This window comes from Cherax quadricarinatus, chromosome 10, assembly GCF_038502225.1.
Source record: "Cherax quadricarinatus isolate ZL_2023a chromosome 10, ASM3850222v1, whole genome shotgun sequence".
Classification (NCBI taxonomy): Eukaryota; Metazoa; Arthropoda; class Malacostraca; order Decapoda; family Parastacidae; genus Cherax; species Cherax quadricarinatus.
The window spans coordinates 19,270,586-19,414,764 of record NC_091301.1 but is presented as its reverse complement, the minus strand read 5'-3'; the positions used below and the strand labels follow the sequence as shown (position 1 = coordinate 19,414,764).

Below are 144,179 nucleotides of genomic sequence, written 5' to 3'. Positions count from 1 at the left end.
TGCAGCTAAAATTATAATTTGGAACAAGTACAGCACTTAGCTATAATAATAACTTTTATTTCTACAAGTACATATACCAGGTATACAGGCCTAGCTGACATCAGTAACATGGTCCGACTTGGACCATTCGGACTATTTCGTCCAAGTCGGACCGAAACGTCGTCGTAGCCTCCTCTCTTCTATGTGCGGGTTATTTGTGCATCGTTCTAGTCATGGTATTGCCTTTTTTTTTTATTCACCCATTAGTGAAATGGGTACCTGGGTGTTGGTCGACTAGTGAGGGTTGCATCCTGGGACAAAACTGACCTTATTTGCCCAAAATGCTCTTCATAACAAGGGGCTTTCTATATAGTAGTATGTTACTAATGTCAGCTAGGCCTGTATACCTTGTATATGTACTTGTAGAAATAAAAATTATTATAGTTAAGTGCTGTACTTGTTCCAAATTATAATTTTATCTGCACATTTAGTTCTCTCAGGTCTATTCCAACCTGAAACTGTTGCAGATAAGATTTTCTTGTATATGTTTGAAAACAAACAAGAGAAACAAGAAATAACAAAAAAAAGGCACAAAGCCGTGACTGGAACGATATACAAATAAACCATACATAGAAGAGAGGAGCTTACAAAACGTCGTCATAAACTCCTCTCTACTAATGGGTGAACGTTGGACAGCAGGTATCTTAAGGAAACGTATCCTAATGTTTTCCAGCCATACCGGGGATTGACCCCAGACCAGTGTATTAGCCAAGTGTGCTAGTGCAGTTTCTCTGCATTTGCTGCGAGATAATCTGGTGGTATTGAGAGGGGTCCTGGTTCCATCGTTTGTGCTTCTGATGCAATAATTCCTATGATGTATTCCATGGGCCTACCTGTTTTTATTTTTTGCCCCAGGTGTGAGGCAGTGATAGGCAACCCAAACAGTTGAACTGAGAGCTCTAAATTGGTGATCCATGGTAAATTTGTGGCCTAAAAAATTTCTGTACAGTATGCAAATTGTGTGCAGAACAGTCCCTATGTGTGCATTCTGTCATGTCTTTTTTGAACATCAAGGGACCCAACACTGACTCCAGTGGAACACCGCTCGTAACGCTTTTCCACTCTGATTTCTCCCCATTTATGCAAACACACTGCTGCCTATCTGCCAACCATGCCTCTAACCTGGAGTTTACCTGGAGAGAGTTGCGGGGGTCAACGCCCCCGCTGCCCGGTCTGTGACCAGGCCTCCTGGTGGATCAGCCTGATCAACCAGGCTGTTACTACTGGCTGCACGCAATCCAACGTACGAGCCACAGCCCGGCTGGTCAGGTACCGACTTTAGGTGCTTGTCCAGTGCCAGCTTGAAGACTGCTAGGGGTCTATTGGTAATCCCCCTTATGTATGCTGGGAGGCAGTTGAACAGTCTCGGGCCCCTGACACTTATTGTATTGTCTCTTAACGTGCTAGCGACACCCCTGCTTTTTATTGGGGGATGTTGCATCATCTGCCAAGTCTTTTGCTTTCGTTGCGAGTAATTTTCGTGTGCAAGTTCGGTACTAGTCCCTCTAGGATTTTCCAGGTGTATATAATCATGTATCTCTCCCGCCTGCTTTCCAGGGAATACAGGTTCAGGAACTTCAAGTGCTCCCAGTAATTGAGGTGTTTTATCTCCGTTATGCGCACTGTGAAGGTTCTCTACATTTTCTAGGTCAGCAGTTTCACCTGCCTTGAAAGGTGCTGTTATTGTGCAGCAATATTCCAGCCTAGATAGAACAAGCGACCCGAAGAGTGTCATCATGGGCTTGGCATCCCTAGTTTTGAAGGTTCTCATTATCCATCCTGTCATTTTTCTAGCAGCTGCAATTAATATAATGTTATGGTCCTTGAAGGTGAGATCCTCCAACATAATCACTCCCAGGTCTTTGACGTTTGTTTTTCGCTCTGTTTTGTGGCCGGAATTTGTTTTGTACTCTGATGAAGTTTTGATTTCCTCGTGTCTACCATATCGGAGTAATTGAAATTTCTCCTATTCCATGTGCCTTAATTTTCTTCAGTAGTCTCTAATGCTGGACTATCAAAAGCCTTACTGAAGTCCTTATACACAATATATTCATTACCATGATCTACCTGCTTAAATACCTTAGTGAAAAAAGTTAAATTCATAAACCAGGAACGCCATTTTGTAAAACCGTGTTGAGATTCGTTGATCAATTTATACTATTCAAGATGGCTATGAATTGCCTAGGCAATTATTGATTCCATAAATTTTGCCACTGGAGGTTAGGCTTATTGGTCTGTAGCTTGAAGCTAAGGACCTGTCACCAGCTTTGAAAATAGGTGCTGTATTGCATTTGCCATTTTCCACTTATCTGGCACTATGCCAGTTTGTAGTGATATGTTGAAAAGATTAACCAAAGGTTTGCTAAGCTCCTCTTTACATTCCTTTAGACCCTTGTGTACAGTTCATCAAGGCCTGGGGATTTGTTAGGTTTTAATTTATCTATTTGTCCAAGGACCATGTCACTTGTGACCTTAATTGTGCAGTTTATTATTGTTCTGTTCTACATAATTTATAATTTCTGGAATATTGCTAGTATCTTCCTGTGTAAAAACTGTACAAGTCTTAATACTTTCTCTATTTTTCATGAGGATGCAAACAAGATTCCAGAAATCATTATGTTGGCCAGGACAAATAAATTATGCAAGATCAAAGTTTCTAGTGACATGGTTCTTGGCCAAATAGATACAAACCAAACATGTCACATTGTTCTGAGGCAAACTTTCAGGATTTTTAAGGAATGCTAGGAGGGATTTGGCAGACCATTAGCTCATGTCTTCAATAAGTGAGTGCAAGTAGGTATTGTATAAGTGGGAGATAGGTCCTTAGCTTCATCTGTCTACATTGAACTACATCTAGCACTTTTCTACCAATGTCAGCCTCCAATAGGCCAATAAATACAGTGGTACCTTGACTTACGAGTTTAATGCGTTCCATGACCCAGCTCGTAACTCAAGTTTGCTCGTATATCAAATCTATTTTCCTCATTGATATTAATTGAAATGCCATTAATCCATTCCAACCCCCCCAAAAAACCACCCCAATTTTTTTCTAAGGGTTTTTTAAATAAAAATGAATATAAATAAGAAATATTGTATACTACACCCACCACCTTCACTACTACACCCACCACCTTCACTACTACACCCACCACCTTCACTACTACACCCACCACCTTCACTACTACACCCACCACCTTCACTACTACACCCACCACCTTCACTACTACACCCACCACCTTCACTACTACACCCACCACCTTCACTGCTACACCCACCACCTTCACTGCTACACCCACCACCTTCACTGCTACATCCACCACCTTCACTGCTACACCCACCACCTTCACTGCTACACCCACCACCTTCACTGCTACACCCACCACCTTCACTGCTACACCCACCACTATCAGTACTCCATCCACCTTAATTAGTTTTTTGGAAAAAAAAAAATGTTGAAATGGAGGTTCCTCTTCCCTAGATTTATACGAGAATGAAACAAGGGACAAGGTGCCTCACTACAATCGGATTAGTGTGGGAGTATTTTCCTTCCATTTATGTCTTGGAAGAGCATGTGGGATGGGACGAAATACTTGATGTTCCTCTGGGTACAAAGTTGGATTTGATGTCAGATACGCCACCAATTAGTGGTGGCATATCTGAAGGTCGCTCGTAACTCAGATTTTGGCTTGCAACTCAAAGCAAAAAATCAACTAAGCGACTGCTCGTAACTCGGAAAACTCGTAAATTGGGGCACTCGTAAGTCAAGGTACCACTGTACTATTATTTTCTGATTACACTGCCACATTTCAAAAAATGCTCTGACCAGCAGAAGTCTAGAGCAATATGTGAACCTCTTAATTGGAGCAAGGCAGTTTATGAGCCAATATACCGTACTTAATACAGTATCGTGTTTTAATTTGATCTCTTTGCTGATGTGTTGATTTACTGTTTGTTTTGCAGTCCACTCAGAAGAAGAAAACCAGGAAACTTCGTGGACACGTGAGCCATGGTCATGGCCGTGTTGGTAAGTGTAACCTGAGTTAATGAAACATTGTACATTGTCATTGTTAATAAGTAATTGTAATTGTAAATGGCATTATTCTAGCCATTTAAAAGTTTTCATTTGAAATTTTGAAAACCAGTTAGAAAAAGTACGTACAGTAGGGCCCCACTTATACAGAAAGCAGAACGTCATTTGTTTACATTTAAGTCGGATAATAAGTTTACACTAACGCATATTAAGTTAGCAATAGAACAAAGATTGAAAAACAACAAAAAGTAAAATACACACACAGTACACTCATTACTTACCTCAAAATACAATAGATAGAACAAAAGGAGTTCTTGCAAAATAGCTATGAATATAGTCAACTGAAACAATGGAATTGGCCCAAAATAGGGCTCAAAGTGGGTGAAATCGCCGTTGTGTAAATATCGCAGAGACCGCAAACTTTGCGAGAGTGTAATATTGTAAGTTTTCCATCAAATTATGTAATTATGGTTTCATTACCATTGGGAAAAGATTATCATTTCATAAGAAATAATTTTTGTACCTGAAAATTCTTTGACACTGAGAGCAAGTTTGTGATCAGAGGTTTCAACAGTGAAAGGGTTAAAGAACTTCATTGGTTACTTGGGTGGTGGCTGGCGATGTCTGGTACATGACATACAATAGCTCAACTTGTTCCATAACCATGCCAGTCACAGTGAGAAGTAAGCTCTTACATCAAAGATGTTTCTTGTTACACAGAACTGTTGAATTCATCAAATATAGAGGTACTAGGTATTATAGTGGAAAATAAGAATCAGGTAATTATCCTTAATATAAACCACCATCAGCAACAGCCAAGGAATTCATGGATAAGATGAGGAAGATAGGTAGCTGCCTTGAAATTCTTGATCTCCCTCCCTCCCTTTATACCAAATATTATCCTTGGAGATTTCAGTCTAGCAAATATAAAGTGGAAGATGGTTCATCACAGCATTGTACCAGAAATAGTTTCTGAAAGCATGCCAGCTAAATGGGTACATACCAGGGAACTAATGGGGCTTTCAAAAGTTTATTGGATCTTATCCTTATAAATATGGAACTAATCAGTGACAGAAACAATAATGTACTCTGATCACATCATATAAGTACAAACTGGAGAATAAAGATTTTATTTCTTTGTAAAGGTTACAATGTGTAATTACAATTTTGGTCTGCTAAGTACAAAAAAAAAACCACTATCATACTGTAAGGATTTAATGTTAAGAATTAATCTAAGTCTGCCCGAAATGCCTAGCCATGCTAGGTGTCCTAGTGGCCCCCTCTGTAATTAGTATTTTATAACATGTAAACCACACAATACCCAAAACCTGTAAACCCCACATTGTAACCCTTATAGAGAATAAACTTGAATTGAATTGAATTGAATACCAGGGCATTTCGGGCAGTGGTGGGGGAACTCCAGTAATATTATGAGACGGGATCTTCAGTAAATTTAATTTCGATAATCGGAGATTTGCCTGGGGCAAAATTTAGAAAGAACTATCAGACATATCCTAGGAAAGCCATGAGCACCCTAAATCCTCACCAGTGCCTGGAAAAGCTGAACACAAATGTACGAGGTCTGCCATTGTGGAAACATGGTCATCATCAGTTGTAAAGAGTGTAGAACTGTGTAGTATATTCTGAGTGTGGCCTTACCAAGGATATATAAAGTTGAAGAACAATCTGTAGACTCCTGTTATTAATATTTATTTGATAGGAAGCCAAGAATTCTCTAGCTTTATTGTAAACACTTATGCACTGTTGTTTTGGCTTTAGATTGCATCTAACCAGAACTCCTAAATCTTATTTGTATTCAGTGTGATCGAAGTCTACATTTTTCAGATCATAAGTGCCATGGTTATTCTCTTTCCACGTACTGTAAACCTTACATTTGTCTACATTAACACACTCGGTGGCCATTGTGTAGAACTGTCACTGAAGCCAGGGTCCCTTGAGTAGTTATGAGCTCAGCTCAGATAAGCCGTAAGTGATAAAGTTTTACCTAGATGTGGGAGACTGGTCTGTGGTGTGAGTGTACAGTATAAAAAAGTTGCCAAATGCAGTGCATGGAGGGAAAAAAATGATCGTGGGCATAGTTTAAAATTGTGGCATGTTTCTTGGATGGTTTTTATGGTTGGCAGTTTCTTGGTAACATTTGATAAAATGGATAAGGTACTACTGAAATAAAGACTGATTGACTTCAGGATGAAGTAGCTTGCAATTGAGCTCAAAGTAGTGAAAATATTAGATTTTTGCTGGTATTCCTGAGGATGGGTAAGGCCCTGCACCCTGCCCCCAGTCTGTTTTGTGAGTTTTTAACCCTTTACCAGGTTTGATTCAATTATTGGGATGTGGTAAGCCATGACCAGTCATTCCTAGTTATATTTTATTATCTGAGAAATGAGTAAATCTTCTATTATTGTGCAGCTAAGAATTCACAATGGAAGGCAAGTATTATTAATAATGGAGAGGCCTGGGATGTGAGTAATGAACAGAGAAAATGTAATTTTAGTGCCAAGACTGTCTACATTGCTTATTTTAGGTTACTTTTATATTGGTACTTTTTTAATTGTGTAATGGCCAAATTACTGACTTGCACTTTACAGGTTGGTTGAATGGGCAGTTACTTGTGGTCATTTGATAGAATTGAAGGCATACTAAAGAAGTAACTAAAAATTTTGTCAAGTGGAGCAGTGAATTGACTTGGAACAGTACTCAGCGAGTGAAATCACTGATGTGTAAATTGTGCCTAGATGTCTGTGTGTGTAATTCCATGAGTTTTCCATCAAATTTTAGAAGAAAAATCTTTACCAAATCAGAAGAAAATTTCTTTTTAAAGTGGACACAGAATGATTTTGATTGGGGGGGGGGGGGGGTTCTGGACAGTGAAAGGGTTAAATGTGGACACTGAGTTCTTATGAAAATTTAAAGGCTTAAAACAGTGAAGAGGTTATAAATTAACCCTTTCACTCCAGAACCCCAAAATTAATATTATTCAGTGTCCACTTTTTTTTTTTTTTAACCCTTTCAGGGTCGAGAGGCCCTCTCCTAAACTCGTTCTCAGGGTCGAAAATTTTTCGGGGGGAAAAAAATTTTTTTCTTATGAAATGATAAGAGAATCTTTTCCCGATCATATTGACACCAAAAGTATGAAACTTGATGGAAAACTTACAGAATTATGCTCTCACGAAGTTAGCGGTCTCAACGATGTTTACGCTTCGGCGATTTTGCCCACTTTGAGCCCTATTTTCGGCCAATTCCTGTGTACTAGTCAAAATCATATTTATTTCACTAGAACTCCATTTTTTCTATCGAATGAATACAGGAAACCACCCATTTACCAATTTCAACTATCCAGTAAAGTGGTTAGAAATTGGCAATTTTGCCAATTTCACACATTTCAGAAGATGCCAATTTTCAAATAGGGTTCAGAATAAACAAGAAAGACATTCCTGGCACTAAAATAACAAGTTCTCTGTTCGTTAGTCACGTCCCCAGGTCCCTTTTACATTTCTTTTGCTTTCCACTTTGAATTTTTATTCTTGCAAAAAATAGAAGATTTACTGTTATGCAGACTACTGTATCAGTGTAGAAATGGTATAAATAATATCAGTGCACTTGTGAAAGAATATTAGACTCACCAGTTGATGTGTATTGGACGCATGGCATGATTTGTTTACTTTTGAACTTTGTCAAAAATCGAACATTTCTGCTAGTTTGAGCTCAATTTCAAGGTGCTTTTCATTATGAAACCAATCAAAGTCATCTCAGTTTCCGTAATATGTTTTCCATTCTATAAAATAAAACCAGGAAAACTAGAATACAACCATAAATACCACACGAAAATACACTGCAAAGTCGCTGTTTTAAACCAAAAACACAATCGGAGTTTTTTTTTTCTCGTTAATGCACTGTGTGCTGCAGGTTTTTTTTTTCATACCGTGCGCACTGACCACATAGACCCATTCTTTCATGTGTAGGCCTACTAGCTTTCTCTCGCTAGATTTGAAGGCGCTAGAATTTATGCGTACTAGTACAGCACCAACCCTGGCGTGCAAGCCGTACTAGTACGGCACTAACCCTGAAAGGGTTAAGTGTAGATCAATTGCTCCATTTGACCAAATTTAGCCTTCCATTTTATCGAATGAGCACAAGAAACTGCCCATTCAACTATTACAACTGTTCTATAAAGTACACAGAAGTTGGTAATTTGGCCAGTATTACACAATTGAAAAAATACCAATTTAAGAACATTCTCTCGTATCTAGACCAAAATTTACTGCTCACAGTTCATCTTAGTGAGCTGAGCCTATGACATAGAACTGTGAGGGGCTCTGGCTTCAGTTATGTAGTTCTATGTGATTACCACTGAAAGAAGGGTTACATATTTGGTTTGTAGATGGAATGTGTGATCTTTGTTGGGATAACCATGTACTGTACTATTAATGGTGGGTTTAATTTACACTTGATCTGTTTAGGATTGCTCATTTTCTTGTCTCAGCTGAAGATGGTATGATAAATTATGTTACACTTACAGGAAAGCACCGCAAGCATCCTGGTGGTCGTGGTAATGCTGGTGGTCAGCACCATCACAGAATTAACTTTGACAAATACCATCCTGGTTACTTTGGAAAGGTAAAGCTATTAATTTGTTAGAAAGGTGAATTAAACTTTAATAACATATGCCCTAATTTCAGTTAATTTTTTAACCTTTTTTTTTTTAGCAGGGCTGTGGAGTCAACACTTAAAGCCTTAGACTCTGACTCCTTTATTATGGCACCTCCGACTAATTTAATTATGTATTGATTTTATGATTATTATTAACACATTGGCTGTTTCCCACCAAGTTAGGATGGCTCGAAAAAGAAAAACTTTCACCATCATTCACTCCATCACTGTCTTGCCAGAGGTGCGCTTACACTACTGTTATAAAACTGCAACATTAGCACCCCCTCCTTCAGAGAATAAATTATAAATTTACTAATTATATACACCTACCATCCGACTTACGACCTGCTCGACTTACGACCACTCGACTTACGACCGTGTTTTTTTATGCCAAATTTCTGGGAAATAAACAACTATTTGTGTTGTACACAGTGTTTATCCTAAACCTTACAGTATAAAATACAGTACTAACAACATAAAAAGTAAAGTAAAACATGAAATACCAAAATAAAACAATAAAATAGTCATTGCAAAAATGTTTTGTTGATATTCAATAGTAAAGTTCAACTTACGACCATTTAGACATACGACCGGTTTCTCGGAACCGAACTCGGTCATAAGTCGGATGGTAGGTGTATTTGCTATATGGCCTGAAACCGTGCAACCTATTAAAGCTTGGGTCTCAATGCTATAGCTATGCCATTCTGGCTTTAATTTATTTATTAAAGAAATTATAAGCATTCAGTAACCTTATGGTTAAACAAAAGACAAAACTTGAAATATGGAAACAATGAAGTTATATTTTTATAAAACGACTGTCAAGTATAAAGTAATAGGATGTAAAAGAAAAAAGCTGTAATAGAAAATCCGAGTCAGAAACTTCTTTCTCTACCAGTTAAAAAAAAAAAGTCTGGTGTACTTCCTTCGATATTACTAAGAAGAATTCAAAGTTAAAACTTCAAAAAAGTAAAAAACAATTGATCACTTTAAACGACTTACAGTGGAGCCCCGGATTAAGTTGTCATTGGAATAAGTAATATTTTTCATCAAAATATTGGCTCAGTGAACGTCGCTGAACTCTGTACAAGTCATTCGTCCGGGACGTGTCCGCTTGGCCTGAGCGGCCCCGACACTCCATGTACAGCCAGTGTGCCATTGTTTATCAGCTAGTGAAGACGATCCCACCCATTCATACGATACATTTTGTATTCCCTCCTTTTTAGTGCTTGTAACTGCTAAATAAGCCACCATGGGCCTAAAGAAAGCTTCTAGTGCCAGCCAGCCCTTTGGTAAAGGGCTGAGAGAGAGAGAGAGGGGAGAATGTGCCTTTTTCAGTGATTCTGCAGTATGTACGATACTAAAGCAGCAGGAGTTGATAAAGGCTATAGCACCAGGTAGCGATTTGACTGTCGCAGGCCCCTTTCTGAAACTGTCATTCTATGTCGATAAATTTTTGGGTAAAAAAATATTTTTTTTTGTGAATTGATAGAGAATCTTTTCCCGATGGTAATGACACCAAAAGTACGAAATTTGGTCGAAAACTCGTGGAATTACGCTCCGCGACATATACGCATCGGTGATTTCGACGACTTTGAGCCCTATTTTTGGCCAATTCCGTTGTTCCAGTTGACCAAACACATAACTATTTCTTTAGAACTCCATTTTTTCTATCAACTGCGTACAAGAAACCGCCCATTTACCGATTTGAATTACCCAGTAAAGTGGTCAGAAATTGGCAATTTGGTCAATTTCACACAAATTAAAAAAGATGCCAATTTCAAAATAGGGTCCAGAATAAACAATGCAGACATTCTTGGCACTAAAATAACATATCCTCTGTTCATTAGGCACATCTCTAGGCCCCTCTTATAATACTATTGCTTTCTATTTTGATTTTTTATTCATACAAAAAATAAAACATTTACTGTTGTGCAGACTACTGCATTATTGTAAAAATGGTATAAATAATATCAGTGAACTAGTGAAAGAATATTAGACTCCCCAGTTTGACGTGTATTGGACGTGTGGTGTGATTTGCTTACTCTTGAACATTGGTAAAAATCGAACATTTCCACTACTTTGAGCTCAAATTCACGGTCATTTTTATCGTGAAACTAATCAAAATCATCTCTATTTCTGTAATATGTTTTCCTTTTTATCATGGTAGACATGAAAACGAGAATACAACAATAAATACTATACGAAAATACACCTCAAAGTCTGCGTTTTAATCCAAAAAAAACTTTTTTTTTTTTTTTTTTTTTTTTTTCTCATGGACTGCGTGCTGCAGGATTTTTTTATGTGGTGCACACTGACCACACAGACCCATTCTCTCATGTGGGCCTACCAGCTTTCTCCCACTTGATTTGAAGCCTCTAGAATTTACGTGTATAAATACGTCCGAAACAGTGGCGCGTAAGACGTATATATACAACCGAAACAGTCAAAGGGTTAACAGCGTAGCAAGTAAGTTAAGCGATTAATCGATAGAAAAAGGACAGCATGAAACTGACTCCTCCATTGTTGTTGGAGGTATATAGGGCTACTGACTAACACTGCCGCCTCTGCTGCCGCATTCACCACCACTATGGCCCTTATACATCCAACAACAAACAACACACCACCACTCATGACATTCTTAATGCCATATTTTATTCATTCTAGAGTATATATTATGTTTCTATGTTATTAATATTTTTTATTATGTCATTAGATGAATTGTGCTAGATAAATAACCCATTGTAGGTTGGTAGACAGCAACTGCCCAGGGAGGTACTACCGTCCTGCCAAGTGAGTGTAAAACAGAAGCCTGTAATAGTTTTACTCGATGGTAGGATTGCTGGTGTCTTTTTTCTGTCTCGTGAACATGCAAGGTTTCAGGTACGTCTTGCTACTTCTGCTTACACTTAGGTCACACTACACATACATGTACAAGCATATAGTATATACACACCCCTCTGGGTTTTCTTATATTTTCTTACTACTACTTGTTCTTGTTTATTTCCACTTACCTCTTACACTAGAGAGTGTACAGAGATCCTTTACTGCACGTATAAGTTCTGTCAAGCACCTTAACTACTGGGAATGCTTGGAAGCACTTGACTTGTACTCGTTGGAATGCAGGAGGGAGAGAGATATCATAATCTACACTTGGAAAATCCTGGAAGGAATGGTCTCAAATCTGCACACAGAAATCACTCCCTACGAAAGTAAAAGACTGGGGCAGGCGATGCAAAATGCCCCCCAACAAAAAGTAGGGGCGCCATTGGTATACCAAGGGAAAATGCCGTAAGTGTCCGGGGCCCAAGACTGTTCAACAGCCTCCCATCAAGCATTAGGGGAATTGCCAATAAACCCCTGGCTGCCTTCAAGAGAGAGCTGGACAGATACCTAAAGTCAGTGCCGGATTAGCCGGGCTGTGGCTCGTACGTTGGACTGTGTGCATCCAGCAGTAACAGCCTAGTTGATCAGGCCCTGATCCATCGGGAGGCCTGGTCATGGACCGGGCCACGGGGGCGTTGATCCCCGGAATAACCTCCAGGTAACCTCCATGGGGAAGTGGAACAGAATTCTTCCTCCATAAGCCATGTGTGTTGTAAGAGGTGACTAAAATGCCACGAGCAAGGGGCTAGTAACCCCTTCTCCTGTTTATATTACTAAATGTAAGAGGAGAAACTTTCGTTTTTCCTTTTGGGACACCCTGCCTCGGTAGGATACGGCCAATGTGTTGAAAGAAAGAAGAAGAAATAACCCATAGAGCTGATATTAGTGTCACAATGAAGGACTGTCTTGTCCTGTCTCCCAACACAATTCCTAACATATGCCAGAAGCAGACCTCTCTGGAACACTTTTTTGAGTGACAGGGGTCCAGTGACTCAAGCTGGTTCTAGTGGGATTAAAAAACAAAAAAGGGAAGTAACCCAGGATAAGGACTTGGTACCTGAAGTCTTTATGAAAGGGAATTCCCCTTCCAAACAATTGTAAACTATTTCATCCTCTCCTCTCCTCCCATCTTTCATACATCACCATGTCTTCAATAAAGGTAAGTGTGATGTTATTGTTTTATTCTTCATGTATCATTGTTTTCTGTGCAGATAAATGGATATTTCATGTAGAAAACTTTTTTTTTAATACTTTTGGGTGTCTGAAATGGATTAATTGGATTTCCATTATTTCTTATGGGGAAAATTAATTCGGAATAAGTCAGATTTGGGATAAGTCACTCTCTCTGGAACGGATTAATTACGTAATCTGGAGGTCCACTGTAATAAATAACCATTTTAAAAGATATGAACTCAATTAAGTACATAACCTTTTCTTTTCCAGATTGTTTAATTTATATTCTATACAATTTAAATTTATTAGGAGTTAGAGTTGGTACATTTTTACCAACTATGACTCCGACTCCAGTAACCCAGGAATTGCTTCCAACTCAGACTCCATGACTGATGCCACAGCCCTGATTTTTAGTGCCTTGTGAATATAAGATAAACTTTGTATCTAATGTACACTTATTCAAAATGGCTATGTAATGTATAGCTTTGGAAATAAGAAATGTAGGTCTTAAGATAAATTTTATACTGTTTACTGTCTAGGGGTGTGCCAGAAGATTGGCATCGGTGGATATCGGCTTATTTTGGCTTTTGAATAGTAGTATTTTTAATTACTTCTTAATCTACAGGTTGGTATGAGAAGATACCATGACCGTCCCAGTCACAGATGGGCTCCAATCATCAATCTAGACAAGATATGGTCTTTGGTGTCTGAACAAACAAGAATCAATTATGCAAAGGCAAAGGAAAATGATAAAGTGCCAGTAATCAATGTTGTCCGATCAGTAAGTCTCTCCTTGCTTGTAAAGAGGATAATTTTAACCAGATAAATGCCACATACAGTAGTGTCTTAGCTATGTACAGTAAGCTGTAATGATCCAATGAGTTTGGAACTACTTATATTTTACATTAACCAATATTTTTATTTAGGATATTTTTTACCATTTATGTAAACTAGCATAATTTGTATTGCTGAACTTTCCCAAACTCAAAATAATAATAGTTACAAGCTGATAAGAAAAGAAGCATGTTCATAGCCTGCAAGTTCTTAGCCAAACAGGTTGATTACCTGCAATAGGCTGTACAGTAATACTTTTTAAATCAAAGTAATTTCTCTTGAATTTGGACGATGCAATAAATACCCCACTTTTTTCATAACTAAACATGGCACAATCCATCAAATTTGTTTGAGGTAATAAGTTTTTATTTTTTAACATTAAATGTATATGATGGATATGGCACAGAACAAATTCTGGAAATACTAATTAGCAGCCTGGTTTTAGACCAAGATTCCTGGTAGGTGGCTTGATCAGGTGGCACTAGCAGCATACAGTCCATTGTTAATGCATTAGCAGGGTCATGGTCCCCTTTAAGGGGGTCCCCTGTTCTGCAGTTAAGAGACTTAATCTGTGGAATTGCATCTCTTCGTCCCTTCCTTGGATCATGTGTAAAGAACCCCTACCCATCCCTCTCCTTTTGGCCTTGTTAGATTATAAATTCCTTTTGTGAAGTTCAGCTTTTAGATTGTGTGAGAAGGAATCCCTTTTCGTTCTGCTCTGATGTAGTTGCTGATGGTAGTGTTATGGGTGGTTGTCAGTTCTTCCACTGTCTTGTATGTAGATCTAAGTTATTGACACTAGGGCATTATGTAGCTGTACATTTTAAGGTTGGATCCCTGAAGCTGTGAGTTGTAAATTTGGCCTAGACATGAGAGAATGGATGTGTCCACAGTATGAAAAAATTGTTCCCCTCTTAGTGCACGATGGGAAAAGCAAACCTCTTGACTTTTTGGTTTAAAATGATTACTTTAAGGTCTTTGTTTTATTGGCTCTTTCTTGGCATCACATGATAGAATGGAAGCCTACTGAAAGAGATGATTTTGGCTGGTTTCAGGACTTAAAATACAGTACATACCTTGAAATCAGACTTGTAGTGGAAATGTTCAATTTTTGACAATTTTCCTGTGGATGGGCAAGTCCTCCCTATACCCCTCCCTTTCCCAGTCTGTTATACATTTGTACTAGGTCTGGTAAAATTATTGGGCACCATAAACCATGACCAGTCATTCCTATTTTTGTTTTATCCGAGAAATATAAATAATTGATGGTTTGCTGTGAAATTAAAATGGAAGGAAAGTGTAATATAGGAGAGGCTTGAGAACATGATTAGTGAATAACCTGGTGTGGCTGCAGTGTTTATTTTACTTTAAACTGGAAGTTTTTTAACTTTGTGTGAAATTGGCCAAATTTATGACTTGTTTAGTTTATAGGGTAATTCTGATTTCCTTGTGCTCAGTTGATAGAATGGAAAGGCATACTAGCAAAATAGTCAAGAATTTTTGTAAATGCTGCAGCAAGGAGGAGGCTATAGGCAGTGGAGATGTGCATAAGGGCAGTGTGTGGTGTAAATATCATGCAGAGAATTCATAGTGTAGAAATTAGGAGGTGTGGAGTTGCAGTATTACTCAGGGCTGAAGAAGGGTTGTTGGGGTGGTTTGGTCATCTAGAGAGGATGGAGCAAAATACAATGACTTTGAGGGTGTGTGAATCTGTAATGGAGGGGAGGGGAGGGGAGGAGGAATAGAGATTGTCCCTGGAAAGGATGGAGGGAGGGGCTAGTAGAGGTTTTGTATGCAAGGGGCTTGGATGTGCAGCAGACATGTGTTTGGAATGAATGGTTTTTGGGACCTAACAAGCTGTTGGAGTGTGAGCAGAGTAATGTTTTGTGAAGAGATTCAGGGAAATCGGTTAACTGGATTTGAATCCTAGAGGTGGGAAGCACAATTCCTGCACCTTGGAGGGGTTTGGGATATTGGCTGTTTGTGTTGACATCTAAAATGTTGTATCTGAATGCCTCTGCAGACAGTGATTGTGTGAGAATGATGATGGTTTTTTTTTTTTTCTGTCGCCCGGCCACGGTGGGAGATGACTGATGAGTTGATAAAAAAAAGACCATGAAATTGCTACTGCATAAGTGGTGCCCAGACCTCTAACTTTGTGCTTGAGCAATCATGTGAGTTTTTCATCTAATTTCGTATTTTTTATGATGTTGCCTTTAGAAAAAGATTCTCTTATTTTTTAAAAATCATTCACTGTTAGCCCTTTTGATTTCATGGCTTGTGACAGTGAAGGGGATAAGAAACTCAAACCTGGCTCTCATTTTGAGTTTAATTTTAGAAAGAGTCATTCCACATCAGCCTTTCCCTCTTTCATTCATGCCTCTGTTGACTCAATACTTTTGAGGAAACTTAAGGCACACGGAATAAGAGGAGAAATTTTTTCCTGGGTAGAGGCGTGGTTGACAAATAGGCAGCAAAGAGTTTGCATAAATGGGGAGAAATCAGAGTGGGGGCACGTCACGAGTGGTGTTTCACAGGGGTCAGTGTTGGGCCCCTTGTTCACAATTTACATAAAAGATATAGATGAGAGAATAAATAGCGACATAAGCAAATTTGCTGATGTTGCCAAAATAGGCCGTCCAATTCATTCTATTGAGGACATTAGTGCACTCCAGGATGATTTGAGTAGACTGATGCAGTGGTCGGAGACATGGCAGATGTAGTTTAATATAGACAAACGCAAAGTTCAAAATGTTGGACAGGACAATAACTATGCCGCTTATAAACTGAATAGTGTAGATCTTAATACTTCTGATTGCAAAAAGGATTTGGAGTTCTGGTTAGCAGTAATCTGAAACCAAGACAACAGTGCATAAGTGTTTGCAATAAAGCTAACAGAATCCTTGGCTTCATATCAAGAAGTATAAATAATAGAAGTCCTCAGGTTGTTCTTCAACTCTATCTTTGGTTAGGCCTCATTTAGATTATGCTGCACAGTTCTGGTCACCGTATTACAGAATGGATATAAATGCGCTGGAAAACTTACAGAGGAGGATGACAAAGCTCATCCCATGTTTCAGAAATCTTCCCTATGAGGATAGAGTGAGGGCCCTGAATCTGCACTCTCTAGAAAGGAATAGAATTTGGGGGGATATGATTGAGGTGTATAAATGGAAAACAAGAATGAATAAATAAAGGGGATGTAAATAGCATGCTGGAAATATCCAGCCAAGACAGCACTCTCAGCAATGGTTTCAAGATGGAAAAGTTCAGATTCAGGAAGGACATAGGAAAGCACTGGTTTGGTAATAGAGTTGTGGATGAGTAGAACAAACTCCCGAGTACTGTCATAGAAGCTAAGACCTTGTGTTGTTTTAAAAATAGGTTGGATAAATACGAGTGGGCGTGAGTTGGACCTGGCTAGCTTGGGCTACCAGGTCTGGTGCTGTGCTCCTTCCATAAGTGGAAGTGACCTGACTAGGTGGTCATTGTTCTAGGCCAGGGGGTGGCATGGACCTACTTTGCATGGGTCAGTAGGCCTGTTGCAGTGTTCCTTTTTTCTTATGTTCTTAATACATTGAAAATGCCTTTATGGACAAAGATTGGGTTATTGCCATTTTTCCATTATAAAAGTGGTTGGTACTAACTAGCATTTGAACATTGTCCCAGGCTCATTCCTTATGCCTCTGAGGCAGAGTTCCACTTCCTTTCAAAGGTATTTTTATCATACACATTTGACTGTTGATGAATAATTTGTCTTACCCCCAGATTTTGTGCAGCTGAAGGCTTATTGTAAGGTTGTGTCCATAGTGATATCTTATTCCTGATAGCTAATAATGGACTGTTTGTTTGATTGCATGTTGCTAGCACCAACAACCTGAATGATTATACCCTCAGGTATGATTTGTGCAACAGGCATTAGCCCCTTCAGTCAACACACCCTTAGCTGCTTCATGATGATAGTGCGAACGGGCGAACGGAATTAATTTGTCGATGTTCAGTTCTGATTAGCAATATACATTATCTTCTATAGTAATATTGTTGAGAAATTACTGTTATTATTTTTATATTTCAGGGTTACTACAAGGTCTTGGGTAAAGGTACCCTCCCTAAACAGCCAGTTATTGTAAAGGCTAAATTCTTCTCCCGCAAAGCTGAAGAAAAAATAAAAGCTGTTGGTGGTTGCTGCGTGCTAATGGCCTAGGTAAGAGTTTGTTGAATTAAACTACTAGTAATACTGTACCTAACATTAGTCCTTCAGATTTCAAATGATGATATCGTGAACGGGCGGTCGGAATATTTTTGTCGATTTGTTCCAAACTGATTTATGTACTGTATTTACTTTTTTTTTTTTTTTTTTTTTAAACTATTAATTTTATCCTTTAATTTCAGTTAACTTCCAAGAACTTTCTTAGCCAGCTCGTCGAAGACCTCATTCAAAGCAGATTATATAAAACTGGAAGATACTTTTTTTGATAACTTAGCTTGAGAATTAAAGCTATGAAGAATGATTTGTTTGATTTATTACCTTGTCATTAGTTTGAGTCGTGTAACTATAAGACTCCTTAACATTATTTCAGTAATTCTGTACTGCTTTTTCCTTCGATCATAGAATTTTCTTTAAAATTTGGTATTGTTTTCCATGTGTATATTTTATGCAGACTTTCGAGATGTCTATACATACTTGCACTGCAGTTTTACAAACGGCTATTGGGATTAGACAGCTGTGAAACAAAACCTAGTCTCCAAAATATTTCTCCTTCAGGATTTCAGTTCAGCTAAAATGTATGAATGTAGCAATGGTGTGCCCGAAAGCGCTTTTGCCCACTACATCCCTATGCTCATTTTTGTGCATTAGCCGTGTATAGTAATGGTTCTAAATCCCTCGGTAGTATTGTGTATGCAGCTGTTTTTTCCAGAAGTAATTGCAGGATTTACTAGCCTGCCAGTATTTTCAGAGTTAAGTACCATTTTCACCTAACAAGTTGTGACAAACTGTAACCCTCAAGGGAGGTTCCTTGATACTGGTGATCTAACATATTTGACCTGTGGTCCAATTCCTTGAATTGAGCCTGAAATCTCTTCATTCTGCTAGATGGTGTAAGACTCCTATGGGTTTAGTGCTTTATTGGGGCCTTGGTTATCTGGTCAAACCCTAATTTTTAAATGATTGGGTCAGTGGAAGCATGCTAGGCTCATAATCCAGAGGTTTGTGGATTGAAACCACACACTGCTATGGTCCTTAGTCACCCTACCTCATTCTATGTTGGTTCCAACTCCCAAGATGTGTTGCAAGCTATCCAGAATTTTGACTTCATTCCATTGCTCTTTATGCACAACCTTGCTAGCGTCAGCACAGCTAAACTGTATGCAATTCTCGTAGCAATTATCTGTATCGAGTCCAGGCCTACCTCTACATTTGTGGTAGTGACTTATAGTCGCTACCACAAATGTAGAGGTTCTTTGTACATATACAACTATGGTCGTGCTGCATTTCTAGCAAAAACAAAGAAATCGTTTTCTGCTGGGTACCTGGTCATGTTGATGCTCAGGGCAATGAGCAGGCACACTGCTGCACAGTCAGCAGTACGTGACCTTCCAGTTTCATATAGAGGTATTCTATTCTCAGATTATTTTGCTATAATCTCTAGCCACTTTCGCAACCCTTGGTCTAAACTGATTCATAACAAATTACACGAGCCGAGAAAGCCTAGGGAACGAATAGACTTGACAGTTGAAAATAGGAGGGGAGTGTTATTAGATGGAGAGTTAGAGGTATCAGGAAGGTGGAGGAAATATTTTGAGGAACTGTTGAATGTTGATGAAGATAGGGAAGCTGTGATTTTGTGCATTGGGGAAGGAGGCAAAACATCTTGTAGGAGTGAAGAGTTGAGAGTGGTGGGGAGGTGCAAAAGGCAGTGGGTAGAATGAAAGGGAGTGAGGCAGCTGTGACTCGTTGGATAGACAAATTCTAAAAGCAGGTAGGGATATAGTTTTGGTGTGGTTGGTGCTTTTATTTAATAAATGTATGGAAGGTGAAGTACCTAAGGATTGGTAGAAGGCATGCATAGTCCCTTTGTATAAAGGCAAAGGGGACAAAAGAGCACAAAAACTATAGGGAAATAAGGCTGTCGAGTATACCTGGTAAATTGTACAGTAGACTTGTTGAAAGAATTAAGAGTAAATCGGAGTGCAGGATCTCAGATGAACAAGGCCTGAGGAAGGGTAGGCGATGTGTAGACAAAGTGTTTAGAGTAAAATATATAGGTGAACAGTATTTAGATAAGGGTAAAAGTGCTGTATGACCCTGGTGAGTTTAGTGCTTTTCTGATTATAACAAGATAAGGTAAAAGATGTTTATTGAATTTATGGATTTGGAAAAGGTGTATGATAGGGTAGATGAGATGGGGGCAGTGTGGCAGATGTTGGAAATGTCTGGAATAGGAAGTAGGTTACTGAAAGCAGTGAAGAGTTTTTATGAGGATAGTGAGCCTCAGGTTAGAGTATGTAGGAGAGAGAGATGATTTCCCAGTAAAAGTATGCCTTGGATAGGGATGTGTGATGTCACCAGGGTTCAATATATTTACAGACAGGGTTGCAAGAGAAGTGAATGCTCGGGTGTTGGCAAGAGGTGTGGGATTAAAAGATTAAGAATCTAATGCAAAGTGCGACTTGTCCTGTGCTTTAAAAATAGGAATTACATTTAGCCATCTTCTACATATCAGACTACACCTGTTTGAAGAGATAAAAATATTAGTTAATGGTTCACAGAGTTCCATTTTGCATTCCTTAAGAACCCTTTTTTCAAGCTGTATAATCCTTCGGGTTTAGCGCTTCCCCCTTGATTATAATAATAATCAAGGGTTCTTAAGGAATGCAAAATGGAACTTTGAACTATTAACTATTATTTTAATTTATCTCTTCAAACAGGTGTAGTGTCTGATATGTGAAAGATGGCTAATGTAATTCCTATTTTTAAAGCAGGGGACAAGTCATTACCATCAAATTACCGTCCAATAAGCCTGACCTCAATTGTAGGCAAATTACTTGTCAATTATAGCTGACATTATAAAACTGAGTAGCGGCCAGTTGAAGAGGCAGGGCTAGGAGCTGTGACTCGACCCCTACAACCACAATTAGATGAGTACATCTAGGCGAGTAGAGCACCTCTGCTGCCTCATTTAGGACCCATAATTTGATTAATGATACTAGGCATGGATTCACAAAGGGTCGTTCCTGTCTAATTTATTAACCTTCAGTAAAGCTTTTGAGGCTGTTGCTGTATAGCCCTTGTGGCTTAGTGCTTCTTTTTGATTATAATAATAATTTCGAGGCTGTTGATAATGATAAAGAGTTTGATATTTATTTAGATATTAGTAAGGCTTTGGATAGAGTACTGCACCAGATACTGTTAAAGAAAATGGCAGCTCATGGCATCGGGGGAAAAGTCCTGTCATGGATAGAGTCATGGCTCACCAATAGGAAGCAGTGTGTGTGTGCATAAATGGGGTTAAATCAGAGTGGGGATCTGTAACAAGTGGCGTTCCTCAGGGATCAGTCTTGGGGCCCCTTGTTGTTCATAATATAGTATATCAATGACCTTGAGGGAATTACTAGTGATGTGAGCAAATTCGCTGATGACACGAAGATAGGTAAGATAATTGATTCAATGCAGATGTCACGGAACTTTTGGAGGATTTAGACAAACTCAATTCCTGGTCAGAAAAGTGGCAGATACAGCTCAATGTAGATAAGTGCAAGGTTCTGAATCTCAGGAGTGTCCATAACCCTAGCACTTTAAAAGTTAAATAATGTAGACCTTAGCCATACAGATTGCAAAAAGGACTTGGGGGTTATGGTAAGCAGCAATCTTAAACCAAGACAGCAATGCCTAAGTGTATGTAATAAGGCAAACAGACTACTAGGATTTATATCAAGAAGTGCAAGCATCAGAAGTCGAGGTTATACAGGTACCATCCAACTTATGACCAAGCCTGGTTCTGACCAACCGGTCATAAGTCAAAATGGACGTAGGTCGAACCTTACTACTGAATATCAACATCACATTTTTGTAATGATTTTATTTTGTTTTATTTTGGTATTTCATTTTTTACTTTACTTTTTATGCTGTTAGTACTGTATTTTATACTGTAAGGTTTAGGATAAAAACACTGTACAACACAAACAGTTGTTTATTTTCCAGAAATTTGGCATACAAAACATGGTCGTATATCAAGCAGGTTGTAAGTTGGATGGTAGGTGTATTACAGCTTTATACATCGTTAGTAAGGCCTCACCTAGATTACGCAGCTCGGTTCTGGTCTCCATATTACAAAATGGACATAAATTCGTTAGAAAACATTCAGCGTAGAATGACAAAATTAATACATAGCATTAGAAATCTTTTGTATGAAGAAAGACTGAAGACCCTTAAACTACATTCATAAGAACATAAGAATGGAGGAATGCTGCAGAAGGCCTACTGGCCCATACAAGGCAGGTCCTTATCAAAATGACCTCTACCCAAAGCTACCCAAGAATTTACTCCCGTACCCAATGACACAAATCAAACCCAGCCCCTCCCACTCGTATATTTGTCCAATCTCTCTCTGAAGCTGCCCAAAGTCCTAGCCTCAATCACCCTACTGGGAAGACTGTTCCACGCATCCACAACTCTGTTAGAAAACCACTGCTTACCTATGTCCTTTCTAAATTGAAATTTATCCAACTTAAATCCATTATTTCTGGTTCTTACCTGGTTGGACACCCTCAGTACTTTATTAATATCTTGTTTGTTTATGCTCGTCATCCACTTACACACTTCAATGACATCTCCCCCTCATTCTACGTCTCCAGAGAGTGGAGATTTAAGGCTTTAAGTCTCTTCATACAGGAGATTCCTTACACAGTAAATCATTTTAGTCATTCTTCTCTGTGTTTTCCCTAATGAGTCTATATCCATCCTGTAGTAAGGAGACCAAATCTGAGTGGCATAATCTAAATGAGGCCTCACTAGTGATGTATAGAGCTGTAAAATAACTTTTGGACTTCTGCTACTTATACTTCTTGAGATAAATCCAAGTAATCTGTTAGTCTTGTTGTGGACACACAGGCACCGCTGTCTTGGCTTTAGATTTCTGCTTACCATGATTCGCATCTTTTTCACATTCTATATGATTAAGCTCTACTTCATCTAGTTTTTAGCTTCGAGTGTTATTTTCATTACCAAGGACTAGTACCTTACACTTGTCCACATTGAACTTAATCTGCCATTTTTCAGACCAAGATATTAATTTGTCCAAATCCTCCTGGAGTTCATTGCTATCCTCAGAATGAATCATACGGCCTATCTTCGTATCAGCAAATTTGCTCATGTCACTTGTAATCCCTTCATCAAAGTCATTAATGTAAATTATGAACAAGAGAGAGCCTAAAACTGATCCTTGTGGAATGCCACTAGTGACTAATCCCCGTTCAGATTTGACCCCATTAATGGAAACTGCTTTCTATTGGTAAGCCATGCCTCTATCCATGCTAGAACTTTACCTCCTATACCATGAGCTGCCACTTGTGAGGTACTCTATCGAAGGGTTTACTAAAATCCAAATATACAATATCATATTCTTTATCACTGTCAACTGCCTCAGATGTTCTATTAAAGAACATCAGTAAATTTGTTAGTCAGGAATGACCTCATGAACCCATGCTGAGATTCATCAATCAAATTATGCTCTTCAAGGTGACTTCTATGATTCTAATAACTTGCTCACTATAGATGTCAGGCTTAATGGACGGTAATTTGAAGGAACGGACTTATCGCCTGATTTGAATATAGGAACCACATTAGTCATCTTCCACAACTCTGGCACAACACCAGTAAGGATGGACGCATTAAACACACGTTAATGGCTGACTAAGTTCCACCTTGCATTCCTTAAGTACCCTGGAAGACAACTCGTCGGGCCCCGGGGACTTATTTTGCTTCAGTTTGTCTATCTGATAACCATGTCCCTCGTGACAGTAATATTAGTTAATTTGAATTCATCAGGAACTGAATAATTATTAATTTCTGGAATCTCATTTATGTCTCCCTGTGTAAAAACTGACAAAAAATAGTCATTAAATAAGGAACACATTTCCACTTGTACGACGAAGAATGAGGGGAGACGTGATCGAAGTGTACAAGTGGAAAATGGGTATTAACAAAGGGGATATAAATAAGGTCTTGAGGATATCTCTCCAAGAAAGAACCCACAATAATGGATTCAATTAGATAAGTTTAGATTTAGAAAGGATACAGGAAAATACATGTACTGGTTTGGTAATAGGGTAATCGAGTGGTGACCTGTACTTAACTTTGAAGATGTGTCTTGTGTGCTCTCTGTGGACTGAACCAAGATGCCCTCCATCAAGCAACTTTACCAGCAGGTGAAGGAGGAATTGAGGATAGCAAAGATAAGAGATACGGCGATTGACTGAGGAAAACAAGAGGATTCGTAGTAGTCCTGCTGTGAGTCCTCAGGTCAAGAAGGGAACCTGGACAGTGACTGGACAACATGGAATGAAGTTGACGATCAAGAAGACGAATGGAAAGGTAGAAATGATGAAGAAGAAAGAGACTGCTGTGCAAACATCTAATGCATTCTCCGTGTTACCCGACAAATGCAAGTCGATTACTGGGAACATTACAACGAACGACACCAAGGAAGGTAAAAACGTTGTTGTTGGGGATAGCTAGGTTAGGTACATGGATAGGGCCTTCTGCTTGAAGGACAGGAGTAGGAGACAGGGTTTGCTTTCTTGGGATGGAGGATGTTGTTAGCCGGCTTGACAACATCATGAACGGTAATGGGGTCAATCCTGTTATCTGCCTCAGTGCTAGAGGCAATGATGTAGGCAAGCATAGAAGTGAGGATTTAGTTAGAAGGTATAGGACAGCAATAGACATGATTAGGAAGAAGGGGGGGGGCACCCTGTTATATGTGGCATTTTGCCAAGAAGGGGTGTTGGAAATAAATGGTTGTCCAGTGCAATTGGTATTAATTGTTGGCTGGACAAACACTGTAGGATAATGCAGTTCCATTCATTGACAACTGGGACCACTTCTATGACTGAAATGACACATATGCCAGGGATGGGGTTCACTTATCCAGGGCAGGTGTGGGTTTTCTTGCTAGCTCAGTTGAGGCCGTTGTTAGGACTAAACTAGGACTAGTTAGAGGTATGGGTTTAGAAATGGAAAATAAAGAGTGTCGAAACATGGATTTAGGCTTTGAAATTATAAATCTTAATAGTAATGAGGAAGAATAGAAATCAGGAAAGGTAAAAAAAAAAGGAGGGTCCTTAAATATATATTACACAAATAGTCGCAGTGCTAGGAATAAAATGGACGAGTTGAGATTAGTTGCTAGTGCAGGTAACACTGATGTACTATTTGCCTTAACTGAGACACGGTTCAATATGAAAAATCGGGACATGCCTGCTGAATGTCACATACAGAGTTTTAAACTGTTCCAAGTAGACAGAAGTATCGGGAAGGGGGGTGGGGTGGCACTGTATGTCCGAGATCGTTTGAACTGTTGCATAAAAACAGGTATAAAATCTGAAATAACACATACAGAGTCTCTTTGGATAGAATTTTCAGAGTGGCATGAAAAATAGACTTTAGGTGTGATATATAGTCCCCCAAACTTAGATAGGGACCAAGGGAGACTACTATGGGAGGAAATTGTTAAGACCACAAGGCACAATAATGTACTAATTCTAGGGGACTTCAGCTTTACTCAGATTGATTGGAATTTCTTGACTGGGAATTTAGAATCTAACGATTTCTTATTAGTAGTTCAGGATTGTTTTTTGAAGCAGTTTGTGACAGAGCCTACAAGGGGAAATAACCTGCTTGATTTGGTTCTGGCAAACAAGGAAACCCTTGTTAATAATTTAGAAATTACAGAGGAACTCGGCACAAGTGATCATAAATCAATTACCTTTAGCATTGATTGGAAGTATGATAGAAGGGTTAACTCAGTAATGGTCCCAGATTTTCGGTTAGGAGATTACAATGGGCTTAGAGAACAGTTGTCATCTGTGGACTGGGGTAACTAAGAGAGCTATCAATATGGTAGTTTTCTAAACACAATACATGCGGCCCAACGAACATTTATCCCGTATAAAGAAATTAGATCGAATAATTGGATGAATAGTAGGCTCAAATATCTTTTAGGGTGGAAGAAAGGCATTTATAGGTGTATCAAAAGAGGTGAGGGTCTTCTTATGAATCAGTATATTGACATTAAGAGGGACGTTAAAAAGGGGATAAGCTAAATGGGATTATGAAATTAAAGTTGCTAGGGATTCGAAATCTAACCCTAAAAGTTTTTTCCAGGTGTATAGAACAAAAGTTAAGAGATAAGATAGGTCCCCTTAAAAATAACTATGGAGTTCTTACTGACAAAGAGAATGAAATGTGCTCTATTTTTAATAATTATTTTCTCTCGGTTTTTACTCAGGAAGACACTAATAATATCCCAATAAAGTTTTTTAGTGGGCCTGAAGAAGATAAATTATGTAATATCACAGTCACTAACAAAATGGTTAACAAACAAGTAGACCGTTTGAAGCAAAATAAATTGCCTGGTCCTGATGAGCTTTTTCAAGGGTTCTTAAGGAATGCAAAATGGAACTCTGTGAACCTTTAACTAATATTTTTAATTTATCTCTTCAAACGGGTGTAGTGCCTGATATGCGGAAGATGGCTAATGTAATACCTATTTTTAAAGCAGGGGACAAGTTGTTACCGTCAAATTATCACCCAATAAGCCTAACCTCAATTGTAGGCAAAGTACTAGAGTCAGTTATAGCTGATAATATAAGAGGCCATCTCGATAGGCATAATTTGATTAATGATACTCAACATGGATTCACCAGTGGCCGTTCCTGCCTAACTAATTTATTAACCTCCTTCAGCAAAGCTTTTGAGGCCGTTGATCAGGATAAAGAATTCGATATTGTTTATTTAGATTTTAGTAAGGCTTTTGGTAGAGTACCACATCAGAGAGTATTGAAGAAAGTGGCTGTCATGGATCGAGTCATAGCTCACTAACAGGAAGCAGTGTGTGCATAAATGGGGTTAAATCTGAGTGGGAATCTGTAACAAGTGGCATTCCACAGGGCTCAGTTTTAGGCCCATTGTTTATTTTTTTTTTTTTTCAACAAGTCGGGAGATTCTGAAGAGAAGTTGCAGAGATTGGTGGATGAATTTGGTAGGGTGTGCAAAAGAAGAAAATTGAAAGTGAATACAGGAAAGAGTAAGGTTATGAGGATAACAAAAAAATTAGGTGATGAAAGATTGGATATCAGATTGGAGGGAGAGAGTATGGAGGAGGTGAATGTATTCAGATATTTGGGAGTGGACGTGTTAGCGGATGGGTCTATGAAAGATGAGGTGAATCATAGAATTGATGAGGTGAAAAGGGTGAGTGGTGCACTTAGGAGTCTGTGGAGACAAGAACTTTGTCCTTGGAGGCAAAGAGGGGAATGTATGAGAGTATAGTTTTACCAACGCTCTTATATGGGTGTGAAGCATGGGTGATGAATGTTGCAGCGAGGAGAAGGCTGGAGGCAGTGGAGATGTCATGTCTGAGAGCAATGTGTGGTGTGAATATAATGCAGAGAATTCGTAGTTTGGAAGTTAGGAGGAGGTGCGGGATTACCAAAACTGTTGTCCAGAGGGCTGAGGAAGGGTTGTTGAGGTGGTTCGGACATGTGGAGAGAATGGAGCGAAACAGAATAACTTCAAGAGTGTATCAGTCTGTAGTGGAAGGAAGGCGGGGTAGGGGTCAGCCTAGGAAAGGTTGGAGGGAGGGGGTAAAGGATGTTTTGTGTGCAAGGGGCTTGGACTTCCAGCAGGCATGTGTGAGCGTGTTTGATAGGAGTGAATGGAGACAAATGGTTTTTAATACTTGACGTGCTGTTGGAGTGTGAGCAAAGTAACATTTATGAAGGGGTTCAGGGAAACCGGCAGGCCGGACTTGAGTCCTGGAGATGGGAAGTACAGTGTCTGCACTCTGAAGGAGGGGTGTTAATGTTGCAGTTTAAAAACTGTAGTGTAAAGCACCCTTCTGGCAAGACAGTGATGGAGTGAATGATGGTGAAAGTTTTTCTTTTTCGGGCCACCCTGCCTTGGTGGGAATCGGCCAGTGTGATAATAAAAAAATAATAAGTCGGCCGTCTCCCACCGAGGCAGGGTGACCCCAAAAAAAGAAAGAAAATCCCCAAAAAGAAAATACTTTCATCATTATTCAACACTTTCACCACACTCGCACATTATCACTGTTTTTGCAGAGGTGCTCAGAATACAACAGTTTAGAAGCATATACATATAAAGATACACAATATATCCCTCCAAACTGCCAGGGAATTACTAGTGACATAAGCAAATTTGCTGATGACACGAAGATAGGTAGGATAATTGATTCAGACGTTGATGTCTCGGAACTTCAGGAGGATTTAGATAAACTCAATTCGTGGTCAGAAAAGTGGCAGATGCAGTTCAATGTAGATATGTAAAGTTCTAAAGCTCGGAAATGTTCATAACCCTAGCACCTACCAGCTTAATAATGTTGAACTTAGCCGTATAGAATGCAAAAAGGATTTGGGGGTTATGGTAAGCGGCAACCTTAAACCAAGACAGCAGTGCCTAAGCACGCCTAATAAGGCAAATATATTGCTGGGATTTTTATCAAGAAGTGTAAGCAACAGAAGTCCAGCGTTATACTTCAGCTTTATACGTCATTATTAAGGTCGCCTAGATTATGCAGCTTAGTTCCGGTCTCCATTTTATAGAATGGATATAAATTCATTAGAAAATATTCAGCGACGAATGACAAAATTAATTCATTGCATTAGAAATCTTCCGTATGAAGAGAGATTGAAGTCCCTTAAATTGCATTCACTTGTAAGAAGAAGAATGAGGGTAGACATGATCGAAGTGTACAAGTGGAAGACGGGTATTAATAAAGGGGATATTAATAAAGTCTTGAGGATATCTCTCCAAGAGAGAACCCGAAATAATGGATATAGGAAAGTATTGGTTTGGAAATAGGGTAGTTGATGAGTGGAACAGTCTGCCTAGTAGGGTTATTGATGCTAAGACCTTGGGTAGTTTCAAATTTAGGTTGGATAAATACATGAGTGAGAGGGGTTGGATTTGAGTGGGACTTGTACATGAGTTAACCCTTTCAGGGTTGGTGCCATACTAGTAGGGCTTGCATGCCAGGGATGGTGCCGTACTAGTACTTGTATTCTAGCGCCTTCAAATGTAGCAAGAGAAAGCTGGTGGGCCTACATATAAAAGAATGGGTCTATGTTGTTGCGGCTTAGCGCTTCTTTTTGATTATAATAATAATAATGGGTCTATGTGGTCAGTGTGCACAGTACAAAAAAATCCTGCTTCCATTTTCCATGGAAGCAAAGAGGGGAATATATGAGAGTGGAGATATACTAACACTCCTATATGGATGTAGAGCATGGGTGGTGAATGTTGCAACAAGAAGGCTGGAGGCAATGGAGATGTGTCTGAGGGCAATGTATGGTGTGAATATAATACAGAGAATCTGTAGTTTGTAAATTAGGATGTGTGGGGTTACTAAAAGTATTATCCAGAGGTCTGAGGAGGGGTCGTTGAAGTGGTTCAGACATTTAGAGAGGATGAACAAAATAATGATTTGGAGTGTGTATAAATGTAGTGAAAGGAAGGCAGGGTAGGGGTCAGCCTAGGAATCGTTGGAGAGAGGGGGTAAAGGTTTTTATGTGGGAGGGGCATGGACTTCAAGCAAGTGTGTGTGAGCATGTTCGATAGGAGCGAGTACAGAAGAATGGTTTTTATGATTTGACATGCTGTTGGAGTGTGAGCAGGGTAACATGAAGGGATTCGGGGAAACTGGAAGCTGAACTTGAGTCCTGGAGGTGGGAAGTACAGTGCCTGCGCTCTGAAGGAGGAGTGTTGATGTAGTGTAGGTGTGCCTATGGCAAGACAGTGATGGAGTGAATGATGATGTAAATGTTTCTTCTTTTTCAGGTCGCCCTGCATTGGTGGGAAATGGCTGATGTGTTGATAAAAAAAATTCTACAAAAAATGTATTCACTGTAAGCTAAGGACAAAAATATTTTCAGTAATGTGTGTGTACTGTGTATGCATTTCTTAGACCTAGCTCTAATGTATTATAGTGTAAACATGTTATCAGGCTTTTATACGCATTTGAAAGAGAAAAACGGCTGTTGAACATTACGGTGATTTTTTTTTTTGCTTTACAGCAGTAGCCCGGAACCTAACCTGCTGTATAAGCAAGGCCCTCCTGTACTGGGGTATATAGTCCTCTTTAAATATAAACTGTTGTGTTGAATAAAAAGAAGTAAACAGTATCATTGGCACACATTTAACTGTGAATAGGAAAGATACACCATAAGTTATTCTCCACAATTGAAAATTAAAGTTTGGCATTGAATATTCTTTTTGTTTGGAACTTTATTTTCCAAGGAATTTACACAAGTAGAGTATGTATTTTGGAAACATCCTTTTTTTAATGTTCAACATTTTCAAGAATAAACATAGTACATTCAATAATTAGAAATTCAAAATAATTCAAAATTTCTTACTCAGATGAAAAATCTGAACAAGAAAGATTTTTGTAATTGTAAGAAAGAATTTTTTGATCTTAAAACTGCTATTATCTGTGGCAGACCCACCCAAAAAAAATGCTTGAGATGTAGAATTTCTAAAAATTCAAATTATTTCTCTTACCATTTAAATGGTTATATTTTAGTAAAATACAAAAAAAAAAATTGAATAAAACTTATTCATGGTGAGGTAAGGTGGTGGAAAATGACCCCAAGATGGCAACACTATTATTCCAGCAAGCAAGTTTTTATTTTTAGGTATATATATTTAAACATTTGTTGTTTTCAATAAATAAGTACATCTGTATACATTATTATTACAGTGGTAGGTACCTTGACTTACGAGTGCGCCAACAAGTCACGAGCCGTCACTCAGTCAATTTTTTGCTTTGAGTTGTGAGACAAAATCTGAGTTATGAGCAAGTTTCAGATACGCTGCCACTAGTTGGCTCAGCAAACGCCACAATATCCACCTAGCATCCTGGCATTTTGTGCTTTTTGTGCAGTTATTTTACCAAATTTCTTTTTTCTAACCATGGGTCCTAAGAAAGTAAGTGCAAAGGACAGTGCTGAGAAGAGGATGATGTCCATTGAATTAAAGCACGAAATCATAGAAAAACACGAGAAAATCACTTTTATTTCAGTGTTTTCTCTTATAATAAGACCTCAGAAGGGCAAGAATGGGAAAATATGGTCAGAGCAATAATTTTTTTTACCTAGGGAGTGGCTGCCACTAGTCTGGCAGCGAACTACATGGTGCCACCCCCTTGGGCACCAGAGCTGTTTGCGGTGCACTGGACAACCCTACCAGACAGCAAGAGGCATTGCACCCAGGACATTCTGCAACGACTTGCCTTGGCTAGCATTGTGGGTGCGGAAGGCCCAGGGTGTGTGCCATATTACACCGATGGCTCCAGAGACCCAGTGGCAGGCCGCACAGCTGCTGGGATGTTCCACAGCAATCTGACAGCAGGTTGGCGCCTCCCAGACCATTGCACCATCCTCCAGGCCGAACTCTTTGCCATCCAACAAGCTCTGCAGCATGCTCTTGCAGACCATCAGCATCCCCCCATCATTCACGTTGATTCCAAGGCAGCGATCCAAGCACTTATGCACAGAGAGCCAAAGGACAACATACACTTAATCACATCCATCTGGGGTGACATGCAGACTCTCATGGCCCCGGGTCGCAGGGCTACCATCAACTGGATCCCGAGCCATGTGGGTATCCCTGGCAATGATGCTGCAGATGAGGCTGCTAGGACTGCAACCCTTGAGGCACAGCCACGTGCTGCAATCTCCATCAGCCTCAGCCAGATTGCGCTGTGGGCTGCCGGTGCGGCCAGGCGCCCATTCCCTGACCCTGGGGATTCACGGAGCCTCTGTTGGTATGTCAGGGCGACCCACAGGGCGCCCCCTCCAAGTATTCGGACACAGTCCAGAGAACTGAGGGTGCATATCCACCGCCTACCCTTAGGGTATCCCACCACTGCGCGGATTGTTGAACGGGCACGAGAGGAGCTCTGTGCCCATTGTGACCGAATGGTTCCGAAGCCCTTGGTGCACTACCTGTTAGACTGCCCGGCTACGATGCCCCTTCGCCGTAGACACTTCCCAATGACCCCAGTGGGGCAGGCCCGAGAGGATAAGGCAGCACATCTTGTGTACTTAACTGTCAGGGACTTGGAAACCTTACTTCCAGTCATTGCACGTCATCTGCTCCCCCCCCCTAAAGTTGCTGCGAGGGCCTGCTTTGGGCCTCCATTGCACTGCACACCAGCCGCTGTTAGTGCACACTAACGTCTGGTACGTCATCTGGCCATAGAGCTGGTGAGGTACCCCCCCTTCCTGCTGAAGACCTGCCACGCAGGTGCAAGTAAAGATAAACGACACTTCCCTACCCGGGGAGCCAATGCCGGGTCACCAAAATGGAAGAGACCCGGGCCGGGATACCATATCGGCGAATCAAATAGAATAGAATAGAACCAGTCATTCTATCGAATGAGTGGAAGAAACCACCCATTTACCAATTTCAACTATCCAATACAGTGGTCAGAATTTAGCAATTTTGCCAATTTCACACAAATTTCAAAAGATGCCAATTTCTAAATAGGGTCCAGAATAAATGAAGAAAGACATTTCTGGCACTAAAATGACATTTCCTCTGTTCATTAGTCACGTCCCAATGCCCCTCTTACATTCTTTTGCTTTCCACTTTGAATTTTTATTCTCACAAAAAAATAGAAGATTTACTGTTATTCAGACTACTGCATTACCTGGAGTTTACCTGAAGAGAGTTTCGGGGGTCAACGCCCCCGCGGCCCGGTCTGTGACCAGGCCTCCTGGTGGATTAGAGCCTGATCAACCAGGCTGTTGCTGCTGGCTGCACGCAAACCAACGTACGAGCCACAGCCCGGCTGGTCAGGAACCGACTTTAGGTGCTTGTCCAGTGCCAGCTTGAAGACTGCCAGGGGTCTGTTGGTAATCCCCCTTATGTATGCTGGGAGGCAGTTGAACAGTCTCGGGGCCCCTGACACTTATTGTATGGTCTCTTAACGTGCTAGTGACACCCCTGCTTTTCATTGGGGGGATGTTGCATCGTCTGCCAAGTCTTTTGCTTTCGTAGTGAGTGATTTTCGTGTGCAAGTTCGGTACTAGTCCATTAGTGTAAAAAATGGTATAATATAAGCGCACTTGTGAAAGAATATTAGACTCACCAGCTGATGTGTATTGGACGCATGGCATGATTTGTTTACTTTTAAACTTTGGTAAAAATCGAACATTTCTGCTACTTCGAGCTCAATTTCAAGGTACTTTTCATTGTAAAATCAGTCAAAATTATCTCAATTTCTGTAATATGTCCTCCATTCTATAGAATGAGACCAGGAAAACTAGAATACAACAAATACCATACGAAAAAACAGTGCAAAGTCGCTGTTTTAATCCTAAAACACGGTCTAAGTTTTTTTTTTTCATTACGCACTGTGTGCTGCAGGATTTTTTTTTCTACTGCGCACACTGACCACATAAGACCCATTCTTTCATATGTAGGCCTACCAGCTTTCTCTCACTAGATTTGAGGGCGCTAGAATTTAGGCGTACTAGTACGCCAAAAACCCTGGTGTGTAAGCCGTACTAGTACAGCACTAACCCTGAAAGGGTTAACGTACACCAAAATTTAAAGAAATTGGACCATAAATAATGGAGTTCACTTCTCAGCCATTAACCGCCCCTTAGCGGTATATTTTCATATGGTTTTTATGGTTGTATTCTTGTTTTTTTTTTTTTTTTGGTCTCATTTGATAGAATGGAAAATATGTTACAGAAATGGATATGATTTTGATTGCTTTCACAACGAAAAGTACCTTGAAATTAAGCTCAAAGTAGCGGAAATGTTCGATTTTTGCCAATGTTCAAGATTAAACAAATGAGGTCACCTCCAATGTGTGTCCACCTGGCCAGTCTCATATGCAATCACGAATGGGTTGACATTATTTATACAATTATTACAATAATGCAGTAGACTGAAAAACAGTAAATCTTCTAATTTTTGTGTGAATAAAAATTCCAAATGGTAAGCAAGAGTATTATTATATGAATACATACGTACGTACTAATAAATAATAATGATACGTATAATACATAACACTATAATAATAATTATAACGTGTACGTACAAACTACGTATAATAATTTAGTTTGAGCATGCCACCACTGATGGCAGTGCCTATCGAAACTAAGCTCAGCAGTCCACATGTAACGGAGCTTGCATCGAGGTTGAAGGAATTCTCATGTTTTTCTTACATTTCGTGTAGTTATTTTGCGAAATATCTTGTTTCTAACTATGGGTCCTAAGAAAGCAAGTCCACAGGAGCGTGCCGAGAAGAAAAAGAGGGTGATTGCCATGGAGTGTAGGAATTAAGTGTACAGAGCATTAAGAGTGACAGTGTAACATTAAAAGTGTAGCAGTTATGTGATAGAAAAAGGACGACACGAAATGAACTGACAGTATATGCTGTAGTACTACATAATTTGTTTACATTATTAATATTTGTATTATTATTGTTTTCCTTATGAAACTATGTACCTGCAGTAATCTAATGCAGTTTGCCTCACAAACACTCCATTTTCTGTTATAATAAGAGCATGGGAAGGTATGTAGTCACGACACTGTGGTGGCCCTTAGAGACCCCAACAACCATAATGGCCGCTGTGTTGCCTCACACTACCACTCCTTACATATGTAATATTTTATTCATTCTAGTGTATATATCATGTTTCTATGTTATTAATATTGTTTGTCATATTAGATGAATTGTGATATTAGATAAATAAGCCGTAAAGTTGATATTAGGGAAATATTGAAGTATTATGTCTTGCCTGGAATTCAACTGGAATGGATTAATTCCATTTCAATTAATTTAAATGAGAAAAATTGACTCGACAAACGAGCAAATCGAGATGCGAGTGAGGTCGTGGAATGGATTAAACTCATAAGTAGAGGTTCCACTGTGTTTTCTCCTGCCTCCCAAGAGCCAGGAATTCCACTGGAACGGATTAATGGCATTTCAATGAGGAAAACTGATTTGATGTAAGAGCAAACTGAGTTACGAGCTCTGTCATGGAATGAATTAAAATCGTAAGTCAAGGTACCACTGTAATGGTAATAACTTAAAAAAAAAAAAAAAACATGTTTTATTACTATGAACTGGGAACAGAACATTACATCTACAATTTCAGTATCTGCTACAAATTTTTTCCAATAATTATTGTCTTATTTCTAATGATTATTTTAAGTTTTGCTGTATAGTCCTTGTGGCTTAGCGCTTCTTTTTGATTATAATAATAATAATATTTTAAGTTTTAATTCAGAATAGGGAACTATGATACTGCAAATGTTTCAAGATGAAATAATCTTTAAACAGAGACAGGCACAGTTCTATATCACACAACTTTAAAAAAGAAAATACTAACACACCAGCTGTCTCCCACAGAGGCAGGATAATCAAAAAAAGAACCACTTTCACCATCACTCTTACCAGAGGCAAACTGACATTATAGCTATGATATCCCTTTAAACTGCAATATTCAATTGTATCTACGGTGGGAGACGGCCGACTTGTTGAAAAAAAAAAAAAAAATCTACTAGTAAGGCACTTGGTGGTGACACGTAATGTTGCCAGGGTAACTGGTGTCAAAGGTACTAGTGGTGCCATATGTGATATTGGCAGGGCAGCTGCCAGGGTAATTTGTGAAGTTGGCAGAGCAGATGGTGTCACATGCGGAGTTGCCACAGTAACTGGTGGTATTAGGCATGCTGGTGGTGCCACAATTGCTGTTGGTAGGGCTACTGGTCTCGTGATGTTGGCAGAACTGGTGTTATCTGGGGTGGTGCTGATGCTCACAATTTGTGTTGGCAAGACAACTGGTGGTGCCACATGTGTTGGCAGGGCAGCTAGAAGAGTAACAATGTTGGCAGGGGTATTGGTCTCAGGAGTCTTGGTGGTGTCACATGTAGGGTTGGCAGAAGAGCTGGTGGTGTTGCTTGTTGGTAGGGCACTTGGTGGTTTTCAGGGTTGCTAGTAATACCATATGTGGTGTTGGCAGGGTTACTAGCAGTGCCCTGTATAGCATGTTTACATTTCATATGAGAATTATGTTCTTCACTGTGAAAATAACTGACAGACAACTGCATCCTTCCTTCACTCTGCTGATCCAGCAGCTAGTGATTTTTTTTTCTCTGGCCTGAGAGAAAAAAGTTTAAAGCAGGAAAATCAGGTGGACATAATACACAAATGTCCAGCTGGATATACAACATATGTTATACACAAATTCCAATTTTGAAACAGAATTTCAAATTAAAAACATATTGTGAATTTGGGAGAGCATTCTTAAAATTTATTTTCAAAATTTTGGAGAGCTCTGAAGGACACCATAAACCCAAGATTTAACAGATCTTGGAAATATGGGACAAAACTCCTGGGTTAACCGATTTGGAAATGACAGTGTTGATTAGAGACATGTACATTATTGTGATGATGGCAAAATGAAAATTGCCACAATCAGCAATACCAGCCATCAGCTTCCCCATTAGTTTCTTAAATTGAGGGTATAATTGATGCAAATGAGTCCAAGGAACTCTATCCTTCCCTTCCTTACATTGAACCTAAGTGCCTCCTATTTCCCAGGTACCTCGACAACCTCTAAGTTTAGCACTTGCCCCTGATTAAAATAAAAATGTATAGTGAATGTTAGTAAACAATATATACAACACTTGTTAACATTAAAATCCCCATTTAATAAAACCAGTCATAAGTTAATTATCAGCTCTGAATGATTCACGCAAGTATTCAGTGTATTTAGCAGATCTATCTTTTCACACGAAGGCAGGGTACCCAAGTACCTTGCCTTGGTGTGAACTATTAAATAAGTGATTGGGACACAATCCCAATCACTTATTAAATAGCTGTCTTGCAAGAAGTGCACAATCACACCTCTATTGACCATCCAAATTGCAACACCCCCACACATCCTTATGAATATAATAATTAAGGTAACTGATTTTTTCCTTTACTACCCAAGATATTCCCCATCAACTTATTGCATCATCTCTGCTGCTTCTCCTCCAGTTGGACTGTCCCCAATGTGCAGATCATCAAGCATTTCTTCCAGGCTCACTTGAGGAATTTCACCTGCCTCACTTTCACAGTCATCGCTAGCCATCTTGGTCACATCACGGTAAATATTGACATTTGTGCGATACTGTGGATCTTCCTCCAGATCCTCCAGGAAGTCAGTGTAATCCCTGAGTGAGAAAATGAGTTAGGATTTTTTCTTTGTTGTTTTATATGTAGAGGTGTACATGAAAACCATGGCACGAAATAAGATAAAATAAAAGATGGAAAGTATAAAAATTGAACATATAAACTCAATCTTTGTACTATAGTACCTCTTGCATAAATGGCATCACAAAAAACTAGAAGTGTACCACAAAACTAGAAAAATATCCACAGTCACATTTTGTGCACACTGTGTATGCACATTTCACTGTTCACAAGTATGCAATGTTTAATGCATTTTCCATTCACTGTGGCTTTCATAATTTCATCCTACTCATACCATATTCTTTCAATGCACTGGCCATATCCCACCAAAGTAGGGTGGCCCCAAAAGAAAAAGAAAAGTTTCTCTTTTTAACTTTAGTAATGTATACAGGAGAAGGGGTTACTCGCCTCTTATGACACGCATGGCTTATGGAGGAAGAATTCTGTTCCACTTCCCCATGGAGAATCCTACTCGCATAAACTTCAAATATAAAGCTTTCTGCATCACCACTTAAATATAATGCACAATTCTCTCAATGTTATTAGTCAGACTTCCACTTAATGTTGTCCCATATAATTTACATTCCATATGCCTACTCCCCGAATACCTTCCACATCCCCCCCCACAGGTGCTGTATATCCTACGGGTTTAGCGCTTCCCCTTGATTATAATAATAAAATCCATATGCCTACCTACTTGATTGTTCAAAAAGATTACCAGTGTAAAGAAATGTGAATCAAATATGGTCTTTATGTCGTACAAGAATGGTATACAATACTGACAAGATGATTACCTCACCTTCTGTATATAGTTCTGTCTTCAAATTATGTCCTGGAATTTGTATTAATAGAGCCTCTGGATGGCAAAACATCTAAAATAAAGATACCCAGATGTTGCACATGTGTCTTAATTTCATCATGGCCTTTATAGTCAAACATAAGAGTGAACTGTTTGAATCCTAACTTAAATATATACAGTACAGTAAGTGTCTGATAAAAGTGATTAATAGGAGAAAAGGAGTTCCACTTAAGTGGAAAATGCCTTATATTAAAAGTTCCACTTAATTGACCGATTACTGGATAAGGACAAACACCCAATAAAACAGACTTAATTTGCTGTATTGATAGACTACTGGACACAAAGTACTGCAAGACATATATCATTTGAAGTTAAAATATGTAATTTAGCTTGTACAAATAAATTTTATACCTGCTTCTAAGCAAATACCATAGAGTGAACACTGCAGAGTATGAATAAATCATTCATTAAAATTAAGCATAAAAATCTATAAGAAAAATCAGCTAACTTTTTGAAGCAACAAACATACTTATTCTGACTATGAGCATCATCGTCAAGACCAAGGTGTTTTAGCCTCCAACGACGACGACGGTTTCGTGTAGCCTTATCTGCATAGATTTTTTTCACAAGTATAACATCAGGAACCAAATCTGGATTTATTTTGTCTATGTTTGTATCATTAACATTAGACAACCGAAGGTCAAAGCTGAAATATAATAAATAATTTTTTAACAATTCTAATAGCAACAGCTTTGAAAATTCAAAATATGCACTGCCATGCTAAATTTTCCATAATTATATTAAGACTTGGATTCAAACATTATCTCACAATATTGTTTCAACCAGATCTTCTGTTAATATAAAAGAATATTAGTAATCAGTAATATTTAGTGAAGGAATTCAGAGAAACAGGCTATTTTTATATAGCCGGACTTGAGTCCTAGAAATGGGAAGTACAATGCCTGCACTCAAAGGAGGGGTTCGGGATATTAGCAGTTTGGAGGGATGTGTTGTGTATCTTTATACGTATATGCTTCTAAACTGTTGTGTTCTGAGCACCTCTGCAAAAACAGTGATTATGTGTGAGTGAGGTGAAAGTGTTGAATGATGATGAAAGTATTTTCTTTTTGGGGATTTTCTTTCTTTTTGGGTCACCCTGCCTCGGTGGGAGATGGCCGACTTGTTAAAAAAAAAAAAATTAGTAATCAGTGATTCAAGCAGTGCTATAATGTCAGCATTATGTTTGCTTAAATCTTAAATTATAACTAAAGATACTTAAACAATTACTTTTATTTAGACACTTTTAGCAATATTTGCTGTATGTATAGTAAATCTGTAGGAGAGAGGTGAAAGTGTATTAACTAAGGGAGGAGGAAGTTAGAGTGATATAAGCAACTATTGGCAGAAAGGTGGGCTAATGCAAGTATGAAAAGTGAGGGGGTTGAAGAGAGTTGGGATAGTTTTAAAAATGCAGTATTAGAATGTGGGGCAGAAGTTTGTGGCTATAGGAGGGTGGGTGTGGAAGGAAAGAGGAGTGCCTGGTGGAATGATGAAGTAAAGGGTGTGATAAAACAGAAAACGGTAGCTTATGAGAGGTTTTTACAAAGCAGAAGTGTTGTAAGAAGAGCAGAGTATATGGAGAGTAAAAGAAAGGCAAAGTGAGTGGTGAGAAAGTGCAAAAGGAGAGCAGATGAAAGAGTGGGAGAGGTACTGGCAAGAAATTTTGATGAAAATAGAAAAAAAATTGGAGTGAAATAAACAAGCTAAGAAAGCCTAGGGAACGAATGGATTTCTCAGTTAAAAACAGAGTAGGAGAGTTAGTAGATGGAGAGCTGGAGGTATTGGGTAGATGGCAGGAATATTTTGAGGAATTTTTAAATGTCAATGATGAAAGGGAGGTAGTAATTCCATGCACTGGTCAGGGAGGTATAACATCTATTAGGAGTGAAGAAGAGCAGGATGCGAGTGTAGGGGAGGTGCGTGAGGCATTATGTAGAATGAAAGGGGGTAAAGCAGCAGGAACTGATGGGATCATGACAGAAATGTTAAAAGCAGGAGGGGGATAGTGTGTTGGAGAGGTTGGTATTTTTGTTTAATAAATGCATGAAAGAGGGGAAGGTACCTAGGGATTGGCAGAGAACATGTATAGTTCCTTTCTATAAAGGGAAGGGGGACAAAAGAGATCGTAAAAGTTAAAGCGTACGGTAGGGCTATTGTTGAAAGAATTAGAGGTAAGACAGAGAGTAGGATTGCAGATGAGCAAGGAGGCTTTAGAGTGGGTAGGGGATGTGTAGATCAAGTGTTTACATTAAATCATATATGTGAACAGTATTTAGATAAAGGTAGGGAAGTTTTCATTGCATTTATGGATTTAGGAAAGGCATATGATAGTAGATAGGGGAGCAATGTGGCAGATGCTACCTATTCCATACATGTGTATGGAATAGGTAGTAAGCTACTAAATGCTGTAAAGAGTTCTTATGAGGATAGTGAGGCTCAGGTTAGGGTGTGTAGGAGAGAGGTAGATTACTTCCTGGTAAAAGTAGGTCTTAGACAGGGATGTGTAATGTCACCATGGTTGTTTAATATATTTATAGGTGGGGTTGTGCAAGAAGTAAATGCTAGGGTGTTGGGGAGAGGGGTGGGATTAAATTATGGGGAATCAAGTACAAAATGGGAGTTAACACAGTTACTTTTTGCTGATGATACTGTGCTTATGGGAGATTCTAAAGAAAAGTTGCAAAGGTTAGTGGACGAGTTTGGGAGGGTGTGTAAAGGTAGAAAGTTGAAAGTGAACATAGATAAGAGTAAGATGATGAGGGTATCAAACAATTTAGATAAAGAAAAATTGGATATCACACTGGAGAGAGTATGGAAGAAGTGAATGTTTTCAGATATTTGAGAGTTGACATGTTGGCAGATGGGTTTATGAAGGATGAGGCTAATTATAGAATTGATGAAGGAAAAAAGGTGAGTGGTGTGTTGAGGTATTTGTGGAGACAAAAAAAGTTATCCGTGGAGGCAAAGAAGGGAATGTATGAAAGTATAGTGGTACCAACACTCATATGTGGGTGTGAGGCTTGGGTTGTAAATGCTGCAGCAAGGAGGTGGCTGGAGGCAGTGGAGATGTCCTGTCTAAGGGCAATGTGTGGTGTAAATATTGTGCAGAGAATTTGGAGTGTGGAAATTAGAAGGTGGTGTGGAGTTACTAAAATTATTAGTCAGAGGGCTGAAGAGGGGCTGTTCAGGCGGTTTGGTCATTTAGAGAGAATGGATCAAAGTAGAATGACATGGAGAGTGTATAAATCTGTAGGAAAAGGAAGGTGGGGTAGGGGTCGTCCTCGAAAAGGTTGGAGGGAGGGGGTAAAGGAGGTTTTGTGGGTGAGGGACTTGGACTTCCAGCAAGCATGTGTGAGCCTGTGAGATAGGAGTGAATGGAGACAAATAGTTTTTGGGACATGATGAGCTGTTGGAGTGTGAGCAGGGTAATATTTAGTGAAGGGATTCAGGGAAACTGGTCATTTTTATATAGCCAGACTTGAGTACTGGAAATAGGAAGTACAATGACTGCACTTTAAAGGATGGGTTTGGGACATTGGCAATTTGGAGGGATACGTTTTATATCTTTATATATGCTTCTAATCTATTGTATCTGGGTGCCTCTGTAAAGATAGTGATTATGTATGTGTTAAATGAAAGTGCTGAATGATGATGAAAGTATTTTCTTTTTGGGGATTTTCTTTCTTTTTGGGTCACGCTGCCTCGGTGGGAGATAGCCGACTTGTTAAAAAAAAAAATATTAGATAATTATAAACTCTGCATTAATCAGAGACTGTCTTAATTAATAAGTGAGAGATTTGGAAGACTTGCATTTGCACCCTTGTGCCTTTAGGTACATAAGACCCATACTCTAACAATTAAAACGTTATACATATAAAAAAAAAAAAACAGTAGATAAGAAAATAATGCTCAGTTATAATTATTATGTTGGATATATTCTGCCATCCAATTCCAGTAGCAAGTTACAAAGGATTAACAAACAATATTTGTTTCTTCTTGTAATGAAAACTGAAATGTTATTACGTACCCCAGAACTGAATCTCCTGGATTGAGAATGTGACCGAGATGAGTTCTGCAAAAGATCACATTATCCGAGCCAAGCTCACTAGCTCGTTGGACCCAAACCTCTGCTACCTGGTGCTGTTGAAAAAAATAGTTAAATTTTACACACACACACACAAACATAAAAATATATACATAATCCATTTACATAACTTTTTTATGGTTGAAAGAAAGTATTAGAGCACTAAAAGAAAACAGATGCTTCCTTTCAAGGTGAGTGTTTTGATGATGGTGAAGGGCTCTTGACTCAAGAAATTGGAGCTACCCTTCACTTTCCTTGGATCAAACCTGATTACTTCCCATTACCTGGTACTACATAACCAATGTGAGTTTAATGCTTTCACTGATCATAATGCTGTAATAATTAAGTTTCCTGTCTTTTTTCAAATGCAAAATCAACCATTCATTATTAATTCACTGTAGCAGGTAAAAACAGTCACTCAGGACTATTTAGTGTACTTTGGACATTTGCCCACAACAAAGAGCCATGTACAAACTCATACAGCATAGGAGCTCCAGGCACACAACCTCTTCATACTCTGAATGTCTCCTATACTCAGTGCATTTGTATTGCCAGAAGGGCACAGACATCATAAATCAAATACTGTAGTCCTCTCAACTTTTAATTAAGTTAGAAGAGGATTTATAACTGGTTATAATTATGACCATAATTTTTGAAGGGGTGGACCGGTAAGCCAGCAGAAGGCCTCGGTCAGATGACTTAAAGCTCCAACGGCAGGTCATCATTTGACTAAGATCAGCATCAGTAAACTGTTGACTTGTTTCCTGATGAACCTTACCTAACCTAACCTAGAAAAGGAAAATGTGCAGCATCTAAGAAATGTTGAGGATTCTTTTCAGAATATTTCTGAGGAGAGACATGTTAGGTGAAGATAGGCAGAATATCAATGAGAAGCTTAGCAGAAAAGAAAGCAACCCAAAATCACAAACATACCTTTCCCTCTATAGATATTCTTTGTCTCCAAAGATGCCTTAATGCACCATCCACCTTTTCCCATTCATCATTTCTATGGCTCACCTCATCTTTTGTATACAGGAGGACTGCACTTACAGGGCAAGTTAGCGTCTGGACTAACAATGAAGTGTATATATTTCGGTAGAATTACCAACAATATGTAAAGTAAAAGGACACAAGTGCAACTAATGTGACATTTTATTGTGGCAATGTTTCACTCTCCAGGAGCTTTGTCAAGCCGTAACAGCTTGACAAATCTTCTGGAGAGCGAAACGTAAAGGAGGTTCTGTGGGTGATGGGCTTGGACTTCCAGCAAGCGTGCATGAGCGTGTTAGATAGGAGTGAATGGAGACGAATGGTATTTGGGACCTGATGAGCTGCTGGAGTGTGAGCAGGGTAATATTTAGTGAAGGGATTCAGGGAAACCGGTTATTTTTATATAGCTGGACTTGAGTCTTGGAAATGGGAAGTACAATGCCTGCACTTTAAAGGAGGAGTTTGGAATATTGGCAGTTTGGAGGGATATGTTGTGTATCTTTATACATATATGCTTCTAAACTGTTGTATTCTGAGCACCTCTGCAAAAACAGTGATTATGTGTGAGTGAGGTGAAAGTGTTGAATGATGATGAAAGTATTTTCTTTTTGGGGATTTTCTTTCTTTTTGGGTCACCCTGCCTCGGTGGGAGATGGCCAACTTGTTAAAAAAAAAAATAATAATAATAATAATAGTAATAAGTTCCCTTGAAGCTTGATGTAAGAGTGTGTCACTTGCCTTATCTTATCTCTTCACTCCACTGCTGACAATGATAAACGTCGTCTTATCTTATAACCCCACTAATAACAGTGGTGACATTTGATGAGCCTTCACTTTATTTGTTTTCACTCTTACACATAAACATGTCTGTCTATCTGTCTGTCTCAGAGAGTTGCTCATGAACCAGCTGGTATTACACACAATCACTATCTACAAGCACAGTATAGCACTTTGTCTGGAATTTTTGGGTTATCCTAGGTAATTTACACTATGTACAGTATAACTGTATGTACTTATGTGTTCCTGTGAGATAGAGCCAGATATAAAGACAGAGATAGATACAGACAGACAGACGAAGACAGAGACAGCCAATCAGCCAGCCTACCGAAATTACAGTTCCAGAATTGTTTCTTATTACTTAGGGCATAGGTTATAGGACATTCTGGCAAGATGACACTTTCCTCTTAAAAGGGGAGTGTTAATACGACATGACATCAGTGAATCCTTGGTGTTTACTGCGCTGTTTGCTCTAACTGGTGCTCAATTGAACTAGTGCTCCCACAAGGTACTAAATGGCCCCAGATTTTTTTAATACAGCACACACCAAGGGTTAAGACCCATTCTATGCTGACCAGGCATCTTAGGCCCCATCGTGCCAAATTTGGAGGCAAGAAAAATAAAACATAGATCTACATTTGGAGCGTTAGCAGTAAGAATGTAGATCTGTTTGGACAGTTAAGGGGGTTAATTAAAAAAAAAAAAAAGATTTTTTTTTTTCAAAAATATTCGGAGTGCTACGCAAGTGAATGTAGTGAATGTAGATCTATGTTTGGACAGTTTAAGGGCTAACATTTCTGTCATGATCCCATCAATTCCAGCTGCTTTACCCTATTTCATTTTACACCACTACTCTCACATCTGTCTCTTCCTCACTCCTCAAGGATACTATACCTTCCTGGCCAATGCATGAAATCACTGTCTCCCTTTCCTCATTAACATTTAATTATCTTTTTTTTATTATTATCACACTGGCCGATTCCCACCAAGGCAGGGTGGCCCGAAAAAGAAAAACTTTCACCATCATTCACTCCATCACTGTCTTGCCAGAAGGGTGCTTTACACTAGTTTTTAAACTGCAACATTAACACCCCTCCTTCAGAGTGCAGGCACTGTACTTCCCATCTCCAGGACTCAAGTCCAGCCTGCCGGTTTCCCTGAACCCCTTCATAAATGTTACTTTGCTCATACTCCAACAGCACATCAAGTATTAAAAACCATTTGTCTCCATTCAATCCTATCAAACAAGCTCACGCATGCCTGCTGGAAGTCCAAGCCCCTTGCACACAAAACCTCCTTTACCCCCTCTCTCCAACCTTTCCTAGGCCGACCCCTACCCCGCCTTCCTTCCACTACAGACTGATACACTCTTGAAGTCATTCTGTTTCGCTCCATTCTCTCTACATGTCCGAACCACCTCAACAACCCTTCCTCAGCCCTCTGGACAACAGTTTTGGTAATCCCGCACCTCCTCCTAACTTCCAAACTACGAATTCTCTGCATTATATTCACACCACACATTGCCCTCAGACATGACATCTCCACTGCCTCCAGCCTTCTCCTCGCTGCAACATTCATCACCCATGCTTCACACCCATATAAGAGCGTTGGTAAAACTATACTCTCACACATTCCCCTCTTTGCCTCCAAGGACAAAGTTCTTTGTCTCCACAGACTCCTAAGTGCACCACTTACTCTTTTCCCCTCATCAATTCTATGATTCACCTCATCTTTCATAGACCCATCCGCTGACACGTCCACTCCCAAATATCTGAATACATTCACCTCCTCCATACTCTCTCCCTCCAATCTGATATTCATGTAGACAGCCTGTACTGTCTGCACAGACAGCCCATGCTGTCTGCCAGCTTAGTTCATATTTCACGCTATGCTGGTGCTGCCACCTAGGTCTTGCCACTTCAGTATGCCCAGACTTGCCTCGCCCTCACTCACACAGCGGCCTAGCATCAACACACAAGGCCTCCCAGCTCTCTCTCGTGGGCTGGCCCTGCCCGGGCCATGGGCACACACACACAAGCCTGTGTAACCCACCACTACTTAACAATAAAGTAAGAAGCCTCCGAAGAAGTATATCATTCACACCCGCTACCAGCTACCAAACAAACCCGTTATAAATGGTGACAGCGGTGCTTGCAGCAGTTGTGTTTGCCTGGAGAGAGGGAAGAAGAGGTATGAAGTCATCTTCACTTCATCACCCTACACAAGAAGCATCCGTCTCTCAACGAGTTATCCTGATGTCGTGTCTGCACGTTTGAGCATCCAGACACAGGTACAAGCAGGATCCAGCCAAAATTTGCTGAAATTCTCCGAGAATTGTAATGGCGTCCCAGTGACCCTACGCTGTTTCTCAAGTCACGTGTTCAGCGTCACTTGTATGTTGCTGTTGTTGTTCAGCTCAGCACAGCTGTTTCAGCAAGCCAGAGGTGAGTTTTGTGGTGATTTCTGCATCCAGTGTGTTTCCCCTGTGTTTGTGGGTGGGAGGAGGAACCGCCAGATGCCCGCCCTGCCATACACTCACGCACGCTCCTCGCCACCAGCCTACCATACACCACTCACCACTGCCCACTCCCTCTGCTGTGTTTTCTGCTGTTTTTCGTATGAATTCATTGCCAGTGCTGTGTATCCAAGTGCCCGAGGCCACTCGAAGCTACGTGGATCACGACGTCACGTGGGTGTGGGCGATGTCACGTAGACCTACAAAGCCACGTGAGTTACCAGATGTCCCAGGCCTCATGCTGTGGTCTGCTGCCTGCATCACATCGACGCCACCCACGATGCTGCCCGACTTCATGACGTCACGATGTCTGCTGACGTCACCTCACGATGTCTGCCTGACGTCACCTCGAGATGTCTGTTGACGTCACTGCTGCTGACGTCACCTCGCGACATCACGCCTGACATCACATGATGTCACCATCAAGTGTTCAGTAATTATTTCAGTATTGTCGAGAAGATTGAGAGAAAATATATGTCGTGTGTTAATTAATTCCTCTCAGTCAGTGTTCTCACATTTTAGTATATGTCTTAGTGTCAGTTTTATGCACAGAAAAGCATCATTTGCTAGTTAAGCCATGTTGTACCGTATGTACAGCGGTGTGTTTGTAAGTTTCCGTGTGTCCAGTGAGGTCTGTGGTCAGACCCTTGAGTTGCACCACTGTGGTAAGTCACCCGCGTGACCAGTGTTTGACAGCTGATTTCTCAGCCCTGAGCATATGAGCCCCCTTGTACAGAAAGCTTTTATGCTCGTCGCTCGTGATGTTCTGCAGAATCGTACCTGCTACGATTCCCATCGAGATTTGTTTCACTTCACCTCCAGACCTTCAGAGTGCAGTTATATGTAGAGAAACAAGTCTGGGGACGCTTAGACTAACCTCTGCTATAACTCCAACTGTCGAGAGATGATACTCGTCAAGCCGCAGCCAGCCCTGTCGGCAGGCGCTGTGTCAGCCTCGTGTCACAAGCTTCAGTGAGCAGCCTGCACAAAGAAGATGTCACTTTGACTGCTAGCTCTCTCACTGCAGTCTGGTGTATGATGTTACGACTCCCAGATGTTTCGCCCAGTCGTCTCTGCCACGACTCGCTTCACGCTCGCCGGCAGTGACAGCCCAGCGACAGTAACAGTCGAGAAGTGTCCTCCTGAATCGCTTGCCAGAAGTCCTGCCCAGTTGCCGAGTTTTGTCGACGCCTCACTCGAGGGCACCAGCATGTCGTGCCCCAGGTTGAGTGAAAACCTGCAGCGACTCCTACGATGTCTGCTTCACCGTTCCAGAGGAGACCGTACCCTGTTACGTCACAGCTCAGCCGCAGCGATGTCTCCCGTGTTGCAGTATCTGTCCAGACGCAGGAAGTCGTGCAGTGATGCCCATCGACGCTCATTGCCTTTGACCACGATGTTTAGCACACCCCATGTTTTTTTCTTCCCTCCCTGTAGGAAGTTTTTTTTTCCATGTCCATATGTATATATATGTTTTTATTTTGTGTTCTGTGCCCTGTTCCTACGAGAGAGAGAAACCGAATTTCTTTTACTACCAGTATTGTCGCGTCGGGACGACGCGCGGTAGGTGGCCGAGCGTATGTAGACAGCCTGTACTGTCTGCACAGATAGCCCATGCTGTCTGCCAGCTTAGTTCATATTTCGCGCTATGCTGGTGCTGCCACCTAGGCCTTGCCACTTCAGTATGCCCAGACTTGCCTCGCCCTCACTCACACAGCGGCCTAGCATCAACACACAAGGCCTCCCAGCTCTCTCTCGTGGGCTGGCCCTGCCCGGGCCATGGGCACACACACACAAGCCTGTGTAACCCACCACTACTTAACAATAAAGTAAGAAGCCTCCGAAGAAGTATATCATTCACACCCGCTACCAGCTACCAAACAAACCCGTTATATTCAATCTTTCATCACCTAATCTTTTTGTTATCCTCATAACCTTACTCTTTCCTGTATTCACCTTTAATTTTCTTCTTTTGCACACCCTACCAAATTCATCCACCAATCTCTGCAACTTCTCTTCAGAATCTCCCAAGAGCACAGTGTCATCAGCAAAGAGCAACTGTGACAACTCCCACTTTGTGTGTGATTCTTTATCTTTTAACTCCACACCTCTTGCCAAGACCCTCACATTTACTTCTCTTACAACCCCATCTATAAATATATTAAACAACCACGGTGACATCACACATCCTTGTCTAAGGCCTACTTTTACTGGGAAAAAATTTCCCTCTTTCCTACATACTCTAACTTGAGCCTCACTATCCTCGTAAAAACTTTTCACTGCTTTCAGTAACCTACCTCCTACACCATACACTTGCAACATCTGCCACATTGCCCCCCCTATCCACCCTGTCATACGCCTTTTCCAAATCCATAAATGCCACAAAGACCTCTTTAGCCTTATCTAAATACTGTTCACTTATATGTTTCACTGTAAACACCTGGTCCACACACCCCCTACCTTTCCTAAAGCCTCCTTGTTCATCTGCTATCCTATTCTCCGTCTTACTTTTAATTCTTTCAATAATAACTCTACCATACACTTTACCAGGTATACTCAGCAGACTTATCCCCCTATAATTTTTGCACTCTCTTTTATCCCCTTTGCCTTTATACAAAGGAACTATGCATGCTCTCTGCCAATCCCTAGGTACCTTACCCTCTTCCATACATTTATAAAATAATTGCACCAACCACTCCAAAACTATATCCCCACCTGCTTTTAACATTTCTATCTTTATCCCATCAATCCTGGCTGCCTTACCCCCTTTCATTTTACCTACTACCTCACGAACTTCCCCCACACTCACAACTGGCTCTTCCTCACTCCTACAAGATGTTATTCCTCCTTGTCCTATACACGAAATCACAGCTTCCCTATCTTCATCAACATTCAACAATTCCTCAAAATATTCCCTCCATCTTCCCAATACCTCTAACTCTCCATTTAATAACTCTCCTCTCCTATTTTTAACTGACAAATCCATTTGTTCTCTAGGCTTTCTTAACTTGTTAATCTCACTCCAAAACTTTTTCTTATTTTCAACAAAATTTGTTGATAACATCTCACCCACTCTCTCATTTGCTCTCTTTTTACATTGCTTCACCACTCTCTTAACCTCTCTCTTTTTCTCCATATACTCTTCCCTCCTTGCATCACTTCTACTTTGTAAAAACTTCTCATATGCTAACTTTTTCTCCCTTACTACTCTCTTTACACCATCATTCCACCAATCGCTCCTCTTCCCTCCCGCACCCACTTTCCTGTAACCACAAACTTCTGCTGAACACTCTAAAACTACATTTTTAAACCTACCCCATACCTCTTCGACCCCATTGCCTATGCTCTCATTAGCCCATCTATCCTCCAATAGCTGTTTATATCTTACCCTAACTGCCTCCTCTTTTAGTTTATAAACCTTCACCTCTCTCTTCCCTGATACTTCTATTCTCTTGTATCCCATCTACCTTTTACTCTCAGTGTAGCTACAACTAGAAAGTGATCTGATATATCTGTGGCCCCTCTATAAACATGTACATCCTGAAGTCTACTCAACAGTCTTTTATCTACCAATACATAATCCAACAAACTACTGTCATTTCGCCCTACATCATATCTTGTATATTTATTTATCCTCTTTTTCTTAAAATATGTATTACCTATAACTAAACCCCTTTCTATACAAAGTTCAATCAAAGGGCTCCCATTATCATTTACACCTGGCACCCCAAACTTACCTACCACACCCTCTCTAAAAGTTTCTCCTACTTTAGCTTTCAGGTCCCCTACCACAATTACTCTCTCACTTGGTTCAAAGGCTCCTATACATTCACTTAACATCTCCCAAAATCTCTCTCTCTCTCTCTCTCCTCTGCATTCCTCTCTTCTCCAGGTGCATACACGCTTATTATGACCCACTTCTCGCATCCAACCTTTACTTTAATCCACATAATTCTTGAATTTACACATTCATATTCTCTTTTCTCCTTCCATAACTGATCATTCAACATTACTGCTACCCCTTCCTTTGCTCTAACTCTCTCAGATACTCCAGATTTAATCCCATTTATTTCCCCCCACTGAAACTCCCCTACCCCCTTCAGCTTTGTTTCGCTTAGGGCCAGGACATCCAACTTCTTTTCATTCATAACATCAGCAATCATCTGTTTCTTGTCATCCGCACTACATCCACGCACATTTAAGCATCCCAGTTTTATAAAGTTTTTCTTCTCTTTTTTAGTAAATGTCTACAGGAGAAGGGGTTACTAGCCCATTGCTCCCGGCATTTTAGTCGCCTCATACGACACGCATGGCTTACGGAGGAAAGATTCTTTTCCACTTCCCCATGGACAATAGAAGAAATAAAGAAGAACAAGAGCTATTTAGAAAAAGGAGAAAAACCTAGATGTATGTATATATATATGCATGTGCGTGTCTGTGAAGTGTGACCAAAGTGTAAGTAGGAGTAGCAAGATATCCCTGTTATCTAGCGTGTTTATGAGACAGAAAAAGAAAACAGCAATCCTACCATCATGCAAAACAGTTACAGGTTTCTGTTTCACAGTCATCTGGCAGGACGGTAGTACTTCCCTGGGTGGTTGCTGTCTACCAACCTACTACCTATATTTATTAAGATTTAACAGCTCCTTAAAATATTCCTGCCATCTTCCCAATACCTCCAATTCCCCATCTAACTCCCCTCTTCTGTTTTTAACTGTCACATCCATGTATGAAGCCTCAAATCCTTGTTCCCACTGGGTAAGAAGACTGAAAGGAAATACAGTGGACCCCCGCTTAACGATCACCTCCCAATGCGACCAATTATGTAAGTGTATTATGTAAGTGCGTTTGTACATGTATGTTTGGGGGTCTGAAATGGACTAATCTACTTCACAATATTCCTTATGGGAACAAATTCGGTCAGTACTGGCACCTGAACATACTTCTGGAATGAAAAAATATCATTAACCGGGGGTCCACTGTAATGAGCACTGTGTCAGAAAGGACATACAAAAGTGAACATAAGAGATAGTACATAAATTAAAACAAACAAATACAGTGGTCCCTCAATAATCGTCCGGCCTGAAAGTCGTCCATTTCGGAAATAGTCCTGTTTTTTCGTCAAAATATTGGCTCGCAAATGGTCCGGTAACTCACTAATAGTCCTAATAGTCCTTCGTCCCGGACGCGTACTCACGCTCTGAGCCGCCTCGGCCTTTCCTTCCAAGCCAGTGTGCCATTGTTTACCAGTGAGTGACGGTCCTCTCGCATGCTCCTACGAAATATTTCATAATATTCCATTGATTTTAGTGCTTGCAAGTGCTAAATAAGCTACCATGGCTCCAAATAAAGCTTCTAGTGCCAGCCCTTTGGTAAAGAATGTGAGAAACACATAATTTATGAAAAAGTTTGTAGAAAAATACAAAGATGGTGGTGGTAGAGTGGAAGCAGTTGTGATAGTGATTGATGAACATAAGCAAGAAGGATCACTGCAGCAGGCCTGGTGGCCCATGCTCGGCAGGTCCTTTACAATTCATCCCACTAACGAAACATTTTCCCAACCCAGTCCTCGATGCTACCCAAGAAACAAGCTCTGATAACTCTATCCACTCATTTGCAAGTCCCAAATGAGTGGATAGAGTTATCAGAGCTTATTTCTTGGGTAGCATTGAGGACTGGGTTGCGAAAATGTTTCGTTAATGGGATGAATTGTAAAGGACCTGCCGAGCATGGGCCAACAGGCCTGCTGCAGTGATCCTCCTTTCTTATGTTCATCAATCACTATCACAACTGCTTCCACTCTACCACCACCATCTTTGTATTTTTCTACAAATTTTTCATAAATTATGTGTTTCTCACATTCTTTACCAAAGGGCTGGCACTAGAAGCTTTCTTTGGTGGTAGTGATGGTGGTAGAAGGTAGTAGTGATGGTGGTAAAGGTAGTAGTGATTAGTAAGTAAGTAAGTAAGTAAGTAAGTTTATTCAGGTATACACAAATACAGTTACATAGAATTATCATACATAGCAGCATATGTGTAGAGAACCTAGGATAACCCAAAAAAAGTCAGACAGAGTGACTTATTTCCATTGGGGTCCTTTTACCTTATTATTATAATATAAAGGTTATAATATTTTCTTATTATTCTACAATGAAGATAACATCTTATTATCATACTAAAAAGACTATCTACTACACCAAGGTCATTAAGACTATCTACAATACGAGGGTCATTACTAGGAATATGGTAAAATTTACACGTATGTTAGCTAAAAAATAGAAAATCACTCCCCTCCCTTTCTGTAGCTACATTCATCAGACACCTTTTGGCACTCTTCTTGAACTGGTTCATGCTATGACTGGCTTTAACATGAGCGGGCAGCCTGTTCCATTCCTTTATTGCTGTACAATAAAAGGTGTTTGAAGCCTGTCCAATGACTGTGGGTACTACAAAGTTGTGCTCTCTCCCCCTAGTACTATGATTGCTTTGGTTCCCAACCTTGACAAAATTGACAGCAAGATATTCTGGACATTGTTTGTGAGCAATTTTATAAACATGATTTAGCTTCAGTTGTTTTACTCTGTCTTCAACATTCAGCATATCCAACTGCTGTAATTCATCCTGGCCTACATGTTCTCTTGGTCCCAGCCCCAGGATGAATCTTACGATTTTGTTCTGGGTGATTTGCAGTCTATCTTTCAGTTTTTTTGTCAAGGCAGAGTACCAAGAAGAGCAAGCGTAATCCATATGGCATTGTATAAGGGCTAGACATAGGGTCCTGCGAGCCTCAGTAGGTAGACACTGTGCTTGTCTATACAGGAACTTCAGTCTGGCATTCGCTTTCTTTACTACACTGTTCCCTATCAATTCTCCTGACATGCATGGGTCAAAGGGGATTCCCAAATATTTTACTGATGAAACCAAAGTGATGGGCTCCCCATTACATTGAACATTAAAATTATTTACCCTTCTCAGTTTATGTTTCGTGCCAAAGAGAATGGCTTCAGTTTTCCCTAGGTGTAATGATAGTTTGTTGTCTACTAACCATTTGCTGCAGGACTCCAGTTCCAGTGTTAAAACATTAGCAATATCTTGTGGGTCTTTACCTGACACTAACAGAGCACTGTCATCTGCATACAGTAGGAGTTTGCACTTGACACTGATAGGCATATCATTGACATAACATAAGAATAATAAGGGACCCAGAATACTACCTTGGGGAACTCCACATGTTATCGGCAGGGGTTCTGATTCTGTTTTGTTGATTTTGACTATTTGTCTCCTGTTGCTAAGGTAGGACTTAAACCAGTCTACAGAACCTATACCGATAGCTTGAAGTTTATTACATAATATATTGTGGTTGACAGTATCGAAGGCCTTTTGCAGGTCTAAGGTTACCATACCTATGAGGTTCCCCTTTGACATTTCAGTTCTCAGGTAATCCATCAGATTAATAAGGGAGGTGTCGGTTGAGTAGGATCTTCTAAAGCCCGATTGATAGCTATGGAGAATGTTGTTGTCATTAAGGTACTTAACTACTTGAGAATACACCGCCCTCTCTAGAATTTTAGATATTATACTGAGTATACTAACAGGCCTATAGTTGCTTACATCAGACCTACTATTTTTCTTGAAGATAGGAGTAACTCTGGCCTCCTTGAACCCCTCCGGTACGGTATTAGTGGTGATTGATAGATTTATTATGTGACCAATAGGGATTGACAGTTCAGAAGCACCATCTTTTAGGAACTTAGACGGGATGTTATCAGGGCCTGTGCTCTTAGTTGGGTTTAACCTGCTTAGTTCTTTTTGAATAAAGTCATGAGATACACTTACTAGTTGACAACTGTTTGGGGTTACCCCTTTATTGGTATAGTATGTTTGAAACTTATCAGAGTCTGTGTTAAAGGTATTTGATGCAGCTGGTAGTTTACTTACTAGTGTTGATGCAACAGATGTGTAGTAGGAATTAAAGCAATTTGCCACCTTAGATGTTTCGTGGCATACCTCATTATCGATAGTGAGTACTATGTTAGACCTATCTACTGGCTTATAGCTATACCCCAACTGTTTTAGTTGTTGCCAGAGCTTTCTGGGGTTATGCTTATACTCTTCAATTTTTGAGCAGTAGTGCTTTGCCTTTGCTCCTTTTATAAGTCTCTGTACTCTGTTCCTCACCCTTTGGAATTCATTTAGTGCTGCAATATCCTGTCTGTTTGCTTTAAATCTTTTTAGCAGCTGGTCTCTGAATTTCATATTATCTAATATCTCAGTATTCATCCAGGGTTCAGTTCTTCGTTTAATCCTAACCTCTTTAACTGGTGCAATATTATCAAGGATGGTAGTGATCATTGTTTTGAATTTTTCCCAGGCATCGTTTACGTCCGTGCAACTTGTTATCTCTGTCCAGTCACAATTGTGTAGCCTATTTACCAGTGTTTCTTTACTGTAGTTTCTAGCTGACCTCATTTTTATTGTCCTGTGTAGGCCTATCCTATCCCTAGTGATTTTCCTGGTGCAGTAAATGATGAAATGATCACTAAGACCTGTGGTAATGACGCCTGACTGACTAATGTTCTCAGAGTGGTTACAAAGTATGTGGTCAATTAGGGTGGCTGAGAACTGTGTGATCCGGGTTGGAGTATTAATTAGTTGAGTGTAACTATTTAATCCTAGAATTTGCTTATACCTTTTGCATAGCCCGTTATTTTGCTGCTGAAAACAGATATTGAAGTCGCCCAGTATTATTGTCTCGCAACTGTTTTCAACTCCGGACAAGACTCTGGAAAAGTCTTCTAAGAACTGGTCTTGGGTAGGAGGGCGGTAACTAGTTCCTACTAAGATGGGTTTGGTCTTAGGAAGCAGCACTTCAAACCATAGAATCTCCAGTTTATTGCTATTTAAATCAGGTCTTGGGTTGTAAGCTAAGTCATTTCTAATGTAGGCACATACTCCACCACCCTTTCTGTTCCTATCTAAGCGTTTTATATTGTAACCATCTATTTTGACCTCGTCGTCAGTCACCGTATCATCCAACCAAGATTCAGAGATGGTTATAACTGCCGCCCTAATTTTGTTAGCTAGAATCCTAATCTCTGCCAATTTAGGAAGAAGTGATCTTGCATTGACATGAATAAAGTGAAGGCCTGTTTTCATAAAACAATCATAATCATCAATATATGGCAATGGGTCATTTGTATTAAAATTAGGTAAATCAATGTCATCACTGCTAAAGGGTAACTGTGTCAAAGTGCATTTGTTACACACAAAATGAATTCTGGCACCGTTGCTATAATTGTACATACATCCATCATGCACCCACCCCTTACACATTTTACGTAAGGTGCCTTTTCTGTTTTTCATGTGTACTTTAGTACAGTGTATGCACCTATTTGGTAGTGTTTGAGATAATAATGGCTGTATTGTCTCACATTGACCTATGTATGCATTACATATGGAGTTAAGGTTATCATTCCTAGCTACTAGACCGTCATTATCGCCGTCATTTATCTGTCTGTTTTGCGTCTGCACAATAGTTTGAGGTCCTGGATTAATTTGGATATCACCACTTAAGAGTGCTACAATAAGAGCTGTGTGCCACTGTTTTTATTTGGGCATGCGGTGTTGCCATACCTTGCAGCGATAGTGACATTTACTTTTCTGGTAGGATGGCAACTGTTGGGCTTTTACTGTCCAGGGCGCTGTTACTCCATTCACCTTTTCCAGCCCCCATGACTGATTTCTTTCTTCATGGAATTGAAGAAGAAATATAAATATAATTATGGCAGCCTGTACCCCCCTAATGCCTGCCATTTTCACTCTTCGCTCTTTTACTCATATACAGTAATATTTATTTCTCTTTTCCAGTCCCTAGTACACTTAGTATCTGCTTTAGCAATCACCACTGAATTACTAGTAAAATTTCCTCTTCAAAACCCTCTTCACTGCTCACTTTTCCCTTAACTTCACACAACCCTTACAGTTAACCCCTTATTACACACTCCCCTTCCCATCTCACTTCACAGTCTGGCTTCACCAATTAACTTCTAACTCCTTTCCATTCTGGTAGATCAGAAAGGTTTAATCCATGGTTTTATCCTTCCAAATCCCCCTAATTCCATTTATCGGGGGTTGTGTGGTGTTGTTGTCTCCTGACCTGTTCTGCTGACTCAGCCATTTTTAAAACACTGAGGGGAGTAACGCCACCTACAACCTGACTTTCCTTGAGTTTATAGATATATTTGGCGTTTTCTGCTATGATTTTCTCACTGTACACTGGTCAGCTGAATATAGGTCAGCTACTAAAACATTAACCTTGACTGTTTAACTATTCACTTCTTTCCCACGATTGGCACTGAGGGATATCCGACCTATAACCTTGGAGTTTTGTACTGTTGATTTGACGATGTCTCCTGTGTTTCCCTCTCGTTAGCACTGGTACAGGTGATATGATGGTGGTACAGATATGATGCTACTGTCAACAGATGAACGTCAGTAAAGATGAGAATTTCACTTCGCTAGTTGTACGTCTGGCAGTAGCGGCTGTTTGGATGCCGGTCAGCCATGTTTAAATGCTCAATTCTTTCCCTCGTTTGGCACTGAAGAAAAAAGTCCTACAGACCTGTCATTTCCTTGGAGATTTAGTTGATCAGGTTTTCTGCCATGTTGTCTTCCCGTTAAACACTGGTGCAGTTGATATGGAGGTCAGTTATTTCATTGTAGTGGAAAACGTCTCATGTCTGGTTCACGTCTGGCAGCAGGTCTGGTACTTGAATGCCGGTCCCTCTTTTGTCATATTTAGTCCATTTCGTTGTTGTCACCGTCAGTTTTTATGTCACTATAGGTTCCTTGCATGTTGTTGCAGCAGTACTTGCAAATTTGGCCATCACTGGAGTTCGGATAGGCCCAGGTGATGGTGGTAGAAGGTAGTAGTGATGGTGGTAGAAGGTAGTAGTGATGGTGGTAGAAGGTCGTAGTGATGGTGGTAGTGGGTTCCTTCTTTAGTGATTCAGTGATTCTACCAACTCCTCCAATGTTGTTGGAGTTATATAGGGCTACAAAAACCACCGCCGACTCAGCTGCTGCTTCACCACCATTATGGACGGCTTACACTCAGTGGCCCTTATATACCCAACAACACAACACAACACCTCTCGTGACATACGTAACAACTTACTTTATTCATTCTAGAGTATATTCCATGTTTCTATGTTATTAAATTGTTTATTATGTCATATTAGTTGAATTGTGATAGATAAATAAGCCATAGAGTTGATGTTAGTGTCATATTCTCCAACAATAAACTTGCCATCCCTCCCTCACACAAACAAATAGCCAATAAGAACATAACAATGGAAGAACACTGCAGGTCTACTGGCCCATACAAGGCAGGTCTTTATCAAAATGACCTCCACCCAAAGCTACCCAAGAATTTACTCCCGTACCCAATGACACAAATCAAACTCAGCTCCTCCAACTTGTATATTTGTCCAATCTCTTCTTAAAGCTACCCAAGGTCCTAGCCTCGATCACCCTACTGGTAAGTGTGATGTTAAATAAGAAATTAAGAAAGTAGGAACTCTGGAACAGGCCTGCTGGCCCATACTAGGCCAGTCCTTCACAAATCCAACCCACTAACAGAACAAATGCTACCCAAGCAATAAGCTCAGGTGCAAGTCCGACTCAAATCCAACCCCTCTCACTCGTGTATTTATCCAACCTAAATTTGAAACTACCCAAGCCATAGCTTTTAGAACATTGCAGTAAGTCTGTTGGCCCATATTAGGCCGGTCCTTCACAAATCCAACCCACTAACAGAACAAATGCTACCGAAGCAATAAGCTCAGGTGCAAGTCCGACTCAAATCCAACCCCTCTCACTCGTGTATTTATCCAACCTAAATTTGAAACTACCCAATGTTTTAGCTTCGATCACCCTACTAGGCAGACCGTTCCACTCATCAACTACCCCTATTACCAATGTTCATTTATACATTTTATTAGTGCCCTAGAGTCCTTATGGAGGGGGATTCCCTTTCCAAATAACATCTCTTCCCTCTCTCCTCCTCCCTGTCTTCCATTCATCAACAACAGCCTTCAATAAAGGTAACTGTCATGTTGAATGTTCATTCTTTTGTGCATGTAAATCTATCTTTTAGGTAAAAAAAAAAAATTTTTGTTGATACTTCTGGGTGTCTGGAACAAATTAATTGGATTTACATTATTTCTTATGGGGAAAATTGATTCGAAAATCGTCCATTTCGATAATAGTCCCACTTCCAGGAACGGATTATGGACGATTATTGAGGGACCACTGTAATGGAATAATGCAATTTTGTGTGAGACTGATATGGTGGTACGGTTACATACCACCACATCATAAAGTACATCTATATCTTACCTTTTTAGAAATTGGACCCTGACCACTAAATCGTTTCACATCGGCTGCATTTGTGTCCATCACAACAAACTCCGTTAGTTTCTTAGAGGTGCAGAGAGAGTTGAAAGGTGTTCGCCAGAAGACAGTACTGCTAACTTCTGCCACTGCCAGTATTAAGAATTGACTTAATCATTTATGTAAAACCATTAGTACATCTCTTTACCTTAATAAAAGTACTACTGTACAGTACATAGCATTATTAAATTTTTTCCCTTTCATTCAGTAAAAGAATTACAATATTATTCATACAATTAAAGCAGTATTTTTTAATAAAATTTTAGGTTGAAAATTCTAGGTGCTTAAATCATGAGAATTTAATGCAAAACGACTCTAAAATTTTGTGAAATCATGTGTAATCCCACAGCTGTATAGATGACCCTTAGCATTAACCCTTAAACGGTCCAAACGTATATATACGTTTTTTCAACATTTGAAAGTATGTAAAAAAAATGTACATCATCTTTTTTTTTTTTTACATTTGAAAACGTGTAAAAAAAACTTATCTACATTTTTTTTGGTTATATTTGAAAATATATAAAAAAGCCTAGATCTACTTTTGGAGCACTACGGATTTGAACGTCGATCTATTTGGACCGTTTAAGGGTTAACTAAGCTAACTATAACTACATTACAGTGTGAAATACTTCCTCCTTTGATCACTGAAGCTAAAACCTAGGTTAACTTTAAAAATAGGTTGGACAAATATGAGCGAGAAAGGTTGGAGTTGAGTAGAGCCTGCCTAGCAAGGGCAACTAGGCTTACTGCAGTGCTCCTCTATTCTGTTTTAACTGGCAACTCAGTGATCAACTACTGTAGGAATCCAGTGTGGTAGGCCCTCACTATGTCATAATTTCAATCCATCTTCCAGCTTTTTGCTGAAAATCTGGTCCTAAAATCTCGAACTATGCATGGGTATACACAGTTTTCACTAGTCTATGAACATAATATAAGTAGATTTAAAATATACCAAGGAGTGACAGCATATGGAAACAGATGCTGAGTAAATTATTAGTTCCCCAAGGGTTTGAAGGATAAGCTACCAACTGATTTACCTGACATTTCCCCATGTGCTACCAATTGATTTACCTGACATATCCCCATGTTACAGACTTATAACAACCTTGAATACAAAATTTACATAAATACATGAGATAGTTCTGAGGATTTTATTTTTAACACATCGGCCATTTCATACCAAGGCAGGATGACCAAAAAAAAAAAAAAAAGAGGAAACTTTCATCATCAATCACTCCATTACTGTCTTGCCATAGGCATGCTGGTACTATAGTTCAAAAACTGTAACATATCTCCAACCCTCCTTCAGAGTGCAGGCACTATACTTCCAGGACTCAAGTCCGGCTAATTGATTTCCCTGAATCCCTTCACAAAATATTATCTTGCTCACACTCCAAAAGCCATTTGTCTCCATTCACTCCTATCTAACACCCTCACGCATGCCTGATGCATCTCCAAGCCCCTTGCACACAAAACCTCCTTTACCTCCTCCCTCCATCTTCCTATGACAACCCCTACCCTGCCTTCCCTCCACTAAAGATTTATACACCCTCCAATTCATTCTACTTTGCTCCATTCTCTCTAAATGACCAAACCACCTTGACAACCTCTCCTCAGCTCTCTGGATAATACTTTTAATAACTCTACACCTCCTCCTAATCTCCAAACTATAAATTCTCTGCATAATATTTACAGCACACATTGCCCTCAGACATGACATCTCCACTGCCTCCAACCTCATTCTTGTTGCAACATTCCCAACCCATGCTTCACACCTATATAAGAGTGTTGGTACCACCATACACTTTATACATTCCCTCTTTGCCTATATATTCTCAGCAATATGTGGCTGCAGGGGTCAAGTCTTAGCTACTGGCCCCACCTCTCAACCTGCTGCTTGCCAGATTCACTCCTCCCTAGACTAGTGGACCTCATCATGCCTGCTCTTAAAGTAATGTAGTGAGCCTGCCTCCACCATTTCTTCACTAAGATTATTTCACTTTCCGAACACCCTCTGAAGAAATACTTCTTGACATTGCTGCAACTTCTGTGTTTTTAATTTCTAGACGTGTCCCTGAGTTCCTGTTCCTCGCCTCTCAAACCGTCTGTCCCTGTCTACCCTATCAATTCCCTTGAGTATTTTATTTATTGTTATCATATCTCCCATGGTTCTTCTAGTTTACAATGTCATTAGATTCAATTCCATTAACCTCTCCTCATAGTTCATGCCCCTTAACTCAGGAACAAGCCTTGTTGTGTACTTCTACATTTTCTCCAGTTTCTTAATATGCTTCCTCAGGTGTGGGTACCATACTCGTTCTGCACATTCCAAGATGGGAATGACATATTTTGCAGAAAGTGGTTGGAAAGATTCTTGTTGAGATTCCTGATGGCCACTCTTAGATTTGCTAGGCAAGCATTAGCTACATAGGTTTTTCAGTTGATGGACAGTCTGAGTAGGAAGCATGTGATGATACAATAAAAGAAATGTGCAGAGTGCAAAGGTATGTGCTATATTATGACTGAGGAGTATCCTAGAACTGAAGGTCAGACTGAATGAATGGAAGAGTAAGTGATTATTATCATCATTAGGTTCACTGGAAATGCCAAACTTATAAGGGTTATACAATGCCAGTAGAGAGAGGCTGGAGGTAATCAAGTTAGATCCAAGGAAGGTGAGGATAGGTGAGGATAAGTCTAATTCCTTTTCTTAGGAGCCCTACACTGGTATCAAGGCACTCCCTTGAAAGATGAGAAATGAATGTATATGCATATACGTAAATTTGTGTGTACGAAGGGAAGAGAGAGAATATGAAGATATGGCAAGTGTGTGAGAAAACATGTCATGCATTTGAACAAAGCATAAGAAGTGGCAATAAATAGGTCTAAGTGGAAGCAGTGTGTCAGGAGAATGATCAAACTGAAAAAAACCAAGAATATTGTCCTAACTAAACCTAATGAAACACCACTACATCCCACTGACACAGCTAACAAGATAAACGACTTCTTCTCAACCATAGGATCTAATCTCGCCAATAAAATCCCACATACTAATGCCCATGCCGGGGACTACCTAGATGGGAATTTCCCAAATTCCTTCTATCTTGCACCAACTGAGCCCTCGGAAGTCACCGAGATTATAAAGTCACTTAAAAACAACTCAGGGAATCTGTCTAATGTCCCACCATTACTGTACAAGCGAGCGGCCCATATCCTTTCGCATGCTATTTCATTACTTTTTAACAAGTCACTAGAAACTAGCACCTTCCCGAAACTACTCAAGATGGCAAGGGTTACACCAATACATAAAGGTGGTGACCCTACAGACTTAAACAACTATAGGCCAATATCAAACTTACCATTGCTATCCAAAATCTTTGAGAAACTCGTGCACAGGAGACTATATTCATTTATAACAGCACAAAACATACTCAACCCCTGCCAATTTGGATTTAGGAAAAATAAAAGCACTAATGATGCAATCATAAAAATGCTAGATCTGCTTTACACAGCATTGGAAAATAAGGAATATCCACTAGGAATTTTTATTGACCTAAGAAAAGCTTTTGACACAGTAGACCACGACATCCTACTCCACAAACTTGACCATTACGGTATAAGAGGCCATGCGCTTGCTTATTTCAAATCTTACCTTACTAATAGGTATCAGTATGTTACCATTAACCCTTTGAGGGTCGACAGGCCCTCTCCGAAACTCGTTCTCAGGGTCGGCCAAATTTCAAAAAAAAAAAAAATTATTTTTTCTTATGAAAAAATAGAGTTTTTTTTTCTAAACATTATAGGATAAACAAAAAAAATTTACCATCAATACTTACGGAGATATGGATGCATGAAGTTTGCAGAAAATGAGCCGCGTATGGCAACAGCGGCGACTGCCGCTCACCCGGTAAACTTTAGTTTACTTGTATTTGAAGGTTTGTTGTTTTTTTCACTATTTTATTTTTTCACATAACTTATGTGGCCTGTGAGACCAAAGTAAGGTGCAATGTACATATATACACTCGTTGTATACAACACAATAAGCACACAAACATAATTATCAATATATTGTTTACAAAACTTGTTTACAAAAACAAACAATACAAAACATTGTTTATTATTATTGTTCTATAATATATATACCAATATACAGTCACTGAACATATTCCTATTAGTTCTGCAGCTTGTGGAACTCTGAAACATGGTGTCATACACAATGGTGTTTTATCTTTCTCCCTCATTCTATCTCTTTCAATCTGTCTCTCTCTTTCTATCTGTCTATCTATCTCTGTCTCACAGGTACACATAAATACAAGTATACATAGTATAAATTACCTAGGATAACCCAAGAAATCCAGACAAAGTGCTATACTCTGCTTGAAGATGTGAGTAAAAATGATGACACAGTCTTGTGGCTCTCTGAGACAGAGAGCTAGACGGATAGACAGATAGACAGGGAGCTTGACAGACAGACAAATAGACAGACAGAAATGTTAGTGTACCAGTACCAGTGTACTAGTGTTCCACCCTCCTCCTCCTCTTCTTCCTCTTCCTCCTCTTCCCCCTACTCTTCCTCATACTCTTCCTCTTCCTCCTCTTCCTCTTCCTCCTACTCTTCCTCTTCCTCCTCCTCCTCTTCCTCCTCCTCCTCTTCTTCCTCTTCCTCCTACTCTTCCTCCTCCTCCTCTTCTTCCTCTTCCTCCTCTTCCCCCTAATCTTCCTCGTACTATTCCTCTTCCTCCTCCTCTTCCTCTTATTCCTCTTCCTCCTACTCTTCCTCTTCCTTCTCCTCCTCTTCCTCCTCCTCTTCCTCCTCCTCCTCTTCCTCCTCCTCCTCTTCCTCCTCCTCCTCTTCCTCCTCCTCCTCTTCTTCCTCTTCCCCCTACTCCTTCTCCTCCTTGTCCATAGTGTAAATTACAAGGAGTCCGCAGCTGTCAAAGTGACATATTGGCTCATTACTCTTTCCCCCTCGGCCTGTCAAAACAATGGGGTCGGATGCTGCTTCCCCTCCTCCATTCTATCTAATTATCTTTCTCCCTCATTCTATCTGTCTGTCTATCTCTGTCTCACAGGTACACATAAATACAAGAATACATGGTATAAATTACCTAGGATAACCCAAGAAACCCAGACAAAGTGCTATACTCTGCTTGAAGATGTGAGTAAAAGTGATGACGCAGTCTTGTGGCTCTCTGAGACAGAGAGCTAGATGGATAGACAGGGAGCTTGACAGACAGGCAAATAGACAGACAGAAATGTTAGTATACCAGCGAAAACAAAGGGAGGGCGATGTTCATCTCATCTTTTGGCATCAGCTCTACCCTCATTTACCCTCATCAAACGTCAGCACTTATCAGATGTTATCTCCCCTTATCTTGTTACTGTCATGGGTGAACATTTATTATTACATATTATTATTATTACCTGTTATTATTATTATGTATTATTATTATTATTATTATTATTATTATTATTATTATTATGTATTATTATTATTATGTATTATTATTATGTATTATTGTTATCATTACGTATTCTTCTTCTTCCTCCTCCTCCTCCTCCTCCTCCTCCTCTTCCTCCTCCTCCTCTTCTTCCTCCTCCTCCTCCTCCTCCTCTTCTTCTTCCTCCTCCTCCTCCTCCTCCTCCTCCTCCTCCTCCTCTGCCTCCTCCTCCTCTTGCCTCCTCCTCCTCTTGCCTCCTCCTCCTCTGCCTCCTCCTCCTCCTCCTCCTCCATTCTTGGAACAAGTTTGAAGATCTTGTAGTTCATAATCACTATCATTATCATCACCAATGCTCACATCTGAGTCTGGGATTTTGGGAAATAGGAGTTTCCTCTTTGATTCTGGTACAACTGAACGACGGCCCAGCACCAGAGGTGGAAGGCTGTGGGTTGTCTGGGTTTTCCTCACTATTACCCATATTATGGTCATTAGTTTCGGTCAAAACCTCACCAGAACCTTGAAACTCATCTTCACTGTCACTTCCATCTGTATTAGAACTGTCACTGGGGAACAAAAGTGTCCCAATTCGCCGAGGAGTGAGGAACTTCTTACCACAGGGCACGGTGGAAATTGTGTACTATGATGGCATTCCCACAATGCACCACTGGGTCCCAGATTTTTTTCCTACTGCGCACACCCACCACACAGACCCATTCTCTCACATCTAGGCTTATCAGCCTTTTCCTGTGAGATTTGAGGCCGCTAGAATTTATGCGTACTAGTACGACAAAAACCCCTACGCGTAAGACATACTAGTACGACGAAAACCCTCAAAGGGTTAAAGACACAGCATCAACAACATGGCCACTTGATACTGGAGTTCCGCAGGGAAGTGTCCTTGGTCCCCTGCTCTTCCTCATATACATCAATGATCTTCCAAACGTATCCCAACACCTGAAACCCATTCTCTTTGCTGACGACAAGACTTATGTCATCTCTCACCCTAATCTTGCCATCCTCAACACCATTGTTAACGAGGAGCTGATCAAAATATCGACTTGGATGACAGCCAATAAACTTATGCTTAACACTGACAAAACCTACTATATTATGTTTGGTAGCAGAGCAGGAGATGCACAAATTAACATTAAGATCGACAACACTCTAATTACCAGACATAATGAGGGCAAATTCCTAGGCCTATACCTTGACAACAACCTGAATTTCAGCACCCATATCCAACACATAATCAAAAAAGTATCCAAAACAGTTGGGATCCTCTCCAAGATACGATACTACGTGCCGCAAAATGCCCTTCTCACACTATACCACTCACTTATTTATCCATACCTCACCTATGCTATTTGTGCTTGGGGATCAACTGCAGCAACACACCTAAAGCCAATAATAACCCAACAAAAAGCTGCAGTAAGAATAATCACTAAATCCCATCCCTGGCAACACACCCCCCCACTCTTCATAGATCTAAACTTACTCCCTGTTCAGTACATCCACACTTACTACTGTGCAATCTACATCTACAGGACCTTAAACTCCAATATCAACCTTGACCTAAAATGCTTTCTTGATAGTTGTGACAGAGCCCACAGGCATAACACCAGACACAAACATCTCTACGACATTCCCCATGTCCGACTAAACCTTTACAAAAATTCAATGTATGTCAAAGGCTCTAAAATCTGGAACACCCTACCTGAGAACTCTAGAACTGCAGACACATTCATCACCTTCAAAACTACCATTAGAAAACATCTTATCTCCCTGATAAACCCCATCAACTAACTACACGAATACCACCTGGTGGTTCACACTTACACTCACTCACCCATTTAACCATAAACAGAAATATTAATCTCAATCTTAAAATAATGAATCCTATGATACTCCAATACTGAAACTATGTACTGTGCCAAAACAAAAGCATTCACATTGCTAAACTCACAAACTAGTATTTAGTCACTTAGCCATAATACCAACTTACCTCATAATTTGTAATATTTTAAAATAAAGAATTAAACTAAGTCTGCCCGAAATGCCTAGCCATGCTAGGCGTTCTAGTGGTACACTCTGTAATCATTATTTAAGAACATAAGAACATAAGAACATAAGAACGAAGGAACACTGCAGAAGGCCTACTGGCCCATGCGAGGCAGGTCCAAGTCCCTACCGGCTTAAGCCAATGCACCCAACCTAGTCAGGTCAGGTCACATTGAGTTAAGGGAGGAACACGGCAACCGACCTGTTAGCACAAGCTATCAGGTCTAACTCACACCCACCCACATCTACTCATGTATTTATCCAACCTATTTTTAAAGCTACACAACGTTCTGGCCTCTATAACGGTACTTGGGAGTTTGTTCCACTCATCCACAACTCTATTACCAAACCGGTACTTTCCTATATCCCTCCTGAATCTGAATTTTTCCAACTTAAAACCATTGCTGCGAGTCCTGTCTAGGCTAGATATTTTCAGCACACTATTTACATCCCCTTTATTTATTCCTGTCTTCCACTTATAAACCTCAATCATATCCCCCCTGATTCTACGTCTTTCTAGAGAGTGCAGTTTCAGGGCCCTTAGTCTATCCTCATAGGGAAGGTTTCTGATACATGGGATCATCTTTGTCATCCTCCTTTGTACATTTTCCAGAGAATTTATATCCATTCTGTAATACGGTGACCAAAACTGTGCAGCATAATCTAAATGAGGCCTAACCAAGGATGTATAGAGTTGAAGAACAACCTGAGGACTCCTATTATTTATGCTTCTTGATATGACTGTTTCGGTCGTATACAGTGGACTCCCGGTTATCGGCCGTAATCCGTTCCTGAAGGTCGGCCGATAACTGAATTAATATTTCCCATAAGAATTAATGAAAATAAAATTAATTCGTTCCAAACAAAAATATTCACAAAAAATTTTTTTTTTTTTTTACAATTATGTATTTTTACAATTATGTATTACGTACATACCTTTATTGAAGGCTAATGCTGGCTTCTGGAAGATAGGGAGGAGGAAAGAGGGAGGAGTTAATGTTTGGAAGGGAAATCCCGTCCATGAAGACTTTAGGTAGCAATGCCTTCTCTGGGGTTATTTCCCTTCTCTGTCTTTTAATGCCACTAGAACCAGCTTGAGAGTCACTGGACCCCTGTCTCACAAAATAACTGTTCAGAGTGCTCTGTTTCTGGCATCTCTAAGATTTCCCTGAAGTGGGACAGGGTTTTGTCACTAAACATGTTGCAGATATAGCTTGTTTCAGCTTTGTCAGGGTGGTGTTTCTCTACAAAAGCTTGCACCCTGGTCCACATTGCACACACCTCTTTAATCTCTGAAGAAGGCACTTCCTTCACTCCCTCTTCCTCCTCCTCTGAAGCAAGTTCCTCAGCTGCAGTCTGTTGCTGTTCAAGTTGAAGCTCTTGCAGCTCTTCAGTGGTAAGCTCTTCCCTGTGGTCCTCCACCAACTCTTCCACATCCTCACCACTCACCTCCAACCCCAAGGACTTCCCCAAAGACAATAGAGTCCACAGGGTCGGCAGGGTCAGGGTCACGGTGAGTCTCAAACCCTTCAATATCCCTCTCTTGGACACAATCTGGCCACAGTTTTCTCCAAGCAGAGTTCAAAGTCCTGGAAGTCACTCCCTTCCAAGCCTTACCATGGAGCCATGGTTACTTATTTTACAGTTGCACTGCAAGAAAAACCACTAAAAACAATGGTAAACAAGCGAAATGTTTGAATGTATGAGCAGAAGCTTCCTCAGCCACCGAGAGACAAAGCCAAACTGAAGCGCAAGCTGCCCCAGCCGGCGAATGGATGCATCCAAAACGGTCGATAACCGAGCGCCGATAACCGAGCTGGCCGATAACCAAACCGGCCGATAACCGGGGTTCCACTGTATATACATCTTACAAGCCAATGTGTTTTACGTACATATACTCAAAAATTCTAGCGGCTTCAAATCAAGCAGGAGAAAACTGGTAGGCCCACATGTGAGAGAATGGGTCTGTGTGGTCAGTGTGTGCAGTATAAAAAAAATCCTGTAGCATGCAGTGCATAATGAGAAAAAAAACGCCAACTGTGTTTTTGGATTAAAACACCAACTTTGAGGTTCATTTTCGTATGGTTTTCATGGTTATATTCTCGTTTTCGTAGTCACATTTGATAGAATGGAAAACATATTATAGAAATGGAAGCGATTTTGATTGGTTTTACTATGAAAAGGACCTTGAAATGGAGCTCAAAGTAGGGGAAATGTTTGATTTTTGCCAATGTTCAAGAGTAAACAAATGACGTCATTGTCCAATAAATGTCCAACTAGCCATTCTAATATGCAGTCATGAATGAGCTGATATTACTTATACAATTATTACAATATTGCAGTAGTCTGCATAACAGTAAATCTTCTATTTTTTGTTTGAAAAAAAAATCTAAATAGAAAGCAAGAGTATATAAGAGGGGCCTGGAGACATGACTGATGAACAAAGAAAATGTTATTTTAGAGCTAGGAATGTCTGCATTGTTCATTCTAGACCCTATTTTGAAATTGGCATATTTTTTAATTTGCATGAAATTGGCCAAACTGCCAGTTTCTGACCACTTTAATGGGTAGTTGACATTGGTAAATGGGCAGTTTCTTGTACTCAATCGATAGAACAAATGAAGTTCTAAAGAAATAGCTATGAGTTTGGTCAACTGGAAGAATGGAATTAGCCGAAAATAGGCCTCAAAGTGGGTGAAATCGCTGATTCGTAAATACCGCCAAGGTTGCTAACTTCACGAGAGCGTAATTCCGTAAGTTTTCCATCAAATTTCATACTTTTGGTGTCATTACTATCGGAAAAAGATTCTATATCATTTCATAAGATTTTTTTTTTTTCAAATAATTTGCGACACCAGGAGACACCTCAGGATTTGGGGTTGCGACAGACAAAGGGTTAAGTGTGGCAGTACTAGTTTACCTTGCTACTTGGTGTTGAGGTACTAGTCTGCCATATTATTGTGGGGTCACCTTATAAAAGTGGAATAATGAGTAACAAGATGGCTGTGAAATTCTAACATACACTGAGCAGTAGAAGGATCAATTAGTCCAATATGGTTGGTGACACGGTGGACAACACATATCTGTCCAATGCCACCTAGCTGATGAGCTAGCTTGGAAGGGAGACACACCACACTGTCTTTACAAACCGTTACAATTTCAACACTGAAAAGATAAAGTGAAAATTAATTTTACTAATGCTGTATATATACTGATTTATTATTAAACATATCCAAAGTAATAAAAAATAACACTATAAGACAATCTTATACAAAACATCACTAGATCAGGATCAGACATGTGTATTTAGAAAAGGCTCCACAGTAAAATTTATGTTTCTCCAATTTAACCCTTAAACTGTCCGAACACAGATCTACGTCTACGTGTGGGGGGGCTCCGAACATAGATCTACATTTTTTCTACATGCTTTCAAATGGGGAAAATCAAGGTTGGAGCGCTACGCACGTGAACGTAGATCTACGTTTGGACAGTTTAAGGGTTAAACATGATTGTGAGGGAAAAGTTCATTAGATAGGAGTGGAAGCATGAATGAGTAGTAGTGGTGGTGGTGGTGGTGGTGGTAGTTTGTTGGGCAGTATGCTTATTCTGTAAAGTGTATGCATCATTACCACTAATCCCCTCCCCCCCCTCCTCCACCCGGTGGGAGTTGACGTGTGTCCATCCGACAAGTTGACAGTCACTTGAATTTTGGCTCCTATCAAGTTTGTATCTAATCCATTCCTGTTTAATAATACATTTTGTGTTTTGTTCAATTTAGTTTAAACAAGAGCTTCACCCTTGTTTAGGTTTATATTCTGGTAATTCAACCTGACCTAATATGGACTTACAGAGAGTAATGTAATCATATTTGTCCTCATCGCTTCTTTTAAAGGCAGTATGCTTATCATGTGAGTGATTTCTTGAATGGTTTGTAATTTTCTGTTTCTTTTTATAGTCTTGTTTGTTGGATCGGGTAATCTGACACAGGCGAGATAAGAGGGGCAGCAAAGATCTATACTTAAATCAGAGATATAATCTGGCATCAGTACCTAAACTGGTCTCCTTCCGCTTGTAGCTGACACGCAATCCTCTTCATACCATCCTAAAGCCGTTCTCCACTTGTCATCCCAACAAAATTTCATTGTGGTTCATGACTGGCAACTCTACTGCTTTGGATGGGCTGTCAGAGGATCCCAGTACCTCAGTTCTTCATAATCTCTACTCATGTTGAGGTTACTCTCTATTTTCTTCAGGTGTCACAACAGTCACATCCACCAGTCATCAACACCAGTTCAGTGCTCCAAACCATGATTCAGAACTATGTGCCCAGAACATCAGCACGACACTGCTATTTTACTCACATATTAGGTCACACTACACATACATCTACACGTTTATGCATACACACTCATCTGAGTTTTCTTTGATTTTGTCTTTATAGTTCTTGTTCTTATTGCTTTTCCTTTTATATCCATTGGATATAAAAGAAAATGTTGAAAGCAGGGGGAAGGGGGGGATAGTGTTGGAGTGGTTGGTATTTTTTGTATGAATGAGGGGAAGGTACCTATGGATTGGCAGAGAGCATGTATCATTCCTTGATATAAAGGGAAGGGGGACAAGAGAGATTGTAAAAATTATAGAGGAATAAGTTTACTGAGTTAAAGGTAGTAGGTTGGTAGACAGCAACCACCCAGGGAGGTACTACCGTCCTGCCAAGTGAGTGTAAAACGAAAGCCTGTAATTGTTTTACATGATGGTAGGATTGCTGGTGTCTTTTGTCTGTCTCATAAATATGCAAGATTACAGGTACGTCTTGCTACTTCTACTTACACTTGGGTCACACTACACATGTGCACAAGCATATATATATACACACCCCTCTAGGATTTCTGCTATTTTCTTTCTAGTTCTTGTTCTTGTTTATTTCCTCTTATCTCCATGGGGATGAGGAACAGAATTCTTCCTCCGTAAGCCATGCGTGTTGTAAGAGGCGACTAAAATGCCGGGAGCAAGGGGCTATTAACCCCTTCTCCTGTATATATTACTAAATGTACAAGGAGAAACTTTCGTTTTTCCTTTTGGGCCACCCTGCCTCGGTGGGATACGGCCCGTGTGTTGAAAGAAAGAAGAAGTTTACCGAGTATACCAGGTAAAGTGTACAGTAGGGTTATTATTGAAAGAATTTGAGGTAAGGCAGAGAGTAGGATTGAGGATGAGCAAGGAGGCTTTAGAGTGGGTAGGGGATGTGTAGATCAAGTGTTTACATTGAAGCAGGCATGCGTGAGCGTGTTTGATAGGAGTGAATGGAGACAAATGGTTTTTAATACTTGACGTGCTGTTGGAGTGTGAGCAAAGTAACATTTATGAAGGGGTTCAGGGAAACCGGCAGGCCGGACTTGAGTCCTGGAGATGGGAAGTACAGTGCCTGCACTCTGAAGGAGGGGTGTTAATGTTGCAGTTTAAAAACTGTAGTGTAAAGCACCCTTCTGGCAAGACAGTGATGGAGTGAATGATGGTGAAAGTTTTTCTTTTTCGGGCCACCCTGCCTTGGTGGGAATCGGCCAGTGTGATAATAATAAAAAATAATAATGTGTGAACAGTATTTAAATAAAGGTAGGGAAGTTTTCATTGCATTTATGGATTTAGAAAAGGCATATGATAGAGTGGATAGGGGAGCAATGTAGCAGATGTTGCAAGTATATGGAATAGGCAGTAAGTTACTAAAAGTTATAAAGAGTTTTTATGAGGATAGTGAGGCTCAATTTAGGGTGTGTAGAAGAGAGCGAGATTACTTCCCGGTACGTATAAGTAGATCTTAGACAGGGATGTGTAATGTCACCATGGTTGTTTAATATATTTATGGATGGGGTTGTAAAAGAAGTAAATGATAGGGTGTTAGGGAGAGGGGTGGGATTAAATAATGGGGAATCAAATACAGTGGACCCTCGGCTAACAATTTTAATCCGTTCCAGAGCTTGTCCTTAACCAATTTTATCATCAGCCGAATTAATTTTCCCCACAAGAGATAATGGAAATCCAATTAATCCATTCCAGACACCCAAAAGTATTAAAAAAAAAAATTTTTTTCACATGAAATATACAATTTCCTACACAGAAAACAATGATACATGAAGAATAACTACTACTACATGCAGAATAAATACTACATGAAGAATAAATGACACTTACCTTTATTGAAGATGTAATGATGAGTGATGAGATGGGAGGAGGGGAGATGATGGAGGTGTATTATTGTTTGGAAGGGGAATCCCCTTCCATAAGGACTTTAGATAGCAAGTCCTTTTCCAGGGTTACTTCCCTTCTTTTTTTAATGTCACCGGGAACAAGCTGGCAGTCACTGGACCTCTGTCGCACCAAAAATCTGTCCACAGCTCTCTACCTGGCGTTCCTTTAAGATTTTCCTAAAATGGGCCACAACATTGTCATTGTAAAAGTCACCAGCACAGCTTGCAATAGCTGTGTCAGGGTGATGTTGTTCCATAAAGGCTTGCACCTTTGTCCACATTGTACAAATGTCCTTAATCATTGAAGAAGGCAACTTCCTCCATCTCTCTCCCCTCCTCTGAAGCAATTTCCTCAGTTGTGGTCTCTTGCTGTTGCAGATGCTCTTGCAGCTCATCAGTGGTTAGTTCTTCATCGTCGTCCTCCACCAACTCTTCCACATCCTCCCCACTAACCTCCAACCTCATGGACTTCCCCAATGACACAGTAGATTCCACAACTGGTATAGGCTCCTCAGGATTAGCCCCAAACCCTTCAAAATCCCTATCTTGTACACATTGTGGCCACAATTTCCTCCATGCAGAGTTCAAAGTCCTGCAAGTCACTCCCTCCCAAGCCTTACCTATAAGGTTGATGCAACTGAGGACACTAAAGTGATTTTTCCAAAACTCTCTTAGGGTAAATTCAGTGTCTGAGGTCACTTCAAAGCACTTTTGGAACACTGCTCTGGTGTACAGTTTATTGAAATTTGAAATGAGCTGCTGGTCCATGGGCTGGAGAAGAGAAGTGGTATTAGGAGGCAAAAACTTCACTTTGATTAAGCTCAACTCCCCCGCAATTCGCTCTGGCAAGTCTGGAGGATGAGCAGGAGCACTGTCTAATACCAGGAGGCACTTGAGGTCCAATTTATTTTCCATGAGGTAATTTTTCACAGTGGGGCCAAACACATGATAGAACCAATCATGGAAAATGTCCCTAGTGACCCATGCCTTACTGTTTGCCCTCCACATCACACACAAATAAGCCTTGATAACAATGTTTTTCTTGAACACTCTGGGAGTTTCAGAGTGATACATGAGTAGAGGCTTAACTTTGCAATCCCCACTAGCATTACTACAAAACAGAGTAATGTAGGTCCTGTTTGGTATTTTCTTCCAAAAAAGGCCTCTTTTGTCACAATTAAACACTTGTTCAGGTTTTAAGTTTTCAATGTCTATGTACTAATTGAATTTCTGCACATATTTTTCAGCCGCTTTTTGGTCACAACTGGCAGCCTCACTATGCCTTATCACACTCTGTATGCCACTACGATTCTTAAATCTCTCAAACCAACCTTTGCTGGCCTTAAATTCACTAACATCACCACTAGTTGCAGGCATTTTTTTTAATTAAATCGTCATGCAACTGCCCTGCCTTTTCACATATGATTGACTGTGAAACATTATCTCCTGATAATTGTTTGTTGTTGATCCACACCAATAACAGTCTCTTCACATCTTCGAGTATTTGCGATTTCTGTGTTGTAAGTATACTTGCACCTTTTGCAACAACAGCTTCTTTGATTGCCTTTCTGTTAGCCAAGATAGTAGTGATGGTTGATTGGGGTTTGTTGTACAACCGGGCCAGCTCAGAGCCACACACTCCACTTTCATACTTTGCAATTATCTCTTTCTTAAATCTGACTGTACACCTCACCCTTTCTACCACAGGGTTGGCACTAGAAGCTTTCTTGGGGCCCATGGTGGCTTATTTAGCAGTTACAAGCACTAAAAGCAATGGAATAATACAAAATGTGTCAAATGTATGCGTGGAACCGTCCGCCCTGGCTTGTAAACAATGGCACACTAGCTGAAGGCAGGGAAGCTGAGGCGCACTCAGGCTGGACGGCCAGGCGGACACATTGGGGACGATCGTCCTTAACAGGGTTTTTCATCGTTGGCCGAGCCAATATTTTTACACTAAAACACATTGCTATCCAATGTCATCATTAGCCAAGGGTCCACTGTACAAAATGGGAGTTGACACAGTTACTTTTTGCTGATGATACTGTGCTTATGGGAGATTCTAAAGAAAAGCTGCAAACATTAGTGGGTAAGTTTGGGAGGGTGTGTAAAGGTAGAAGTTGAAAGTGAATACAGAGAAGAGTAAGGAGATGAGGGTATCAAATGATTTAGATAAAAAAAAATTGGATATTACATTGGAGAGAGGGAGTATGGAAGAGGTGAATGTTTTCAGATATTTGGGAGTTGACGTGTCAGCGGATGGGTTTATGAAGGATGAGGTTAACCACAGAATTGACAAAGGAAAAAAGGTGAGTGGTGCATTGCGGTATATGTGGAGACAAAAAAACGTTATCCATGGAGGCAAAGAAGGGAATGTATGAAAGTATAGTGGTACCAACACTCTTAAATGGGTGTGAAGCTTGGGTTGTAAATGCTGCAGTGAGGAGGCAGTTGGAGGCAGTGGAGATGTCCTGTCTAATGGCAATGTGTGGTGTAAATATTATGCAGAGAATTCAGAGTGTGGAAATTAGGAGAAGGTGTGGAGTTAATAAAAGTATTAGTCAGAGGGCTAAAGAGGGGTTGCTGAGGTGGTTTGGTCATTTAGAGAGAATGGATCAATGTAGAATGACATGGAGAGCGTATAAACCTGTAGGGAAAGGAAGATGGGGTAGGGGTTGTCCTTGAAAATGTTGGAGGGAGGGGGTAAAGGAGGTTTTGTGGACAAGGGGCTTGGACTTCCAGCAAGTGTGTGCGAGTGTGTTAGATAGGAGTGAATGGAGATGAATGATTTTTGGGACCTGATGAGCTGTCGGAGTGTAAGCAGGGTAATATTTAGTTAAGGGGTTCAAGGAAACCGGTTATTTTTATATAGTCAGACTTGAGTACTGGAAATGGGAAGTACAATGCCTGCACTTTAAAGGAGGGGTTTGGGATATTGGCAGTTTGGAGGGATATGCTATACAGTGGACACCCGAGTTTCGTTATTAATCCGTTCCAGAGCGCCTGCCGAAAGTCAAAAATGCCGAATGGCGAAACCATTTTCTCCATAAGAAATAATGGGGATAAAATTAATCCGTTCCAGACACCCAAAAATATTAAAATAATATATTTTTTTTGGAATTAAATAAAGATTTACATACTGAAAACAGTGAGAAATCAAGTACATGCATATAAAAAATAATAATAACATTACACTTACCTTTACTGAAGACTTCTGGGTGGATGGAAGACAGGAGGAGGGAATAGGAGGAAGGTGTACACTATTGTTTGGAAGGAGAATTTCCTTCCATTAGGGCTTCAGGTATGAAGTCCTTATCTGGGGTTACTTCCCTTCTTTGTTTTTTAAAGACACTGGCACGCACTGGGAACAACTTGAGAGTCACTGGAACCCTGTCGCACAAAATATCTGTCCAGAGAGCTCTGTTTCTGGCGTTTCTTTAAGATTTGTCTGAAGTAGGACACAACGCTTGTCATTGTACATGTTGCCAATACGGCCTGCAACAGCTTTGTTAGGGTGAAGTTCATCCATAAATGTTTGCACTTCAGTCCACTTTGCACAAATGTCCTTAATCTGTTTTTTGGTAATCCACACCAACAATAACCTCTCCACTTCTTCGAGGATTTTGTCAGCATATCTACCCCTTTTGCAACAACAGCACACTTTATTTCCTTTCCTTTCGCCACGATCGAAGAAATGGTTGAATGGGGTTTGCCATACATCCTGGTAAGCTCTGTAACATGCGCTCCACTCTCATATTTTTCAATGATTTCCTACTTGAATTCAATCGTGTTCCTCACTTTCTTTACCAAAGGGCTTGCACTAGCTTTCCTTGAGCCCATGGTGACTTATTTAGCAGTTGCAATCACAAAAAACAATGGATTATTATGTATGAACCAGCGGGGTGATGGTCACGTGTTGGTAAACAATGGCACACTGAGCATGAATGGCGTGGGAGACTGGCTTTGTGTGCGCGGTGACAGGCGGACGGGTACCAGACGGTCGCCGAATCATGAGTTTAATCACGAACCGCGAGGCCAAATTTTGCCGAAAAAACTTGCCGAGTCGGATTTCACGAAAGTCAATGCCGCCAAAACTCGAGGGTCCACTGTATATCTTTATATATGCTTCTAAACTGTTGTATCTGGGCACCTCTGCAAAGACAGCGATTATGTATGAGTAAGATGAAAGTGTTGAATGATAAAAGTATTTTATTTTTGGAGATTTTCTTTCTTTTTGGGTCACCCTGCCTCGGTGGGAGACAGCCGACTTGCTGAAAAAAAAAAAATTATGTACATATTAGCTGAGTCACCAATTATTTATATATTTCATTCTTTGCTTCAGGTAGGATTATTTTCATGTTTAAGTGTTTTATATTCTATACAAGTTCTACATATTAATAAAATTGTTTATCTTATTATGTTATCATTGATTTTTCTATCTTTTCCTATCCATAAGGAGGAATTGGCCTTATCAAATACTCTTTGAGGGTCTGATAGGGCTGATGAACCTTCACATATGATAGACAACCACCTTTTGCACCTCCACCTACTGCATTTTGGAATGTTAGTGATTCATTTTTTGTATCTATTTTCACATTTAATTCCAAAGGTTCACCTTTTGTTGTGGCTCTACCTGTTTCCAGTCATGGAAACCAGTCATCGCATCAGTACAGGCAGGCCAACTTCCCTCCCAAGCACCTCGGGCCTCTTTGTTTCATCGTAGACTTGGCTTTGTTGGACACCGACCCCTTTGCCTCCCACCCATGCCACCACCAGTTGCCTTGAGGATGCATACCATACGATTACTCTTTCCTGTGTTATCACTGCATTGCCTGTCTATTTATCACCCTGTGTCATGTCTCGATATTAATCATGGCTTCAAAAACGAAATCATGCCAAGAAGTTTAAGTATGAAACTATGCCTTTAGTGAAGAAATTAGATGTAACAGGTATGGATAAAGGTGATGCATGTGTGATTGATGCAGCCAAGGCCTATGACATGAGGGAATCAAAATCATTCAATTTGAGAAGAGAAGACCTCGTGTGATGAGTAACCCAAATTGTGACCTGTTGGGAAAAAATGAGAAAGCTATCAATGCAGCTAAATAAAGCTGAAAAAATGCTTAATGACTAGATTCAGGAGAAACATGAGCCTCTTAATTTCTTTGTGATCCATAAGAAAGGCTTATCTTACTGTAAAACAGTGTGTGAGCAGGAAGGAAAGCCTACAAATGAGTTTACCTTTAGTTATGGATGCTGTTGTCTCTACTGACCATACAGCAAAAAAAAAATTTTCCTGGTATGGCCTTACTTCACCTTTCCACTGATGCCAAGCCAAAACAACCAGAATTTAATATGTGTATTCACAACGCTTGACTTTTATTAGGTTATGCTAGGTTAAATCATCCTGTACCAGACTATAACAACATTTTAATGTGCCCATTAACATCTGCGTGCCTTTTAAAATCATCGTATAATAGTTAATTATTATTTTAGGTGACTTGTGTATTCAAAAGAAAAGTTGTTTGGCTTTTTTGGAGGTAGCATGCAACATAACCCAATTTTTCCCATAAGATGCTCACTTCACCCATTGTGCTTCATGTATACCTCGCTTTTTCCATTGTGTTTCATATATACATGTACCTCACTTTTTCTGCTACATAACTTGCACAAAAGGTAGTTGTTTGCTGTATATCAAAACTGCACTAGTTGAGCACCTTACAAAGAAATGATATACATTACAGTATAAATACTGTATCAAGAAATTCTCTAAGGCAATTTATTCTTTACCTGAAGGTGAACTTGTAATTGTAAGAGTTGGAGTGAATATCGTGAGAGATAAGTTTCTTGGAGTGTGTCCATCGACAGGGAACAACTGACATGAGGAAGTCTACTAACTGTCTTGCACCTTGTTCATTGGTGTAGTAGAAGTCTAAACCCTCTGAAAACAATAATAATAACTTGCAGTGACCTCAGAAATATTACAATAGTTTGCTGGCAAAATTCAGGTTAAGATTTTCTTCACACGAAACCACCACCATCTATTGCCTTGGCTAATACTAGTAGGAAACATGATCAATACTGAAAATTAGGCATATTACAAAACTGATACACAAGAGCAGGACAAAATGTTTTGCAAAAAAGAGATAAGGAAAAACACTAAAAAGTGACACTTCACCTTTACAAAGTATCAGATGTAGAATTCTGACATTATCTTACCATGAGCTGGTTTGATGCCTAAAGTCTTCTCATGAGCTCTGTGTTTCAACATCAACTGCTCTAGGTAGTAGAATGTCCGCTTGTGGTCTGTCTTCTGTCGTACCTAAAAAAATTACATCAATAGAAGAAATCCTTTCATTTACATCATAAAAAAAGAAAGTCTCTAAGAGAATAGCACAATACTGTATATATAATGTATGTACTCGCCTATCCTCACCTATATGTAGTTGCAGGGGTGGGGTGTGTGGATTTATGCATGGTATTTGTGGAGACAAAACTTCAGCTACGGAGGCAAAAATGGTGACGGTGGTGGTGGTGGTAGTGGTGGTGGGTGGGGGGTATGTATGGTAATTGTTGAGACAAAACTTTATCCACGGAGGCAAAAATGGAAACATACCACAGTACAATGGTTCCAATATTGCTATATAGGTGTGAAGCATGGGCTTTAATGCTTACACTGTCCAGACCCCAGAAATTAATATTCCTCTCGGTGTCCACTATAAAAAAAAAAATCTGAAATGGTAGAGAATCTTTTTCTAAAAGTAATGAGACCAAAAGAACAAAATTTATGGAAGACTTATGGAATTACACAGGTGCAAAGTTAGTGGTCTTGGCGCAATTTATGCATTGGTAATTTCACCAACTCTGAATCCTATTTTAAGCCAATTCCATTGCCCCATTCAACCAAATTCTTAGCTATTTCACTAATATGCCTTCCATTCTATCATCTGAGGACAAAAATCTCTCACTCAACTATCACAACTAGCATATAAAGTGCACAGAAGTTGGCAATTTGGCCAATTTTACACAAAATTAAAAAAAATATACCATTTTAAAATAAACGATGTAGACATTTCTGGTACTAAAATGACAGTTTCTCTGTTCATTAATCACATCCCCAGGCCTCTCCTATATTATACACTTGCCTTCCTTTTTAAAATTTTAATCACACAAAAATAAAAGATTTACTCTAGTTCTCACACAATAAAATATAAGAGAAATATTGGCAAAAATGTAATATTTCCACAGTTCTGAGCTTAATTTTAAGCTACTTCCAGTCCTAAAACCAATCAAATTCTCTATTTCATTAGTATGTCTTCTATACTATCAAATGATACCAAGCAGCAGTCAATGAAACCATGAAAACCATCCTAGAAAACACCTCAAAGTCACTATTTTAAACCATCCACATGGTCAGAGTTTTGTTTTACCCATCATGAAATGTATGGGTCAGGATTTTTTTATACTGTCCATACACCGCACAGCTCCATTCTCTCATTTATCGGCCAAAATTTACTACTTAAAGCTTATCTAAGTGAGATGAGATCATGATGCAGAACTATGCAGGGACCCTAGTCCCAGTGACGTAGTTCTACTTGATGGCGATTGAAAGGGTTAATTTCAGGGGTTGTGGACAGAGAAAGGGTTAATTTCAGGGGGTCTGGAGAGTGAAAGGGTTAATTCAGAGGGTCTGGACTGTGAAAGGGTAATTTCAGGAGGTCTGCACAGTGAAAGAGTTAATTTTAGAGGGGTCAGAACAATGAAGGGGTTAACCCTTTCAGGGTCACCAGGCCCTCTCCGAGACTTGCTCTCAAGGTCGCCAAATTTAAAAAAAAAAAATTATTTTTTCTTATGAAAAGATAGAGAATCTTTTCCCAATCATAATGACACCAAAAGTATGAAATTTCATGGAAAACTTACAGAATTATGCTCTTGTGAAGTCAGCGGTCTCGATGATGTTTACGCATCGGCAATTTTGCCCACTTTGAGCCCTATTTTCGGCCAATTCCAGTGTACTAGTTGACAAAAATTATAACTATTTCGCTAGAACTCCATTTTTTTCTATCGAATGAGTACAAGAAACCACCCATTTACTGATTTCAACTATCCAATAAAATGGTCAGATTAGCAATTTTGCCAAATTCACACAAATTTCAAAAGATGCCAATTTATGAATAGGGTCCAGAATAAACAAGAAAGACATTCCTGGCACTAAAATAACATTTCCTCTGTTCATTAGTCACGTCCCCACACCCCTCTTACATTCTTTTGCTTTCCACTTTGAATTTTTATTCTCACAAAAAATAGAAGATTTACTGTTATGCAGACTACTGCACTATTGTAGAAATGATATAAATCATATCAGCACACTTGTGAAAGAATATTAGACTCACCAGTTGATGTGTATTGGATGCTTAGCATGATTTGTTTACTTTTAAACTTTGGTAAAAATCGAACATTTCTGCTACTTTGAGCTCAATTTCACGGTACTTTTCATTGTAAAACCAGTCAAAATCATCTCAATTTCTGTAATATGTCTTCCATTCTATAAAATAAGACCAGGAAAACTAGAATACAACAATAAATACCATATGAAAATACATTGCAAAGTCGCGGTTTTAATCCAAAAAACACGGTCAACATTTCTTTTTCTCATTACGCACTGTGTGCTGCAGGTTTTTTTTTTATACTGCGCACACTGACCACATAGACCCATTCTTTCGTATGTAGGCCTACCAGCTTTCTCTCACTAGATCTGAGGGCGCTAGAATTTAGGCATACTAGTACGTCAAAATCCCTGGTGCGTAAGCCGTACTAGTACGTCCGAAACCCTGAAAGGGTTATGAGCAAGGTTAAAAATTACACCAAGAAAAACAAAGGAGAATTGTATTACCACTATAATAACCAGCAAAATATTACAAACCTGTACTACTGCTCCCCAGTAATCCTTGGCTTCAACCCGGTGACAATCATCACACATCTGACCCACCACGACAAACTCGACTATAAACTCCTGCTGGAGCACTGCCCCGGCCTGGATCTCTTTCTGCACTGCAATCTTCACCTGAAAATTAAGCAAATGCATGTTGCTCTTTTGTGCTAAACCCTAACTTTAGTACTGTCACAGAATCTAATATTTGTGGTAAAATATTCTTCATATATAACAATTATATAACAAATTATATGAAGCTGAAAGCATTGAATTTTTTTTTTAATAAATTTAATAACTTCACCAAGAACAAGCTTTGTCTATATTTCAAATAATTATGAAGAGAAATGTCTTACACATTCAAACTGCTCCACACCCAATGAATAAACTGACAGTCATACCTGTGTTAAATAGCTGTACATTAAAAACAGTTCAAAGTTGTAATTACAGTACAGTAGGGCCCCATGTATACAGCAGGTTAGGTTCCAGGCTACTGCTGGAAAGCAGAATGCTGTTTTTTTCCACTTACAAATGCATATGCCAGATAACAAGTTTACACTAACATATATTAACCCTTTGAGGGTCAACAGGACCTCTCTCAGACTCGTTCTCAGGGTCGGCCAAATTTAAAAAAAAAAAAAAAAAAATCTTATGAAAAGATAGAGAATCTTTTCCCGATCATAATGACACCAAAAGTATGAAATTTGATGGAAAACTTACGGAACTGTGCTCTCGCGAAGTTAGCAGTCCCGGCGATGTTTACACATTGGCGATTTTGCCCACTTTGAGCCCTATTTTCGGCCAATTGCACTGTACTAGTCAACAAAAAACGAATATTTCACTAGAACTCCATTTTTTCTATCGAATGAGTGCAAGAAACCACCCATGTACCGATTTCAACTATCCAGTACAGTGGTCAGAATTTAGCAATTTTGCCAATTTCACACAAATTTCAAAAGATGCCAATTTCCAAATAGGGTCCAGAATAAACAAGAAAGACATTCCTGGCACTAAAATGACATTTCCTCTGTTCATTAGTCACGTCTCAAGGCCCCTCTTACATTCTGTTGCTTTCCACTTTGAATTTTTATTCTCACAAAAAATAGAAGATTTACTGTTATGCAGACTACTGCATTAGTGTAAAAAATGGTATAAATAATATTGGCACACTTGCGAAAAAATATTAGACTCACCAGTTGAAGTGTACTGGACGCTTGGTATGATCTGTTTACTTTCGAACTTTGGTAAAAATCGAACATTTCTGCTACTTTGAGCTCAATTTCTAGGTACTTTTCATTGTAAAACCAGTCAAAATCATCTCAATTTCTGTAATATGTATTCCATTCTATAAAATGAGACCAAGAAAACTAGAATACAACAATAAATACCATACGAAAATACATTGCAAAGTCGCTGTTTTATTCCAAAAAAACGGTCAAAGTTTTTTTTTTCTCATTATGCACTGTGTGTTACAGGATTTTTTTTATACTGTGCACACTGACCACATAGACCCATTCTTTCATATGTAGGCTTACCAGCTTTCTCCCACTAGATTTGAGGGCGCTAGAATTTAGGCGTACTAGTACGTCAAAAAACCTGGGTCGTAAGCCGTACTAGTACGGCCGAAACCCTCAAAGGGTTAAATTAGCAATAGAACTAGGCATTAAAAACAAAAAGTAAAATACACACACAGTACACCCATTACTTACCTTAAAATATTTGTAGTCTTAATGTAGGGTGATTATTATCAACATGGGAGAGCGCTAAACCCGTATGATTATACAGCGCATGTGAGGGAGGGATGGAAGGCATTCAGACTCAATTCAGGGAACTGGAGCACAGATCCAATTCCCTAGATCAAGAGCCCCTCACCAGCATCAAGGAACCTCCCTTGAGGGGTTAATGTCAGGTGAGAGGTGAGCTTTATTCATAGGAAGTCAGGTTTGGGAGGTATGATAGCCAGCCAGGTCACCCCACCCCACCCCACCCACATGTAATATACTACGACATTTAATTAAAGCGCTCCAGAGCGATAAAATACTCATACAGTACATTCAATAACCCTTAAACTGTCCAAACATAGATCTACGTTCACTCGCATAGCGCTCTGAACGTAGATCTACTTTTTTTTTTTTTTTACATTCTTTCTTATGGAGAAAATCAAGGTCAGAGCGTTACGTGCACAAACATAGATCTATGCTTGGACAGTTTAAGGGTTAATTACCTTATAATATTTGTAGTCTTAATGCAGGGTGAGAGGTAAGTTTTATTTGTAGGAAGTCAGGTTTGGGAAATATGGTAACCAGCCAGGGCAGCCCACCCCACCCATACGTAAAATACAGTGGACCCCCGCTTAACGATCACCTCCCAATGCGACCAATTATGTAAGTGTATTTATGTAAGTGCGTTTATATGTGTATGTTTGGGGGTCTGAAATGGACTAATCTACTTCACAATATTCCTTATGGGAACAAATTCGGTCAGTACTGGCACCTGAACATACTTCTGGAATGAAAAAATATCGTTAACCGGGGGTCCACTGTACTACGACATTTAATTAAAGCGCTCCAGAGCGATAAAATACACATAGGTACAATACATTCACTAATTACCTTAAAATATTTGTAGTCTTAATGCAGGGTGAGCGGTGAATTTTATTTGTAGGAAGTCAGGTTTGGGAAGCATGGAAGCCAGCCAGGGCAGCCCACCCCACCCACACGTAATGTAAAGAAACTAGGCACGTGTCTGGTTTTCATTCATACACGTTTGTATTATACCACAATGCAAACACTTTACATTATGTACAAGTTGTCTCCACGTTGATGCAGTAGGGCCCCGCCATAAAGCGGGGCCCTACTGTATCAATTTATACACGTATAAATTTTAAATAAATACAAATTTACAGCCATTATAAATAAACTCTAATCATTACTTTGATTACTGTTATTATGGCTATTATTATTATTATTATTATAATAATTCTGGTTATTGCCAAAGTTTAATATAGTACAATAATTTGTAATTTAGGATTGCATTATTTGAGTAGGAATCTTTTTATTTATGGGTAGGAAATATGTATGCAAGTTATACAGTTACAGTATTTTCTTAGGTTCTTCCTAAGAATGTTCAGAAAATATCGAGATACACGTTAATTTATTGATATCAAGTCCACTCAAACTGAAAAAAATTATTCAATATTACCTTCACTCTTTTGGAATGAGGCTCAGTCCATGCAAAACCTGCATCAACAAGCCGCACTTTGTTAAGCCCTTTTATCTTCTTTAAACACAACCTCAACAATTCCTTTGATTCCAGGGCAGCCACTACCCATGATGCTGGAGGGTCCAAGTACCTCTCACATCCACGACAGAAGTAGAGATTGCCCTGTTTTGGAATGCCTTCAGAAATATCATTGCGGGTTCTTATGCAAGCAATACATCGATTTGTAGGGTTTGGATGTATCTGAGCACCACAATCGCAACACAAGCTGAAAAAGAGTATGAATTGATCCTTCAACAAACAGAAGAGAAGTTCAGATTATTATAGAGCAGTATAAAATACAATCTTCACTAAAACTTATCACTTTATGAATCAGTTTTTTACATTACATTCATTGGTGAAAATGCAGAATGGAATAAAATAGTAAAAGTATTAATTTCATAATTTATATAAAATCTGCAATCTTTTTTTTTTTATTAATACTTCGGCCATTTCCCACAAAGGCAGGGTGACCCAAAAAAGAAGAAACACTTTCATCATCATTGTTGAAAATAGTATAAAATACCTACAAGTTGAAGATTAAGACACATGTGCATTACTTTATTGATGAAATGTTTTGCCTATACAGTAGGCTTCTTCAATCAAATATAAAAGGAGCAGTAAAGATGATGTAATCAGCCCATCAACTTTGGAGAAAAAATATTTAACCCTCTGACTGTTTTGGTTGTATATATACGTCTTACGAGCCAGTGTTTTGAACGTATTAATACGCATAAGTTCTAGCGGCTTCAAATCCAACAGGAGAAAGCTGGTAGGCCCACATGTGAGAGAATGGGTCTGTGTGGTCAGTGTGCACCACATAAAAAAAAATCATGCAGCATGCAGTGCATAATGAGAAAAAAAAGGCTTTTTTTTTTTATTAAAACGCCGAATTTGAGGTGTATTTTCGTATAGTATTTATCGTTGTATTCTCGTTTTCATGGTCTTAGGTGATAAAATGGAAAACATGTTACAGAAAGAGAGATGATTTTGATTAGTTTCACAATGAAAACGACCTTGAAATTGAGCTCAAATTAGCAGAAATGTTCAATTTTTACAAATGTTCAGGAGTAAGCAAATCACACCACACGTCTAATGCACGTCAACTGAGGAGTCTAATATTCTTTCACTAGTGTACTGATATTATTTATACCAATTTTACAATAATGCAGTAGTCTGCATAACAGTAAATTTTGTATTTTTTGTATGAATAAAAAGTCAAAATAGAAAGCAATAGTAATATAAGAGGGGCCTAGAGACATGACTAATGAAGAGGATATGCTATTTTAGTGCCAAGAATGTCTACATTGTTTATTCTGGACCTTATTTTGAAATTGGCATCTTTTTTAATTTGCGTGAAATTGGCCAAGTTGCCAATTTCTGACCACTTTATTGGGTAGTTCAAATCGGTAAATGGGCAGTGTCTTGTACTCAACTGATAGAAAAAATGGAGTCCTAAAGAGATAGCTATGAGTTTGGTCAACTGGAACAACGGAATTGGCCAAAAACAGGGCTCAAAGTCGGCGAAATCACCGATGCGTACATGTCGCCAAGACCGCTAACTTCGCAGGGGCGTAATTCCGTGAGTTTTCGACCAAATTTCGTACTTTTGGTGTCGTTATCATCAGGAAAAGATTCTCTATCATTTCATAAGAATTTTTTTTTTCCCAAAAAATTTTGAGACATAGAATGACAGTTTCAGAAAGGGGCTTGTGACAGTGAAAGGGTTAAGGTGATCAGTCCCTCAGCCTGGAGGAGAATTCAGTCTCCATGGTCCAGGCTGAAGGACTAACCACCTCAAATGCTTTTTTCTCCAAGGTTGATGGACTGGTTACATCATCTTTATTTCATCTCTACTGCTCCCGTTGTATTTGACTGAAGAAGCCTACTGAGTAGGCAAAACGTTTCAACTTACATCATCTTCATTCACTCCATCACTGCCTTAACAGAGGCACACCTACACTACAGTTAAAAAACTGCAACATATCAACACCCCTCCTTCAGAACACAGGCACTGTATTCACTATCTCCAGGACTCAAGTCCGGCCTGCCAGTTTCCCTGAATCCCATCATAAATGTTAATTTGCTCCAGGGCTGTAGAGTCAGAGTCGTAAGCAATTCTTGGGTTACTGGAGTCGGATTTGGTAAAAATGTACCAACTCTGACTCCTAGTAAATTTAAATATAAATTAAACAATACGTACTTTAATCTGGAAAAGGAAAGGTTATGTTCCTAATTGAGTTAAATTCTTTTAAATTGGTTATTTATTAAGTTGTTTTAGGTGTTCAACTGCTTTTTACTTTTTGTAGTTTTAACTTTGAATTCTTTTTAGCAATGTTAAAGGATGTACTTCAGATTTTTTTTAACTAGTAGAGAAAGATGTTTCTGACTCAGATTTTCTCTTATACCCTATTACTTTATACTTGATAGTCTTTTAAAAAATATATAACCTCATTGTTTCCATATTTCAAGTTTTGTCCTTTGTTTTTAATTTCTTTAATAAATAAAAAATAGTCAGAATGACATAGCTGTAGCATTTACAACCAAGCTTTAACAGGTTAATGCGCTTGTATGTTGCATGCTTTCAATCCATATAGCAAATATATATAATTAATATAGTATTTATAATTTATTCCCTATATCAATATATAATTAAGAGTCAGAGTCAGAAGTGCCTTAAATAAAGGAGTTGGGGTCGGAGTCGAAGGATTTATGTGCAGACTTCAGAGCCCTGCTTTGCTTACACTCCAACCACATGTCAAGTCATAAAAACCATTTGTCTCCACTTGCTCCTATCTAACATGCTCAAGCATGCTTGCTGGAAGTCCAAGCCCCTTGCGCACAAAACCTCCTTTATCCCCTCCCTCCAACCTTTTGTAGGATGACCCACATCCTGCCTTCCTTCCACTACCATCCTCTCTAAATGTCCGAACCACCTCAACAACCTCTCTTCAGCCTTCTGGATAATACTTTTTAGTAACCCTGCACCTCCTCCTAATTTCAAATTTAAGATTTTCTGCATTATATTCACACTGCTCTCAGATACAACGTCTCCACTGCCTTCTCCTTGTTACAACATTCACCACCCATGCTTCACACCCATATAAGAGCATTAGTATGACTATATTCTCCAACAACCCCCTCTTTTCTTCCATGGATAATATTCTTTGTCTCCACAGACTTCTCAGTGCACCGCTCACCTTTTTCCCTCTCATAAGTTCTATGATTCACCTCGTCTTCCATTGACCCATAAGCTGACAAGTCCAATCCCAAATATCTGAATACATTCACTTCCTCCATATTCCCTCTCTCCAGTCAGATACAGTGTATCCAATTTTTCATTACCTCAGTTTTTTATCTCATCACCTTACTCTTTCCTATGTTCAGTTTTAACCCTTTGACTGTCGCAGGCCCCTTTCTGAAACTGTCATTCTATGTCGCAAAATTTTCGAAAAAAAAAAATTCTTATGAAATGATAGAAAATCTTTTCCCGATGGTAATGACACCAAAAGTTCGAAATTTGGTCGAAAACTCACGGAATTACGCCCCCGCGAAGTTAGCAGTCTCGGCAACATATACGTATCGGCGACTTTGCCGACTTTGAGCCCTGTTTTTAGCCAATTCCGTTGTTCCATTTGACCAAACTCATAGCTATTTCTTTAGAACTCCATTTTATCTATCAGTTGAGTACAAGAAACAGCCCATTTACCGATTTGAACTACCCAATAAGGTGGTCAGAAATTGGCAATTTGGCCAATTTCACGCAAATTAAAAAAGATGCCAATTTCAAAATAGGGTCCAGAATAAACAAGGTAGACATTCTTGGCACTAAAATAACATATCCTCTGGTCATTAGTCACATCTCTAGGCCCCTCTTATATTACTATTGCTTTCTATTTTGATTTTTTATTCATACAAAAAAAATACAAAATTTACTGGTATGCAGACTACTGTATTATTTTAAAAATAGTATAAATAATATCAGTGCACTAGTGAAAGAATATTAGACTCCCCAGTTGACGTGTATTGGATGTGTGGTGTGATTTGCTTACTCCTGAACATAGGTAAAAATCGAACATTTCCGCTACTTTGAGCTCAGTTTCAAGGTCGTTTTCCTCGTGAAAGTAATGAAAATCATCTCTATTTCTGTAATGTTTTCCATTTTATCACCTAAAACCATGAAAACGAGAATACAACGATAAATACTATACGAAAATACACCTCAAAGTCGGCGTTTTAATCCCCCCCCCCAAAAAAAACGGTAAGTTCTTTTTTCCTCATTATGCACTGTGCGCTGCAGGATTTTTTTTATGTGGTGCACACTGACTACACAGACCCATTCTCTCACATGTGGGCCTACCAGCTTTCTCCCGCTTGATTTGAAGCAGCTAGAATTTACGCGTATAGATACGTCAGAAACAGTGGCGCGTAAACAGTCAAAGGTTTAATTTCCTTCTTTTACATACCCTACCAAACTCATCCACCAACCCCTGCAACTTCTCTTCAGAATCTCCCAAAAGCACAGTGTCATCAGCAAAGAGCTGGCAAAATTGTCAACAACATAAGTATGTCCAAAATTCATCTTAATGGAAAATACAAAAAGACTTAGTTTTTTGCACTATTATGCCTAATACAGTCACATGGCTCAGATGTCAATAACATTCTGGTCATATATCCCAGAAGACTCAACATTTGAGACTTTCTTCATAAGATCAATGTCCAACCTACTATCAAACTTACTCAAACTAAAAAATATTCTATGCAGGTCACTGAACAAAGACATCCTTTCTTTCAGAGTCTACAGAAAACCAAGAAATACAGTTGACCTTATTCATTCCTACTAGCACCAAGCGGGGCATGGTCATTGGGTTTTTCTTAAAGCTATCCATATCTTTAGTCAAAATTCTTAGATAAATAATTCCAGCACATCACCCATGCCCTCTCGCTTACACTTTGCTCCCTATGAAAATCCTCGACTTTACCAACAATACTACCACCAAACACACAGATTCTTAACTCTACATAGAGAAGTAGTAGCCAACAACAACAGACAGACCCTTTCAAGAAGCAACATTTGCATAGCTGCCATGGCCATGTCTTCTATTAGAGGTCTCACAAGAAAGAAAGATCTATTTGACAAACCAAACAGTTAAGTAGGTGTGTACCCAGTACTATGTGGAGGGTGCAACAACATCCATGAAGAATACAAAGATGAATGCAACAGACATCAAAAATGCAAAGATGAATGCAAGACATCAAAAATGTTTGTCTTGCAAAGCTCAAATATGGGACACCATAGAAACTGGAACTAAGCAGAGCTGATCTACTGAGAAAACAATACTGACAGGCACCAGCATATTGAAGCATCCTTAATTGCTACTAAAAACACTACAGAACAAAGACCTAGCAAGTACACCATCTCAATTACTTTTGCATGGAGAGTTATAAAGCTTGGGGGAAGGGCAAAGAAGACTGCAGATGGAGTTTAGACTCAAGGAGGGTACAAAGACTGCAAATCTAAGAATAGTGTTTTGAAATCTAAGTAAGGAGTCATTCACGACACTGTACACCATATACATCAGGCTCACATTGGAGTATGCAGCACCAATATGGAACACGCACCTAGTCAAGCACATCTAGAAACTGGTGAAAATGCAGAGGTTTGCAACAAGACTAGTCCTAGAGCTAAAACAAATAAAAATTATTTCTATAAAGTGGAAAAGAGTATATTATACAATTAGGGTAACTGACATACATATATATATAAATATATATATATATATATATATATATATATATATATATATATATATATATATATTATATATATAATATATATATATATATATATAATATATATATATATATATATATATATATATTATATATATATATATATATATATATATATATATATATATATATATATATATATATATATATATATATATATATATATATATATATATATATATATAAATATATATATATATATATATATATATATATATATATATATATATATATATATATATAAATATATATATATATATATATATATATATATAATATATATATATATATATATATATATATATATATATATATATATATATATATAACTATTTTATAGAAAGCCCTTGTTATTTAAGTCTTTTGTATCATTTGGAGTGACCATGGGCAAAGAACCAAAACGCTTTCAATAAAAATATCCCATGCAGTTGTGTCCGTCCATATTGTTGCTATCAATTTACTGTTGCATATATACATTACATATATAAATAACGCAGCTTACATTATTCCCGGTGCTGATGGAACAGGAGCGATATATTCCATCTTAATGTAATACTGAGGTCTAAAACACCAATATATTACACAGACAAAATTTAGTAACACTTTCTCGTCTTTGTGTTGGGTTTGTAAAGGCCGCTGACAGCTTACACCGTATCGAGCCTTATTTCGAAATACAATAGAGTACAATTTTTATTTCCTTGCAAGTTTACATTGAGATTCTGTAATTACAGTAATGAGTTACAGTGCAAAGAGAGCTACTATCATGCCATGGCATTATGGGCAGACTAAATTTAATGGCTTACAGATTACTTAGAAGACTTTTCCAGAGTCTTGTCCGGAGTTGAAAACAATTGCGAGACAATAATACTGGGCGACTTCAATATCTGTTTTCAGCAGCAAAATAACGGGCTATGCAAAAGGTATAAGCAAATTCTAGGATTAAATAGTTACACTCAACTAATTAATACTCCAACCCGGATCACACAGTTCTCAGCCACCCTAATTGACCACATACTTTGTAACCGCTCTGAGAACATTAGTCAGTCAGGCGTCATTACCACAGGTCTTAGTGATCATTTCATCATTTACTGCACCAGGAAAATCACTAGGGATAGGATAGGCCTACACAGGACAATAAAAATGAGGTCAACTAGAAACTACAGTAAAGAAACACTGGTAAATAGGCTACACAATTGTGACTGGACAGAGATAACAAGTTGCACGGACGTAAACGATGCCTGGGAAAAATTCAAAACAATGTTCACTACCATCCTTGATAATATTGCACCAGTTAAAGAGGTTAGGATTAAACGAAGAACTGAACCCTGGATGAATACTGAGATATTAGATAACATGAAATTCAGAGACCAGCTGCTAAAAAGATTTAAAGCAAACAGACAGGATATTGCAGCACTAAATGAATTCCAAAGGGTGAGGAACAGAGTACAGAGACTTATAAAAGGAGCAAAGGCAAAGCACTACTGCTCAAAAACTGAAGAGTATAAGCATAACCCCAGAAAGCTCTGGCAACAACTAAAACAGTTGGGGTATAGCCATAAGCCAGTAGATAGGTCTAACATAGTACTCACTATCGATAATGAGGTATGCCACGAAACATCTAAGGTGGCAAATTGCTTTAATTCCTACTACACATCTGTTGCATCAACACTAGTAAGTAAACTACCAGCTGCATCAAATACCTTTAACACAGACTCTGATAAGTTTCAAACATACTATACCAATAAAGGGGTAACCCCAAACAGTTGTCAACTAGTAAGTGTATCTCATGACTTTATTCAAAAAGAACTAAGCAGGTTAAACCCAACTAAGAGCACAGGCCCTGATAACATCCCGTCTAAGTTCCTAAAAGATGGTGCTTCTGAACTGTCAATCCCTATTCCTCACATAATAAATCTATCAATCACCACTAATACCGTACCGGAGGGGTTCAAGGAGGCCAAAGTTACTCCTATCTTCAAGAAAAATAGTGGGTCCGATGTAAGCAACTATAGGCCTGTTAGTATACTCAGTATAATATCTAAAATTCTAGAGAGGGCGGTGTATTCTCAAGTAGTTAAGTACCTTAATGACAACAACATTCTCCATAGCTATCAATCGGGCTTTAGAAGATCCTACTCAACCGACACCTCCCTTATTAATCTGATGGATTACCTGAGAACTGAAATGTCAAAGGGGAACCTCATAGGTATGGTAACCTTAGACCTGCAAAAGGCCTTCGATACTGTCAACCACAATATATTATGTAATAAACTTCAAGCTATCGGTATAGGTTCTGTAGACTGGTTTAAGTCCTACCTTAGCAACAGGAGACAAATAGTCAAAATCAACAAAATAGAATCAGAACCCCTGCCGATAACATGTGGAGTTCCCCAAGGTAGTATTCTGGGTCCCTTATTATTCTTATGTTATGTCAATGATATGCCTATCAGTGTCAAGTGCAAACTCCTACTGTATGCAGATGACAGTGCTCTGTTAGTGTCAGGTAAAGACCCACAAGATATTGCTAATGTTTTAACACTGGAACTGGAGTCCTGCAGCAAATGGTTAGTAGACAACAAACTATCATTACACCTAGGGAAAACTGAAGCCATTCTCTTTGGCACGAAACATAAACTGAGAAGGGTAAATAATTTTAATGTTCAATGTAATGGGGAGCCCATCACTTTGGTTTCATCAGTAAAATATTTGGGAATCCCCTTTGACCCATGCATGTCAGGAGAATTGATAGGGAACAGTGTAGTAAAGAAAGCGAATGCCAGACTGAAGTTCCTGTATAGACAAGCACAGTGTCTACCTACTGAGGCTCGCAGGACCCTATGTCTAGCCCTTATACAATGCCATATGGATTACGCTTGCTCTTCTTGGTACTCTGCCTTGACAAAAAAACTGAAAGATAGACTGCAAATCACCCAGAACAAAATCGTAAGATTCATCCTGGGGCTGGGACAAAGAGAACATGTAGGCCAGGATGAATTACAGCAGTTGGATATGCTGAATGTTGAAGACAGAGTAAAACAACTGAAGCTAAATCATGTTTATAAAATTGCTCACAAACAATGTCCAGAATATCTTGCTGTCAATTTTGTCAAGGTTGGGAACCAAAGCAATCATAGTAGGCCAGACCAACAAGGGGGTGGCACAGCCATATACTACTGAGACCAACTAGAATGTATCACTAATACTTGCACAAGGGATGAACATGGGGAATATATAATAGCCAAATTCAAATCCAAATACCTACAAAAACCTCTCACATTGATAAACATCTACAGAGTTCCACAGTCAAACATTAGCCAATTTAGTCAAAACCTAGGAAGTATGATAACTGATGCACGCATGAACAAAGATCACTTACTACTCTCAGGTGACTTCAATATAAATCTCCTGCAAGACCAGGACCCACACGTTACTGAATTCACAAACACAATGAGTAACTGTATGTTGCTACCAACAGTAACAAAACCTACAAGAGTTACAGAGACTAGTGTTTCCCTACTTGACCACATCTGGACCAACACCATATCCCCTTTAAAATCAGGCATAATTACAGATAATACCACAGACCACTACCCTACTTTCCTCATAACAACTCTTGGTAAACTACCCCAAGACACTACTAAAGTCACCTTCAGACTTCACAATGAGGCAGCCATTAATAACTTCACAACAGCAGTAGCAAACATTGACTGGCACACTGAGCTAGAAATCTATACAGATATTGACGAATGTATTAATAATTTTCTAAAAAAGACCCAATACCTCTATAACAAGCACTGCCCTAAAAAAAACTAAACAGATGACAGCTAAGAGACTTAACAGTCCCTGGCTAACACCCAGCATTCTCAAATCCATAAATACAAAACACCAATATGAAAAACAGTACAGAATGGATCACATAACCAGAGACCAAACAAAACGTTACTCGTCAATCCTAACCAGCCTGATAAGAAGGGCAAAAAAATTGTATTATGAGAACAGATTATCCAACTTACGAGGTGATATAAAAAAGACCTGGAAAACCCTATCAGAAATTCTGGGAACAAAAAAGATATCACGAAATAGCGAAATAAAATTAGCAAAATCAGATGAACCCCAACTCCCACCAACAGAAATAGCAAACAGACTCAATGATTTCTTCTCTACTATAGGACAAAACCTTGCCAATAAAATCCCAAGCTCAGATACCCCACCAAATGACTACCTCACCGGCAACTACCCGAACACACTGTTCCTAGCTCCGACTAACCCATACGAAGTCTCCCTTATTATCAACGCACTAAAAAACAAGGCAGGAGATTTAAATACCTTACCACCCTTTATATACAAAAAAGTGTCACAAGTGCTATCACCAATCATTGCAACACTCTTTAACAAATCCATTGAATCCTCCACCTTCCCTAAAGTACTCAAAATAGCAAGGGTCACCCCGATCTACAAAGGAGGAGACCAAACAGAGTTGAATAACTATAGGCCAATATCCAACTTACACCCTCTCTCTAAAATCTTCGAAAAATTAATTCATAAACGAATCTACTCCTACCTTATCTCCCAAAACATACTCAACCCCTGCCAATTTGGATTCAGGCCTAATAAAAATACTAATGATGCTATTATACACATGCTAGAACATATATACACTGCAATAGAGAAAAAAGAAGTCCCACTGGGGATCTTCATTGACTTACGTAAAGCTTTTGATACAGTTGACCATGACTTGCTCCACGTAAAATTGTCACACTATGGTATAAGAGGGCACTCCCTCAACTACCTCAAGTCATACCTCAGCAACAGAAGTCAATATGTGTACGCAAATGGGGCAAACTCTTCTGCACAACCAATTACAGTTGGTGTCCCATAGGGAAGTGTCCTTGGCCCTCTTCTCTTTGTCCTATACATAAATGACCTACCAAATGCTTCGCAATTACTCAAACCCACACTATTTGCAGATGACACTACATACGTCTTCTCCCACCCGAGCCCAGTCACGCTAGCCAATACTGTAAATACCGAATTACAGAAAATATCTACCTGGATGAGGACTAACAAACTTACACTAAACATTGACAAAACCTACTTCATTCAGTTTGGTAACAGAGCTACAGATGTCCCTCTTAACATAATGATAAACGGATCACCTATCACAAAGCTAACAGAGGGAAAATTCTCAGGAATCCACCTTGATAATAGACTCAAATTTCATACACATATACAACAAATTTCTAAGAAAATTTCCAAGACTGTAGGCATACTATCGAAGATACGGTACTATGCTCCACAGTCAGCCCTCCTGGCCCTATATCACTCTCTTATTTACCCCTATCTCACCTATGGAATTTGTGCATGGGGCTCAACAACAATTAACCATCTCAGACCACTAATTACCCAACAAAAGGCTGCAGTTAGAATGATAACAAATTCTCACTACAGGCAGCACACTCCACCAATATTCAATACACTAAACCTACTCACCATACAAAACATCCATACTTATTACTGCACCTATTACATACATAGAACACTTAACTCTGATATTAACCCTCCCCTCAAATATCTCCTTGCCAACCTCAACAGAACACATGACCATAACACAAGGCACAGATCACTCTTTGATGTTCCTCGTGTCCATCTTACACTATGCAAAAACTCAATGCACATAAAAGGCCCTAAAATCTGGAATTCATTACCTGTAAATATAAAAGAAACACTACCTGTTTATAAATTAAAGTCTCTTCTCAAAGATCACTTACTCACCCAAAACCAAATAAATACTGAATAACTGAACCTTATAAATTGTATATCTTAAATGTTTCTCACAATTATATCACATAAATGTTAAACCTAAAACCCAATCTAACTTTATTATTTTTTAAATACACTACCTAACAGAATACTCCATTTTACTGAATGTACAACAATGCATGCAACCATTACCTGGAGAGAGTTTACCTGGAGAGAGTTTCGGGGGTCAACGCCCCCGCGGCCCGGTCTGTGACCAGGCCTCCTGGTGGATCAGCGCCTGATCAACCAGGCTGTTGCTGCTGGCTGCACGCAAACCAACGTACGAGCCACAGCCCGGCTGATCAGGAACTGACTTTAGGTGCTTGTCCAGTGCCAGCTTGAAGACTGCCAGGGGTCTGTTGGTAATCCCCCTTATGTGTGCTGGGAGGCAGTTGAACAGTCTCGGGCCCCTGACACTTATTGTATGGTCTCTTAACGTGCTAGTGACACCCCTGCTTTTCATTGGGGGGATGGTGCATCGTCTGCCAAGTCTTTTGCTTTCGTAGTGAGTGATTTTCGTGTGCAAGTTCGGTACTAGTCCCTCTAGGATTTTCCAGGTGTATATAATCATGTATCTCTCCCTCCTGCGTTCCAGGGAATACAGGTTTAGAAACCTCAAGCGCTCCCAGTAATTGAGGTGTTTTATCTCCGTTATGCGCGCCGTGAAAGTTCTCTGTACATTTTCTAGGTCGGCAATTTCACCTGCCTTGAAAGGTGCTGTTAGAGTGCAGCAATATTCCAGCCTAGATAGAACAAGTGACCTGAAGAGTGTCATCATGGGCTTGGCCTCCCTAGTTTTGAAGGTTCTCATTATCCATCCTGTCATTTTTCTAGCAGATGCGATTGATACAACGTTATGGTCCTTGAAGGTGAGATCCTCCGACATAATCACTCCCAGGTCTTTGACGTTGGTGTTTCGCTCTATTTCGTGGCCAGAATTTGTTTTGTACTCTGATGAAGATTTAATTTCCTCATGTTTACCATATCTGAGTAATTGAAATTTCTCATCGTTGAACTTCATATTGTTTTCTGCAGCCCACTGAAAGATTTGGTTGATGTCCGCCTGGAGCCTTGCAGTGTCTGCAATGGAAGACACTGTCATGCAGATTCGGGTGTCATCTGCAAAGGAAGACACGGTGCTGTGGCTGACATCCTTATCTATGTCGGATATGAGGATGACCTGTCTTTGTAATACTCACTTGTGCTTTATAGAAATCTGTTTACATTAATGTTTTATCACTGATTTCATCATTGCTTAGTAATCTTAAGTTAATTTTAAGCCAGCCCGTAATGCTATGCATAGTATAAGTGGCTTTGGCATGCTGCTCTTATCTGTATTTTTTTGTACCTCTGTATGTGCTCAAATTGTTAATAAATAAATAAATAAATAAATAAATAAATAAATAAATAAATAGTACTAGGGGGAGAGAGCACAACTTTGTAGTCATTGGACAGGCTTCAAACACCTTTTATTGTACAGCAATAAAGGTTTAGTTTAGTTTAATATGTTTATTATGCACCCCATACCCATCCTGTGGGCGGTAGTCAAAAGATTACAGAGGTACATAATTGGTCTAGGGACTGGACTCCAAAGTTTTGATAGCTGAGCAAGTTACAGAGGTAATGAACTCACAATTTACAAAGGTAATGAACTCACAATTTACAAAGGTAATGAACTCACAATTTACAAAGGTAATGAACTCCAGGTAAGTCTGGTCACAATCATGACAAGTTACAAAGGTATTTACAGATTACAGAGGTACGTAATGGGTCCAGGGACTGGGCCCCCAAAGTTTTGATAGCTGAACTAGGTACAAAGGTAATGAGCTCACAAGTTACAAAGGTAATGAATTCTGTAGAATGGTTACTTACGTTTATACTTTGGCTACAATCATGAACAAATTATAGAGTAATGAGCAATTCACACTTCCACACCCGGTCACAACTGTAATGAGTTATTGGTGCAAATATTGATTGTTGAGTCACACACACACACACACACACACACACACACACACACACACACACACACACACACACACACACACACACACACACACACACACACACACACACACACTTTAGTTTAATATCTTTATGCACCCCATACCCATCCTGTGGGCGGTAGTCAAAAGATTACAAAGGTACATAATGGGTCCAGTGACTGGACCCCAAAGTTATGATAGCTGAACTAGTTACAAAGGTAATGAACTCCAGGTAGATCTGGTCACTAATCATGGCAAGTTACAGAGGTAATGAATCAGCTTCACTCCTATACATGGTTACAGTCATGAACAAATTACAAAGTAATGAACCACTGATACGTCCACACCTGGTCACAATTGTAATGAGTTATAAATACAAATATTAAGTGGATCATACACCCACACTAGTGCGCGCGCGCACATACACACACGAGGGCGCACGCACGGACATGTGCACACGAGCGTACAAATATATGCATACACACAAGGACGCACACAGACTGCCCGCACATGTCAAAGCCAGTCATAGCATGAACCAGTTCAAGAAGAGTGCCAAAAGGTGTCTGATGAATGTAGCTACAGAAAGGGAGGGGAATGAATTTCTATTTTTTAGCTAACATACGTGTAAATTTTACCATATTCCTAGTAATGACCCTCGTATTGTAGATAGTCTTAATGACCCTCGTGTAGTAGATAGTCTTTTTAGTATGATAATAAGATGTTATCTTCATTGTAGAATAATAAGAAAATATTATAACCTTTATATTATAATAATAAGGTAAAAGGACCCCAATGGAAATAAGTCACTCTGTCTGACTTTTTTGGGTTATCCTAGGTTCTCTACACATATGCTGCTATGTATGATAATTCTATGTAACTGTATTTGTGTATACCTGAATAAACTTACTTACTTACTAGAGAAATTTGTTTAAGTTGTACATCTGTTTTTATTTATAGAAGACAGTAAGTTTACTCAAATTACAATCTGGGGTTATTACATTGGTACAAGTTGAAAGTATTTTGTAGGTAGTGTATATCAATGGTAAATATTTAAATTATATTGTTGGAATATAATATTGAACGTTGATGAAAGTAGTTTACAGTATGAGAATGCTACAATTTGGTGTAAGGCAGTATAGTTTTGGGCAGGTAAGTAAGTAAATAAGTAAGTAAGTAATTAAGTAAGTTTATTCAGGTAGTTATACTACAATGTAGTATTAAGTTATTATGAACTTTGGGTATCTAAATTTTGAAGTGTTAAGATTTAGGTAATTGGGAGATCTTTTGGCAAATTTAAGTCAAAAAAATTTAGGTAAAAAAACTGTATTATGAAAACAGATTACATAACATAAAAGGTGACGTGAAAATTACCTGGAAAACCCTATCCGAAATTCTAGGAACTAAAAAGATGTCCAAAAACAAAACAATCAAATTAACAAAATCAGACGAACCCCTACTCTCACCAACTGAAACAGCAAACAGACTCAATGTTTTCGTCTCCACCATAGGAAAGAATCTAGCGAGCAAAATCCCAATGTCAAACTCCCGTTCATCAGACTACCTCACGGGCACTTACCCGAATACACTATTCCTAGCCCCAACCAACCCAAATGAAGTCTCGCTCATCATCAACACCCTTAAAAACAAGACAGGAGACATAAATAACTTACCACCTTTTACGTACAAAAAAGCTCCACAAGTACTGTCACCAATAACTGCAACACTAACAAATCCATCGAATCCACCACCTTCCCAGTAATTCTGAAAATGGCGAGGGTCACCCCGATCCACAAAGGAGGTGATCAAGCGGACTTAAATAACTATAGACCAATTTCTAACTTACCTCCGATCTCTAAAATCTATGAAAAATTAATTCATAGACAGATCTATTCCTGCCTTGTCTCACACAACATACTAAACCCCTGTCCGTTTGGATTCAGGAATAATAAAAGCACAAATGATGCTATTATACACATGCTAGAGCTAATATACACTGCTCTCGAAAAGAAAGAAGTCCCACTGGGAATCTTCATTGATTTACGTCAAGTTTTTGATACTGTCGGCCATGATTTTCTGCACATTAAATTAACACACTATGGTATAAGAGGGCACTCCCTCAACTACCTAAAGTCATACTTAGTAACAGAAGCAAATATGGGTACACAAATGGAGCAAACTCTTCCACTTAACCAATCACAGTCGGTGTTCCACAAGGAAGTGTCCTTGGCCCACTCCTCTTTCTCATTTACATCAATGACATACCGAATGCATCACAACTACTCAAACCCATATTATTTGCAGATGACTCTACATACGTCTTCTCTCACCCAAACCCAGTCATACTGGCCAACACTGTTAATGCCGAATTGCAGAAAATATCTACCTGGATAATGACTAATAAGCTTACCCTCAATACTGACAAAACCTATTTCATTCAGTTTGGAAACAGAGCTGCAAATGCCCCACTGCAAATGTTCCATAATGCTAAACGGATTACCCATCACAAGACTCACAGAGGGAAAATTCCTAGGAATCCACCTTGACAGTAGCCTCAAATTCCAGACACATATACAACAAATTTCCAAGAAAATCTCTAAGACAGTAGGCATACTATCAAAGATACGGTACTATGTTCCACAATCAGCTCTTCTTGCACTGTATCATTCACTTATCTACCTTTATCTCACATATGGGATTTGTACATGGGGCTCAACAACATTGAATCACCTACGGCCACTAATAACCCAGAAAAAGGCTACAGTCAGAATGGTAACAGATTCCCATTCCCGACAGCATACTACACCAATATTCAAAAGTCTAAAACTGCTCACCGTAAAGAACATCCATACTTACTCATGTGCCTACTACATACATAGAACACTTCATTCAAACATAAGCCCTTCACTCAAACTTCTCCTCACCAACTTCAACAGGTCACACGACCATAACACAAGACACATCTCTCTTTTTGATGTACCCCGTGTCCATATCACACTGTAAAAACTCTATGCACATAAAGGGCCCCAAAATTTGGAATTCATTACCAGTAAATACTAAAGCAACCCGGTCTGAACATCAATTTAAGACTTTTCTCAAAAATCACTTACTCAGCCTAAACTAAATATTCAATATTTAACTTTACCAAAAAATCTCCCAATTACCTAAATCTTAAAACTACAAAACGTGACGCCCAAAGTACATATATTGATTAAAGCTACCTTGTAGTATAAATACATACTCAATTGTAGCATTCTCATACTGTAAACCAGTTTCAACAACTCACAATGTTATATTCCCATAAAATAATTTCAATATTTACTATTGAAACTATTGTAATTTGAGTAAAATTACTGTCTACTATAAATAAACAAAATGTACAACTTAAACAAACTATGTTCAATTTCTTTAGTATTAAGTAATCTGTAAGACATTAAATTAAGTCTGCCCATAATGCCTAGGCATGATAGTGACTCTCTTTGCACTGCAACTCATTTTTGTAATTTCATAATTTCAATGTAATCTTGCAAGGAAATAAAAATTGATTGATTGATTTAAGTACTGAGTATTTAGTATAGGGTGAGCAGATGGTTTCTGAGAAGTCTTAAACTGATGTTCAGACCGGGTTACTTCAGTATTTTCTGGTAATGAATTCACACACACACACACACACACACACACACACACACACACACACACACACACACACACACACACACACACACACACACACACACACACACACACACACACACACTTGAACTTTTCTGAGTGAGTTGTCTCTAAATTCATTAATTTGATCGCACTCCAGTACATAATGACGCAAGGTGCGACAATAGTTCATCTGGTGAAGTTTACATTTCGTTTGGTCTATATCTGGTGGTGGTGATTTAACCTGCCATAGATACTTGTAACCCAGCCGGAGCCGGGCAGTAGTGACATCCAAGAGTTCGCTTATCTTGTTGGATGCACCATAGACATGTGGCTCCTCCTGCATGATGGAATGATGATAGATGGACTTACTGAGTGGGTCGCGGGGGCAGTGACCCTCGGAACACCTTTCATATACGTATATCCAGAGTGTAGATGAATGGTTCAGAGAACCGACATGTTGTTGAATTAGACACATGCTGCCCCTCACCTGTCTACGGTTTATTAGCTGCTTCTCCGCTCATATGCCGTACTCTATTCAAGATTGGACTGACCACATCGACTCAAGGCTGAGGGACTGACTACCTCATTCTCCTCCTGTTCTTCAAGTTTCTCCTTTGTATGGACTGATGAAGCCACTGTGTGGCGGAACGTTTCCTCAATAAAGATACCCAAGAGTTGCACATGTGTCTAATTCAACAATATCCAGAGTAGTTGACATTCGAAGCAATACATGGACTTTTTCGCCAGCCTTAAAATAGTACTTTGGACCTCTCGCTCTAGCCTGAGCATCAGTGACAAATATGCCCCGTTGTCTTTAAGACGCGCGTGCTCGTCTACTTTGCCCGCCAGCCACGTTACAAATAGAGCACATTTCATCGTTTCACCTTTCATAACCATTTATGCTATAATAATAAGGTAAAAGGACCCCAATGGAAATAAGTCACTCTGTCTGACGTTTTTGGGTTATCCTAGGTTCTCTACACATATGCTGCTATGTATGATAATTCTATGTAACTGTATTTGTGTATACCTTAATAAACTTACTTACTGTTCAACTATGCGGACAATCCTGTAACGGTTTTAGTGGGAAGCCGGTTGCTGAACTCATGTGAGAATGTGGGCGTCCCGCTTTGCTGGAGTTTGACAAGGGAGTTCCACTTGGTTTACTGGGAAACTTCTAATTTCACGCTGTCTGACTTATTTGGGCTATCCTAAGTAATTTACACACATGTTACTATGTTTAATAATTTTATTTATGTGTACCTGTACCTAAATAAACCACCTATTCTATTAATTGAGACTTCTGTTCCGGTAGCTCGATTGCTGGCGCACTCTGCTCACACACTGACGTTAAGGGGTCTATCTAGGGTACGGGTGGAAACATTAGGACGTGTTTCATTAAGACATCTGGTGTCCATGTTCACCTAACATTATAATAGGTACCTGGGTGTTAATCGACTGGTGTGGGTTGCATCCTGGGACAAAACTGACCTAATTTGCCCGAAATGCCTAGGCATGCTAGAGGCCTTCCTTGTAATTAATATTTTATAATATGTAAACCACACATTGCAAGCTTTGCAAGGAAATAAACATTTTCATTTTCAAATGTTCTGCATAAAGAGGGGCTTTCTATATAGTAGTGTTACTGATGTCAGCTAGGCCTGTATACCTTGTAGAAATTCTTCTTCTTCTTATTATTATTATTATTAATCATCATCAACGATAACATGTGGGGTAGTATCTTGGGCCCTTGCTATTCCTGTGCTATGTGAATAACATGCCTATCAGGGTCAAATGCAAGTTTCTACTGTACGCAGATGATAGTGCTCTGTTATTATCTGGTAAAGACCCACAAGACATTGCTAATGTACTATCACTAGAAAAAGAGTCTGTAGCAAATGGTTTGGTTTGGTAGACAACAAATTATCACTATACCTTGGGAAAACGGAAGCCATACTCTTTGGCACGAAACATAAATTGAAAAGGGTAAATAATTTTAATGTCCAGTATAATGGGAACTTTTTATTACAGTAAATTCGGTGAAATATCTGGGAATCTCCCTTCGACCCAAGCATGTCAAGAGAACTAATACGGAACAGTGTTGTAAGAAAAGCGAATACCAGACTAAAGTTCCTCTACAGACAGGCGCAATGTCTACCTACTGAGGCTCACAGGACCCTATATCTAGCTCTCATACAAAGTATTATAAACTACTCTTGCTCTTCATGGTACTCTGCCTTAACCAAAAAAAAAAAAAAAAAAAACTGAAAGATAGGGTACAAATAACCCAGAACAAAATGGTAAGAATCATTCTGGACCTGGGGCCAAGAGAGCATGTAGGACAGAATGAATTACAACAACTGGACATACTGAATGTTGAAGACAGAGTAAATCAACTAAAGCTAAATTGCGTTTATAAAATTGCTTGCTCACAACCAGTGTCCCCCACATGGAAATTGCCACTCTATTGTCGCATTTCCTTTCTTATACTAAGCTGGGCTGAGCACTAGCTCTCGGCTGAAAATAAATGAAGAATTAGACAAGTGCAACATCTGGGTATCTTTAATTTTTAGAAATTTTGCCATCCAGTGGCTTTAATCAATAAAATACAATACATTGACATTATGTGAAGACTGTAGGAATAGGTGATGAGCATTTTCATGTCTGGATGTTTTGTAGTAGTTATTTGCGCTTTCAAGAGGAAAGGAATGAACAATATTACCAGTGGAAAATTAAAAGCATAAATTAATCAACGAATCTCAGCATCGTTTTACAAAGGGGCGTTCCTGCCTTACGAATTCATTAACTTTTTTCACTAAGGTATTTGAGGAGGTAGATCATGGTAATGAATATGATATTGTGTAAACGGACTTCAGTAAGGCTTTTGAAAGGGTCCCACATCAGAGACTATTGAGGAAAATTAAGGCACATGGAATAGGAGAAATTTTTTCCTGGATAGAGGCATGGTTGACAAATAGGCAGCAGAGAGTTTGCATAAATGGGGAGAAATCAGAGTGGGGAAGCGTCACGAGCGGTGTTCCACAGGGGTCAGTGTTGGGCACCCTGCTGTTCACAATCTACATAAACGACACTGATGAGGACATGAAGAGCAACATAAGTAAGTTTGCCGATGACACCTAAATAGGCCGTCGAATTCATTCTGACGAGGACATTAGATCACTCCAGGAAGATTTAAATAGACTGATGCAGTGGTCGGAGAAGTGGCAGATGCAGTTTAACATAGACAAATGCAAAGTTCTAAATGTTGGACAGGAAAATAACCATGCCAAACATAAGATAAGATTTCGTTCGGATTTTTAACCCCGGAGGGTTAGCCACCCAGGATAACCCAAGAAAGTCAGTGCGTCATCGAGGACTGTCTAACTTATTTCCATTGGGGTCCTTAATCTTGTCCCCCAGGATGCGACCCACACCAGTCAACTAACACCCAGGTACCTATTTGCTGCTAGGTGAACAGGACAACAGGTGTAAGGAAACGTGTCGAATGTCTCCACCCGCCGGGATCGAACCCGGGCCCTCCGTGTGTGAAGCGGGAGCTTTAGCCACCAGGCCACCGGGCCTGGTAGCTCTTAATATTACGGTTTGCGAAAAAGATTTAGGAGTTCTGGTTAGCAGTAATCTGAAACCAAGACAACAGTGCATAAGTGTTCGCAATAAAGCTAACAGAATCCTTGGCTTCACATCAAGAAGCATAAATAATAGGGGTCCTCAGGTTGTTCTTCAACTCTATATATCCTTGGTTAGGCCTCATTTAGATTATGCTGCATAGTTTTGGTCACCATATTACAGAATGGATATAAATGCTCTGGTAAACATACAAAGGAGGATGCCAAAGTTGATCCCATGTATCAGAAATCTTCCCTGTGAGGATAGACTGAGGGCCCTGAATCTGCACTCTCTAGAAAGGCGTAGAATTAGGGGGGATATGATTGAGGTGTATAAATGGAAGACAGGAATAAATAAAGGGGATGTAAATGACGTGCTGAAAATATCTAGCCTAGACAGGACTCGTAGCAATGGTTTTAAGTTGGAAAAATTCAGATTCAGGAATGATATAGGAAAGCACTGGTTTGGTAATAGAGTTGTGGATGAGTGGAACAAACTCCCGAGTACAGTTATAGAGGCTAAAACGTTGTGTAGTTTTAAAAATAAGTTAGATAAATACATGAGTGGGTGTGGGTGGGTGTGAGTTGGACCTGATTAGCTTGTGCTACTAGGTCAGTTGCCGTGTTCCCTCCTTAAGTGAATGTGACCTGACCCGACTAGGTTGGGTGCATTGGCTTAAGCCGGTAGGAGACTTGGACCTGCCTCGCATGGGCCAGTAGGCCTGCTGCAGTGTTCCTTCTTTCTTATGTTCTTATATCTTACTGCCAATTTTGTTAAGGCAGGGAACCAATGCGATTTCAGAACTAGGGGAAGGGAGAACAACCCTGCAATACCTAGAGTCAGTGGTCAGGTTTCAAGGACATTTTTCTGTGCTGCAATAAAATAGTGGAATAGACTGCTTGCACATGTCCTAGCCTGTCATAGCATGAGCCAATTCAAGAAGGGAGCCAAAATGTACCTCATGAATAAGGCTATAGAAAGGGAGGAGAGTGATTTCTTGTATGAAAATAATTAATTTTACCTCTCCCCTAGTATATCTTTTACTGCAACTGCTTTTACATAGTTAAGATACTTACTTGTTCTAAACTTTTAAAAATAAATAATAATTATCACAAGGACCCCAATGGAAATAAGTCACTGTTTGATTTTTTGGTGTTATCCGGGTTATTTTAGGTTCCTACACATATGCTGCTATGTATGATATTCTATGCAATTGTGTATACCTAAATAAACTTACCTACCTACCTACCTTGCCCGAAATGCCTAGCCATGCCTAGCCATGTTCTAGTGGTACACTCTGTAATTATTATTTTACTACATGTAAACCACACAATAACCAAATTCTGTAAACTCAGCATTGTAATGCTTATAGAGAATAAACTTTGAATTAACGTCGTCATGGTCCAACTTCGGGCAACACATCTCCGCACATCGAGAAGCGGGGTTCGATACGGCATAAACTGTCAATGACCTTTACAAACCCAACAAGACGAAGTCATGACTTCCAGTGGTACTGAAAAAGCCTTGTCGCTTCTAAGGAGGTTGCCGCGCGTTTCCATAGGAAATTTGGGGCCAAATCCTGGTGCTCATAATGAGGTATGGGCTTGGCTCTTTCCGTGATTATAATAACCATACGCAACTTTTACTGATGAAGTTAATACATCAGGGGTGTCTGTGGCTTGGTTGATAGGCACTCGGCTTACATAGTGTTTAATTATTATTATTATTATAATAATCAAAGGGGAAGCACTAAACCCGTAGGATTATACAGCGCCTGGGGGTGGGGGGGGGGTGGAAAGCATTCAGGCTTAATTTGGGGAACTGGATCAAATTCCCTAAATCAAGAGCCTCTCACCAACATCAAGGAACCTTCCCTGAGGGGACATAGTGTTTAAGATAAGGTTTGTTTCAACTTTTATCCAGGAGGGTTTGCCACCCAAGAAAACCCAAAGTCAGTATGTTATCGGGGACTGTCTGTTTTATTTCCAATGGAATCCTTTAATTTTGTCCCCCAGGATGTGACCCACACCAATTGACTAACACCCAGGTACCTACTTGCTTGCTAGGTGAACAGGGACAGCAGATGTAAGGAAATTTGCCCAGTGCTTTCAGCTGTGCTGGGTTGGACCATGGACATTCACTGTCATCCTTGGGAGCCTTTTTTTTTTTTTTTTTTTTTTTTTTGTCTTGCCTTGCACAGCTGAAAGATAAATTTGAGATCTTGAGTATGCAACCATAATAAGAAATATACAGACAAGAGGGTAGTGTCACAAATACACTTAAGAAAATACTATTATAACCTTAATATTTAAAGGTTAGATAAAATTTTGTTTGGATTTTTAACCCAAGAGGGTTAGCCACTCAGGATAATCCAAGAGAGTCAGTGCATCATCGAAGGCTGTCTGTCCCATTTCCATTGGGGTCCTTCAATCTTGTCCCCCAGGATGCCACCCACACCAGTTGACTAACACCCAGGTACCTACTTGCTTGCTAGGTGAACAGGGACAGCAGATGTAAGGAAACATGCCCAATGTTTCCACCCTTCCTGAGGATTGAACCATGGGACATCCTACTCTAGAGGCAGATTATCATATGACTAAGACCTGCATCAGGAAGCACTTGTCTTGTTTCCTGATGAATCTCACCTAACCAATCTGTCGTGCTCTGTCCGATCACACAGTTGCTCTACACTTGAGAAGCCTCTCTTCTACCCCGGAGGGAAATTTATATTCTACAAACATCACAACCTTCTCACAATGCTGTCGCATCGTGTGAAAATCAAGCCTGTGAATGGTGCAATAAATGACTCCTCGAAGTTAGCTTTAGCTACCATCGTTAAGACCTGCCTGCAGGTCAAATTTATGGCAATCCACTCTCTGAAAGACTCCTTCATTGTCTTCTGCACAGACGACACGGAAGCATCAAAACTAATGAACGACTCTTCAGTCAGGACCCTACAAACACAACAATTCACTCTATCCCCGTCTCCATTCTTGAAGTTGAAACGTTCGGTCTTTGTGAAAAGACTGGACAATATCGTCACTTCTCTCTCTACTGAAGCACTGAAGACATCCATTGAGGAACAAAACACCTGGGCCTCGGTAGACAGCATCTCCAAGATCCCCAACGCCTCTATGCCAAAGATTACATTCTCAGACGTCTCCATGGCTGCCCAAGCTCTCTCTGATGGTCTGGCCATCTCATATTACCACATTCACCCAAGTCATATAGAACAAGAACGTTTAACATACATCTCCCACTGCTGGACCTGCTACTCCTATAAACACACCACCAAGGACTGCCCCATCAAGGATAAGATTTCAGATCCTGCACCATTACTACAGCACCAACATGTCTTAACTGCAAGGGTAATCATCATACCCTTGCAGCTAAGTGCCCACTCAGGAAAGAAATCATAGTGAAAAAAACTTAAGTTCTGAAGAACACCTCCAATTCACCGACATACGCTGCAATGACCAAACCACAAACCGACACCACCAAGACTCTACATGCTAATCTACAGGCATCTTCGACCAGCAACTCCCTCTCTCCACTCCCCGACGGTGCTTCCTCCAAGGTGCTGTACTGCATGGCGTATGCACACCTTGCAAACGCAGCAAACCCCGGCACTTTCAACACCACTATTAACAAACTATTCCGTCTGAACAACATGCCTGCCTTCAATTTTCCGGACTCCACACCTTCAGCAGACATCCTCAAGATCCTTCCCAACGCCCTGAACTTTACTGCACCTGCAGACCTGTCTCCTGCCCAAGCAACTGCTCCTGTAACTTCTATAACCACTTCCACCGCTGACAACGTTGATCATGCTGCCTCAACCACCGTCCCCCAGCCTGCTGTTACACAACCATTACACCTCACCACTGCTCCTGTCGACCCTCAGTCACCTGCTACCACCATTGTAGATTCACCCAATGAATCCACTCCAGAAGAGGAAGATAGCGACGACTTCAGTAAACCCTCATGGGAAGATCTTACCTTCTACACTTCTCCTTCAAATACTGACACCATGACCTGTACTGAACTCTACAAAAGCCTCAGTGCTGGAACAGTCAAGTATGCCTGTGAATCACCGCTTCACTTCACACTCACCCAAGTTCTTGAGTTCATCAAGCCTCTACATTTCACCTTCAGTAACAAGGCTAAATTATACCACCTATCTAGGAGCAGCTTCAAAAAGTTCGAAAATGGCTCCATTGCTAACCTGCCTCCTCAGTTACTCCTATAACTCCCATATGTGTTCTACCCTCTGATGTGACCTAGCCTGCTGCCAGCTACTCAAGATTCAAGACTTCAACTACCACAAGTTCGATACAACAGTCCCTGCTATTCCTGTTCTCAAGTCTGACCCACGATCGCCTTAGCTGCTGGGTTAAGCCCTGGCTCTATTTCTCTGACTAAGAACACTCCTCTCCAGAGCTATTCTTCATCTGTCCCGTCTTCCCCGCTCATCCCTTTGGGATCTTACCTGAACTTATTTGATTTTGATTTGATTTTGATTGAATACATTTGAAGATAAAACTGGTAGAGCCCCTCTGAATAGCAATGAAGATGCCTTACCAACACAACACACAAACTTGCATGTGCAAATGAACACAAATAGGGCAGAAGTGAATATAGACATAGAAAAGGTAACAAGGTCCTTTTAGAGCTAGCTAGTGATATTGTATAAGATTTAGGGGTAAACTGTGAACAGTCCAAGGCCTTGTCTTCCTTTCTTCAAATTCAAATTCAAAGTGTATTCTCTATGAGGATTACAATGCTGAATTTACAGAATTGGATTATTGTGTGGTTTGCATGTAGTAAAATACTAATTACAGAGGGTGCCACCAGAACACCTTGCATGGCTAGGCATTTCGGCAGACTTAGATTAATTCTTAAATTTGAAATATTACAAATTATGAGGTAAGTTGGTATTATGGCTAAGTGACTAAATACTAGTTTGTGAGTTTAGCAATGTGAATGCTTTTGTTTTGGCACAATACATAGTTTCAGTATTGGAGTATCACAGGCCAACTTATGACTAGTTAGGATTCATTATTTTAACCCTTTGACTGTTTATGCCGTATAAATGCGTCTTACGCACTACTGTTTCTGACGTATATATACTCAATAATTCTAGCGGCTTCAAATCAAGCGGGAGAAAGCTGGTAGGCCCACATGTGAGAGAATGGGTCTGTGTGGTCACTGTGCACCACATAAAAAAAATCCTGCAGCACACAGTGCGTAATGAGAAAAAAAAACTGATCGTTTTTTTGGATTAAAGCGCCGACTTTGAGGTGTATTTTTGTATAGTATTTATCGTTGTATTCGCGTTTTCATGGTCTTAGGTGATAAAATGGAAAACATATTACAGAAATAGAGATGATTTTCATTACTTTGACAATAAAAACGACCTTGAAACTGAGCTCAAAGTAGCAGAAATGTTCGATTTTTACCAATGTTCAGGAGTAAAAAAAATCACACCACACGTCCAATACACGTCAACTGGGGAGTCTAATATTCTTTCACTAGTGCATTGATATTATTTATACCATTTTTACAATAATGCAGTAGTCTGCATAACAGTAAATTTTGTATTTTTTTTGTATGAATAAAAAATCAAAATAGAAAGCAATAATAATATAAGAGGGGCCTAGAGATATGACTAATGAACAGAGGATATGTTATTTTAGTGCCAAGAATGTCTACCTTGTTTATTCTGGACCCTTTTTTGAAATTGGCATCTTTTTTATTTTGCGTGAAATTGGCCAAATTGCCAATTTCTGACCACTATATTGGGTAGTTCAAATTGGTAAATGGGCAGTTTCTTGTACTCAGCTGATAGATAAAATGGAGTTCTAAAGAAATAGCTATGAGTTTGGTCAACTGGAACAACGGAATTGGCTGAAAACAGGGCTCAAAGTCGGCGAAATCGCCGATTCGCATATGTCGCCAAGACCGCTAACTTCGCGGGAGCGTAATTCTGTGAGTTTTCGACCAAATTTCGAACTTTTGGTGTCATTACCATCGGGAAAAGATTCTCTATCATTTCATAAGAAAAAATATTTTTTTTTTTTTTTCAAAAATTTATCGACAGAACAAGTTTCAGAAAGGGGCCTGCGACAGTCAAAGGGTTAAAATTGAGATTGATATTTCTGTTTATGGTCAAATGGGTGAGTGAGTGTAAGTGTGAACCACCAGGTGGTATTCGTGTAATTAGTTGACGGGGTGTATCAGGGAGATAAGATGTTTTCTAATGGTAGTTTTGAAGGTGATGAATGTGTCTGCAGTTCTAGAGTTTTCAGGTAGGGTGTTCCAGATTTTAGGGCCTTTGACATACATTGAATTTTTGTAAAGGTTTAGTCGGACACGGGGAATGTCATAGAGATGTTTGTGTCTGGTGTTATGCCTGTGGGTTCTGTCACAACTGTCAAGAAAGCGTTTTAGGTCAAGGTTAATATTGGAATTTAAGGTCCTGTAGATGTAGATTGCACAGTAGTAAGTGTGGATGTACTGAACAGGGAGTAAGTTTAGATCTATGAAGAGTGGGGGGGTGTTGCCAGGGATGGGATTTAGTGATTATTCTTACTGCGGCTTTTTGTTGGGTTATTATTGGCTTTAGGTGTGTTGCTGCAATTGATCCCCAAGCACAAATAGCATAGGTGAGGTATGGATAAATAAGTGAGTGGTATAGTGTGAGAAGGGCATTTTGCAGCACGTAGTATTGTATCTTGGAGAGGATCCCAACCGTTTTGGATACTTTTTTGGTTATGTGTTGGATATGGGTGCTGAAATTCAGGTTGTTGTCGAGGTATAGGCCTAGGAATTTGCCCTCATTATGTCTGGCAATTAGAGTGTTGTCAATCTTAATGTTAATTTGCACAACTCCTGCTCTGCTACCAAACATAATATAGTAGGTTTTGTCAGTGTTAAGCGTAAGTTTATTGGCTGTCATCCAAGCTCAAATGTTCCCAAGGTTATATGATACCAAGAGGTAAGCCATCAAATAAACCAGAAATAAGCATTTATGCAAGACCAGATGTATAGGTAAACTGTTCAGAAATTTGCACAACAGCTCAAAACAGTTAATAATTAAAATTCCATAAATCACAGCAAAAAGAAAATCCATCTATGTTTACCCTGGTGGGTTTAGCACTTAGTTTTGATTATAATGATAATAATCCAACTGTATTGGCTCTATGCCTGAGATGTTTGCAAATGCTGATAGACTCACGAAAGAAACGAAACAGGTAAATACAGCAATACAAAGAAATGGTGTAATTTCCTAAATAGAGGCATATATTGTTCAAGTTGTGCAGTTCAATAAATGAGAAATGATGCTGTACCACAAACAAACTAACCTGTAATTCACATGAAGAGAGTGGGGCAAGTAGAGCCTTGTGAAGGCTCTACTGAACATGGCAAATACAACCATACAAACAGCAGAGAATTTTAAGTACCAGGAAGTGAGAAAGTAAGGCAAGAAATAATAAGAATATATCACTATATTGGAGCCATGATGCACTGGAAACAAAGCCAGTGGCTGGCTTATCAGAGCCACAGATATTAATATCAACGAAGAAACCCCCAGCATAACAACATATAACATCATATTTATATATATATTTTTTCAACAACCAGCCATATCCCACAGAGGCAGTGTGACCTAAGAAGAAAAACGAAAGTTTCTCTTTTTAAATTTAGCAATATATACAGGAGAAGGGGTTACTAGGCCCTTGCTCCCGCCATTTCAGTCGCCTCTTACGATACGCATGGCTTACAAGGAAGAATTCTGTTCCACTTCCCCAAGTAACAAAATATTTTTAGTGGTTGCCTCACAGTCAAATGCAAGGTTTGCAGTTTTTACAGAGACCAGTGTTAAAGACTACTTTGACAATGAAATATGGATACTAACTGCATACATTGTACTTGGGTGTGATCAGAAAAACAGGCAACAAGGGATGGTTGGCCTGTACATTAGAGTTGTTCATTTGTGCTGAGTTACTTAACACCTCAAATAATGTAGTAAGAATTTTGGTTGTCAAAATTAAAACCCAGTCTAGTAATTAAATTTGTATATAAACCAGATGCAACTTCCCATCAGTTTAATTCTGTCCATGTAATATACAGTATAACCATACCACGGGCGGGATTGAACCTGCGGTCAGAGAGTCTTGGATATATAAGCATCATTTCTTTTTTCTTTCTAATATTTTTGATTACAGAGGACATTTCTCCTTAAATATTGCTTTAACCTCATTAATATTGAAAGCCATAAGAAAAAATGTCTAGAAAAAAAATTATGGAAAATCCAGTGAGCCCATTTTTAGCTAACTTGTTTTTTTAATCCGTAAAATTTCAAAACATGCGGTAAAATATTGATAAATCAAAGCCTTTCAAATTTGGAGGGCAGTGAATTTGTGGGGCTTGACTTTACAGTTACCTGCAATTGATTTTAGAATAAAGCAAGGGTTAGATACAGAACAGTACAGCCTCTCCTCACTTAGCAACGTACTCGTTTACTGATGCCTTGGACTTACAATGGGCTCTCTGACCAGCATGCATGCCTAAATAATGTATATTAGAGCTGATTTCCTCTGTTCTGTTTATTACAATATACAGTACACTACTGTATAAACATTTAAAAATATACCAGAAATGTTATAAATGGTGCAAAGGTAACATTAAAACAATATCAAAGATAGTTGAATAGTTGACATAAACCCACTGCCATTATAGTATGCTCCTCACCTAGCGACGAATTCGTTTACCGACGTGGTCTTAGGAACAGAACTTTGTTGTTAAGTGAGGAGAGCTGTACTTCATTTTATGACATTCTTATGGAAAGCGCATTACACTCCATCTATTAATTTTTCCTGCAGAAACGTCGAGGACGTGGTATTTATGGTGGAAAGACTCATGGAGCTGGAAGTGGTGGTTCTGGCCAAAGACAAAATTTTATGCGAGTTGGCTATGAGACCGGAAACACTCCATTTTATTTACGCTTTTCATATCAGACCTACTATAAGGGACACCAGTAAGTAGTGCACCAGTACAGGTACTGTTAAATTAGGGTATGATTAGTACTGTAGCAATATTTAATTAACCCTTAACATGGAGGACACAGTACTGGAAAACTAAGAGCAAAATGAATCTACATACTACACTGAATTAAGGTAAAGTGGGGAAAAAAATTGGTTTATGGTTCAGACACTTGGCCATCCTTTGAGGCAGTGCAGTCATTACCACTTTGTAATGCACACTACTTCCTCTTGACATTACAGCCATCTGCTGTTAAAATGCATAATACATTCTTTTTTGAGTCTTTAGAGTCATCTTAACACTGGCTCACACTACCTACTTGGAGACATTACAAGTATCTAGCATTCTGTAGCTCACACTACCTTCTACCCTCTGAAACAATGCTATCATCTATTACTCCGAAAAGAAGTACAGTACGGCCTCTCCTCACTTAGCGACGTTTATTGACAACTCGGACTTGCGACGGGCTCTCTGACTAGTATGCATACCTAAATAATGTATATTAGAGCTGATTTCCTCAATTCTGTTTATGACAGTATACAGTACACTGCTGTATAAACATTTAAAAATATACCAGAAATGTTATAAATGGTGCAAAGGTAACATTAAAACAATATCAAAGATGGTTGATACAAACTCACTACCATTATACGTAGTATGCTCCTCACATAGCGATGAATTCAGTTACTGACATGGTCTTAGGAATGGAACTCCGTCGTTAAGTGAGGGGAGGGTGTATTATATTTTTTATTGTCTTTTGTACATCTTGTTATACACTCATATTCTCCCAGATGATGATTGCAAAAAATCTTTCCTACTAGGTCAGGGGTTTCAAATAGAGTTAGAGCTAAAGAAGGAGTAGCAATAATGTTGAAGGATAAGCTATGGCAGGAAAAGAGGGACTATAAATGTATTAATTCAAGGATTATGTGGAGTAAAATAAAGATTGGATGTGAAAAGTGGGTTATAATAAGCGTGTATGCACCTGGAGAAGAGAGAAGTGTAGAGGAGAGAGACAGATTTTGGGAAATGTTGAGTGAATGCGTGGGGAGTTTTGAATCAAGTGTGAGAGTAATGGTGGTTGGGGATTTCAATGCTAAAGTGGGTAAAAATGTTATGGAGGGAGTAGTAGGTAAATTTGGGGTGCCAGGGGTAAATGTAAATGGGGAGCCTTTAATTGAGCTATGTGTAGAAAGAGATTTGGTAATAAGTAATACATATTTTATGAAAAAGAGGATAAATAAATATACAAGGTATAATGTAGCACGTAATGAAAGTAGTTTATTAGATTATGTATTGGTGGATAAAAGGTTGATGGGTAGGCTCCAGGATGTACATGTTTATAGAGGGGCAACTGATATATCGGATCATTATTTAGTTGTAGCTACAGTTAGAGTAAGAGGTAGATGGGAAAAGAGGAAGGTGGCAACAACAAGTAAGAGGGAGGTGAAAGTGTATAAACTAAGGGAGGAGGAAGTTCGGGTGAGATATAAGCGACTATTGGCAGAAAGGTGGGCTAGTGCAAAGATGAGTAGTGGGGGGGTTGAAGAGGGTTGGAATAGTTTTAAAAATGCAGTATTAGAATGTGGGGCAGAAGTTTGTGGTTATAGGAGGGTGGAGGCAGGAGGAAAGAGGAGTGATTGGTGGAATGATGAAGTAAAGGGTGTGATAAAAGAGAAAAAGGTAGCTTATGAGAGGTTTTTACAAAGCAGAAGTGTTATAAGAAGAGCAGAGTATATGGAGAGTAAAAGAAAGGAAAAGAGAGTGGTGAGAGAGTGCAAAAGGAGAGCAGATGATAGAGTGGGAGAGGCACTGTCAAGAAATTTTAATGAAAAATAAGAAAAAATTTTGGAGTTAAACAAGTTAAGAAAGCCTAGGGAAAGTATGGATTTGTCAGTTAAAAACAGAGTAGGGGAGTTAGTAGATGGGGAGATGGAGGTATTAGGTAGATGGCGAGAATGTTTTGAGGAACTTTTAAATGTTAAGGAAGAAAGAGAGGCAGTAATTTCATGCACTGGTCAGGGAGGTATACCATCTTTTAGGAGTGAAGAAGAGCAGAATGTAAGTGTGGGGGAGGTACGTGAGACATTACGTAAAATGAAAGGGGGTAAAGCAGCTGGAACTGATGGGATCATGACAGAAATGTTAAAAGCAGGGGGGGATATAGTGTTGGAGTGGTTGGTACTTTTGTTTAATAAATTATGAAAGAGGGGAAGGTACCTAGGGATTGGCGGAGAGCATGTATAGTCCCTTTATATAAAGGGAAAGGGGACAAAAGAGACTGTAAAAATTATAGAGGAATAAGTTTACTGAGTATACCAGGAAAAGTGTACGGTAGGGTTATAATTGAAAGAATTAGAGGTAAGACAGAATGTAGGATTGCGGATGAGCAAGGAGGTTTCAGAGTGGGTAGGGGATGTGTAGATCAAGTGTTTACATTGAAGCATATATGTGAACAGTATTTAGATAAAGGTAGGGAAGTTTTTATTGCATTTATGGATTTAGAAAAGGCATATGATAGAGTGGATAGAGGAGCAATGTGGCAGATGTTGCAAGTATATGGAATAGGTGGTAAGTTATTAAATGCTGTAAAGAGTTTTTATGAGGATAGTGAGGCTCAGGTTAGGGTGTGTAGAAGAGAGGGAGACTACTTCCCAGTAAAAGTAGGTCTTGACAGGGATGTGTAATGTCACCATGGTTGTTTAATATATTTATAGATGGGGTTGTAAAGGAAGTAAATGCTAGGGTGTTCGGGAGAGGGGTGGGATTAAGTTTTGGGGAATCAAATTCAAAATGGGAATTGACACAGTTACTTTTTGCTGATGATACTGTGCTTATGGGAGATTCTAAAGAAAAATTGCAAAGGTTACTGGATGAGTTTGGGAATGTGTGTAAAGGTAGAAAGTTGAAAGTGAACATAGAAAAGAGTAAGGTGATGAGGGTGTCAAATGATTTAGATAAAGAAAAATTGGATATCAAATTGGGGAGGAGGAGTATGGAAGAAGTGAATGTTTTCAGATACTTGGGAGTTGACGTGTCGGCGGATGGATTTATGAAGGATGAGGTTAATCATAGAATTGATGAGGGAAAAAAGGTGAGTGGTGCGTTGAGGTATATGTGAAGTCAAAAAACGTTATCTATGGAGGCAAAGAAGGGAATGTATGAAAGTATAGTAGTACCAACACTCTTATATGGGTGTGAAGCTTGGGTGGTAAATGCAGCAGCGAGGAGACGGTTGGAGGCAGTGGAGATGTCCTGTTTAAGGGCAATGTGTGGTGTAAATATTATGCAGAAAATTCGGAGTGTGGAAATTAGGAAAAGGTGTGGAGTTAATAAAAGTATTAGTCAGAGGGCAGAAGAGGGGTTGTTGAGGTGGTTTGGTCATTTAGAGAGAATGGATCAAAGTAGAATGACATGGAAAGCATATAAATCTATAGGGGAAGGAAGGCGGGGTAGGGGTCGTCCTCGAAAGAGTTGGAGAGAGGGGGTAAAGGAGGTTTTGTGGGCAAGGGGCTTGGACTTCCAGCAAGCGTGCATGAGCGTGTTAGATAGGAGTGAATGGAGACGAATGGTACTTGGGACCTGACGATCTGTTGGAGTGTGAGCAGGGTAATATTTAGTGAAGGGATTCAGGGAAACCGGTTATTTTCATATAGTCGGACTTGAGTCCTGGAAATACAATGCCTGCACTTTAAAGGAGGGGTTTGGGATATTGGCAGTTTGGAGGGATATGTTGTGTATCTTTATATGTGTATGCTTCTAAAGTGTTGTATTCTGAGCACCTCTGCAAAAACAGTGATAATGTGCGAGTGTGGTGAAAGTGTTGAATGATGATGAAAGTATTTTCTTTTTGGGGATTTTCTTTCTTTTTTTGGGTCACCCTGCCTCGGTGGGAGACGGCCGACTTGTTTGAAAAAAAAAAAAAAAAAAAATATAAATTTGTATCAAGAAGTAATTAGACATTTCTACAAAAAAAAAAAAAAGTAGGATCAGCCAGCTTAATATGATCATGTAGGCCTACAGGCAGCAACAGCCTTGTTGATCGAGCAGTCAATAAGAATGTCTGTTCTCAGGTTGGGTAGCAAGAGTATAACACTTGAAATTGGTCTTGGATATATAAGCATCATTTCTTTTTTCTTTCTAATATTTTTAGAAGTAATATCTTAGATTTTTGAACTTTTCTTTTTAAGGTCATACTATATTTTCGTATTTTTTAACACTCCAGCCATCTCCCACTGACAAAGAAAACTCAGTCACTCACTGCAGAAGAATACCAAAAATCATAGTTCAGATGACCTTCCACACCACAACATCCCCACCCCTCTTTCATTCAGAATGCAAGCACTGTACTTTCCACTTCTGGGATTCAAGTCTATAAATGTTACATTGCTCACTCCAACAGCATGTCAAATCATAAAAAAAACCACTTGCCCTCACTCTTACAGGCACATAGAAGCCTGTTGCATGTTCAAGCCCCTATTGCTCAGAGCCTCCTTTACTACTTCCAACCTTTCCTAAGACGACTTCTACCCCTCCATCCCTTCACCCTAGATTTATATGTCCTCTTTGTTGTCCTATTTTTCTGCATCCTCTAAATGTTCAAACCACTTCAACAACCTCTCCCCAGCCCTCTGAATAATACTTTTAGTGAATTGACACCACCTAATCTCCAAACTCTGAATTATATGCATAATATTCACACCACACATTGCTCTCAAACACGATATCTCTGCTGCCTCAAACCTCCTCCTTGCTGCAACATTTAGAACCCATGCTTTACACCCGATGATAGACCCAGAGGCAGTCCTCCACTCTAGGCAGTTTCTAGAAGTTTTTGAGAATCTGGCATGGGTGAATGATAATCACAGACACATCAGTCATGGTACTACTACACTTTGGTACACTCCCCTTTTTTGCCTCTGTGGATAAAGTTTTGTCTCCACAGATAGCTCAGTGCAACATCCACTTTTTATCTTCTTCAGTTCTGTGGTTCCCCTCCTCTCTCATAGAAATATCTGCTGACAAGTCCACTCCCAAATATCTGAACACAGTTACTTCCTCCGTACTCCCTCACTCCAATCAAATATCCACTCTCTAATTGCCTGTATTTTTTGTTACTCTTGTCACCATGCTCTTTCCTAAATTTACTTTTAATTTCTTTCTTTTACATACCAACCTTTGCAACTTCTCTGAATTTCCTCAAAGAACTGTATTATCAGCAAAAAGCAACCCTGATGACTCCCATTCTGTGCCAAATTCACTATCTTTGAGTCTCATACCTCTCCTTTAACCCTTTGACTGTTTCGGTCGTATATGTACGTCTTACGAGCCACTGTGTTTGACATATACTATATACTCATAAATTGTAGCGGCTTCAAAACAAGCCAGAGAAAGCTGGTAGGCCCACATGTGAGAGAATGGGTCTGTGTGGTCAGTGTGCACCATATAAAAAAAATCCTGCAGCACGCAGTACATAATGAGGAAAAAAAAAAACTCCGACCGTTTTTTTAATTAAAATGCCGACTTTGTGGTCTATTTTTGTATAGTATTTATGGTTGTATTCTCGGTTTCTTGGTCTCATTTGATAGAATGGAAAACATATTATAGAAATAGATGTGATTTTGATTGGTTTTACTATGAAAAGAACCTTGAAATGGAGCTCAAAGAAGGGGAAATGTTTGATTTTTGCCGATGTTCAAAAGTAAACAAATGTCATTTTTTAATAAATGTCCAAGTAGCCATTCTAATATGCAGTCATGAATGGGTTGACATTATTTACACAATTATTACAATATTGCAGTAGTCTGCATAACAGTAAATCTTCTATTTTTTGTTTGAATAAAAATTCAAAATAGAAAGCAAGAGTAATATCAGAGGGGCCTGGAGACGTGACTGATGAACAAAGAAAATGTTATTTTAGAGCCATGAATGTCTGCATTGTTCATTCTGGACCCTGTTTTGAAATTGTCGTATTTTTTAATTTTTGTGAAATTGGCCAAATTGCAAATTTCTGACCATGTTATTGGGTAGTTGAAATTGGTAAATGGGCAGTTTCTTGTACTCAATCAATAGAAAAAATGGAGTTCTAAAGAAATCGCTATGAGTTTGGTCGACTAGAACAATGGAATAAGCCGAAAATAGGGCTCAAAGTGGGCGAAATCAACGATTTGTAAATATCGCCGAGGCTGCTAACTTCGCAAGAGCGCAATTCCATCAGTTTTCCATCAAATTTCGTTCTTTTGGTGTCATTACAATCGAGAAAAGATTCTCTATCATTTCATAAGAATTTTTTTTTTGGGGGGGGGGGGGAATTTTGCGACACCAGGAGATACCTCAGGATTTGGGGTTGCGACAGTCAAGGGGTTAATACCCTAGCATTCAATTTTTACAACCCCATCACACATTCCTGTCTAAGGTCTATCGTTACTGGAAAATAATCTCCCTCTGTCCTACATACCCTAGTCTGCACCTCACTATCCACATATCTCTATTGCTTTAAGTAACCTGCTACCTATTCCATACATTTGCAACATCTGCCACATTGCTTCTCTATCCACTCTATCATATGCCATTTCAAAATCCATAAATGCAATGAAAAGTTCTTTACTTTTATCTAGGTATTGTTCACATTTGTGCTTCATTGTAAATGCTTTATTATAGTAACATTTATTATAACATATATATTTTTCTCTACATTTTTCTTTAGGTACAGATCTCATATTACAATACCATGGTTTAATTTACATCAACTATACATGGTTGATGCTAGCAATTTAAAAGTGTCAGTACAGTATTTATGTGGTCCTTGGGTGATACAGTATGGTATATCATTTACCAGTATGTGGCCCTTGGTTGATAGTACATCATTCATGTGGTCCTTGGGTGTTACATCATATGCTTAGTATGGTACTTGCATAATAATATACTTGTCATGTGGTTCTTGAGTAATTATAGAGTAAACCCTCACTATAATAGAATTTTAAAATTATGGGCAAACTCCACTGGGTAAATTGTACTATTAACTCTTATATTTTAAATGTTTATTACAATATATCTGCAAATTGTGTTTACATTACTATTCTAGGTATACAGTAAAGAACTTTTGTTTATTGTACAGCCTCTCCTTACTGAACGATGGAGTTCCATTCCTAAGACCACGTCGGTAAACGAATTTGTCGCTAAGTGAGGAGCATAATGGTAGTGGGTTTGTGTCAACCATCTTTGATATTGTTTTAATGTTACCTTTGCACCATTTATAACATTTCTGGTATATTTTAAAATGTTTGTACAGCAGTGTACTGTATATTGTAATAAACAGAATTGAGGAAATCAGCTCTAATACACATTATTTAGGTATGCATACTGGTCAGAGAACCCTTCGTAAGTCCGAGTAGTCGGTAAACGAGTACATCGAGGAAAGGCTGTATTGCTATTTTTTAACGTTATTTTGATTTAATAGAGAGACAATTTTTCCCATTAATCTGTTATATTGAGGGTTTGTTGTATGATTTATGTGGTACCTATGTGATGATATATCATTTGTGTTGTCCCTGAGTAATAACATGTCATTTATGTGGTACAGTGGACCCCCAGTATTCGATGGCATCGGTATTTGATAAATACGGTATTTGATGCATTATATCACAAAAATTTTGCCTTGGTATCCGATCGAAAACCCGGTATTTGATGCGATTCGTACGAGACATGTCCACATGTGGTCTGAACTGCTCCGTGTGTGCCAGTGTTTACAAGCCAGCCAGTGTGCGCGCATCTAAGGATACATTCGGTACATTCCACATTATCACTGTTTTTGGTGCTTGTTTCTGCAAAAAAAGTCACCATGGGCCCCAAGAAAGCTTCTAGTGCCAACCCTTCGAGAAAAAAGGCGCTAATGACTATTGAAATGAAGAAAGAGATAATTGCAAAGTACGAAAGTGGAGTGCGTGTGTCGGAGCTGGTAAGGTTGTATAGTAAACCCCAGTCAACCACCTCTACTATAGTGACCAGGAAAATGGCAATCAAGGAAGCTGTTCTTGCAAAAGGTGCAACTGTGATTGCGAAATAGCGACCGCAAGTGTTAGAAAATGTTGAGAGGCTGTTATTGGTGTGGATAAATGAAAAACAGATAGCAGGAGATAGCATCTCTCAAGCGATCATTTGTGAAAAGGCTAGGCAGTTGCATGACGATTTGGTAAAGAAATTGCCTGCAACTAGTGCTGATGTGAGTGAATTTAAGGCCAGCAAAGGTTGGTTTGAAAGATTTAAGAATCATAGTGGCATACATAGTGTGATTAGGCATGGTGAGGCTGCCAGTTCAGACCAAAAAGCAGCTGAAAAATATGTGAAGGAATTCAAGGATTACATAGACAGTGAAGACTTGAAACCTGAACAAGTGTTTAATTGCAACGAAACAGGCCTGTTTTGGAAGAAAATGCCAAGCAGGACCTACATTACTCAGGAGGAAAAGGCACTCCCAGGACATAAGCCTATGAAAGACAGGCTTACTCTGTTGATGTGTGCCAATGCTAGTGGTGATTGTAAAGTGAAGCCTTTATTGGTGTATCACTCTGAAACTCCCAGAGTGTTCAGGAAAAACAATGTCCTCAAGGCTAATTTATGTGTGCTGTGGAGGGCAAACAGTAAGGCATGGGTCACTAGGGACTTTTTCTATGACTGGTTACACCATGCATTTGCCCCCACTGTGAAAAATTACCTAATTGAAAAGAAATTAGACCTTAAGTGCCTCCTGGTATTAGACAGTGCCCCTGGTCATCCTACAGACTTGGCAGAGCGACTTTCTGGGGACATGAGCTTCATTAAGGTCAAGTTTTTGCCTCCTAATACCACTCCTCTCCTGCAGCCCATGGACCAGCAGGTCATTTCCAACTTCAAGAAACTGTACACAAAAGCTACATTTCAAAAGTGCTTTGTAGTGACCACAGAAACTCAACTGACTCTAAAAGAGTTTTGGAAGGATCACTTTAATATCCTCAATTGTATAAACCTTATAGGTATGGCTTGGGAGGGAGTGACTAAGAGGACCTTGAACTCTGCTTGGAAAAAAACTGTGGCCAGAATGTGTAGACAAAAGGGATTTTGAAGGATTTGAGGCTAACCCTGAGAAGCCTATGCCAGTTGAGGAATCCATTGTGGCATTGGGGAAGTCCTTGGGGCTGGAGGTTAGTGGGGAGGATGTGGAAGAGTTCGTGGAGGAGGACAATGAAGAACTAACCACTGATGAGCTGCTAGATCATCTTCAACAGCAAGAGGCCACACCTGAGGAAACTGCTTCGGAGGAGGGGATAGAGAAATTGAAGAAGTTGCCTACTTCAAAGATTAAGGAAATGTGTGCAAAGTGGCTTAAAGTGCAAACCTTTTTTGATGAAAATCACCCTGACACAGCTATTGCAAGCCGTGCTGGTGACTATTACACTGACAATGTTGTGAAACACTTTAGGAATGTCATAAAGGAACGGGAGGTACAGGCCACTATGGCCATTAGGACTTGCTACCTCAAGTCCTAATGGAAGGGGATTCCCCTTCTAAGCACTAACACCTCTCCCCTCCTCCCATCCCATCAATCATCACCAGATCTTCATTCAAGGTAAGTGTCAATTATTCTATTGTTATTGTAATTATTCTATTGCATTAAACTTAATATTTCATGTAGTAAATTTTTTTTTTCATACTTTTGGGTGTCTTGCACGGATTAATTTAATTTCCATTATTTCTTACGAGGAAAATTGATTCACTTTTCGATATTTTCGGTATTTGATGAGCTCTCAGGAACGGATTAATATCAAATACCGGGGGTCCACTGTACTTGGGTGAAGTTTTTATCATTTAAGTGGTCTTTGGGTGATATATTATTTAAGTGATGGATAATTATCCAGCATATCATGTGGTCCTTGGGTGGTAATACAGCATACAGGTACAGCACTGATAAATCAACAGTGGCCTATGTCTCAGAGACAATGAAAATGGACAGGGCCTGGACGTGGCCACTCTAGCCAGCACCAGATAAACATCGGATTATTATTATAATGAAGGGGGAAGCGCTAAACCCGTAGGATTATAGTGCCTGTGGGGGGGAGGGGGATGTGGAAGGTATTCAGGCTTAATTCAGGGAACTGGAGCACAGATCCAATTCCCTATATCAAGAGCCCCTCACCAGTATCAAGGAACCTTTCTTGAGGGGATAAACATCAGTCATCAGACTTGGTCTGATACTTCAGATACCAGATACTATCGCTACTGTCCAAAATTGCTGAAATCTATTAATGAGAGGTTTTACTGTATATATCATTTATACTTGTAAATTTCACAATACAGTAGTCTGTTAAGAAATACAGATACACTAATCCTCTAATAAGATCTTATTTGATACATTACTGCTCTAATAAGATCTTACTTTATTAGTTTGAAGTTGTCATACACACCACTCTGCATGGGAAAGCTGCAGATGATGATTGACACAAACCGTTTACGCTGCGATGTTCCTGTTGATGTTACTCAGCTCATGGCCACTGGGTTATTCAGTATCAGCCCACAACAGAAGGAGGGAGGTTTCATGCTGGAAAATGAGGTATAGTACCAGTGCAGTATGTATAATTATCATTTGTCATGGTAAATAGCAACAATAGCATCTCTCCTTGTTAGGCATTTTTTTTTGGGGGGGGGAGGCATTTATAGTAGGTACATGTATTTAAAATCTGTGCATTATCAAACCAGTGGCCAAAGAATAAAAAACATGCCCCCTCCTTACTCAGTGACAAACCTTCCATACTACCTAATTCTTTTGCCAGCACACCACCACCATCCTCTGTCACTACTACTACCTGCCTCTACCACTGCCCTTCCTTCTATCTCATCAACTTCTACTCCCCATATACATTCAGCAATTTTTTGTGAATATAATATATATAAATAAGAATGTAATAAGTCCATATGAATTTTTTTTTTTTTTTTTTTTTGGGCAAAATAAACTATAACTTGTGTACTTTACAGGGAATTGACCATTTTAAAGCCACAATAAATATAGAGGTGCAGTGGGCAAATGAAGCAGTAATAGCATCTGTGGAGCGTAATGGAGGATTCATAACTACAGCATACTTTGATCCACTTTCTCTTACAGCTGCCATAAAACCAGTAGAATTCTTTGGGAGAGGTTTGTATTATTTATGACAGTATATTTATTAGATACTTTGCATTCAGTTTGATTATATAGTTCAATTTTTTTTGTTACTAGGTTTTATGAAAAGCTAATAAGAATCACCAAGGTTGGAATTACACACTATTTTTTCATATTTTATTGTGTGTTGTGTATGTGATTTGCCTTATGTGAAAATGTTATCAAGTTGTACAACCCGATAATATTGTAAAAAAAAAAAAAAATAGTTTAAGAGCTAGAATTTTTATTCTAGTCACTTATTATTCCCTTTGATTTTGCCAGGTATTGCCATACCTCGCCGAATGCTTCCTCCACAGCATCTGATTGATTACTACTCTGATCCAAAAAATCGTGGATACCTGGCTGATCCAGCTGAGGTAGCTAGAGAGAGGTTCCTTCTAGCACAGGTATATATTAGGAATTTTCTGTTTGTATCTGTTAACCCTTTCATTGTCCTGACACCCCAAAATTAACCCTCTGACTCCCCATAACATAGATTTACGTTATTGACACCAGGGTTCTTCACATACATCTATGTCACGAGCTCAGCTCACTCATATAAGCTGCGAGCAGTAAATTTTGGCCTAGATATGAGAACATGGGTCTGTGCAGTGAGTGTGCATGGTATAAAAGAAATCCTGCCCTAGAGTGCATAGTGGGGAAAATGAAAACCTTGTGTTTGGTTTAAAATAGCGACATTAAGGTGTATTCTCAGCGCTGTATGGCTCTGGTGGTTTTAGCTCTTGGTTTTGATTATAATAATGTGTTTTCTAGGTTGGTTTTTATGGTTTTATTGGCTCTTTCTTGGTATCATTTCATATAATGGAAGACATACTACTGAAACAGAGATGATTTTGGTTGGTTCCAGGACTGGCATTTTTCACCCACAGCTCTGCCATTCATTGGATGTTTTGCTTTTCACACCATTCTCTGTGAACCTTAGAGACTGTTGTGTGTGGAATCCCAATTCATCAGCTTATGAGATACTTAACCCTTTCAGGGTCCATGCCGTAGATCTACGCCATGAGCTCAGCTCACTCTGATAAGCTGTGAGTGGTAAATTTGGGCTTAGATATGAGAGAATACATCTATGTGGTATGTGTGCACCACATAAAACAAATCCTGCAGCACACAGTGTATAATGAGAGAAAAAACTGAGACCGTGATTTTCGATTAAAACGGCGATTTTGCAGTGTTTTTTCATATGTTTTTTATAGTTGTATTTGCGATTTCTTGGTCTCATTTGATAGAATGGAAGACATATTACAGAAATAGAGATGATTTTGATTGGTTTTAGCACTGGAAATGGCTTGAAACTGAGCTCAAGGTAGCGGAAATGTTAAATTTTTGCCAATGTTCAAGAGTAAACAAACGATCTCACATGTCTAATACACACCAGCTGGTGGGTCTGATATACATTCACAAATATGTGATGATATTTATACAATTATTACAATATTGCAAAACAGTAAATCTTCTATTTTTTGGTTTGAATAAAAATTCATTATGTGAATAAAAAATCAAAATGGAATTAATTTGTAAAGCCTCAAAACAACTAATGAACAGAGGAAATGTTAGTTTAGTGCCAAGAACACCTACATTGTTTATTTTGGACCCTATTTTGAAATTGGAATATTTTGAACTTTGTGTTAAATTGGCCAAATTACCAATATCCTATCACTTTATTTTGTAGTTGAAACAGTTGACTTGGCAATTTCTTGTGCTCAATCGATAGAATAGAAATAATACTAGTGAAATATCTAAGAATTTGGTCAACTGGAATAATGTAATTGACCTAAAATGGGAGTCAAAGTCGGCAAAATCGCCGATTCGTAAATATCGCTGGCACATCAAAATTCGCGAGAGCATAATTCGTCAATTTTCCATCAAATTTCGTACTTTTTGTTTTATTACCTTTAGAAAAAGTTCTCTACCATTTCATAAGAAAAAATAAATTTTTTTTTTTTTTTTGAAAATTCTTGGACCCTGGTGTGCACTTTGAAATTTGGCCTCTGGACCCTGAAAGGGTTAAACCATCCCAACTGGTGCCAGCAATCATTCCACTGTCAAAATCACTTAGATTACATTTCTTTCCCATTCTGGTGTATGGTCTGAACAACAACTGAACCTCTTGACTATGTCTGCATGTTTTTATGCATTGAGGTGCATATGTACCTAATAAAATGGCATTTGTGTGTGTGTGCGCGCATACATACTCACCGATAACCACATGGGTCATGTCACAGTTTTGTGTGTGCATGTGTATATGCACACACACACAATTTATATATATATTGTTTATTTCCTAAGTTTCTATTTATTTTCTTTAACTTTTATATGTTTTTCAAAATTTAAAATCTTTGGAGATCTGCATGATTTATTTCTCATAGAGAAGTGCCTTAGGGGACAAAGGTATCAGAAGTGCAACAGTATTTAAATTATATCTTTGATCACAAAGGTTTTAAAAAAAAAAGAAAATTTTCAGCCAATAGTAAAATATGGTATCTTAATGCTTTTTATTTTTACCCTCAGAAATATGGCTATGAATTACCAGATGTGAATGCATCGCCTAATAAAGATATACTACTAGAACGAAAGGATCCACGTCAGATTTTCTTTGGTTTAGAGCCAGGATGGGTTGTTAATTTAAAGGACAAGGTTATTCTCAAGCCAACAGATCCAGAACTCAAAGAACATTTTGCATCATAAATTAATAAATACTCAATATCTTTTTTTATTTAACCTGATACAGAATCTAATTGCATACAGTATTAATTTACATGTCATGATATTTTATTTCAGTAGTTGTCAGGTAAGTAGTGCAAAGCATGTTAAGGCAGCTTCTGAAATGTGAAAAAAATTACTATTACCCTTGTGCTTAACAGGTTACGTTTATATATAGTCACCACTGAAATGACCATAACTTGTTATAGGTAACAATGAATTTTTTTTTACTGAAGTGTATATTTAATACAGATCACTAATGTACCATTTCTTGAGTTAATTTTGTTAATTTATATTTATACTTGAAAGCTATAAGCTATTTGTAATATTTAACTGTTGTCTAAAAGATTCTGAAATATCAGTGTACAGTATGGAATATTTATCACATTTTTCAAGGAATGCTTATATGCAGTTACAGTAACAAATTTATCACATCACTATTTTGTGACAACCCCAGAGTGAAAAATAAATGTGGATGTCCTTGATCTGTAAGTACATACTGCATCTGTTTTGTGTACATACTGTATTGTACTATTATAAATATTTAACATATCCTTTGTATAATTTACACAACCTCAACATGTTCATTACATACAGCATATTTTTTTCTATCACAGCAGTCATCTCTCACCAAGGTAGGGTGACCCAAATTATTATTATAATAAAAAAGAAGCGCTAAGCCACAAGGGCTATACAGCGCTGCAGGGTAGGGAAGGAAGCGAGGGTATTGGATGGCAGAAGGGAGGAGGGATGATCAGTAGGTTACAGAAAACAGCGGGGCAGGGGATAGTACGGGGGTAGAGGGTAGCAAGAGATTGAAGTAGAAAGGGCTGAAGGTATCATCAGAATTTGTGAAGTCAGTCAGTTGTTGTCAAAAAGTCAATGAGAGAGTCTAGATGAAAGGTGGGTCCATCAGCGAGAAGGGAAGGTAAAGAGAGAGCAGCAGAGCGAAGACGACGACGGAGGTAAATTCTGCGTGCTTGTTGATAAAGTGGGCAGTCCAACAGAATGTGGCTGACTGATAATGGAACTTGGCAATTCTCACAGAGAGGAGCAGGGCGCCTCTCCATGAGATATCCATGAGTAAGACGAGTATGGCCAATGCGAAGACGGGAGAGAGTATAGTCTCCCAACCTCGACACTGGTGATAAGAAGACGCCCAGTAACCTATACTCGGTTTAATAGATTGAAGTTTGTTGCCGAGCATAGTAGACCAATGTTGTTGCCAACGGGTGTGAAGTTGGGAAGATATTGCAGCAAAATAGTCCGTAAATGGAATACCTCTACATGAAACTGGTAGGTTGAACATTAAAATGGTATAAAATACCGACAGGTTGTTAGGTAAGACACATATGCAACAGTTAGGTATCTTTATTATGAAACGTTTCGCCTACACAGTAGGCTTCTTCAGTCAAGTACAGAAAAGTTGATAGAAGCAGAAGATACTTGAAGACGATGTAATCAGTCCATCACCCTTAAAGTTTTGAGGTGGTCAGTCCCTCAGTCTGGAGAAGAGCATTGTTCCATAGTATGAAACAATATGGAGAAGAAGTGACAGGATGGAGCTTTTTATAGCGCCAAGAGGTGAGACGTAGGCCACTAGGAGAGGTAAGAACTCAGATGTTGACAGGTCAGGTCCCTCTGAGGGACTGACCACCTCAAAACTTTAAGGGTGATGGACTGATTACATCGTCTTCAAGTATCTTCTGCTTCTATCAACTTTTCTGTACTTGACTGAAGAAGCCTACTGTGTAGGCGAAACGTTTCATAATAAAGATACCTAACTGTTGCATATGTGTCTTGCCTAACAACCTGTCGGTATTTTATACCATTTTAATGTTCAATCTGTCAGACACTGCAACACAAGGGTATCTTGGTACAGACCTGCAATCAACTTCGACAACTTCCACTAGTGAGAGGGGCTGGATTTGAGAGGGACCTGACCTGTCAACATCTGAGTTCTTACCTCTCCTAGTGGCCTACGTCTCACCTCTTGGCGCTATAAAAAGCTCCATCCTGTCACTTCTTCTCCATATTGTTTCATACTATGGAACAATGCTCTTCTCCAGACTGAGGGACTGACCACCTCAAAACTTTAAGGGTGATGGACTGATTACATCGTCTTCAAGTATCTTCTGCTTCTATCAACTTTTCTGTACTTGACTGAAGAAGCCTACTGTGTAGGCGAAACGTTTCATAATAAAGATACCTAACTGTTGCATATGTGTCTTACCTAAGAAACTGGTAGGTCATGTACTGCTGACCGCGCAGCAGTGTCTGCCTGTTCATTGCCCTGTACGTCAACATGACCAGGGACCCAACAAAAAACAATATCTTTATGCTTGGTAAAGATGCGGGGTAGCCAAAGCTGGATACGGAGGACTAAGGGGTGAGGTGTATCAAATTTCTGTATAGCCTGTAAAGCACTAAGGGAGTCTGAGACAACCACAAATGATGACACAGGCATAGATGCAATACGGATAAGTGCTGTAAGGATGGCATACAATTCAGCAGTAAAAATACTAGCCGAAGATAGTAAATGCCCTTGTACGACGCTGTCCAGAAACACTGCTGCGAATCCTACACCGTCAGAAGACTTAGAGCTATCTGTGTACACAGCAATGGCATGAGAATGAGAGTGAAAGTGGTCAAGAAAAAGAGAGCGGGAAGCGACCGTAGACAGTTGGGCTTTCGAGCAAGGGAGAGAGAAAGAACAGACTCGAACAGCTGGAACTTCCCAGGGGGGTAGGGAAAAGTGAGATGCTACATGTACATAGAAAGGTGGTAATTGAAGAGAAGACAAGAGCGAATGAAGGCGAAGAGAGAAGGGACGGAGTAAACAGGGGCGGTGAACAAATAATGTCTACTAATATCAGTGACCATTCTATAAATGGAAGGATTGCGGAGATCATGAGAGCGTACATAGTAGCGAAGGCAATGGGCATCACGGCGATCAGATAAGGATGGAACGTTCGCTTCTGCATAGAGGCTCTCGACAGGAGAAGAGCGAAAAGCACCAAGGCATAAACGTAATCCTTGGTGATGAATGGGGTTAAGGCTAGAGAGAGTAGCAGGAGATGCCGCTGAATAGATCTGGTTACCATAATCAAGTTTCGATAAAATAAGGGTGGAATGTAGGCGAAGGAGGGTTCGACGATCAGCTCCCCATGAAAGATGAGCAAGGGTTTTAAGAAGGTTCAGCCGGCTGTGACAAGTTGCCTTCAGAGAGGTAATGTGAGGTTTCCAGGACAACCTGCGATCAAAGAGGAGGCCCAGAAACTTGACTGTATCACGTTCAGGGATACAGGAGCCATTGAGGTACAAAGGATGATCGGAGATGACAGAGCGTCTAGTGAAAGTAATTTGGTGGGTTTTAGTGCTGGAAAATTTAAACCCACGTGTGGTGGCCCAATTGGAAACACGGTCGACTGCATGCTGGAGAGAAACTGTAATAAGGTGACAGTCAGCGCCTGCACAGGCAATAGCGAAGTCATCAACATAGAGTGATGACCAAATATTTGATGGAAGACTAGAGGCCAAATCATTAATAGCAAGGAGAAAAAGTGTTGTGCTCAGAACACATCCCTGGGGGGACACCTTCAGCTTGGATAAAGTCCGGGGAGAGCACATTATTAACCCGAACACGGAAATGCCTGTCAGTTAAAAAGTTCTTAAGGAAGGATGGTAGATTGCCTCGAAGGCCTAAGGAGTGGGCTTGGGCTAAAATATTTTACCTCCAAGTTGTGTCATATGCCTTCTCAAGGTCAAAAAATATGGCAATAACTGAGTGGTTATTCGCAAAGGCATTACGAACATACGTATCCAAGCGTAGTAAGGGGTCTATGGTAGAACGTCCCTTACGAAAGCCATATTGACGAGTGGAGAGACTGTTGTGTGTCTCTATATACCACACTAAACGTCTATTTACTAGGCGTTCCATCACTTTGCAAACTGCACTGGTAAGAGCAATGGGACGATAGTGGGAGGTTTCATGTCCCGTAGTGCCTGGTTTGCGGAAAGGGAGAACAATGGCGGATTTCCACAGCTGTGGAAGAACTCCTTGTGACCAAATAAGATTGTAAAGGCGTAATAGGACTGCAAGGGCTGACTGATGTAAATGTTGTAGCATAAGAATATGAATGTCGTCGGGCCCAGCTGCCGATGATCGGCAAGCTGAGAGTGTTGCCTCCAGTTCTTGAAGTGTAAAAGGCACATTATACTGTTCTTCTCTGAGAGAAGAAAAGTCCAAGGGTGCTAACTCTCTGGCAGACTTTGAGGAAAGAAATGAGGGGCATAGATGGAGTCCCTGAGAAATACGGACCAGATGATTGCCAATTTCATTGGCAACATCTAGTGGGTTTGCTATATCAACACCGGCAACCCGCAGAACAGGAGCCGGGTCAGGAGAATATTTACCACTCAGTTTTCGTACTTTTTTCCAGACTGCACTCATAGAGGAAGCAGAGGTGATGGTGGAGACATAATCTCGCCAGCAAGTGCGTTTAGCGTCACGGATGACACGGCGAGCGATCGCACGCTTCTGCTTAAAATCAAGAAGTCTCTCTGTGGTTCTATTGTACCGGTACCTGCCCCATGCAGCTCGTTTCAAACGTACTGCATGAGCACAAGCAGACCACCAAGGCACGCATTTCTGAGAATGCCTGCCCGAAGTTTGGGGTATAGAATGAGAAGCTGCTGTTAAAACGGAGGACGAGAAGAGGTGTAAAAGCTCATCGATGGAGGACGAAGAAGGAACCTCTCTAAAAACAGGTGTGAGTAAAGGTTCCAATTTGCCTGATCAAATTGCCAGCGTGGGATGCGAAGTGGTGGTGAATATGAAGGGGAAGTAAGAATGATTGGGAAATGATCGCTGTCATGTAAGTCCGGAAGAACAGACCAAGTGAAGTCTAATGCGGCGGAGGAAGAGCAAACTGAGAGATCGATGCAAGAGAGAGTGTGAGTCCGAGGATCAAAATGGGTGTGAGTACCTGTATTTAAAACATGGAGGGGGTGGGTGGCAAGAAAAGCCTCTAACTGAATGCCACGGGAATCACAGTGAGACCCCCCCCAGAGGAAATGGTGGGCATTAAAATCACCAAGTAACAGAATCGGTGGTGGTAATGACGAAACAAGAAAGGCAATATCCGGAATAGATAATGCCCGAGAAGGAGAGAGATATAAAGAACAGAGCGTATACCACCTATGCAAGTGGATACGGGCTGCTGTGTAATGCAGCGAAGTACGAACAAATAGCTGATGGTACGGAATATCAGTGCGTAGAAGAAGGGCACTTTCATTAAAGGTCCCATCAGGAAAAGGATCTGAAGAATACAATAAACTATAGCCTGAGATGGGAGAGATAACAGCAGAGTGTAATTTTGGTTCCTGTAAGCAAACACCAACAGGGGAAAACTGGGAGAGTAACATTTGAAGCTCACCCCGATTACCCCTGAGGCCGCTTATATTCCACTGTAAATAAGCCATGATTGGCAATGATAAAGATACCTGAAATCCGCAGGTAAGGGTTCCTACGGACTAGAGGGGTTAGAAAAGTCCACATGCGAAGGCAGTGGAGAACGTTCAAGCAGCGAAGGAATGGTGCGCTGTGAAGAAAGGAGTTGCGCAGATGGAGTAGAGGAGAGAGAAGGAGCGGAGGGTGGATCAGTGTCCATTGATGGTTTGGTCTCTGCAATATATTAGAACATAAGAACATAAGAACGAAGGAACACTGCAGAAGGCCTACTGGCCCATGCGAGGCAGGTCCAAGTCCCTACCGGCTTAAGCCAATGCACCCAACCTAGTCAGGTCAGGTCACATTGACTTAAGGGAGGAACACGGCAACCGACCTGTTAGCACAAGCTATCAGGTCCAACTCACACCCACCCACATCTACTCATGTATTTATCCAACCTATTTTTAAAGCTACACAACGTTCTGGCCTCTATAACGGTACTTGGGAGTTTGTTCCACTCATCCACAACTCTATTACCAAACCAGTACTTTCCTATATCCCTCCTGAATCTGAATTTTTCCAACTTAAAACCATTGCTGCGAGTCCTGTCTAGGCTAGATATTTTCAGCACACTATTTACATCCCCTTTATTTATTCCTGTCTTCCACTTATAAACCTCAATCATATCCCCCCTAATTCTACGTCTTTCTAGAGAGTGCAGTTTCAGGGCCCTTAGTCTATCCTCATAGGGAAGGTTTCTGATACATGGGATCATCTTTGTCATCCTCCTTTGTACATTTTCCAGAGAATTTATATCCATTCTGTAATACGGTGACCAAAACTGCGCAGCATAATCTAAATGAGGCCTAACCAAGGATGTATAGAGTTGAAGAACAACCTGAGGACTCCTATTATTTATGCTTCTTGATATGAAGCCAAGGATTCTATTAGCTTTATTGCGAACACTTATGCACTGTTGTCTTGGTTTCAGATTACTGCTAACCAGAACTCCTAAATCTTTTTCGCAATCCGTAATATTAAGATCTACATTATTTAGTTTATATGTGGCATGGTTATTGTCCTGTCCAACATTTAGAACTTTGCATTTGTCTATATTAAACTGCATCTGCCACTTCTCCGACCACTGCATCAGTCTATTCAAATCTTCCTGGAGTGCTCGAATGTCCTCGTCAGAATGAATTCGACGGCCTATTTTGGTGTCATCGGCAAACTTGCCGATGTCGCTCTTTATGCCCTCATCTATGTCGTTTATGTAGATTGTGAACAGCAGGGGGCCCAACACTGACCCCTGTGGAACACCGCTCGTGACGCTTCCCCACTCTGATTTCTCCCCATTTATGCAAACTCTCTGCTGCCTATTTGTCAACCATGCCTCTATCCAGGAAAAAATTTCTCCTCCTATTCCATGTGCTTTAATTTTCCTCAATAGTCTCTGATGTGGGACCCTGTCAGAGATTGCTTCAAGTGTTTCAGAATTCAGAGACGTCGTATGGGAGACAATATTGGAAATGGTAGGGGGAGGATGAGTAAAGATTGGAACTGTAATGGACTGTACCAAGGTAGGGGAGGGCAAAAGGGTGGAGGGAACTGGAGAAGCATGGAAGGGGACAGAAGAGGCAGAAACCTGGGAGGTGGCAGAAGAGGAAGAAACTTGGGAGGGAACAGGGGAGGAAGGTACAGTACAAGGAGGAGGGTGAACCTCTACACTTGTAACAGAGCCAGTGAGAGGGGGAGAACCAGGTACAGAGACAGGGAAGGGAAAATGAGGAGGTGGAAGATGGATAGGAGGTGTTAACGGACCTTTTTTTGACTTTTGAGAAGTAGAGGGACGATTGGGAGGAGGTGTCATACGAGATCTCGTCGCTACTGAGGCTTGTGAGAGAGAACACGAAGAAGCGAGATCAGACTGAGGCGTTGAAGTAGGGACGTCTGAGCCGAGGACAGCAAAAGAATTAGATACAGGAGTGACTATGGGAGAGGTAACCACAGAGGTGGGTGCAGAAGATGGGATACCAGAAGTGGGGGGACATTTTGAAACACGGGAATAAGAAACATGAGGTAGTCTCCCTTGGAGTCGGAGATGAGAAGCTGCCATGGCATAAGGGAGACCTTCTGCCTCTTTGAGGTAACGGATTTCCCGCTTGTTTAAGTAGACTTGGCAATGGCGAGAGTATGAAGGGTGAGCCTCATGACAATTAAGGCAAGAGGGAGGTCGATTGCAAGACGTATTAGAATGGTCATCGGCACCACAGACTGGGCATTCTGCGATAGATCTGCAATATTTCGCTGGATGGCCAAATCGCCAGCAATTTCTACACTGTTGCGGTGTAGGGATCACCTTTTGAACTTGTAACCGATGTCCTGCTACATAAACTGAGGATGGGAGTTCACGGCTGTCAAAAGTTAAACGAGCCACATTGCTAGGGTATCGTCTCCGCCCACGGGCAGGAAGAACGTAAGTGTCTACCTTGAGGATTGGGAGATCTTGGAGTTCCAGCTGTTCAAGAATGTCAGTGCCACATGTCTGGAAATTTTGTTGAACTATGGTATGGGGCAGAATGACGGTACCACTACAAGAATTGAGGGAATGATGTTTTTCAATAGTGACAGGAACAGTATCGATATGGGAAAGACGAGAAAGCTCATGAGCCTGGGTAGCAGTCTGTACGGTGATGATGCGCGTACCGCTCTTAAGAGCATGAAAAGAAATATCTTTACCAACATGGCGTAGGAGTGCCTTGCCAATACTGTGGTCAGAAAGATAGGCAGTAGAGGAAGTCGGTCGTAAAGTGAAGAATTTAGTCCATTGTGCAGTCTGAAACTGAGCGTGGAAAGGTAGTGAAGGACGTGTCGATCTTTTCTGAGAAGAACGAGAAGGTGGAGAAGTATCATCAGCAGGTAATTGTCGTTGGCATTTAGGCGTGGGACCAGAGTTGGTCCGACGTGGAACGGGTTGGTAATTCGAAAATTGCCGCACCTAGAGGGAGAGGCCGGAAGCATAGTCAGAGGAGAGCGAAGGTCAGATAAATCGAAGGAGTCAGTCGAGGCCTCAGTACCTGAAGCGGGTGAGGAAACAGCACCGGCAAGAGGTACAGAGGCATGAGGAGTGTCCGAAGAGTGGTCCAAAGACGAGGCGGGGTCAGAACGGGGTGCGGTATCAAGAAGGGGCCCGGGGGTAGCAGGTTCATGGACTAGGGCTGCCATGGTTAGGTTACTTCTTTCTTTTTGTTTTTAACCCTTTCAGTGTCCAAGATATTTCAAAAAAAAAATTTGTTATTTTTTCTTATGAAATCGTAGAGAATCTTTTTGTGAAGGTAATAAAACAAAAAGTACGAAAATTGGTGGAAAATTGACGAAATTATGCTCTCACGAATTTTGATGTGTCAGCGATATTTACGAATCGGCGATTTTGCCGACTTTGACTCCCATTTTAGGCCAATTACATTATTCCAATCAACCAAATTCTTAGCTATTTCACTAGTATTACTTCTATTCTATCGATTGAGCACAAGAAATCGCCAAGTCAACTGTTTCAACTACAAAATAAAGTGATCGGAAATTGTTAATTTGGCCAATTTAACACAAAGTTCAAAATATTCCAATTTCAAAATAGGGTCCAGAATGAACAATGTAGGCATTCCTGGCACGAAACTAACATTTCCTCTGTTCATTAGTTATGTTTTGAGGCTTTACAAATAAATTCCATTTTGATTTTTTATTCACATAATGAATTTTTATTCACACCAAAAAATAGAAGATTTACTGTTATGCAATATTGTAATAATTATATAAATATCATCACCATATTTGTGAATGTATATTAGACCCACCAGCTGGTGTGTATTAGATGTGTGAGGTCGTTTGTTTACTCTTGAATATCGGCAAAAATTTAACATTTCCGCTACTTTGAGCTCAGTTTCAAGCCATTTCCAATGCTAAAACCAATCAAAATCATCTCTATTTCTGTAATATGTCTTCCATTCTATCAAATGAGACCAAGAAATCGCAAATACAACTATAAAAAACATACGAAAAAACACTGCAAAGTTGCTGTTTTAATCGAAAAATCATGATTTCATTTTTTTTCTCTCATTATGCACAGTGTGCTGCAGGATCTGTTTTATGTGGTGCACACATACCACATAGATGTATTCTCTCATATCTAGGCCCAAATGTACCACTCACAGTTTATCAGAGTGAGCTGAGCTCATGGCGTAGATCTACGGTTTGGACCCTGAACGTAAAGCCGTAGATCTACGGGACGGACCCTGAAAGGGTTAAGAAAAAAAAGAAAGAAGAAAAGAAAATAAAAATAAAAAAAAAAAAAGAATAAAAAAAGGGGGGACCGGGGAGGGATAGTTCCTAGGAGGAATGAAAGGGCCAGAAATCTCCCTCCGAGCCCAAGAGGACCTCAGCACCGCAAGTAGCGCAGATGCAGCATGGAACCCGTGCCATAAGGAATATCCACTAGGAATTTTTATTGACCTAAGAAAAGCTTTTGACACAGTAGACCACGACATCCTACTCCACAAACTTGACCATTACGGTATAAGAGGCCATGCGCTTGCTTATTTCAAATCTTACCTTACTAATAGGTATCAGTATGTTACCATTAAAGACACAGCATCAACAACACGGCCACTTGATACTGGAGTTCCGCAGGGAAGTGTCCTTGGTCCCCTGCTCTTCCTCATATACATCAATGATCTTCCAAACGTATCCCAACACCTGAAACCCATTCTCTTTGCTGACGACACGACTTATGTCATCTCTCACCCTAATCTTGCCACCCTCAACACCATTGTTAAGGAGGAGCTGATCAAAATATCGACTTGGATGACAGCCAATAAACTTACGCTTAACACTGACAAAACCTACTACATTATGTTTAGTAGCAGAGCAGGAGATGCACTCTAATTACCAGACATAATGAGGGCAAATTCTTAGGCCTATACCTTGACAACAACCTGAATTTCAGCACCTATATCCAACACATAACCAAAAAAGTATCCAAAACAGTTGGGATCCTCTCCAAGACACGATACTACGTGCTGCAAAATGCCCTTCTCACACTATACCACTCACTTATTTATCCATACCTCACCTATGCTATTTGTGCTTGGGGATCAACTGCAGCAACACACCTAAAGCCAATAATAACCCAACAAAAAGCTGCAGTAAGAATAATCACTAAATCCCATCCCTGGCAACACCCCCCCCCCACTCTTCATAGATCTAAACTTACTCCCTGTTCAGTACATCCACACTTACTACTGTGCAATCTACATCTACAGGACCTTAAACTCCAATATCAACCTTGACCTAAAATGCTTTCTTAATAGCTGTGACAGAACCCACAGGCATAACACCAGACACAAACATCTCTACGACATTCCCCGTGTCCGACTAAACCTTTACAAAAATTCAATGTATGTCAAAGGCCCTAAAATCTGGAACACCCTACCTGAGAACTCTAGAACTGCAGACACATTCATCACCTTCAAAACTACCATTAGAAAACATCTTATGTCCCTGATAAACCCCATCAACTAACTACACGAATACCACCTGGTGGTTCACACTTACACTCACTCACCCATTTGACCATAAACAGAAATATTAATCTCAATCTTAAAATAATGAATCCTATGATACTCCAATACTGAAACTATGTACTGTGCCAAAACAAAAGCATTCACATTGCTAAACTCACAAACTAGTACAGTGGACCCCCGCATACCGTCGGCATCACATAACGTTCAATCCGCATACCGCTCGCTTTTATCGCAAAAATTTTGCCTCGCATACTGCTCAAAAACCTGCTCACCGCTCTTCGTCCAAGACGCGTCCAATGTGCGCCCTTAGCCAGCCTCACATGTGCCGCCGGTGGCATTGTTTACCAGCCAGCCTCCGCGGTAACATCCAAGCATACAATCGGAACATTTCGTATTATTACAGTGTTTTTGGTGATTTTATCTGCAAAATAAGTGACCATGGGCCCCAAGAAAGCTTCTAGTGCCAACCCTACAGCAATAAGGGTGAGAATTACTATAGAGATGAAGAAAGAGATCATTGATAAGTATGAAAGTGGAGTGCGTGTCGCCGACCTGGCCAGGTTGTACAAGAAACCCAAATCAACCATTGCTACTATTGTGGGCAACAGAAAGGCAATCAAGGAAGCTGTTCTTGCCAAAGGTTTAACTGTGTTTTCGAAACAGAGATCGCAAGTGATGGAAGATGTTGAGAGACTCTTATTGGTGTGGATAAATGAAAAACAGCTAGCAGGAGATAGCGTCTCTCAAGCGATCATAAGCGAAAAGGCTAGGAAGTATCATGAGGATTTAATTAAAAAAATGCCTGCAACTAGTGATGATGTGAGTGAATTTAAGGCCAGCAAAGGTTGGTTTGAGAGATTTAAGAAGCGTAGTGGCATACATAGTGTGATAAGGCATGGTGAGGCTGCCAGTTCGGACCACAAAGCAGCTGAAAAATATGTGCAGGAATTCAAGGAGTACATAGACAGTGAAGGACTGAAACCTGAACAAGTGTTTAATTGTGATGAAACAGGCCTGTTTTGGAAGAAAATGCCAAGCAGGACCTACATTACTCAGGAGGAAAAGGCACTCCCAGGACATAAGCCTATGAAAGACAGGCTTACTTTGTTGATGTGTTCCAATGCTACTGGTGATTGCAAAGTGAAGCCTTTATTAGTGTATCACTCAAACTCCCAGACCGTTCAGGCAAAAGAATGTCCTCAAGGAGAATTTGTGTGTGCTGTGGAGGGCAAACAGTAAGGCATGGGTCACTAGGGACTTTTTCTATGACTGGTTACACCATGCATTTGCCCCCAATGTGAAAGATTACCTAACTGAAAAGAAATTAGAACTTAAGTGCCTCCTGGTGTTAGACAATGCCCCTGGTCATCCTACAGACGTGGCAGAGCGACTTTATGGGGACATGAAATTCATTAAGGTGAAGTTTTTGCCTCCTAATACCACTCCTCTCCTGCAGCCCATGGACCAGCAGGTTATTGCAAACTTCAAAAAACTGTACACAAAAGCTCTGTTTGAAAGGTGCTTTGTAGTGACCTCAGAAACTCAACTGACTCTAAGAGAGTTTTGGAGAGAGCACTTTAATATCCTCAATTGTGTAAACCTTATAGGTAAGGCTTGGGAGGGAGTGACTAAGAAGACCTTGAACTCTGCTTGGAAGAAACTGTGGCCAGAATGTGTAGACCAAAGGGATTTTGAAGGGTTTGAGGCTAACCCTGAGAATCCTATGCCAGGCATTGGGAAAGTCCTTGGGGTTGGAGGTTAGTGGGGATGATGTGGAAGAGTTGGTGGAGGAGGACAATGAAGAACTAACCACTGATGAGCTGATAGATCAACTTCAACAGCAAGAGGCCAGACCTGAGGAAACTGGTTCGAAGGAGGGGAGAGAGAAATTGAAGAAATTGCCTACTACAAAGATTAAGGAAATCTGTGCAAAGTGGCTTGAAGTGCAAACCTTCATGGATGAAAATCACCCTCACACAGCTATTGCAAGCCGTGCTGGTGACTATTACACTGACAATGTTGTGAAACACTTTAGGGAAGTCATAAAGGAACAAGAGGTACAGGCCACTATGGACAGATATGTTGTGCGAAAGAAGTCCAGTGACTCTGAAGCTGGTCCTAGTGGCATTAAAAGAAGAAGGGAAGTAACCCCAGAAAAGGACTCGACACCTCAAGTCTTAATGGAAGGGGATTCCCCTTCTAAACGCTAACACTAACTCTCTCCCCTCCTCCCATCCCATCAATCATCACCAGATCTTCAATAAAAGTAAGTGTCATGTAATTGTGCATGCCTTTTTCAGTTTGTGTGTATTAAAATTAACATTTCATGTGGTAAATTTTTTTTTTTTTCATACTTTTGGGTGTCTTGCACGGATTAATTTGATTTCCATTATTTCTTATGGGGAAAATTCATTCGCATACCGATCATTTCGCATAACAATGAGCCCTCTTGCACGGATTAAAGTCGCTATGTGGGGGTCCACTGTATTTAGTCACTTAGCCATAATACCAACTTACCTCATAATTTGTAATATTTTAAAATAAAGAATTAAACTAAGTCTGCCCGAAATGCCTAGCCATGCTAGGCGTTCTAGTGGTACACTCTGTAATCATTATTTAACTACATGTAAACCACACAACAACCAAATTCTGTAAATTCAACATTGTAATCTTTATAGAGAATAAACTTTGAATACCCTACCCATCATGCCAGTAAACCAGCAATCCGGGATAGCAACCTCACATCTGCTGAGCTACCTCAGTGGACAAAAGAGAGGGCGGCCAGAAATCCGCCACAAAGCATACCTCCTTCGGCCACCACCCCGGAATCCGAAAGGTGGCTTCCAGAGATACACCCGTCGCCCGAGAGACACCCAAAGCCACCCTCCGGGATACCGGAGAGGGATCGGGACATCCCCAGGCAATCCAGATTCCACGGCAAACTACGCCATTGCCAAGAACCTCAACGGAATGGGATGGACCCCGGTACCCTTTCCCCTACCTAGGAACTAGCGTGCCTGTGGGAAAAAAAAAAAAAAACCCAAAGGCCAAAAAGGAAGGGCAAAAGGGAGGGGTGGGGAGGAGGAGGAGGAAAGGAAAAAGGGGAGGATGGGATAGGGAACGGGGGATTGGGGGGTAATTAGGTTCGGTCTGAGGAAGGAGACCGACAGGTCTAATTCCTCAGACCAAGAGCCTCTTCACCACGCCAAGGAGCCCCCCTTGAAGAGGTTTATAGGAATTAAAACTGGTTTGGCAATAATTATAGATGAGTGGAATGTGTGACTGAGGGCAAGATCTTCCTAATATGCCAGTAGGCCTACTGCAGTGGTTCTCTACTCTTGTGTTCTTCAGTACAGGGACTACATTTATAGATATCACCCTTCAGAAATATTACCCATAAAGATTGTAATTGTTTTACATGATGGTAGGATTGCTGGTGTCTTTTTTTCTGTCTCATAAACATGCAAGATTTCAGGTACGTCTTGCTACTTCTACTTACACTTAGGTCACACTACACATACATGTACAAGCATATATATACACACCCCTCTGGGTTTTCTGCTATTTTCTTTCTAGTTCTTGTTCTTGTTTATTTCCTCTTATTTCCATGGGGAAGTGGAACAGAATTCTTCTTCCGTAAGCCATGCGTGTTGTAAGAGGCGACTAAAATGCTGGGGGCAAGAGGCTAGTAACCCCTTCTCTTCTACAAATTACTAAATTTGAAAAGAGAAACTTTAGTTTTTCTTTTTGGGCCACCCTGCCTTGGTGGGATACGGCTGATTTGTTGAGAGAGAGAGAGAGAGAGAGAGATAGTGTGAGAGTGAGTGAGTGAGTTAGTGAGTGAGTGTGAGTGTGTGAGTGTGAGAGTGAGTGAGAGTGAGTGAGAGTGAGTGTGAGTGTGAGAGTGAGTGTGAGAGTGAGTGTGAGAGAGAGTGTGAGAGAGAGTGTGAGAGAGAGTGTGAGAGAGAGTGTGAGAGAGAGTGTGAGAGAGTGTGAGAGAGAGTGTGAGAGTGTGAGAGAGAGTGTGAGAGTGTGAGAGAGTGTGAAAGTGTGTGAGAGAGAGTGTGTGAGAGAGAGTGTGTGTGTGAGAGAGTGTGAATGAGTCGACCCATCTAATTTTTTGCCCCCCCCCCCCCAATAAAAGGCCTTTGAATCTCAATCTATACTAAAGTATATGCTGTATGCTCCTATTTAATTTTTTCACCAAGGGTAAGTGCATTAGGGCATTGAAGAAGAGGTTGAATACGGAGTTCAAGTGCTCTCTAATGATCCTTCAAGGGAGGTTCCTTGATGTTGGTAAGGGGCTCTTGATCTAAGGAATTGGACCTGTGCTATCCTTGGTTCAAATCCAAATATCTCACATTCCCCTGGGTGCTGTATGACCCCCTGTGGGTTTAGAGCTTTCCTATAAATGTAATAATAATCTAATGAATGAGGCAATCATTCAAAAAGACAGACTGATAATGCAGGTGTTGGTCACTTCTTCATGAAATATCAATGCATAAGCCTTGTGTCCAATTCATAATCATAAGAGAACTATTACCCCACCCTACAACTGACAATGATGAAAGGAGGATTGCCAAAAGTGCAGTTCCTGGGAGAGCAGAGTAATGAAAA

The 144,179-nt window shown here is 39.8% G+C and overlaps 3 protein-coding genes across 3 annotated transcripts in view; 2 read left to right on the top strand and 1 right to left on the bottom strand.

Moving 5' to 3' along the window:
* RpL27A (ribosomal protein L27A) overlaps positions 1-18,139 on the top strand; it is a 19,068-nt gene extending 929 nt beyond the window's left edge. Inside the window, exons 2-6 of the mRNA XM_053792350.2 lie at positions 4,000-4,063; positions 8,610-8,707; positions 13,422-13,577; positions 17,706-17,834; positions 18,023-18,139. Of these exons, the coding sequence (XP_053648325.1) occupies positions 4,000-4,063; positions 8,610-8,707; positions 13,422-13,577; positions 17,706-17,834 (447 nt within the window). The 3' untranslated portion in view covers positions 18,023-18,139. The remainder of the gene's footprint in view (positions 1-3,999; positions 4,064-8,609; positions 8,708-13,421; positions 13,578-17,705; positions 17,835-18,022) is intronic.
* An 11,226-nt stretch (positions 18,140-29,365) lies between these two features.
* Nmd3 (60S ribosomal export protein NMD3) lies at positions 29,366-91,164 on the bottom strand. The gene is made up of 10 exons (XM_070083683.1): positions 91,036-91,164; positions 84,684-84,969; positions 81,477-81,617; positions 78,773-78,875; positions 78,344-78,494; positions 69,331-69,473; positions 58,756-58,898; positions 42,018-42,130; positions 38,460-38,636; positions 29,366-37,112 (listed from the first exon to the last, which is right to left on the bottom strand). The coding sequence occupies exons 1-10, from the start codon at positions 91,074-91,076 to the stop codon at positions 36,905-36,907; spliced, it is 1,506 nt and encodes a 501-aa protein (XP_069939784.1). The 5' UTR covers positions 91,077-91,164; the 3' UTR covers positions 29,366-36,904.
* Positions 91,165-107,007: 15,843 nt separating this feature from the next.
* On the top strand, positions 107,008-129,086 carry mRpL15 (mitochondrial ribosomal protein L15). The gene is made up of 6 exons (XM_053792444.2): positions 107,008-107,191; positions 114,481-114,635; positions 125,060-125,225; positions 125,648-125,807; positions 126,093-126,217; positions 128,343-129,086. The coding sequence occupies exons 1-6, from the start codon at positions 107,093-107,095 to the stop codon at positions 128,517-128,519; spliced, it is 882 nt and encodes a 293-aa protein (XP_053648419.2). The 5' UTR covers positions 107,008-107,092; the 3' UTR covers positions 128,520-129,086.
* The last annotated feature ends 15,093 nt before the right edge of the window (positions 129,087-144,179 follow it).

Bases quoted from the DNA above. Each gene is read 5' to 3' on its own strand.
- mRpL15 (XM_053792444.2), top strand. From the start codon at position 107,093: ATGACTTCCAGTGGTACTGAAAAAGCCTTGTCGCTTCTAAGGAGGTTG. The intron at 114,636-125,059 runs GTAAGTAGTGCA...TTACTTTATTAG, and splicing joins ACCTACTATAAGGGACACCA to TTTGAAGTTGTCATACACAC. The intron at 125,226-125,647 runs GTATAGTACCAG...TGTACTTTACAG, and splicing joins GTTTCATGCTGGAAAATGAG to GGAATTGACCATTTTAAAGC.
- Nmd3 (XM_070083683.1), bottom strand. From the start codon at position 91,076: ATGGAATATATCGCTCCTGTTCCATCAGCACCGGGAATAAT. The intron at 84,970-91,035 runs GTAAGCTGCGTT...ACTCTTTTTCAG, and splicing joins CCATCAGCACCGGGAATAAT to CTTGTGTTGCGATTGTGGTG. The intron at 42,131-58,755 runs GTAAGATATAGA...TTTTTTCAACAG, and splicing joins AGGGTCCAATTTCTAAAAAG to CACCAGGTAGCAGAGGTTTG.